Genomic DNA, 144179 nt, shown 5'->3' with positions numbered 1-144179 from the left:
TGCCTGTGCTCATAGAGTGCCCACTGGTGCTGCAGCTTAGCTACCACTGTGTGAGAGAGAAGCTCAAAGACCGTCCTAGGCTTCCTGGGCTGCTGGCCTAGGCTTGAAAACTGCAGTCACCTGGCCTGCCAGGCCTGTGCCTGAAGCTCTGGGAAGCCAAAGTGAGGCCCCAGGCCCTGCGAACGTGCCCTGAAGGGGGCAGAGCCCCATCCTGTGGCAACCGAGGCCGGGGCCTGGCGGATTTGGTCAGACCATTGAAGGTGCAAAACAAGGGGAGACAGCCCTACTGAAGAGGCTCTGGGGCCTGGCAGGGCTCTTGGGGTCTCCTGCTGCACTCGCCAGCGGCCTGGAGCCAACAGAAACGCTTCATCTGATTAGAAGCCATCAGTTCTATCCCAATCCCGGAAAATTCACTGCGGTGCAGAGGGGGAGGCCTGAGAAGAAGCCTTGGGGGAGAGGGTCCAAGCTAATTAGGAGGCAGCATCCGGGGGCCCATTAGAGCGCAGGCTGCTGTCACTCAGCCTGGCTCAGGTCCCAGGAGAAGAGGCCGGGTAAGGAGGGGCCGCGGCCCCTCGACGAGGACGCCGCTGGGAGCTGCCAGAACGAGCCCCGGGCTCTGCCCCCACCCTGGCGCTGGCTCGCAGGCGCCCGGTCGGTGCGATCCTCCTTAGTGAACATTCACTCATCCTGGGCTGTTCTCGCCGGGGGCTCGGGACTTCGAGGCGGCCCAGACAGGAGTTGATTCTGAGCGAAACAAGTCATTTGGGGCTTGAGGTGGCACGAGCCGCGCGGGACTTGCAGGCCAGATGCGTTTCTTTTGTGCGGCCGCGGGAGAACTCTGTGTGTCACCGGGGAAGGAGGGTGAGGCGCGGCGAGGCCGCGGGAGGGGGGAGGCGGCGGGAAGGTGGCTGCAGAGGGGGAGGGCGCGGGCGAGGCAGTGAGGGAGGGAAGGAGGGAGGGCGGCAGAGAGGGCGCGGCTGCGCGGGCGGCTCGCGGCTGGATTCCGCCCGCGCTCCCTCGCTCGCTCGTTCGCTCCCTCCTTCCCTCCCAGCCCCCTCCCACCCAGGCCCACCCCACCCACCACCCCTGGCGCAGGGACTGCTGGAACCTGGCGTGCGCGCTGTCGCTTTAAGACAGACTCTGCCGGCGCCGTCCGGAGCCTTAGAAACCGGCCCCGGATCGGGAGCCGGAACCGGGGCCGGGCGGGCGGCTGAGGCCCGAGCGGCGGGAAGGCAGCGCGGAGCGCGAAGCCGGGCTCCCGGTCGCGGGAAACCGCTGCCGCTGCCGCCCGCCTGGCCCCGCAGCCCCGGGCGGTCCATGGGGCGGGCGCGGCGTCGTTTCGGGCGCGGGCAGCCCTGGGGGGCGGCCGCTTAGGCGCAGCGCTCTTGTCCTCGCAGGTCGCAGCCAGGGCGGCCGGGCGCGCCCAGCTCCGGCCCCCGGAGCGCCCGCCGCGGTCCCCGCCTCCATGGACGCCTTCAAGGGGGGCATGAGCCTGGAGCGGCTGCCGGAGGGGCTCCGGCCGCCGCCGCCGCCGCCGCCGCACGACATGGGGCCCGCCTTCCACCTAGCCCGCGCCGCCGACCCCCGCGAGCCGCTCGAGAACTCCGCCAGCGAGTCGTCCGACACGGAGCTACCAGGTAAGCGCGGCTCCCCGCGAGGCGCGCACGGAGCCTACCCGGGTGCAGGGAGCCGCGAGCAGGGCCTGGCGCCCGCTCCGCAGTCACGCTCGCTCTACGCCCCAGGAAGCCTCAGGACCTTTCCTTTTCCCATTCTCCACCTGACGGTGAACGCGGACAAGTAGGCGCTTTATGAAGCGGAAATTTAGTGCTTTTCGAAGGCACTTCCACGCAGTGCCCACGCGCCAAGTGACCTGCAGATGCACGAACCTACAACCGGAGGGTCGGAATGACAGCCCCTCTTGATCGGGGGCAAATAGAACGGGGAGAAAAGTTAGGCTTGCGCAAATGGTTGTCGAAGGGCCGCTTGGACCAAAGGAGAGGAGCAGATCAGAAAAGAATGGGCGGCGGGCGGCGGGCGAGAGAAAGTGCCCAGAGAGAGTACAGACACCCCGACAGACTGTGGGCGACTGACTGACAGGGAGAGAGCTAAGAGAAGGTGGCGGGAAAAGTCGGAAAAGCAAACTGGGGGTGGGGGGGGAGAAAAACAACCTTAAGTAAAGGGAAAAGAGAGGACAGCGAGGGCGAGTGGGCCAAGAGGGGCGACCCGGCTCCGGTCAGGACCGCCTAAAAGAGGGATCCGTGCCCCACGTGCTCCGCCGGAGCCCGGAGCCTCCAGGCCGCGGGTCCAGGGCTCCGACTCTGCTCGGCCAAGTCTCCTTCCGCGCTGCCTTTTTGCCCGAGCTCAAGCTTTTTAACCCGCGCCAGCTACTGGGCCGGCGGGTGGGCGGCGCGGGCAGTGATGAAGCCAATACCCGGCCCTGCCCGGGCTCCAGGGTCTCCGAACGGCTCCCGCGCTCGCGGTCCTAGTTCGGCGCCGCCGCCGATCTCCCCACTCCCCCGGCCGTGGGCGCCTCTTCCGCGTTCATTTCTTAATCCACCGCTGAGTGTTTCTCTACGAGTTTTTAATCTCTATTTATTTCTGTTTTGCATCCCAAAGTGACTTTCTCTGAGAGGTTCTGTTTGCTTGGTTAAAAAAACAATCAACGCTGGACGGTACTTCTGTTTTCTAAAGTTTTAACCGTGGCCTTTGGTTGGTTTTTATTTTTAAAACCCAGAGAAATACATAGTCATAGATTGCTTTAAAAAACCAAGTCTATGAGAATAAATTTTTTAAATTAACTGTATTTTTCGTTATAGAAAGAATTGCTATACTAGATATATTTCTCTGGAATTTAAAATATCTACATGCAACATTATTCTTCGGGAGATTTTAAAAAGTCAATCCAAAATGGCGCTTTTCTCCGGGATTTTCTCAAAATCCGTTTACAGTGATGTTATTTGGGGAATTTAAGTTATCTAACTATAGTGTTGTATTTCCCTGGGATTTAAAAATTATTTCTAGAAGGGCATTATCGGGAAGGGGTTAAAAAACCTATCTACAACAGTACATTGATTTTTTTAAAATCCCAGATAAATAAATGCCTGTGTCTGCCTGGAGTTTATACACTTAACAGCACTGTATTTAGTTAGGGGTGTGTTTGCACGGAGGTTTCTGGCTTCTTAATCTGCATTTGCTGTGTTTCTACCTGCCTATTTTTAAGAATTTGTGACCCTTTCTATGTTTTTAGGCATAGAGCTGTGAGCTTTTCTGGGCTTCTGTGTTTTGTTTTTAAATTCTTTTTCTTTGTGTTTCAGTGTTTCTATAACTGCATGTTATTTGTGTAGCTTCAAAGAGAGAGAGGCTAGAGCCCCCAGGTCACCTAGACAGAGTCTGTGGGTCTGGGCTGCCTGGCTGCTGCCAGAGGGATTTTCTGTGCCTTGGGACTTGAGGCCTGGAGCTAAGGCCGAGAACCCGGCTGTGTTGTGCCTGCCCGGTGGGGCGCCCACACGGCCCTGGGGAGAAGAAATTGGAGGGGCTGCAGGCCACTGCCTGGCTCTTGCTCCACCCACCCCCCAGCTTCAGGCTAGAAAGATTTGATCCTAGTTCAGAAAAGCACAGATCCCCTCTGATTTAGAACCCCAAGAGCCCTAAAAAATGTACATTTTCGGGTGACATTAACAGCAGAGCTCCAGCATGAGCCGAGCTGTGAGAGCAGGCCCTGCGCAGCTAGGAACCTAGGCCCACGTCTCCAACTCCTGGGCTCTTCTCCCAGACGAGCCTGATCAGAGGTGATTACTGCCTACCCTACCCGGCACAGGCGGGCTCTTTCCAATGGGTACAATTCCAGGGGCCCTGGCGGGAGGGCGGGCCCCACCAGGGCTGACCACGGGCGCTTCGGTGGAGCCGGGATGGGGTGCAAAAGGGCATAAGCCCGAGGTGACTGGCGCCCTGTCCTGCCTGCTTCAGAGAAGGAGCGCAGCGGGGAGCCCAAGGGGCCCGAGGACAGCAGTGCGGGCGGTGCAGGCTGCGGCGGTGTGGAGGACCCCGCCAAGAAGAAGAAGCAGCGGCGGCAACGCACGCACTTCACAAGCCAGCAATTGCAAGAGCTGGAGGCCACGTTCCAGAGGAACCGCTACCCGGACATGAGCATGCGGGAGGAGATCGCCGTGTGGACCAACCTCACCGAGCCACGCGTGAGGGTGAGCGCGGGGTGCACGCCTAAGGGGACCCGCGCAGAAGGCTGCCAGCCGGCCCAGCGCAGCCCTTGAAAGCTTAGACCCGCGCTCAGACTATCACTCTTTCCCACACTCAGACTTGCTCCCTCCCTCCACCGGAGGCGATTCCACCTTAGGCCCCCGGTCTACCCAGGTGCTGCAGAGCCATTTGGTGCTAGCACCCCTCGGCTGCTGCCGCCTCGGATCCCTCTGACCTGCATCCTACCCGACCCTCGGGCTCTACCGCAGCCCCCGCCCAAAGACCTGTGTCCCCAAGGGACGTTCCCCTGCCCTGCAGAGCCCAGCACCCGCTCGGCTGTTACCCCCTAGACTGAGCAGAGGATTCCCCGCCGCTGGGGACCTCCGGAGCCGCTGGCGCCTTCCCGCGAAAACGAAAGGGAAAGGCAGATCCTGCCTGGCAGCCTGAGAGAGGCCTGATAAGAGTGTAGGCTTGCGGGGGGGTCTCAAAACTTCCTAGGGCAGTGGTCCCACCCGCACGCTGCTTCTCCAAAATCTCAGGATATTCTCCACCTGACTCTTTCTCAGCCATTCGGCCAGCCTGTAGCTGAACCCTTTCCCTAATGCCCTTTCCCGTAGGGTTGGGTTCAGGTGAGGAGGGGGGTAGCTCTGGTGGATGAGTGAGCCTCAGGCCAAATCCCTTTGGAGATGTAAGGTCTCCAACTCAAGACAGGACTGCACCCTCCCTCTTCTCACCCCTTGGTTCCCAGTGAAAACATGGCTGTCCTGCCAGAGCAGCAAGAGAATCACTTCTTCTCTGGGTACTGCAAATATTTAATCAGATATTGGGAGCACGTTCCAAGCTAAACCAAAGTCCCACCTGGGCCACAGACTCCCTGCTATAACCCCAGCTATCACCCCTCCCCAGTCAGGCTGGCCAGCCCAGTGGGATAGAGAGTGAAGACAGCACTCAGTAATCCTGAACTCACTAAGCCTGCCTGGGGTTTACGGTGGTACGGGTGGGGTGGGGTGGGGTGGGGGTGGAATCAGGCAATGTTAGTGCTGGGGATGGAGAAGGCTGAGATGCAGGGGTCCGGCAGGAGAGGTCGGGATACAGCCTGGGGCTGGTCGAGGGCTGCGGAGGGCAAAGGACTGGGACTAGATGAGGGTCGGCAGGCACCGGGAGTTGGGAAAGAAGAGGTTCTAACTGAATTTTGTGCGGAAAAGTGGAGACGGGAGAGTCGAGAGAAAATAATAAGAAGTGAAAGGAAATTAAATATTTGCGGAAAAACATTTGGCTTATATTTAGGTAGCAGGAAAGAAATTAAGTATTTAAGGGAGAAGCAAAAGGATCAAGTATTTGAGAAAACTAAAGAATCAACCATTTAAGAGAAACAGTGAAGGTCAGATATTTGGAAAGAAGAAAAAACACTAAATATTTGCAGAAGAATCAAAAGGATCAAAAATGGGGGATAACGAAGAAAAATGGACTGTTTGAGGGAGAAGAAAGTGGTTCAGATAGTGGGGTGGACAGAACGAAAATAAACATTTGAGGCAGAAATGATAATATCAAATATTACCAATAAAGATGGAAACAGACTATCTGAGGAACGAAAAACAGACTGAAGAATGAGAGGAGTCGCAAGGTCCTATATTTCAGGAAAGAAAACTACCTTTTGTATTCGAGGAAGAAGAAAATGGATGGAGTATTTAGGAGATAGATGGGGAACCGTTTGCGGGAGAAGGCAGAAGATGATGGTTGAGAGAGGAAGAAAGAAAACAAATATTTGTTTTAAAAAAAGGATCCGTATTAGGAGAAGAAACCGGATTTAATTGGGGGAGAGGATAAAGATCAGAAAAAGGAAAAGACTAATATTTTCTGGAGACAGGAAGGGAACCATTATGAAGAGAAGGCAGGGGTGGAAATATCGAAGAAAGAAACGGTATTCGGAGAGAAGGAAGCGGGCGGAGGCCTCGGGGTGGGGCGGGGGAGGTGGAGGCGTCTTCCCGCCCTCCGCAGCCCTGACCCTTCTCCTGTCCCCCTCCCCTAGGTCTGGTTCAAGAACCGGCGAGCCAAGTGGCGGAAGCGCGAGCGTAACCAGCAGCTGGACCTGTGCAAGGGCGGCTACGTGCCGCAGTTCAGCGGCTTGGTGCAGCCCTATGAGGACGTGTACGCCGCTGGCTACTCCTACAACAACTGGGCCGCTAAGAGCCTGGCACCAGCGCCGCTCTCCACCAAGAGCTTCACCTTCTTCAACTCCATGAGCCCGCTGTCGTCGCAGTCCATGTTCTCGGCCCCCAGCTCCATCTCCTCCATGACCATGCCGTCGAGCATGGGCCCGGGCGCTGTGCCCGGCATGCCCAACTCGGGCCTCAACAACATCAACAACCTCACCGGCTCCTCGCTTAACTCGGCCATGTCACCGGGCGGCTGCCCCTACGGCACACCCGCCTCGCCCTACAGCGTCTACCGGGACACGTGCAACTCGAGCCTAGCCAGCCTGCGGCTCAAGTCCAAGCAGCACTCGTCGTTCGGCTACGGCGGCCTGCAGGGCCCGGCCTCGGGCCTCAATGCGTGCCAGTACAACAGCTGACCGCCCAGCCGGGCCACGCGGGCCGGCGGCCGGCACAGCGCCGGGGCCGGGACCGGGTCGGGTGCGGGCGCGGAGGACCTGGTGCCTGCGCGGCCCCCTGCTCCCCACCTCCCCACCTCCGGCTTGGTTTTGTGTTTGCTTTCCTGGACCCCACTCTGCCCTCCAAAACGAGACAAAGCAAAAAGACGTCGGAGAAAAGTGCCGCGAAAAAAACGGATGAGTTGCAATTTTCCTCGGGATGGAGCGGGTGATGCGTGGTCGCTCGCTCGCTCGGGGCCCGGTGGGCCACTGCGGAGGGGACGCGGCGCGGGAGGCGAGCGCGGAGGCCGGCGGCCGGGAGGCGAGCGCGGAGGCCGGCGGCCGGGAGGAGACGCCCCGTAGCCCGCGTTCCCGCCTGCGAACTGGAGCGCGGACCCCCGGCAAGCCTGGGCCCCAGCCAGGTGCAAACCAAGACGCCCCCTCCGAGCTGGGCCCGGCCGAGCATACCTTAGCTCGATCCGGATCCAAGTTGGAGCGGGCGTTGGGCCAGAGATGACGGTACCCAGTCCAGGGTCGGGATCTCGCCGTGGAGCCGTACTAATGGCTCCGGCGCGCCTCGAAGAGCCCTTGCCTGCCCCGCAGGCTTACTTTAAGGCCAAGGAGCTGCAGCTGGCGGTGCGGACGAGGCGGGAGCATGCGGAGTGCTCGTCTCAGAGCATCCCAGCCCCCAAGCTTCGCCGCAAGCCCAGGCCCTCCCCTCAGCTCCCGGCTAGAAGGTGGCCTGCCTGTCCGGCGAGGAGCCGCCTCCTCACCGCCCGCCGTGCAAGAGTCGAGCCGGGAGAGCTCGGGGAGCGGCCGGGGCCCCACGCCGTGCCCACTTTGCACACCCGCTCTCCGGCCCGCGCCCCTGTTTACAGCGTCCTTGTGTATGTCGGACTGACTGTATAGAATTATAAATCTGTCTATATCGACTTGTCCATGTACATCTATTAAAACCATAGTACGAGCGTGCTAACCACTGCCGAGCCCTGACTGCTTCATTCGGTCTTGCAGGGAAGGTGGGTAGAAAGGGAACTGCACCCCCGTGGGCCCTGCGAGCAGGAGAGAAGAGCCGAATCCGACCCGGCCAGAGGACCCTACCCCCACTTCCCCACCACCATTCCAGACCAGTTCAACCCAGCTCCCTTGAGGGCGCAGCCCACCGCTCCGAGCTTCCTTTCCGCGCGCGCGCGGCGGCGGGCGCGCGCCCGATACTCATCGGCGGTGCGGCTCAGCCTCCCGGCGCCGCGCGCGGGCCGCTCTAGCCTGAACCATCCGCCCTACCCGACCGCCGGATTCTGCAGGCTCTTCCCAGACTGGGTCTGCAGTGACCCTCCAGGCTTTTAGGGTGCTTCGCGGCCTTTTGTCTGCTGGGAGCTTGGCGGTGGGAGCCGCTGAGAGCCTCTTTAGACCTGGGGTTGCCTGTTCTCCTATAGGCCCGGTGCCCCCACCTTGAGCCCTGCTCTGGCTGTTCCAGGAGGACCGAGGGTGCTGGATCCGCCAGAGTCGAGCCAGGGCCTCCACATCGAAATCCCACCCAGGGGCATATGGCTGTTCCGGTGAAAGTGTCCATCACACAGAACTCACTTCTCACTTACCTTACATCCCAAGTTATCGGTCGCTCCCGCCGCCACCCTCCCCCGACTTTTGGAAACTACTGAACAAGATCAACCTGTAAACTGCCAGTGAAATTCTGCTTCCCTTAAGTAAGTCACTTCTAATGGCAAAACAAAATGTCTGCAGCTGTAGCTGGGGAGGAAGGAGGGGTTGGTATTCTGCTTTAGAGTCACCTTGTGATTGTCACTGCCCTGGAGCTGGACCCAGGCAAGCCCTAGATGGGAGTGGGGCACAGCCATGGGCTTAGTCATGAGCTAATAGCTGGAGAGCCCTGTGCACACATTCCTAAACCAGGTCAACACTGCCTCTGAGGTCAGGAGTGTTGTCCCTTATACAGATGATGGAACCAAGGCTCCATCACACTATGCACTGGGCCAAGGTCACACGGATTCCAAAGCCAGGCATCTTTCCACTGGTCTTCTCACCTTCAGATGAGGAGTGAGGAGGGGTCCTTGGTGGAGGATGGCTCAGACTGATGCTGTAGGACTTGGAGTGAAGGGTTCTGAAAAGGACAGGGCCAGATACACAGGCTGGAGGAGGGGGGAGGGAAGGTTGGGGCAGGGGGCTGGAGCCCGACCACCCCTCCCCCAACGGCTGCAGTCCAGAGCTCCGACCCCTAACTCTCTGGAAACATAAACACAATCACATCTGGACTCAGAGTGCCTCCCCCAGCCTCACACATCTGCCAAGGCCAGGGGGCCCTGGTCTCAGCTGAGAGCAGGAGGCAGGGGAGACCTAGAAGGAGGTGGGACTGGAGAGAAGTGGGAGGCAGAGAGGCCTCTCTGAAAGTCAGGCCCGGTCTCAGGTGAGAGGAGGACCGAAGAAGAGCTCTGGTAGAGACTTAGTGTGGAGGTGGGCCCAAAGGGCAAACAGCTACAGCCAGGAGGAAAGGCAGAAGCAGTCCAGAATGACCCCATCATCCATCAAGGACCACGGCCAACAAGGTGAGTGCAGGACCCAGCCTTGGGGCCCCCCCCCATCTATTCTGTGCCTGCAGATGGTACCCAGCCCTCCCCAGCTACACCAACTGCAGGGTCATCTCTGGAGCGGGGATAAGGAACACACGGGGTTCTGAAAGCCAAGTCCTCTGAGAAAAGGCAGAAAGTCCTAGTCCTGCTCTGCCTGAAAAAGACTGGGGAGGCTGTGCTTCTGCCCTTGGTGCTGGGGATGGAGAAGTGGGAAACAGACACAGTCCCTGCTCTCATGGACAAGTAAACAAACACGTATAATTACAAACTGGGCTGAGTGCTTTTGAAGAAAAAGAACATGGTGTTGTGAGTAAGAAAAAATGAAAGTCCTGCTTCAAACAGGATAGGCAAGGCTGTTTGGGGGGGAGGTGGCGCCATCTCCATCTTCAGTGGCAAGCGGTATCATATACTGAGCCCATTCGGGGTCCAGGGCCCTCTGCTAAGTGCACGCTTCTCATAGATGAGCCCCTTTTACCTGCACCGCAGCCCTATGAGAATGATCCTCATTATCCCCTTTCCCTGATGAGACCCCTGAGGCTTAAAGAAGCCACACAGCAGGAAGTGATGGAATGGATTCAAACCCAGTCACTCCCCACTCTCCACCTTCCGTTCTGGGCTGCCCCATGCCAGGCACCATGGGCAACATGGCAGGGGAGGGTGTCTGACCTTGAAGAGATAATAATTTCTGCTGGCCACACAGGACTAGCCCGCAGGAAATAGAAAAGCAGATTTGTTCTTACTTGGTACTGACAAAGTGACCCCCAAAGGGCCGCTGCAGATTTAGAGGGGCCATGAATTAGGGACAAGAGGGCAAGAGGCTGGTGCCCAGCACCGGTTTGAAGGCACTGTGGGCACCAAAGGAGAATGGGGTGAGCCACTGTGTGCAACCCCTGTAGTGCCTGGTCATTGAGGGAGAGGAGCTGAGTCACCTCCCCTAGCTTTATGGCCCTCCCTCTGGGCCACCAGAGTCACCTGGAGGGGGAGGGGGAAATCACAGCTGGAAAAGCTGCCTTGCAGAGGGGCATTGCCTGGGGAGTCCAAGCCCTAGAGGTGGCTCTGGGTGGCCCTTCAGCTCCACGTGCCTCAGCCTGCTGCTGCCCCAGGAAATAGCAGTGGGACCTCAGTCACAAAGAGGGCCAGTCTGGGAAATGAGAGTGAGGGTGGTTTTCTGCCCAGGGACCTCTCCATTTTCTGGGCCAGTTACTTGGCTCTGGCATCCACAGGAAATTTTGCTGTGGTCTTTGAGAGTGAGAGTTTGAGTTCTGGCACTACCTCTGAGTTGCCCTGGACAAGAGGCTTAATTAAGGTCTCTGAGCCTGTTTCCTCTTCAGTAAAAGGGAATAATGACAATCACTTCACACAGCTGTCTAAAGGATTAAATGAGATAATGCACATAAAGTGCTGGCATATAGTAAGTGCTCAGTAAATTGTTATTGATGTTGGAATTGTTATTGTTGATGTTATTATTATTAAAGTGAGATGTCCTGCCTCTTCTCCTGAGGGCCCTGTCCCCAACTTTCCACATTAATAGGGCATCTCTTAAGATTCTCAACAGGTCATTTCTGAAAATGTCATTTGGGGCCCAACTTGGATTTCCCTCCAGCTTTGCTGGGTGCCATGAATGTGAGTCATGATTGACAGTCCTGCTGATTTCCCCACCTGCCTTACCTTCCCCACTCCATCCCACCCCTGGAACCATCCTAGACTTGGGCCCCCAGTAACCCAGCCTTGGGCCCCCTGTAACTCTCCTGATGGGAATCACACTGGTGTTGGGCTAGGGAGTGGGGGTGGCGGGGGAGATAATTATAATTCGTGTCCAGAGGCTGGACTCAGCTGTGCTCTGGGAGAGAGGAAAAAGGGCCCAGGCCCCGGGATTTGCCTTTGCCAACCTCATTCGGCTAGGTGGGAGAGGAGCGGAGGACGCAGGTGACATCTGGGACTGAGGAAGCCCTCGGTGTGGGCAGCAGAATGAGGTGGGCAGGCGGGGACACAGAGAAGCTTCCTGGTGAAGGCAGGGCCCTGGAATATCAACCATGAAATCCAAACTCCTGTCTTGTTCAGTGTTACGAGCTTCTCGTTTCCTAGATGGGCGCTTCCAATCTGCCTCCCAGGCTTTCTCTCAGCCCTTGCCAATCTGCCTCCTTGCCCCTCTCCCCACGGGAACCCCAGTCTTCACCCTCCTGTGTTGCCTTCGCAGGGCCCTGGGCCTTGCCTCCCAACTGGCTGTGTAACCCCGAGCCGGTGCCCACTGATCAAGAGGCTGCAGGGCACCCCGGAGACACAGTGCCAGCGCTCAGCCAGGTTGGGGAGCCTGTGATCCCATGAATCAGGATGCTGCTGAGGAGCAGGTCAAGGTGCAGGAAGCTGCATTTGGAGCAGGGTGGAGGCAGATGAAAGCTTCTCTGGGTGATCGGGTCACGTGGCCGCATGCCTCACTATGCGCCTTCCCCTGCTGTGCACTGTGCTGTACGTGTTTTATTTATCTTGTGAGCCTCCTTTTCTAGATGAGGAAGCTAAGGCTCGGGGTGTCATGTGACCTGTCCAAAGGCACGCAGCTTTAGAGCCTTGGATCCCAGCCTGTCTGACTGCAGGCAGAGCCTGTGGTTTAACTTCTGTGGGGACGGCCTCCTGCAGGCAGGGTCACTGCAGCCCCCGAGAGCCAGGATGTAGCGGCAAACAGGTGTGGACAGCAATGTGTGGAGAGTGTCTGCACACAGTCGGTGCTCAGTAACGATCTGCTGAATAAATGAAGTGAAGGGCTGCCTTCCTTTATACCTCACTCCACAAGACATATCCTGGCCTTCCTCCCTCTCCCCACTCCTTTCTCTCTTCTCTTGCTTCTTTCCCTCCTCCTCTCACTCTCTCCCTCCCCCCTCTCAGCACAGGCAGCTCCTGGCGCTGCTTTTAAAAGTGTATCTGAACAACAACAACAACAAAAATTCAAAAATGGGCGAAGGACTTTGAACAGACATTTCCCCAAAGAAGACAAATGGCCAATAAACACATGAAAAGATGCTCAACATCACTAGTCGTTAAGGAAATGCAAATCAAAACCACAATGAGATACCACTACACATCCATTACGACGGCTCTTACCAAAAAAGCAGAAAATAATAAGTGTTGGTAAGGATGTGGAGAAATTAGAACCCTTGTGCTTTGCTGGTAGGAATGTAAAATGGTGCCACTATGGAAAACAGTATGGTGATTCCCTAAAAAAAAATAAACAGAATTACTATACTACCCAGAAATTCCACTTCTGGGTACATACCGAAAAGAAACAAAAGCAGGGACTCAAACACATATTTGTACACCCATGTTCACAGCAGCATTATTGACAATAGCCTAAAGGTAGGAGCAACCCATGCCCATCAACAGATGAATAAACAAAATGTGGTATGTACATACAATGGAGTACTATTCAGCCTTGAAACAGAAGGAAATTCTGACAGACCCTACTACATGGATGAACCTTGAAGACATTATGCTAAGTGAAATAGGCCAGACACAAAAGAACAAACATTGTATGATTGCACTTGTATGAGGCACCTGGAATAGGCAAACTCATACAGACAGAAAGTAGGATGGTGGTTGCCAGGGGCAGGGAGGAGAGGGGAATGGGGATCTAGTGTTTAATGGGTATAGAGCTTCATTTGGGATGAATATGAATGTGCTTAATGTCACTGAACTGTGCACTTTAAAAAAGGTTAAAATGGTAAATTTCATGTTATGTGCATTTTATCACACTTAAAAAAAAAAAAGTATATCTGTGTCTATGCCTCTACCTTATCCAGAGAGGCATTCAGAGACTGGTGCCCAGGACTCCTGGGGGCTGAACCCACTACCAGGGCTGGTGTGGTGCTTGCTGGAAAACCTTTCCTTGCTGCCCTCTTCAACTGGTACCCTTTGAGGCCCCAGTTACAGTTACAGCTGAACCCCCTTGTGGCCCTCACCCCATCCTCCATCCCTCTGTGCAGCATAGCAGTGGGACCCCATTAAGGACACGTCCCCTACTGAGTGTCTACTATATGGCCAAGAGAAAGTAAATGGGGCCAATGACTTCTCTATAAGTTTAGCATAAAATTAAATAATGGGTTTGCCATTGCCTTTTTTAAAAAACTGAGCTTCTTTGTCAAAACACTAAACAAGGCAAGCTACAGAACATTATATAAGCACGGTACCATTTTTATTTTTACACAGGTACAGAGAAATTTCTGGATGTGTTAACAAAGTGTTAACACCAGCTACCTTTGGGTGGTGGGAAATAAGGGATTTTTTTTTTCATTTTTCCTTTCCAAGTCTTTTGCACTAAGCATGTATTACTTTTGTCATGATGGAATGAAACATCAAATATTATTTTAAAAATGCAAAGAACTGTGATCTGCAGGACAGGGAGTGGCCTTCTGCCTACAGGTCCCTGTCCTCACCCCAGAGGGGTCATTCATCACCTCCCTGGGATGATGTGTCAACCCCCAGGATTCAGCCTCACGCTGGGGGCAGGCCAATGTGACAGGTGGTGTCAAGTAAACCTTTACAGATTTTTATAGAAGTGAAATTTTTGTTTTCAAATACTTTCTTCTTTAAACAGATGCCAAATTAGTAGGTGCCAAGAGGAGTGTTCAGAGAGAAGAAGAATTTGTAATGCTCTTGTATATTGCAAAGCAGAGAGAACTCAGTTTAAACACGGCTCTCGTAAGCCATAAGGGTCCCCATCCCTGTCCCCTTTGTCCCCTCGCTGCATCCCCCAGCCCCGCCCTCCTAATCCTCCAACTCAGCAACCTATTTACACTCTTACCTTGCTTTCACACACACACGTGCATCCACACACGTGCACACACACACTGTGTGTGCCTGCCAGCCAGCGTGATCATGGAATCTTTATTAAAGAGGTCCAAATTACCAAGGTTTCACTGCACTACTAAAAATAGTCATGCTTACTTAGCTTGTTTAATAAGCACACCATTTCTGATTTTTCTGCCTGAGTAAACTGAAACATCATTCCAGAAATACGTTTTTACTGAAACAAGAAAGCTTGATTTTTCCTTCCCTGCTCATACACTCTTCTCCCTCTTTCCCCTTCTGCCTTCTCTCTCCATCCCCTGTGTCCCCCTCAGCTCCCACCCTTCTCTTTTTGAAATTTCAAAACATAGAGGGGAAAGTAACAGTAATTTGGACTTGGCTTTTACGCAAAATGGACCAATTTTTTTAAGTGTTGGTAATTTGTCCCGAAAATGGATATAGGGAGTTGGGCTGGAAAAGCTTTGAAGAATGGGGTTTTATGAGTGGAAAATGAGGCCTGAGTGTGCGGGAATGTGAGCTGCACCTCCCTCTGTGCCTGGGACAGTGCGGCACGTGTGATAATCGGGGCTGAGAGCACCATTACCGCCATTATCACATTATATTATTAGTATTCATCAGAATCAGACAAAGCACATTAACCCATTTAATTGAACAAAGGGCTTAACGCCCCAGTGACTTCACGCAAAGTGCTTGGCAAACCCTCCAAGGCACTGCAGCCACAAAGCAGCCGGCCACTTTGCCGCTTGCCAGGCGGTGGTGGGGCCAGCAAGGGTTTCCCCAAACCGTTCCTGCTGTGGCCTCCCTGGGAACTTTCCAGGACACACTGGAATGGATGCTGATCCCCACCCTTACTCCAGCCTTTTCATGCACACACCTCTCTTCCTCTGAGTAGACATGATCTAATAAAGGCTATATTTGGACAAAACACACACACACACACACACACACACACACACACACACACACAAGACAGTGTGGCCAAGGACCCTCTCTCCATCTCCCAAACTAGCACTCCTGCTGAGTCTCAGAAGCTGGTCCTGAATACAGGCACACACAGTTCATGGCTTCTCCTGAGCTTGGTGCCCATACCTCCAAAGCTTCTTGCTTCTTCCTCAGTCTCCACTGAGGCCACCCCCGGGCAGCCCCCCAGGCTCACAGAGACTGGCCCAGCCCATCAAGGCAAGGATACCCACTGAGCCTAGGCTGGGGGAGGTGCCTGGGAGAGGCCAGGGCCCCTCTGGATTCTAGCCCCTGGGCTGGGCTCCTCCCTGGGGCCTGGTTGTCCCTTCCCGGAGCCCGAGTTTCCTCTTCTGTCAGTGGACACTGGATCTGCCTGCTTGCCTCTTGGGGTTTGCTGTCAGGATTTGAAGAGACCATGGACGCGAACAGTATGTAAGGCTTTCAGGTGCGCTGTTGCTTCAGAGGCACAAAATTGTCCTTTATCACTGACCTGCTACTGGAGAATCTCTGAGTGGGAAAGCTCTTCCTTGGTCAACATGCCCAGCCTCCTCCCCTCCAGATTCCCCCACAGTGCCCCTGCCAGCTGGCCCAAAGGGAAATATCTCGCTTTATGTCACTGGGGACAGTGGCACTCCCAAGGCCTCAGCAGGGATGCTGCGCTGCCCCAGATCCTCCATTGGGTCAGGAGCTACCACTTGAGTGAGATGGCATCACCCTCCCACCCTGAAATCCATTTCCACTGGGTCTGGGGCATCAAGGCACAAGAAGGCCCCATGACAGGCCCAGCCCTGCCAACCTCTGGGGGGATGAGAACCAGAGAAAAGTAGGTCACAGAGGTTAAGAGTATGGGCTTTGGAGTTAGACAGAGCCTGGGTTCTACTCAGAGCTGTACCACTTACTGCCACATAACCTCTCTAAGCCTCAGTTTCCTCATCTGTACAATGGGGATAAATGTGAAAAGCTATGTGCAATGTTTGGCACTGTGCCTGTGACATGATAGGCTCAAAATAACTCCTGGGTGGGCTTCCCTGGTGGCGCAGTGGTTGCGAGTCTGCCTGCCGATGCAGGGGACGCGGGTTCGTGCCCCGGTCCGGGAGGATCCCATATGCCGCGGAGCGGCTGGGCCCGTGAGCCATGGCCGCTGAGCCTGCGCGTCCGGAGCCTGTGCTCCGCAACGGGAGAGGCCACAACAGTGAGAGGCCCGCGAACTGCAAAAAAAATTTAAAAAAAATAACTCCTGGGTCTCTGCTGCCTGCTTTCTCCCTCCCCCGTCAGGACTCTAATGCTGGCAGATGTCAGCCCATCCATCACTGGCATCCAAGTGTTACAGCATAATCTCAGTCCAGGGCCCTCGTCCTGGTTCTAGAGGAATTATGGTCTGATTTAAGGTCAGTTATGAAAGTTCAAGGGTGAGAGTATGAAAAAGGAGATATCAAGGCTAACCAGAGCAATCTGGGAAGGCTTCCTGTTAGAGGGGGCCTAATGCTGAGTCTTGAAGGACAAGCAGATGGGAATGGGTATGCAGGAGTGGAGGTGAGAATGAGCTGGGCAAAGGGGAGCCCTGGAAGATATGGGGAGAGGAAGCGGGAGACAGAATAGAGAAGCCTTAAATGCCAGGTGAGGGGGAGCAGGCCATTCTCAGAGAGGAAGCAAGAATCAAATCTGGCCAGGTCACTGCCCTGCTTCCAAATTGCCAAGCTGCGGTACTCAGGATCATACTCAATGTACTTCCCCAATCTCCCCCCCACCTCGCCCATACTGCAGGCTGTGGCCACACCACCTTCGCAGCTCCCACCCTTTCTTTTGCGCCTGTGGTTCCTTCTGCCTGGAATGCCCTTCCACCTACCACAGGCACAGCTGTGCATGCACACACACGCAGACGCGCACACACCCACACACACTGCTTAACTTTTTTTTTTTTTTTTTGGCCACACTGTGCAGCATGCAGGATCTTAGTTCCCGACCAGGGATCGAATGCGAGCCCCGATAGTGAAAGCATGGAGTCCTAACCACTGACCCGCCAGGGAATCCTCAGCATTTTTTTCAAGATGAAAATTATATTGTTTCTCCTGATTGTAAAATACATACTGATTCTTAAAATTCAAAAAGTTCAGAAAAGTGTGAGGACAAAGTCAAGATCACCAAACCACTACTAATATGATTATCCTTCCAGACATTGCTCAGCACACACACGTGTATGTACACATATGCTACATACACTCACTCACTCAGTGTTACATAAAGGACGTCAGATCACATGCTGCTTTAGAAGCCACTTTTTCAATCATATAATATCAAGAACATCTATTCTTATCAACAAATCACTATTTTAGGGGCCACATGTATGGACTCATACTAATTCAACCAGTCGGCTCACCAATGGGCATTAAGTAATTCCTTGATTTCTTTTGCTGTGTTTCTATCACAACAGGCCACAGTAAACATCCTTATCCCTGCATCTCTGTGCATTTGTCATTTGGCTCTTCAGGATAATTTCATAAGCAGAACTGTTGGGCCATAGGAACACATGCATAAAATCTAATCCACATTGTCTTATGAAAAAGCCACACCTATGTGCACTGCCAAAGTGAACGGGGGTGCCCTCTCCATACCCTGGCCAATACTAGGTTCCGTCTATCATCCTTGCCACCTGAAAGAATATCTCACTGCCACTATGTGTGTGGTTTTATTTATCTCTCACTTTCTTTTTTTTAAATACAAATGGTGTCACATATGTACAGTTCTGCACCTGGCTTTTTCCACCTGACACTTCTTTCACACCTTTTCCACTTGCTTATTCAAGAATCAGGTAAAAAGTCACCGACTCAGGTCAAGAACCTCCCAAAGTACCCCCTCTGATGCCCACAGCCTCTCCCCTTGCTGATGAGGTATCAGTGGGTACAGGAGCAGGCAGGGGGCCAGAAAGGATGGAATACATCATCCCCACCTAGGAAGCCAGCCTCCTGGGCAGCAATGAAGAGGCTGGCTTATCCTGCCTGCTGAGCTCACGCCTGCTCAGCACATCCCATCGGCCGGCCAAGCCTCCCTGTGGGCCTGCTTGACTGAAACCCAGGGAAGGGTGACTTCTAAGCCAAACCCCTCTTTTGCCCAAGCTATAATTTCCTGATTAGGTGCCACACACTGATTGCTTCCTGCTGCCCTTGCCTTCTCTGGAGTTCCCAGAGCTCCTGAGCCAGGAGCTGCTGGACCAGCAGACTTCAGAGCTTCTACCAGGCAGCAAGAAGGTGCCAGGAAACTGGCTAAATGAGACCCGTTTGAGAGACCACCTTCCCTCCTCCCAGAGGCAGGCCCTGCTCAGGAGGGAATTAGGGCTTCATTTTTAAGGTTCAAAAAATAGCTTTGATAAGAAGGAACAAGGTTGCTGTGAGACAGTAGAGCAGAGGGGGACATGTCTGGTCCGCATGCAAATACTAACTCTGCCCTTCAGTGATGACCTTGCCAAGTAACAGTCTCTCTGAGCGCCGCCTGCCCACCTATAAGATGAGGATAACAATTCCCTAGAGGATGTTGCACCATATTATAGCAGAGCAGTTAGAGCCAGACACACTTGGTTCTTCCCCCTTAGTTATACAGCCTTGGGTAGGTTACATTGCCTCTTCGAACCTCAGTTTTGCCACCTGTTTAATGGGGATAATGAAAGTACCTAACTGTTGTTATGAGATTCAAATCATGTATGTCAAAGTGTCTTAAACAGAACTACTGATAAAACACAAGGTGGTATTTTCCACAGCCAAAGAGAAAAGGCCATACCTTTGGAGCCTCGGCCTGACCTCTGCTTGGACTCCTCCTTCGCTGGCCCAGCAGCATGTTTTGAAGAGTCTTTTTATCTTATGCCCCAATCCCAGGCATCAAGGCCCCAGTGGGGAAGGAGGGAGTCAAGGGGCAGCTGTGCTCTCAGGACACTGAGCTCTGGGCAGTGGGGTGTCTCTGCTGTGAAAGGTCATTGCCCCATCACCAGTTTACAAAAGTTGGGGTCAACCTCCAGTTTCCTCAGAGTTTTAGAGCAGACTCTTCATCCCCCTCTGGCCTCTTCCACACTTCCTTTTGAGACCTCAGTTTCATTTTGCAAAATGCCAGTCACATTTGGTGCCACCACCCTCAGGGGTACTTCACCTAGAGGCCTCAGGTCACAGCTGGGAGCTCAGTCAGTGGTTCGTAAAGCCCTCTAAACATATCCCAATTTTAGCCTAAGAGGTCCTTATTACACACAGCCACCTTTACATCACCCAAACATGATGCAGACCCCACGTGGCTGAATCTCTTCATAGGGCTCCATTTTTAAAAGACACAGTTCAGGGATTCCCTCGTGGTGCAGTGGTTAAGAATCCATCTGCCAATGCAGGGGATACGGGTTCGAGCCCTGGTCCAGGAAGACCCCACACGCCGTGGAGCAACTAAGCCCGTACGCCACAATTACTGAACCCATGTGCCACAAGAACTGAAGCCCGCGTGCCTAGAGCCCGTGCTCCGCAACAAGAGAAGCCACCGCAATGAGAAGCCCACGCACCACAATGAAGATTAGCCCCCGCTCGCCGCAACTAGAGAGAGCCCTTGCGCAGCAACAAAGACCCAACGCAGCCAAAAATTAATTAATTAATTAATTTAAAAAAAAAACAAAAATATAAATAAATAAAGGACACAGCTCAGCAACCGAAAATCACCCCTAAACAATTTCCATCATTATTTGCCTCTCTCAAGGAATATCAGTGGGGATCCAGCTGTCACCCTACAAGGATACTTGCTGTCTCCATTTGTCCCCTTTCCATTCTCACCCTCCAGCTGGGTCAGAGCCTCTGTCCAAAGTCTCTGACTCCCAGCCTTGGCCTTTACTTCCTTCCTCCTCCATGTCCCGGCTCCTATCGTGTAGGTCCGATGAGCCTTGCCCATTACCCTGCTTCTTTCTCCACAGTGAAGGAGAAGCCAGGAGCCAACCGAGAAAGCACAGATGCTCCCCTTTCCTTCCAGCTCTCCAGCCCTGCCTCCCCCATCCCCCTATGGCTGCATCACACCAAGCCTCAAGTGAAATCAGAGCTAGAACTCGGGGAAGGTGCGGCATGTGGCTGACCAAACACAGATGAAATTCTTGGTGCAGAGTGTGGGGAAGAGTGGTGTGCTCGTGTGTTGGTAACTCTCACCCCATCACACTGAGCTCCCTTCTCCTAATTTCCCAACCCCTGTGACTAGAATCAGCAACAATTACCTCTCCTTTCTGAGTAGCCTAGTTAGGAATTCAGAGCCGTCTTCTCTTGACCCGGTGAAGGGCGGTTCGTTTTACAAGGTGTCCTGTCTCACCCGCATTTGGGGAAAACATCAAGATGTGCGGTTTCCAGCATCTCAGTATTGGATTTTTAGGGGCTGTTGGATTGACGAGGAGCACTTTATAGTCTCAGTCCTGCCTGGATTTCCATATTATAGAGACTGCTTCCTGCTGGTGGAATCAACAAGCAGTTTAGAACAAAAACCAAAATCCAGCCACCTTCCAAACACCTCTAGCCTTGGATTCCACATCCTTCTTACAAGAGCTGGGGGAGGGCCTGGGTGTGACCAGAAGACTCAGACCCAGGTCCTGGGTATCCCACTGCAGCCTCAAACCACCCAGCTGGCAGGGTGGAGATGGGCGAGCCATTTGGGGACAGCTCTGCTGGATCCCGGCGCTGGGGGAAGGAGGAGGAGGGTCCTGCTTTCCACAGCCAGGCCTGGGCAAGCAGAGCCACTTCTGCCCCAAGCAAATCAATTGAAAGCCTTGGCCAAGCCTGTTTGAGTTGGTGAGAGCCCAAGTGGGAATTCCAATCTGCCAGTGTTTGCTCTGCAGGCAAAGAGAGCCAAACAGAAATGCTGCTCTGGGACTTTACACCAAATACCCAGTGGCTTGTTCTGCCAGCAGTGCTGAGCCAGCCCTCTGCACATCACCCTCTCCCAGCTCCCTGCTCTGTGAAAGCCTTCTGCTTGTGCCCTTAAAGGAAGCTTGCCCTCCCACACCATAGCCCCACAGCCCGTGCCTGGGCTTCCCTGCTGGGACCAGGCCCTGCAGGTGCAACTGGCCATCCCATACCAGCTCCACCTGGACACGCATTCCCCCACCCCACCCCCAGGTTCCTGATCTCTGCTTCCTGCTCTCAGCTCCATGCTTTCACCACTCCCACCCCCCTGCCCCGGCCACCTCATCATTGGCCCAGCCCCTCTCAGCCCCTGATCAGGACAGCCCACGGCAGCTGGCCTCACAGCAGAGGCAGAGCTGACAGCCAGGAAGCACGAACCATAGTTGACTGTCTCTTTTTTTTTTTACACTGTCATATGTATTTTATTTGATCTTTATAGCTGAACAGTTTTATCAGCCCATTTCTCAGACGAAATAGCTGAGGTTTCAAAAGACCAGACACCTTGCCTGAGGTCACCTGATTAAGGAATCCAAGTCTCCTGACTCTAAAACCATGGTACTCACTAACTTGTCTCCCTGCAGAAATTTTTAAATCTTTTGTTCACTCCCAGAGGCCTAGGGCAATTCCCACGATTCCTAGTGACAGCAGGCGGAGGTGTTTCCGCATTCCCCCATGCAACACTGGCACGTCCAGCGTGGGCAGTTGGCAACGTCTGCTTTATCCCAGCCCTGAATCGGAGCCACTGCCTGAGGCCTGCATCCTGGGCTGACTGGGCTGCACCCACCAGAGCCCCCCCGGAAGCCCCCAGCCAAGAGTCGCCCCCTTCACAGTTAGGTGCTGGGTGCACACCCCGCTTACTTCAGGGCCACCTCCCAGGGCACTGGTACAAAGTTCTCCCCACCCGAGGAAGGAGCGAGGCCAGACGCCCTGCCCTCACAGGGCTCCCCCACTGCACGGCGATGGGTCTCACGCTCCAGAGCGATCCTTCTTGGCACCGTTTCACACAGTTCTGTTTGGTCCTGAGTGTGATCATTTGCAAATGGAAGTGATCTGAGTATCTTAGAAGACACATGCTCTCTGCATTCAATTATTGTCACTTCCTCAGGGAAATTTTCTCTCATCCGTTCTGGCCGGATGACTGTCTCTCCTAGATAACCGTGGGCACCAAGGGGGCCAGGACGAGACTGTGGCTTTCCCGTCACAGAACCCCCAGCGCCCTGCATAGCTCAGGAACTAGTAGTCGGGTGAATGAAACTACGGGTAAAGGCTTCCACCAGCCCTTGTCCTCTGGCTTCAGGGGTGCCGTCATCCAGGCCTGAAGCCCACGGGCCCCCCATGGGACCCTTGTCCAGCCATTCTCAATTCTACGTGTTTTCTACTGACCTGACTCCCCAGGGTGGGCCTGGGCACCCAGCTACAGATGCTGGCTTCCCACCCCAGCTCAACCCAGAACTCACTTCTCCTCTAAGAATAGGGCACCGCCAAGGTGACAGGCCTCGAGAACACTCCCCAGAAATGGGAGCAGAGGGGGCACTGCTGGGCCTCTGGTCTGGCCAGTCGGGAGCAAGGGGTGCCAGCCACCCGCCCCCACCTGGGCCTTCAGATGGCTCCATGATGGCTGGACCGGGGTGGTGCCAGGACCTTGCCAACTGTGGCAGTCATTTGGCCAGGGATGACACAGAAAATGCCACCTTTCGAGTAAAGAGTTCTAACTCACTTAAGGGGATGGAGCAGCCCAAAGCGCCCGATGCTGCCACTTGTCTGGCCCCTGCATGAGGTGCCCCCCCTGAGCTGCATGCCACACAACAGCATCCTTCCAGTCACGGCTGCACCCCTGGGGCACCACCATCACTGTGAGCCTGGGAGAAGCAGAGTAGAACTCCAAAGAGGGGCCTCCAGGGCTCTGGGTGCACAGAGAGAGCTGGAGCTCTGCCAGGCGTGGGCACACACACAAAGGTGAGCGCGGCAGAGCTTCCGGGATCAGTAGGGCCACACCAGCTCAAAGGGGCCACGCACTCTTATGGGGCGGCTGGAAGCCCTTCTCGGTCCGGGGTCCCCAGGTGGCTTTCCCAGGAACCCGGTGGGCCCTTGATGCTGGGGTCAAAGGAGGAGGGAGCCAGTGTGGACCCTAGGTGTGTCTTCTGGTCAGGGTGGGCCTTGAGCCTCCCTCTCCCCACTCCCTACTCCCAAGGTCTGGCTGTGTCATGTGAGGGAGGAATCAGAATTCACGGGCATCTACTCAGACCCAGTCCCCAAAGGCGGAGAAATGCCATGATCACAGCAACCGTGAAGAGGCCAACTCAGAAAACCTGTGTTTAGTTGGCGGGACAGGGTGTCACAGCCTGCGAGGCCCTCGGTGCCTGGGTGCCCACATCCACTACTTCTCCTCGACCTTCTCCAAGGACTGGGACTGCTTCTTCTGGGGTAAGTCTTCAAGCATCAGGCTCAGCACGTGCACGATCTCGTAGTACAGCTCCTGAAGCCTGGAAATGGAGGAGGAGAGGAGGCCTGAGCTCACGAGCGGGCTCCATGCCACGCTGGCTCTGCCCACGGCACTCTCGCACCCGCACGTTCGCCACTCCTGGTAGGTGTGGGGTCAGGGAAGAGCAAGGACTTCAGAGCCACGTAGGGCTGGGCTGGGAGCCTGGCTGTGCCACTCTACCTGGGGCCCCAGGAGTAAAGCCATTTCACCACATGTGTCAGGTGGGAGACAACAGACTCCTGGGCTCGGAGCGAGGTGAGCCCGTGGAGGTGCCCAGACGCTGCCTGGTCCATGCCTGGGCCAACACTGGGCATTCCTAGATCCCCTCCTTTTAGTTCCTCCTGTCTGCGAAGCCCTCAAGGCAGCTTTTGTTGAGAAACCAGGCTAATTGTGCACCTCCCCTTCCTGCAAGTAACGGCCAGAAGGACCCCAGCTAACTCACACTGAGCACAGCCCTGGGCCAGGCCAAGCTCAGAGCTTCACACACATTGCTTCCATAGTCAGCCCCTCCTGTGCCAGGTAGGAAAGGGACAAAGACTTTGCCAGAGTCACACAGCACCAAGCCAGGGGCTTCAGCTTCTGACTTGCCAGCCAGCGGCATTCTCTCGGCCCTCTGAAAAGTGCTTGGTGAGGAGGGTCTTGGAGAGTCAGAGGAGCCAGTATTTAAAAACAGGTCAGGGTGGGCTGGGGACGCCAGTGGGCAGAGTCTCCCCCAGCCACAGGCCCGTCCGCACAGCAGCCCAGCCCCTGCGCGCTGCCAGGAAGGGCCTCGCCCCCCCGCCCTGCACATCAGCCATTGCCCCCCTGGGTCTGGGACCGGGTCAGTGGGGCTGAGACTGACTTGTAGATGGTAGCATCCTGGTTGTCCAGAGTGGACAAGTAGACATCAATGAAGGGTAGGCTAGTGCCAAAATCATCCAAGACCATGGGGTCAGTGTGCTGCAGGGTCTTCTTAAACTTCTCCACCAGCTCAGTGAAACTTTTGTGGTCAACATTCTTCTAGAGAGGGAAGCACAGAGAGCAAGGATGAGGAGGTAGTGACCGGGCTGCACAGAGACCTGGGGACCCTCCATGTGGGGCCCAGGCAGAGGCCTGACCCTGGCCCCAGGATGAGTCCTGAGTCCAATCACAGTTCACCCCAACCCCTTCTGGGCCTGGACCCCCCTGACTGAGGTCACCTGGTGAGCCACCATCCCTGACGTGAGGACAGGTGACATGGGAAGGAATCGGTGGGAGCCTGAGCGTGGCTCAGCATTTCACCCTGTTCTGGACAAACCTTGGGCACACCGAGACAGGCGGGCGTCTCCACCTCAGAGAGGAGGCTGAGGAGGGAGGCACCGGCCACTTGGTGGGGAAAGGGGCAGCATGCTGTTCACGACCCGGCCGAGCACCCCGGCAGCTCAGAGCACTTCGGCCGAAAAGAGAGGACTCTCCTCCAGCCCCTCACAGCTGTATCATGCTTGACAGAAAATCTCCAGCCCACTGTGCTCATTCTTGTTCCAGTTTAGAAAAACTGAGGTTAGTAATGCCTGTCAGGGCCTCTGTGGCCTCGCCCACTCAGCGGACGGGGACCAAGCCTGCCTGGCACCCAGCGAGCCCTCAGGAACAAGAGTGCTCCAGGCAAAGGGCCCAGCAATGGAGTTTTGCCCATGAAGAAGGGAAATATTATAATCACAACACTCAACACTTGAAGGGGTCCAGAGAAATACAAAAATGCAGAGAATAACATCTGACTCTGAAAAGTACAGGGGGCGTGAGCAGCTGACTTACCAAATGCCACAGATGCCTAAGGCCACCCGCCCTCCACGCAGGCCCCAAGGCCCATCTTCCTGACCGTTCCCTCAGCCCTGACTGTCCCTCTGCTTGTCCGCCGGCCCATGGAGACCACCTACCTGTGTCTGCATCAGCTTGCTGACCTCCTCCTGCTGCCGCTTCAAAATCACATGCTTCTCTTCCATGAGTGTCATGCGTCTCTCTAGCATCAGCTCCCGCTCAAACTTTTTGACAGAGTCCTAGAGGGTGGGAGGATGGAGGTAAGATGTGGTCTCTCAGTGTGCACCACTCCCGTCTTCCTTCTTCCCTAGTCTCCCACTGCTGCTCAGGCCCCTCAGCAGGAGGATCCCCTCACAGGCCAGCCCCCAGCTCAAGCTGCCAACTGTAGCTGCAGTGACTTTCCAAGCACCTATCCTGCAGGCCACCATCATGAGGGAGGGAAAATACAGGGTTCAGGGAAAAGAGTCAGGCTGGGGTAGAGAGGCACCCACGTGGTCATCCCCCCCACCTCCACTTTGGGAGGGAGACAGTTCAGTGTCCTCCCTTGAGACTTGGCCCATCCACCTGCCACACTTACCACTCCCCCATCCTTACAAGCACCACCTCACCTCAGTGTGAATGATCATCACACCCACGAACATGCTAAGGAAGACGAAGGAGGCAAGCAAGATGAAGATGATGGTGAATGAACGGCTCAGAATAAAATTCTGGGCATCCAGCTGCTGTTGCAGGTCTGTCCAGCCATCAACCTGCTCAGGCAAAGCAGGGTATGCTGAGTGCCTAGGCCCAGAGCGGCAGGCCTCCTCTCACCCACCGTGGGGAGCCCCAGCCCCACCGAAGAGCAGGCCGGCTTCCTTCTACATCAGCCCTGCGACAGCCCCTAATCCTCTGACTCCAGGGCATACATGCTGGCCTGGAGCTGCATGGCACCACTGGGTGGGGGCACTTCTGATCAAGGTGCCCTAAGGGCTCTCCTCCAAAAGGCCTTCCATCCTTCCCCAAAAGGCAATGCCTCTTTGCCAGGCCCTCCTTTGGAAAGACCCCAATCTTTCCAGAGTCCAGCAGAATCTAGACTTTGAGACTTGGGCTTTGCAGGCTTCTTCTGGGTGGCTTTGTGACAGCCTGTTCCCCAAAAGGCTATGTGACATGGGTTTCCCTTCTAAATTAAACTTAATATGAATGAATTGTCTTTTGAAAACTTTTTGAAAGTTTTACACCCCTGTGGGACAAATAAGAATGCTCTAGGGAGTCACAAGATTAGAGATAGTGATGAACTCCTGGCCAGGGCACTGGCCTATCCTTAGTCCTAGGAGGCCAGCCCCCAGCTTCCCCAGCCCAGCTAAGTGCCCGAACATGGGAAAGGCCCCAAGTGAGGCCCAGCATGTCCACACGCCCACACCAGCTGCCAGTCCCTTCTCAAGTCCCCTGCCCCACCACTGCTCCCAAACACGGTACCGTGGCCAAGCTGAAGAGGGTAAAGAAGGCCAGAGCCAGGTTCCCCCAGTTATTCAGGTCAGCCGTCTCTGCAACTCCAAATAGGCAGAAGCCCAGGACAGCGAAGATGTACATCAGGACGAAGAGCAGGACGAGCAGGGAGGCCACGGTGCAGGCTGTCTGCCCCACGGCGGTGAGGAGTGTCTGCAAGGCACAGGCACTGGGGCTAGGCCAGGCTGCCAGGTTGGGTTGGACTCAGAGGACAGGGGTCCAGCCTGTCCCAACACCAGCTGCCCCAGAATCCAGTGCCTTGCCTGGCACATGGCAGATGCTCCAGAAATGGTTGGATGAATGAATGAGTGAATGAATGGGAACTGTGCCCGGACTAAGGGCTGGACCAACCTAAGAGTGGTTCATCAGTGCCTGGCCTCCATGCTCAGTTGCCCATGCGTGGATCGCCCATGATGCCCCAGGTCTCGTGCAGTCTCCCCATCAGCACCACTAAGCACTCCACTTGAACCCCAGCCTGCCTTTGTGGTCATCCTAAGGTGTCCTGCTCCCTCTCCTCAGCTGGGCGCCAGCCCTGAATGCTCTTCCAGGTCGAGGAGGACTATGGGAACTACCCTGGGAGTGGGAATGAAGAAGGCTGAGAGGAATAGGACTCCTCAATTTTTCTGGGCCCCATTTCACAGGCAGGTCTCCATCTTGTGACCTCAGTCTTCCCCCGTGAGATGGGTGTTTATCTTATCTCCCATGCCTCATCGTTCCTTCTCCATGCCCTGGAGTCTCGCATATACATGTTCAGCTACCTTGATACTGTCACAGATACCATGTCAAGGTAGGAAGATGTTCCCATTTCAAGATGCAGGATCACAGGCTCAAAGAAGCAAAATGCCTTGGTCACAGTCACAGTCTGATAGAACGGCAGAGCGGGGACACATTCTCCAGCCCCTTGCCTTGTGCCACCACAGTCAACCACAAAAGCCCCTCTTTCTAAGCCAAGATACTATTTATTGACTTAGCAGTAGGAAAGGAGGTACTGCTGGAGCTGGGACACAGGACAGTGAAGTTTTGACAGTCTGGGGTAAAGTGAAAAACAGAGAGACAACCCGGGAGCACTGGGGCTGCCCTGTATGTGGACCACTTTGGCAGCTGCCTGCAGGGGTGAATGCACACCCAATGCACCCCTCCCTCCTTGGGGGAAGAAAAATCAGTGTTTAGGGATTAATTCCAAAGGAATTGAGCTGTAAAAAATTGCCTCCAATACTGCAAGAGAGACAGAACTTCTTTCCCAAGATTGCTAAGACTGAAGAGGTAAGAACTCATGAAAAATGCTGCAATGGGACACAGTCTGCAGGTGACGTCTTCAGGGTGGGGAGGGGCAGGGCCACGTGGAAGAACCTGAGGTACCTTGGAAGGATGAGGGACAGGCCCCGGTTGGGTCTCCCACTTCCAGGCTAGTGCACAGGCCCAGTGCCACCCAAGGTCAAAGCCAAGCAGCTTTGAGAACAGCCGTGCAGAAAAAGTCATGCTCTCCGGAAGCCTGTGTGGGAATGACTCCTGACCGCTGGTCTTGGCCACGTTCTTCAAGCACTATCCAGACAGGCCCCGTTATTCTGCAGTCTAGAAGGTTCAGAAATCTAGTCCAGGGAAATGAGCCTCCAAGGTGGGAGAGCTGAGTCCAGGATGTTGGGCCACCAGAGGACTCCCAGCCCCATGGAATATTAATTGGTGAGAGCTCTCCCAGAGGTCTCCACCCCAACACTAAGACCTGATAGCTAGTGGGAAGCAGCCACATAGCACAGGGAGATCAGCTCGGTGCTTTGTGACCGCCTGGAGGGGTGGGATAGGGAGGGTGGGAGGGAGACGCAAAAGGGAGGGGATATGGAAACATATGTATATGTATAACTGATTAAATTTGTTATAAAGCAAAAAAAATAAAAAAAAAAATTAAAAAAAAAAAAGACCTGACTCCACCCAAGGGCCAGCAAGCTCCAGTGCTGGATGCCTCATGCCAAACAACTGGCAAGACAGGAACACAACCCCACCCATTAGCACTCAGGCTGCCTAAGGTCATACTAAGCTCACAGACACCCCAAAACACACTACCAGATGCAGCACTGCCCATCAGAGGGGCAAGATACAGCCCCACCCACCAGAACACAAGCACCAGTTGCCCCCACCAGGAAGCCTACACAAGCCACTGGACCAACCTCACCCACTGGGGGCAGACAACAGAAGTAAGAGGAACTACGATCCTGCAGCCTGCATAAAGGAGACCCCGAACACAGTAAGTTAAACAAAATGAGAAGACAGAGAAATATGCAGCAGACAAAGAGCAAGGTAAAAACCCATAAAACCAAACAAATGAAGAGGAGACAGGCAGTCTACCTGAAAAAGAACTCAGAGTAATGATAGTAAAGATGATCCAAAGTCTTGGAAATAGAATGGAGAAAACACAAGAAACATTTAACAAGGAGCTAGAAGAACTAAAGAGCAAACAAACAGTGATGAACAACATAGTAATTGAAATTAAAAATATTCTAGAAGGAATCAATAGCAGAATAACTGAGACAGAAGAACGGATAAGTGAGCTGGAAGATAAAATAGTGGAAATAACTGCCACAGAGCAGAATAAAGAAGAAAGAATTTTAAAAATTGAGGACAGTCTCAGAGACTTCTGGGACAACATTAAATGTACCAACATTTGAAGTATAGGGGTCCAAGAAGAAGAAGAGAAAAAGAAAGGGTCTAAAAAAATATTTGAAGGGATTACAGTCGAAAACTTCTGCAACATGGGAAAGGAAATAGTCAATCAAATCCAGGAAGCGCAGAGAGTCCCTTACAGGATAAACTCAAGGAGAAACATGCCTAGACACATATTAATCAAACTGTCAAAAATTAAATACAAAGAAAAAATATTAAAAGCAGCAAGGGAAAAGCAACAGATAATATACAAGGGAATCCCCATAAGGTTACCAGCTGATTTTTCAGCAGAAACTCTGCAGGACAGAAGGGAGTGGCAGGATATATTTAAAATGATGAAGGGGAGAAACCTACAACCAAGATTACTCTACCCAGCAAGGACTTCATTCAGATTCAACGGAGAAATTAAAACCTTTACAGACAAGCAAAAGCTAAGAGAATGCAGCACCACCAAACCAGCTCTACAACAAATGCTAAAGGAACTTCTCTAAGCAGGAAACACAAGAGAAGAAAAGGACCTACAAAAACAAACTTGAAACAGTTAAGAAAATGGTAATAGGAACATACATATCGATAATTACCTTAAATGTGAATGGATTAAATGCTCCAACCAAAAGACACAGACTGGCTGAATGGATACAAAAACAAGACTCGTTTATACGCTGTCTACAAAAGACCCACTTCAGACCAAAGGACACATATAGACTGAAATTGAGGGGATGGAAAAAGATATTCCATGCAAATGGAAATCAAAAGAAAGCTGGAGTAGCAATACTCATATCAGACAAAATAGACTTTAAAATAAACATTATTCCAAGAGACAAGGAAGGATACTACATAATGATCGAGGGATCAATCCAAGAAGAAGATATAACAATTGTAAATCTTTATGCACCCAACACAGGAGCACCTCAATACATAAGGCAAATGCTAAGAGGCATAAAAGTGGAAATCAATACTAACACAATAATAGCAGGGGACTTTAATACCTCACTTATACCAATAGACAGATCATCTAAACAGAAAATAAATAAGGAAACACAAGCTTTAAATGATACATTAGATCAGATGGACTTAATTGATATTTATAGGACATTCCATCCAGAAACAATAGAATACACTTTCTTCTCAAGTGCACATGGAACGTTCTCCAGGATAGATCACACCATGGGTCACAAATCAAGCCTTGGTAAATTTAAGAAAATTGAAATTGTATCAAGCATCTTTTCCAACCACAACGCTATGAGACTAGATATCAATTACAGGGAAAAAAACTGTAAAAAATACAAACACATGGAGGTTAAACAGCATGCTACTAAATAACCAAGAGATCAAACAGGAAATCAAACAGGAAATCAAAAACTACCTAGAAACAAATGACAATGAAAACATAACGACGCAAAATCAGACTCCCTGATTTCAGACTATACTACAAAGCTACAGTAATCAAGGCAACAAGGCACAAAAACAGAAATATAGATCAATGGAACAGGATAGAAGGCCAAGAGATAAACTCACATACCTATGGTCAACTAAACTATGACAAGGAGGAAAGGATATACAATGGAGAAAAGACAGTCTCTTCAATAAGTGGTGCTGGGAAAACTGGACAGCTACATGTAAAAGAATGAAGTTAGAACACGCCCTAACACCATGCACAAAAATAAACTCAAAATGGATTAAAGACCTAAATGTAAGACTAGACGTTATAAAACTCTTAGAGGAAAACATAGGAAGAACACTCTTTGACATAAATCACAGCAAGATTTTTTTTGACCCACCTCTAGAGTAAGGGAAATAAAAACAAAAGTAAACAAATGGGACCTAATGAAACTTAAAAGCTTTTGCACAGCAAAGGAAACTATAAACAAGATGAAAAGACAACCCTCAGAATGGGAGAAAATATTTGCAAATGAATCAACAGACAAAAGATTAATCTCCAAAATATATAAACAGCTCATGCAGCTCAATATTAAAAAAACAAACAACCCAATCAAAAAGTGGGCAGAAGACCTAAATAGACATCTCTCCAAAGAAGACATACAGATGGCCAAGAGGCACATGAAAAGCTGCTCAACATCACTAATTATTAGAGAAATGCAAATCAAAACTACAATGAGGTATCACCTCACACCAGTCAGAACAAACATCATCAGAAGATCTACAAACAACAAATGCTAGAGAGGGTGTGGAGAAAAGGGAGCGCTATTGCACTGTTGGTGGGAACGTAAATTGGTACAGCCACTATGGAGAACAGTATGGAGGTTCCTTAAAAAAATAAAAATAGAACTACCATATGACCCAGCAATCCCACTACTGGGCATATACCCTGAGAAAACCACAATTCAAAAAGTCACATGCACCCCAATGTTCACTGCAGCACTATTTACAATAGCCAGGTCATGGAAGCAACCTAAATGCCTATCGACAGATGAATGGATAAAGAAGGTGTGGTACATATATACAATGGAATATTACTCAGCCATAAAAGGGAACGAAACTGGGTCATTTGTAGAGATGTGGATGGACCTAGAGACTGTCATACAGAGTGAAGCAAGTCAGAAAGAGAAAAAAAATATTGTATATTAATGCATATATGTGGAATCTAGAAAAATGGTATAGATGAACCCGTTTGCAAGGCAGATAGAGACACAGATGTAGAGAACAAGTGTATGGACATCAAGGGGGGAAAATGGGGGGGCAGTGGTGTTGGGATGAATTGGGAGATTGGGATTGACATATATAATCGAATATGTAAAAAATAGATAACTAATAAGAACCTGCTGTATAAAAAATAAATAAATAAAGTTAAAAAAATTTTTTAAACTAAAAATAGAACTACCATATAACCCAGCAATCCCACCACGGGGTATATACCCTGAGAAAACCATAATTCAAAAAGAGTCATGTACTACAATGTTCATTGCAGCTCTATTTACAATAATCAGGACATGGAAGCAACCTAAGTGTCCATCGACAGGCGAATGGATAAAGAAGATGTGGCACATATATACAATGGAATATTACTCAGCCATAAAAAGAAACGAAATTGAGTTATTTGTAGTGAGGTGGATGGACCTAGAGTCTGTCATACAGAGTGAAGTAAGTCAGAAAGAGAAAAACAAATACCATTTGCTAACACATATATATGGAATCTAAAAAAAAAAAAAGGTTCTGATGAACCTAGGGGCAGGACAGGAATAAAGACGCAGACGTAGAGAATGGACTTGAGGACATGGGGGGCGGGGAAGGGTAAGCTGGGACCAAGTGAGGGAGTGGCAATGGACATATATACGCTACCAAATGTAAAATAGATAGCTAATGGGAAGCAGCCACATAACACAGGGACATCAGCTCGGTGCTTTGTGACCACCTAGAGGGGTGGGATAGGGAGGGTGGGAGGGAGACATAAGAGGGAGGAGATATGGGGACATATGTATATGTATAGCTGATTCACTTTGTTATACAGCAGAAACTAACACACCACTGTAAAGCAATTATACTCCAATAAAGATGTTAAAAAAATAAATAAAAATGAAAGATACATGTACCACAATGTTCATTGCAGCACTATTTACAATAGCCAGGACATGGAAGCAACCTAAAGGTCCATCGACGGATGAATGGATAAAGAAGATGTGGCACATATATACAATAGAATATTACTCAGCCACAAAAAGGAATGAAATTGAGTTATTTGTAGTGAGGTGGATGGACCTAGAGACTGTCATACAGAGTGAAGTAACTCAAAAAGAGTAAAACAAATACCATATGCTAAAGCATATATTTGGAATCTAGAAAAATCATACTGATGAACCTAGTGGCAGGGCAGGAATAAAGACGCAGATGTACAGAACGGACTTGAGGACACACTGGGGGAAAGGGAGGCTGGGACAAGGTGAGAGAGTAGCATGGACATATATCCACTACCAAATGTATAATAATAGCTAGCTAGTGGGAAGCAGCTGCATAGCACATGGAAATTAGCTCAGTGCTTTGTGACCACCTAGAGGGGTGGGATAGGGAGGGTGGGAGGGAGGCTCAAGAGGGAGGGGATATGGGGGTATATGTATTCATATAGCTGATTCGCTTTGTTGTACAGCAGAAACTAACACAACATTGTGAAGCAGTTATACTCTAATAAAGATGTATATAAAAAAGAAAGAAATCTAGTCCCATGCATGTTTACCCAGATCCCCATAGCCTGGTAGCTCCTTCCCTGAGGAAGGCTCCCTGAGGAGCTCCTTTCTGCTTCCTCCTCCCTGCACAGCCCTGGACTCCTTTCCCTCAGCCCACCACCATCACCACCTTCCTCTCATGACTCCCGCAGGTCTCTGGCACCTTCATTCCACGGTGATCTCTCTCCTGGCCTTCACTGTAAATCCTCTCTTGCCTGAGGACATCGCTCCCCAGCAGCCCTCTAGAGGGAGGCTGCTCATCCCCCACTCAACTGATTCAGGAGGCCATCCCCTACTTTATCCTAGGAGCCCCAGCCGCCATGGGCAAAGCCCCTGCCTCTGGGCAGGGCCAACCTTCCACCTTCCCATGCCCTGTTGCATCTCGGAATGGCTCCACCCCACCCTGCTGTCATCCTGGGGGCCTTCAGCATCGCTGTGGACACCCACCAACCCCCAGGCCTCTTTGTCCCTTGACTTCCTCATCTCCAGCGACCCTTGAATCACTTTAGGCCCCTGCTCCCTTGGTGCCCCCTACCCAAAAAAATGGCTACAGCCCCCACTGCCTGATTACTCCCTCACTCCGAGGTGCCCACCACCTGGCACTCACCTCCCAGAGAGCTCCAGTCTTCTTTCCTGTCCACCTGCCTTACTTTCATCCCTCCCTGACATAGACTCCATAGCCCAGCACCTCAGACACTCCCTTCCCCACTTCTAGGACACATTAGAGGGTCTGCCTCTAGCCCACAAACAAAGGGAGTCACTCTCAAGTGTAAAAGGAGTGGTGCCATGATTCGAGGTGCACTTTAGAGATTCCTCCAGCTGCTGAGGCATTTCTGCTCCAGGGCTCTCAGTAGTGTGGGAAGCCATTGCAGGAACCCATGGAAAGGTGAATGGTGATGGAGAAAAAATGATGGCTGTTGGAGTGAAAAGATGTGAACAAGCCAAGAACCATCTAGGAGGCCAGGCTATAGGACTTTGAGAGACAGAGCTCCAAGCCGACACTCAAATTTATGACTTGGCAGTTGACTTGACAGGAGGCACCCATCACCAACAGACAAAATACAGGAGGAGGAGCCAGGTCTTGGGATTGGAGGGTGGGGGTAGGAGGAGAGTGAAGACTTCCAGTTTAGACACGTTGAGTTTGAGGACTATGTGAGCTATCCAGAAAGCAGTTAGGTCTGAAGTTCAAAGAAAGTGGCGTGGGCAGGTGAAGACCCCTGACAAGTGCAAAAGGTCACCCAAAGAGAATATAGAGTGAGAAGAGTAGAGAACTCAGGACACGGTCCTGAGAAAACCACACTCATGGGCAAGGCAAAGAAAACGCGCACCTGAGAAGTTATGCCTAAGAGGCTGGAGGGAAACCAGGAGAAAGCGGTGACAGGAGGCTGCTGGCAACCTCAGAGGGGCTAGTTACTGGGGAGAGGAGGGAGGAAGCCCGGACACAAATGACAGGTAAGGAAGAGGGACTGGGAGAACAGACACCCCTTCCAGGAGCCTTGCTGTGAAGAGGAGCAGGAGGATGGGACCATGCTCCCATCCTGGGAGGGGACACACACGGGTATGTGACCATGTGAGAGCAAGACCTGAATGCATGGGGTCTGCAGGAGGGGGAGCTCTTTAACATGCGTCTGTTCTCCACTCAGGCCTGGGGCTCCCTTGGGCTCCCTGAGTGTCGGACCTAAGCCCTAGACAGACTGGCCGACCAGGCTGGCCGAGGGGCAACCTCTCAGCAGAACAGGCTGACACACCCTAACTTGTCGAATAGGTCCAAACCAGCCCCTCCCTGGAGAAGCATGGGTACTGACCAGAGCCAGGGCAAACATACCATGTCCAGGATGAATACCTGAGGGCATGTTTGGGGCACCTCTGAGGTTTGTTCTGAAACCTCTGAGTCAAGTAAAGACTGGCCACCCTCTGCCCTCTCAGCAGGAGCAGCACTTCCAGAGCTGCCTGAACAAGTCATGAGACCATACCCATCAAGAGAAGCAGCAGATTTTTCAATCGTTCGGGGAAAGCAGTGAGTGGCCGAAGCCACCAAAAAGCTGGAGACTCCTGGGCACGTAGTCCAAAGGGTCTGGACCATAAGAAAATCAGTCACTTTGCAACATGGGAGAGAGGAAAAGATCAGATGGTCTTGAGTCAGACACACCTTTCGAAGTTCAGCTCCAGCATCTAACTACTGAGTGACCTTGGGCCTCAATTTCTTCATCTGTAAAATGGAGCTAATACCTTTCCTAGAATCGTTTTAAGATTAAATGAGATGACACAGGTAAACATTAACCTGTCACACAAGAGGACTCGGTCACTGCATGAGAGTAGCAGAATTATCATTTCATCAGGGGCCGACGGGCAGACGGGCCCTATCACCTGTACTCCCAGAACCACGGCATCCCATGTCACTCACCCGAATGTTGCGGCTATAGGTGATAAGCTTGAGAATGCGCAGGGACTGTACGCCATCGGCGATGTTGAGGTAGGGGTAGTGCTTGCCCTTGATCTTGCGGAGACTGTAGGGGATGAAGATGATGATGATAATGAACACATCTAGCAGGTTGTAGCCATCCTTCCAGTAGTTGATGGGGCCCACATAGAGCTTCATGCAGAACTCGGAGCTATAGATGGACACAAAGATGAGCTCTGAGACCTACAGGGGTGGTAAGAGTAGGAGGGTCAGACCAAGCTGCAGACCTTCCCCCTGCCTGGGCCACCCAATCGGGTGTGTGTGTTGGCGGGGCGAGGGTGGGAGCGGGTGCTCCTGAGTCAGCCACAAGACAGAGAAACCCAGGCAGAGTCCCTGGCATACGGTGGACACAATGTGCCTGATTCCATTCTCTTTCTGTGTCTTGCCTACCCTGTGGCCCCGAGCTTAGGGCTGGGTTTGACCCAGATAGCTTGGGAATGACTGACTGACCGATGGACAGAATGACTATTGAGGCCCGGTGGGAGGTGCATGTCAGGCAACCCGGATTTCCAAAGAGAAGGTCTCAGGAGCCTTCTGGCCAACCTGAATACCCAGACTTTTGGGAAAGGAGATGAACTACTCACACTTCTACTTTATTTACTCCATTATCACACATACTTAAAATCAGTTAATCTGCTTCCGAAGAACATTCTGCTTTTTTTTCCACTTTTATACTTTATGAAACAATCTTATTCAAATTATTCTCATTCATCTACAACTCCAGTGGCTTTGATTCTACCAAAAGGTACTTTTTGAGTCATCTAAGTTTTTCCTTATCATCAATGAATTCATTCATTGAGGAAGCTTTGATTAAGCATCTACCACATGCCAAGCAAGCACTGTTTCAGGCACAGGGAAATGAAACAATGAGACAGTCTCGTTTTTTTTTTTTTTTTTTTAGAAGTTAATTTTTTTTAATTGGGAAACCAAGGTAATAAACCTAAACTTATTGAAAATGAAATCAGTAACTAAGACTCTGCAGGCCCCAACCCCAACCAGCACCAAGGCCTCTGTTTGGCCTAACCCCAGTTTCTCTAGTCCCCAAAAGAACAACCATGTGAAGAACCCGGGGTCAACCTCAGGGCACACACTGCAACTCCCTCTACCCCACCCTCAACGGACACCCCCACCCCAGATCAGCAGGCTGGGTCTAGGCCCAAGGCGGGAATAGTGAGGTTTCCTGGGTGGCAGGGAATCATGCCCCAACCTGGTCAAAATCCCAAGTTAGGAAAGGAAGACAGAAGGGAGACTGGCTTGCCCACCCACTCCCCTCCCCCCAGTCCCCCCCAGACAACAGGCTCACACCCCTGATCAGTAACACTGTGATTCTGAGGTGTCAGTAGGGCTCCCAGTGGCTTCACCAGATTACTGCAAAGGGCCCAGGGGAGGGGGCAGGCATTTACCCTGTCACCTGTTCAGTATTAGCCAGTCAAGCTGCTGCCCTCAGCTTGTGCTGTGACCCCTCTCCCCTGTAGACACCCACAGCTGGGGACCAGGCCTCCGGCCAGAGAGAAATGAGTCCAGGAGGCCCTTGCTTCCCTAGCCAGGGAGGAAGGATGGCCTGGGAAGCCTGGGATGGCTACACCAGCTTCTTGGCTTCCAAGAAGCTCTTGGGGTGTAGCATCTGCCCAACACCGATGGCTACGAGAATGAGGGTCTGCAGGATAGATCACCACAGCACACCCAGGAAGCTGACAGTCTAGTAGGGGAGACGGAAATGAATGTTTAGACAAATACATACATAACATCAGACAGGAAGGAAAGTGAAACAGCCAAAGGGGAGAGAGGGGCTGGCCAGGGTGGGGAGGGGCAGGCATGGCAGCTACTTTAGAAAAGGTGCTGAGTGGAGGCCTTGCTAAAGCCAGGGATGGAGCCATAATAAAACTGGGAGACTACTCCCCAATGGTGAGTACAAGGGCCCTAAGGGGAGAAAGGAACAGCAAAGCCAGCGTGGCAGAACAGAAAGGGGTGAGCAGAGCAGGAGATGCAGTTGGAGGGGCGGGCCATGTAGGGAGGGCCTTGTAGGCCTGGTGAGGGCTGTGAACTTTAACCTCAGCCTTGGAGGGGTTTGAGCAAGGGAGTGATGTGAACTGATTTACATTTTTAAGAGATCTCCATGGAAAAGAGACCGTGGAGGAACTGGCAGGAATAGCAACTGGGAGGCAAGTTAGGGAGGAGGTGCTAGATAGTAGAAGAATCATCATCCAGGCAAGAGACAAGGTTAGATTGTACTGGAGTGGGGGACAGTGTGGAGCTGAGGAGAAGAGGACAGATTCCAGAAGTATTTTGTGGGCAGTGATGGCAGGACTTGCTGATGGACTCAGGGATGCACAGGGTAGAGAGAAGGCAAGGAAGACTCTAGTGCTTCACACAGAGCAACTGGGTAAACGCCTACCTTTAAATTAGATGAGTTTGGGGTGGGGTGAAGGGGGGCTAGAGAGAGTTTCTATTTCCATTTCTAGAGGGAAATAGAAAAGGTTTTGAGATACACCACCTTTTAAATATGGCAGATGCTGTCACTGGAAATTGTAACTCAAGACACAACTGTCCATTTGGAAACCATTAGGGCAGCTGGTGGTGTTACTTGTCCTGTATACTTATATTTGTGGTCTCCACATGGCAACCATTTACATACACTTTTATGTTTGTTAACTACAATGAAACATTTAATATACGCAAAAAGGTATAAAGAATAATATAATGAACAACCATATACTACCACCAGCTTAAGCAATAAAATATTACCATTACAGGCAGAGCCTCACATTGATCAGATCCCCTTCCCTTCCCACAAAGGTAATCCTATTTTAAATCTGGAGTATGTCTTGCTCGTGTATTCTATACTTCTACCACATATGTATCCCTAAAAGTACATAGTGTGGTTTTGCATTTTTTATACACTACATAAATTGCATATATATTACAGTATTCTTTGGGCGATTTTTTTTCATTTAAAATTATAAGATTCATCCATGTTGATATATGTAAACCTAGTTTAGTGTTTCACCACTATTTAGCAATTCCACTTATGAAAATACTATCATTTATTTATCCAGTTACCCACTGAGTGATATTTAGCTTCTTTGTAATTTTTTACTACTGCAAAGAGTATAAAAGTACAAAAAGTTTGAGTCAGGTTGAAGGGACATTTAAAAAGCGGACTTAAGGTCCTTTGCCCCTGGGCCCTCTCCCCAGCCAGATCGTGGGCAAGATGGCTGGGTGTGCAGCATCCTCGAACCCATGAGCAGATCCTCCGTGCCCCTAGGGACCCCAGCCCCTGCCACAGCAGATTCTGAGCACCCCTTGGGCTCCCAGCTGCTGGGCCGCCAGCACCAACTTCTGGAGCACCCAAACGGGAATTCTCCTGTTTGCTAAGATTCTATTGTGCCTGGTGATTCTGATCTGCCTTGATTGCTGATTGAGATGATCTTTGCTGCTATATTCTTTATCATCTATGTGTGTTACCTGCACACTGAGATGTAGGCTATCAACTGGCCTTGGAGTGATTTCTTCCAAACCCACATAGTGGTCATCCTCTACCTGATCACCTCAACCGTTGTCCTTGTTGAGAGAAGAAACCACTCCAAAATCATCACAAGAGTACTGGGTCTAATCGCTGGGTGCCTACATGGCCATGATGCCCACGTTACCTTCCCCTTGCGGCAGCAGACACAACTGCCCCACTAACCCTGCAGATTGCCAGCTGTAGTTGAACTCCCTTCATTTCTCTCTGAAACCTGCAAATAACACCTCCATCGAAATAACCCCCTGCCCTTACAACACTCCCAACCAACTAGTAGCTCCATGTTTTACTGTACACATGTGTAGTTTTTCTCTGTTACATACCTAGGAGTGGAATTACCTGATTGTAGAATATGAGCATCTTCAGCTTCACTGGATATTGCCAAATTGTTTTCTGAAGCTATTGTACTAACTTACTTTAATATCAATGATGCTCCTTTTTTTTTTTAATTTCTATTGGAGTATAGTTGTTTCACAATGTTATGTTAGTTTCTGCTGTGCAGCAAAGTGAATCAGTTATACGTATACATATATCCCCTCTTTTTTAGATTTCCTTCCCATTTAGGTCACCACAGAACACTGAGTAGAGTTCCCTGTGCTATACAGTAGATTCTCATTAGTTATCTATTTTATACATAGTAGTATATATATATGTCTATCCCAATCTCCCAGTTCATCCAACCCACCCCCCACCTTGGTATCCATAAGTTTGTTCTCTACATCTGTGTCTCTATTTCTGCTTTGCAAATAAGTTCATTTGTACCATTTTTCTAGATTCCATATGTAAGCGATATTATACAATATTTGTTTTTCTCTTTCTGACTTACTTCTGAACAATGCTTTTTTTGTTTTTTTAACATTCTTACCAAAACTTCCTACTGTTGGACTTCTTAATTTTTGTCAATCTGATGAATATGAAATGGTATCTTATTTTTCATTTTGTCATTTCTCTAATTATTAATGAAGTTGGGTATCGTTTTATATGTTTAAACTGTAAATTGCCTGTTCCTAATCTGTTGCCAAGTTTTCTGCTAGACTGTTTTGTCTTTTTTTGATTTGGAAGACAATATATCATATACTTTGATTCCTAATCCTTTACCTGTTATATGTGTTTCAAATAGCATCTCCTACAGTGACTTATCTTTTCACCTCTTTAATGATCTTTTGATGAATAGAAATTTAAAGTTTTAATGGAATCAAATTAACCAAACTTTTTCTCCATGGCTTATGTATTTCATACCTTAAGATACCTTTCCCTTCTGAGATCATATAAATCTATATTTTCTTCTAAAAATTTTTAAGTTTCACTTTTCAAGTTAGGTCTTTAGCTGTGTATGCTGGAAGGTAGAGATCCAATTGTGTTTTTTCTCTCCACATGTACTGTTTAATGAAGAATTTATCTTCCACCACTCATTTGCAGTGCCATCTGACAGGGGCCACGTTTTCATACAAGCCAGGTCTGTTTCTGAGCACTATATCCTGTTCCATTGGTCTGTCTATCCACGCATCATCACCCTGCTTTAATTACTGGCATTATAGGAAGTCTTATTACCTGGTAAGTCAAGACTTCTCCCCTTTTCACTTTCAAAACCATCTTGGTTTTTTATATTTCATTCTTTTATCTAAATTTTAGCATCAGCTTTTGGCAACCCATAAAAAAAATCTGCCAGACTTCTTATTGGAATTTCATTGATATAATAGCTTAATTAGGGAAAATTGCACCTTGAAGAAACTAATAATAGCTTAATTAGGGAAAATTGCACCTTGAAGAAACTAAGTCTTTCTATGCATGATCTGATATACCCTTCCATTTCTTTGTCTTCTTTAATGACCTTTATAGATTTTTTTTCCTCCTTAAAAATCACACAAGGGCTTCCCTGGTGGCGCAGTGGTTGACAGTCCACCTGCCGATGCAGGGGACGCGGGTTCGTGCCCCAGTCCGGGAAGATCCCACATGCCGCAGAGCGGCTGGGCCCGTGAGCCATGGCCGCTGAGCCTGCCCGTCTGGAGCCTGTGCTCCGCAACGGGAGAGGCCACAACAGTGAGAGGCCCGCGTACCGCAAAAAAAAATATATATATATAGTGGTAAATGCAATTTCTCTTTTTAATCCCTAACATGATTCAGGGCTTGACTGACAACTTATCATGATTGTCTCATCAAGAAAGTTATTTAATAATTATTTTCTACGATCTAACTTTTTTTTTTTTTTTGCGGTACGCGGGCCTCTCACTGTTGTGGCCTCTCCCTTTGCGGAGCACAGGCTCCGGACGCGCAGGCTCAGCGGTCATGGCTCACGGGCCCAGCAGCTCCGTGGCATGTGGGATCTTCCCAGACCGGGGCACGAACTCGCGTCCCCTGCATCGGCAGGCGGACTCTCAACCACTGTGCCACCAGGGAAGCCCTATGATCTAACTTTTGGCTTTGTTGATCCCTTTGTGTTGAATCTTTGTTTTCCATTTCATTAATTTTTTCTCTTACCTATTTCCTTTTTTCTACTTTCCTTTTTTTTTTTTCCTTTACTTTTTTTTCCTTTTTCTCCCTTTGGATTTTATTCTGCTGCTCTTTTCCAACAGGTCAGCTCAATAATTTTTAAAATTGAGATATAATTCATGTACCATAAAATTCATCATTTTAAAGTGTAGAATTCAGTAGGGAGGGGGTTCATTTTGAGTATTTATTATCTTTTGGTTTTGATTGTGGTAAAATATACATACCATGAAATTGATCATTTTAAAGCATTTTTAGGTGTATAATTAATTCAGTAGTATTAAGTACATTCACATTATTACACAATTATCCCCACTATCCACTCCAAGAATGATTTCACTATCCTAAACAAAAACTCTGTATCTAATAAACAATAATTCCCATTCTCCTCTCTAGCCATCTCATAGTAAACTCTATTCTACTTTCTGTATGAATTTGACTATTCTAGGTACTTCATATAAGTGCAACCATATAATTTTTGCCCTTTGTGTGTCTGGTTTATATATCACTCAGCATGGTGCTTTCAAGCTTCACCCCCATTGTAGTATGTATCACAATTTCATTCCTTTTTAGGGCTGAATAATATTCCATTTTATGAATACACCAAATCTTCTTTATCCATTCACTGGTTGATGGATACGTGGGTTGCTCCCACCTTTTGGCTATTGAGAATAATGCTGCTATGAACATTGGTGTGCAACTATCTGTATGAGTCCCTGTTTTCGATTTTGGGGGGTATACACCTGAAAGTGGAGTTGCTGGATCATATGGTAATTCTATGATTAACTTTTTGAGGAAATACCAAAATATTTTCTATAGTGGCTGCATGATTTCACATTCCAATCAGCAATGCACAAGGGTTCTAATTTCTCCACATCCTCATCAACACCTGTTATTTTCCTTTTTTTTTTTCTTTTTTTTTTTTGCAGTACGTGGGCATCTCACTGTTGTGGCCTCTCCTGTTGCAGAGCACAGGCTCCGGACGCGCAGGCTCAGTGGCCATGGCTCACGGGCCCAGCCGCTCCGCAACATGTGGGATCTTCCCGGACCGGGGCCACGAACCCGCATCCCCTGCATTGGCAGGCGGACTCTCGACCACTGCGCCACCAGGGAAGCCCTATTTTCCATTTTATAGGGGGAGGGGTTTTGTTTGTTTTTATACTAGCTGTCCTAATGGGTGTGAAGTTGTATCTCATCGTGGTTTTGATTTGCATTTTGCATTCTGATGACTAGTGATGTTGAACATCTTTTCATGCGCTGACTGGTCATTTGTATATCTGCTTTGGAGAAATGTCTATTCAAGTCCTTTGCCTGTTTTTTTTTTAAATTAATTTATTTATTTATTTATTTTTGGCTGTGTTGGGTCTTCGTTTCTGTGCGAGGGCTTTCTCTAGTTGCGGCAAGTGGGGGCCACTCTTCATCACGGTGAGCAGGCCTCTCACTATCGCGGCCTCTCTTGTTGCGGAGCACAGGCTCCAGATGTGCAGGCTCAGTAGTTGTGGCTCACAGGCTCCAGACGCGCAGGCTCAGTAGTTGTGGCGCACGGGCTTAGTTGCTCTGCAGCATGTGGGATCTTCCCAGACCAGGGCTTGAACCCGTGTCCCCTGCATTGGCAGGTGGATTCTCAACCACTGCGCCACCAGGGAAGCCCTTTGCCTGTTTTTGAATTGGGTTTTTCTTGTTGTTGCTGTTGAGTTGTGGAAATTCTTTATATGTTCTAGATATTAATCCCTTACCAGATATATAATTTGCAAATATTTTCTCCTATTCTGTGGGTCATATGTTCACTCTCTTGATTGTATCCTTAGATTCACAAATGTTTTTAATTTTGATGAAGTCCAATTTATCTATTTTTTCTTTTGTTTCCTGTGCTTTTAATGTCATATCTAAGAATCCATTGCCAAATCCAAGGTCATAAAGATTTACCCCTATGTTTTCTTCTAAGAGTTTCTTCTAGCTTATATATTTTGGATTTTGATCCATTTTCAGTTAATTTTTGTGTGGGTGTGGCTGCGTTGGGTCTTCGTTGCTGCACGTGGGCTTTCTCTAGTTGTGGCAAACGGGGGCTACTCTTCATTGCAGTGTGAGGGCTTCTCATTGCAGTGGCTTCTCTTGTTGTGGAGCACGGGCTCCAGGCCCGTAGGCTTCAGTAGATGTGGCAGGTGGGCTCAGTAGTTGTGGCTTGTGGGCTCTAGAGAGCAGGCTCTGTAGTTGTGGTGCACGTGCTTACTTGCTCCACGGCATGTGGGATCTTCCTGGACCAGGGATTGAACCTGTGTCCCCTGCATTGGCAGGCAGATTCTTAACCACTGCACCACCAGGGAAGTCCCAAGTTAATTTTTATATATGGTGTGAGGCAGGGGTCTAACTTTACTCTTTTCCATGTGGATATCAAGTTGTCCTACCACCATTTGATGAAAAGATTATTTTTCTCCCCCTGAAAAGTCTTGGCACCCTTGTCAAAAGTCAATTGGCCATAGATATTTGGATTTATTTCTAGAATCTCAATTCTATTCCATAGGTCTATGTCTGTCCTTATGTGAGTACCACACTCTTTTCATTATTGTATCTTTGTAGTAAGTTTTGAAGTCAGAAAGTGCAAGTCCTCCAACTTTGTTCTTCATTTTCAATGTTGTCTTGGCTATTCACATTCATATGAATTTAAGGATGTGCTTTTCAATTTCTTTTTTGTAAAGGCTGTTGAAATTGTGATAGGGATTGAATTGAATTTGTAGATCACTTTGGATAGTCCTCTTAACAAGTTTTGTAATCCATGAATATAGGATGTCTTTCCATTTATTTAGGTCTTATTTAATTTCTTTCAGCAAAGTTGTATAATTTTCAGTATACACATCTCTCATCTCCTTGGCTAAATTTATTTCTAGGTATTTTATTATTTTGAATGCTATTATAAATGGAATTTTCTTAATTTCCTTTTCAGATTGTTCATATTAGTGTATAGAAATACAACTAATTTTTGTTGTTAATCTTGTATCCTGCAACTGTGCTGAATTCATTTAATAGCTCTAATAGTTGAGTTTGTATATGTGTGTATTCTTTAGGATTTTCTATATATAAGATCAAGTCATCTACAAATAAAGATAATTTCGGTTCTTCCTTTCCAATTTGGATAAATTTTAGCTCTTTTTGTTGCCTAAATGCTCTGGCTAGAACTTCCAGTACAATGTTGAATAATGGTGAAAGCAGGCATCTGTCTTATTCTTTACCTTAGGGGAAAGATTTTCAGTCTTTCACCACTGGGTATGATGTTAGTTGTGGATTTCTTCATAATTACCCATTATCAAGTCAAGAAATTTTCCTTCTATTTCTAGTTAAAATTGTTTGGTTGGTTGGTTTTTTAATAATGAAAAGGTGTTGGATTTTGCCAAATGCTTTTTCAGCATCTACTGAGATAATTATATCAATTGTTTCCTTCATTCTATTGATGTATTACATTCGTTGATTTTTTCTATGTTGAACCACCCTTGCATTCCTGGGATAAATTCCACTTGGTCATGGTGTATAATCTTTTTAAGCATGCTGCTGGGTTCAGACATAAGTATCTCAAGTATTATTGCACCTATATTCATAAGGGACGTTGGTCTCTAGTTTTCTTGTGATGTCTTTGGCTTTGGTCTCAGGGTAATGCTGGCCTCACGGAATGAATTCAGAAATATTCCCTCCTTTTCTATTTTTGGAAGAGTTTGAGAAGGATTAGCATTCAATCTTTTTTAAATGCAGGGTAAAATTAACTAGTGAAGACATCTGGTCCTGTCCATTGTTTTGTTGGGAGGTTTTTTGATTAGTGATTCTATCTCTTTATTTATAGGTCTGTTTCAGTATGTCTGTTTTCAATTTCTTCTTGAGTCAGTTTGGTAGTTGGTATTTTTCCAGGATTTTGTCCATTTCATCTAGGTTATCTAATTTGTTGGTGTACAAAGTGTTCATAGTATTCTGTTATAAAACTTTTCTTTTCTATAAGGTCATTTGTAATGTCCCAACTTTCATTTCTGTTATTAGTAATTTAAGTCTTCTTTTTCTTAGTCAATCTAGCTAAAGGCTTGTGAATTTTGTTGATCTTTTCAAAGAACTGAATTTTTATTTTATTGACTTTTCTCTATTATTTCTCTATTTTGTTTCTCACTCTAATCTTTTTCATTTCCTTTCTTCTGCTAGTTTTGGGTATAGTTTGTTCCTCTTTTTCTAGTTCCTTAAGGTGTAAAATTAGGTTATTAATTTGAGATCTTTCTTCTTTTCTAATGCAGGCACTTACAGGTATAAATATCACTCTGAGCACTGCTTCTGTTGCAACCTATAAGTTTCATTATGTTGTATTTTCATGTTCATTTGTTTTAAAGTATTTTCTAAATTCCTTTGTGATTTCTTCTTTGACCTATTGGTTATTTAAGAATATGTTGTTTGATTTCCATATATTTGGAAATTTTCCAGTTTTCCTGCTATTGCTGATTTTTAGTTTTACTCCATAGTTGTCAGAAAAAATACTCTGTATGATTTCAATATTTTTTAATTTACTGAGACTTGTTTTGTTGCCTAACATATGGTCTATCCTGTAGAATGCTCCATAGGTACTTGAGAAAAACTATTATATCTTATTGATGAACTGACCCTATTGTCAATACATAATGTCCTTCTTTGTCTCTTGTAACATTTTACTTTAATGTCTATTTTGTCTGATATGAGTATACCCAACCCAGCTCTCTTTTGGCTTCTATTTGCATGGAGTACCTTCCTGCATTTTTTACTTTCAACCTATTTGTATCTGGATCTCAAGTGAATCTCTTGTAGACAGCATATATTTGGATTTTTTTAAGAATCAATTCTGTCTTAATTGGACAGTTTAATTCATTTACATTTAAAGTAATTACTGATAAGGAAGAAACTACTTCTGCCATTTTGCTATTTGTTTAATATATGTCACATCTTTTTTGTTCCTCAGTTCCTCCATTACTGCTTTCTTTGGTGTTTTGGGGTTTTTTTTGGTAGTGTACCATTTTGATTCTTTTCTCATTTTTTTTCTACATTTTTAGGTCATTTTCTTGATGGTTATTCTTGAGATTACAATCAACCTCTTAAATGTACAACAATCCATTTTTAACTAATACAACCTTAGCTTCAATAGTATATTAACAATTCTGTTCCTACACAGCTCCATCCCCCTCTTCATGTTTCTGTTGTCACAAAATACATCTGAATACACTGAGTGCCCATTAACTATATAATTATTGTTTTATGCATTCATATTTTAAACCATACAAAGAAAGGAGTTACAAACCTAAAATACAATACTGGCTTTTATATTCACCTACGTAGTTACATTTATCAGTGTTCTTTATTTTGTCATAGGGCTTAAGTTACTATCTAGTTTCATTTCCACCTAAAGGACTATCTTTAGCATTTCTTGTAGCACAGTTCTACCAGAAGCAAACTCCCTCAGCTTTTGTTTATCTGGAAATATCTTAATTTCTTCATCATTTTTTGAAGGATAGTTTTGCTAGATATAGAATTCTTGGTTGACAATATTTTTCTTTCAGTACTTTAAACATGTCATTTCACTGCCACTGTCCTCATTGTTTCTGAGAAGTCAGCTGTTAATTTTATGGAGGATTCCTTGTATGTAACAAGTTGCTTCTCTCTTGCTGCTTTCAGGATTCTGTCTTTGACTTTTGACAGCTTGATTATAATGTGTCTCAGTGTGGATCTCTTTGTTTCTCCTTCTTGGAATTCACCGAGCTTCTTGGATGTATATATTCTTTATCAAATTTGCAAGGTTTTGGGCCATTATTTCATCAAATATCCGTTCTTCCTCTTTCTCTCTCTCCTCTCCTTCTGGAATGCATGTGTATGTTGATATGCTTGATGGCGCCCCTCAAGTTTCTTAGACTCTGTTCATTTTCATCATTCTTTTTTCTTTCTGCTCCTCAGGCTGAATAAGTCCAAGTGATTTGTCTTCAAGTTCACTGATTATTTCACTGATTATTTCTTCTGGCTGCTCAAATCTGCTCTTGAACCCTCTAGTGAATTTTTAAATTATTATATTTTCAGCTCCAGAATTTGTTTCATTCCTTTTTATAATTTCTATTTACTGACATATTCTATTTCCTGAAACACTGTTCTCCTGGTTACCTTTAGCTCTTCGTCTGTGGTTTCCTTTAGGTCTCTGAGCATATTTTACATAGTTGACTTTAAGTTTCTGTCTAGTAATTCCAATGTCTGTGGTTCCTCAGGGACAGTTTCTGTTCATTTCTCCTGTGTAAAAGCCATCCTTTCTTGTTGCTTTGCATGCTTCATAATATTTTTTTGAGAACTGGACATTTTAAATTGTACAATGTGGTAACTCTGGAAATCAAATTCTTCGCTCTCCTCAGGGTTTGTTTTTGTTGCTTTTTGTGGGTAGTAGCTGTTTGTTTAGTGACTTGTCTAAACAATTTTTGTAAAGACTGTATTCTTTGTAATGCATGGTCTCTGAAGTCTCTTCCTCTGTAGTTTCTGGTCAGCTAGTAAACAGGGATTTTCTTAAATGCCTCAGGCAAAAAGAGGGAAGGGAGGGAAGGAGAAAGAAGAAAGAGAGAAAGAAAGGAAGGAAGGAAAGAAGGAAGGAAGAGAAAAGGAGAGAGGAAGTGAGGGAGAAGGAAAACTCTCCTAGTCTTTGCAGATGGGCTGTGTTGAGGAACTCCTTCAATGCTGAGCCAGGCCACTTATAACTGTATGTTAGCTTCACTTTGGGCTTGTGCTGAGCCTAAAGATCAGTCACAGTGAAAGCTTGGGATGTTCTCAGTTATTTCCTAAGCATGTGTCTTGTCCTGTGACTGTATGGCATACATGGGAGTTTTTCAATGTCCTGTTTTTCCAAAGAATCTCTCTCCCTGGATTTTCCTCTCAGGCTTTCAGCATATCTATTGTTTGCCTCGAGTGTTATTTTCTTGCTCCAGGTGGCAGTGGGTCATTCATTTGCCTTTCAGTGGTTTTGAGAAATGCCCTCTGCATAGCCACCTTTCTGTCCTGAGAAAGTTCCAGATTATCCAAAACAAAGAGAATAGCTTTGGATCAGTCCTTCAGGCAGCCCTCAGATAGGTCAAAACAGACAAACAATTCTTTAAGAACAAAATCGGCTCTGTTGTTTCTGGACCCAGGGACTAGGGTCCCACATGGGGAACACAGGCTGCCATCTTCAGAATCATCACCATGCTGAGGAGGGGTGTGGGCCAAAGACAAGTAAAAAGGCTACAAAGTTTTCCTACCTCTTTTAAGTTGCCCCTTTCTTGATTCAGTATTCACTCAGTTACTATAAACCTTTGGCTATTTTCCAGAGTTCTGACAGTTTTGCCCCCTTTTTAGGTGTTTTTGTGGACAGATGGCCTCTTGGAACTACCTACTCTGCATTTTCACTGACATCACTCCTCTCCATTTTTCTTTTTTTCCTCTCCATTTTTGAAGGAAAGTTTTTTCTAGGTATTGAATTCTTGTTTGACAGTCCTTCTTTCAGCACTTTGAATATGACATCCCTTGCCTTCTGGCCCCCGTGGTTTCGGATGAGAAATCAGCTATTCATTTTATTGATGATCCTTTTTATGTAATGAATCACTTCTCTATTGATGGTCTCAAATTCTCCTTTTGTCTTTGTCTTTCAACAAATTGTTTATAGTATGTCTAGGTGGATCTCTGAGTTTATCCTACTAGGAGTTTGTTGATCTTCTTGCATGTGCAGATTAATGTTTTTCATAAAACTTGGGGAGTTTTTGGCCATTATTTCTTCACATATTCTTTCTACCCTTTCTCTCCTCTCCTTCTGTGACACCTATTGCATGCATGTTTGTATGTTTGATGGTGTTTCATGGGTCTCTGCTCATTTTTTTTTTTTTTTTTTTTCTTTTTGCGGTATGCGGGCCTCTCACTGTTGTGGCCTCTCCCATTGCGGAGCACAGGCTCCGGATGCGCAGGCCCAGCGGCCATGGCTCACGGGCCCAGCCGCTCCGCGGCATATGGGATCCTCCCAGACCGGGGCACGAACCCGTATCCCCTGCATCGGCAGGCGGACTCTTAACCACTGCGCCACCAGGGAGGCCCTCATTTTTATTTATTCATTTTACTTTCTGTTCCTCACACTGGAAATCTCAGTTGACCTATCTTTCTGTTCTTTAATTCTTTCTTCCACTAGCTTAAATCTGCTGTTGAAGTCCTCTCGTGAATTCTTCATTTCAATTATTGTACTTTTCAACTACAGGATTTCTGTTTGGCTCTTTTTAATAATTTCTCTTTACTCATATTCTCTATTTGGTGAGACACTGCTCTCGTGCTTTCCTTTAGTTCTTTAGATTTGGGGTTGTTGTTTGTTTGTTTGTTTGTTTTTTGAAATCCTAAGTCCAACAGATGGGCTTCCTTACAACATTTGTAAAATAGTGTTATTAATACACACCTTCCAGGGTGGCTGTTGAGATCATTGAAAAAAACATGTATGAAAGCCCCTGGCTAACTATAAAACTGAGAAGTTATTAAGACTCTTAGGGATCCCGATCAAGGTACCAGGAAAATACTGAGAAGGTCCTGATCTGTCACCTCTAACTAATCTTAAGATTCTTTGCAAGCAGCGAATGAAGGCTAAGGCAGACTTGTAAACTGCTGAGGCATTAAATACATGCCTTGGCAAAGGCTGGGAGACTTATTTGTTCCAGGCTTTTAAGGAATACTCTGTTCAATCATTAGCAGACCATTAAGCTAACTGAGCAGAGACTTTGGTGGCCACACATGACAAAGAATGTACACTTTATCGAAATAGTTCAGGAAAGTCACTTTAAAAAAAAAAAGGAATGGCAACAACAATAAAACCCTAGGGAGGGGGGGAGTATCTGGTTTCCAGAGTTTCCAATCTTATATGATTTAAAGTGTCCAATTTTCAACCCCCCCAAAAAAGAAATCATGAGTCATGCAGAGAAACAAGAATGTATGGTCTTCACACAAGAAAAAAAGCTATCAATAGAAACTTTTTTTGACTTGCAGAATTTCCCAGTCTGGATCGTGTTGACTGCACACTCATGTTCCTCTGTCCTCTACTTCCTGAAAATAGGCAGCTGGATGAAAACCCTTGATCAGATTCAGGTTTGATCTTTTTGACAAGATTATAGGTTCTGGGACTTCCCTGGTGGCACAGTGGTTAAGAATCTGCCTGCCAATGCAGGGGACATGGGTTTGAGCCCTGGTCTGGGAAGATCCCACATGCTGCAGAGTAACTAAGCCCATGCACCACAACTACTGAGCCTGCACTCTAGAGCCCACAGGCCACACTACTGAGCCCATGTGCTGCAACAATTGAAGGCTGCATGAGTAGAGCCTGTGCTCTGCAACAAGAGAAGCCACCGCAAAGAGAAGCCCATGCACCACAACGAAGAGCAGCCTCTGCTCGCCGCAACTAGAGAAAGCCCATGTGCACCAATGAAGACCCAACACAGCCAAAAATAAAATAAATTAAAAAAAAAAAGATTATAGGTTCTGTTCTTTCATAGGAGGCATATAATGTCTGATTGTCTCTTTTTATGAGGGAAGCAGTCACTAATGGTCAAAATGCCTAAGTCCTATAATTCATTGGGGGTTGAAAAATTGTGATATTCTATCATTTCTTTTTCATTTATTAGCTAGGATATTTCTATAAAGACATGTTTCCCCTTACCTACTATGTGGTTACTCATTAATACAGTTCATATAAGAAAGGTCAGTAATACTTGATTTTTTTCCCTTAAGTTAACAGTTTTTGAGATAGAGTATTAGGTCCTTCTCACATCCAAAAGTGACCTGTTAGCTTTTTTAGTATAATTATAAGCTTACAGATTATTTGATGAATTTCAAAATCCACTGTAGTTATTATCCTTATTGAACTCAAAGTGTCCCATCTTTGGCCAGTAGGAGCCTCTTCGAGTTGTCCCCTGAGCCCTTTTGACATGACCCCGGTAATCTTTGATAGCTTCCTTGCTATGTGTACAATAAGATATTCCTAGCTCATCTGGTATATTTTCTACCCTAGACCTGCAATCAGCCATTTCTCTAAGAATTCCTTGTTTCTTTTAGTGAGAAATGGTATTTCAACATCATATCATGGGACTTCCATGGTGGTGCGGTGGTTGAGAATCCGCCTGCCAATGCAGGGGACACAGGTTCAATCCCTGGTCCAGAAAGATCCCACATGTCACGGAGCACCTAAGCCCATGTGCCACTACTGAGCCCATGCTCTGCAACTACTGAAGCCCACGTGCCTAGAGCCCATGCTCTGCAGTAAGAGAAACCACTGCAATGAGAAGCCCGTGTACCTCAAAGAAGAGTAGCCCCTGCTCGACACAACTACAGAAAGCCCGCATGCAGCAATGAAGACCCAACGCAGCCAAAAATTAATCAATTAATTAATTAATTTAAAAAACAATCAATCACATTATGGGCACTAAGGATGCATAATTGTTAAGTTGGTCATTGTTCTAGGTTTTTCAATGGATAAAGTTAAAATACTTTAGTAGTTTATATTGATGCTTCCAATTTAAATGCAGAACTACAGGGCTTTCACTTAACTTTGTCTATATTACATCCATATCTCCTTTCTTCCATGAGTAACCTGGTTCTCAAGAACACAGAGGATAACAGAATTAAACTGTCCCATAACTACCCATCTGCTTTATCCTTGTGTTACACACACAGCAGTCTCAGAATAATACTACTAATAGCATCACCACAAAGCTGATTTCCGAAAATGGTTAAAAATTTTTTTTGCATTGACTCTCCCCATTCTTACCCATTTTTAATCAATACTATATCTTCACTGTCAGAGGATATATTCATTAGGTGCTACATTATCTCCTTGTTCACCCATAATTATGATTAGTTCTATAAATAATATTTTTAATGTCCATTGCCAGTCCTAATGTTGATACTTCTTTAGTCATTTTGGTTGGCTGAAACTTATTCTTTACTAGATTCGTAAGGAAGGGCTCATGGGAACAATATTAGCAAAGCTTTTTAACGTTGATGACAGTTTGTCTATGTCCTTTATACCTGAAAGTCAGTTTTGCTGGATCTAGAATTCTTGGTTCACATTTTCTTTCCTGAAGTATCTTAAATGTTTTACTCCGTTTTCTTTTAGCATAAAGCATTACTATAGCAAAGTTTGATAATAATTAATTTTCTTTTCCTTATAAGCCACTTTGCCTAGATGCTCACAATTTCCCCCACACCGCTTTCCTTTAAAGTCCAATAATTTTATTAGAATATGTTCTGGTGTTTGTTGTATAAGTCCATATTCTCAATATGCAACTTTCAAAATATAGTTTCAATTCTTTTATTTCAGGTAACTTTTCTTAGATTTTAGATTTTTTTTTTTTTTTTTTTTTTTTTTTGGCTATGTTGGTCTTAGTTGCAGCATGCGGGCTTCTCTCTAGTTGTAGCATGCAGGCTCCAGGGCGCATGGGTTCTGTAGTTTGTGGCATGCAGGCTCTCCCGTTGAGGTGCACAAGCTCAGTAGTTGTGGTGCGCAGGCTTAGTTGTGCTGTGGCATGTGGGATCTTAGTTCCCTGACCAGGGATCAAACCCACGTCCCCTGCATTGGAAGGTGGATTCTTTACCACTGGACCACCAGGGAAGTCCCTAGATTTTAGTATTTATTCTGTTCCTTTACTTTGTTTCTGTTTCTGTTTCAAATTCAGGGACTCCTATTACCCTTAAGTTGGATCATTTTCCCCCAATCTTCAATTTTCATCATTTTCTCTTGAATCCTTCTCTCTTCATTTCTTACTGATTTTTAAGAATTTCCCCCACTTAATCTTATATTTCTCTTAAGCTCTTATCTGCTATATCTAATTGTTCTTAGTCTAATTCAGTCTTCATTTTTGAAGTGAGTTTCTTTTATTTCTAATTCTTTCCTGAGTTTTGTCACCTCACTCTTTTCTTTCCTATCTAACATCATTTTCTTAAACATTTACCTACTTCTGAAATAATATGGTACAGTTTTTATCTGTTTTGTGAACATGTCTTTGTGGTGGGCTTTCATTATCTACAATGATATTATTTTCCACTTTACTCTCTTTTTTCTTATAATAATTTTGTATGGGATTTTACCTCAATCTTTTCCTATTGCATTTTATGTGAAATTAATTTTCTTGGACTTTGAGAAAATGTGATCCTAACTTCACATATTCCCTCTTGATTTAAAATATGGTAGCTTGATTTTTAAGGTTTCCTGGTGCTGTTCCCCTCTTCCAATTTTATCTGAACCTCTCTTCCTTCATCTTTGGATCTCTAACCTGTTCAATTTTCATCCCACTCCCAATACTTCTCCTAAGTGTGGAGCACTGTCCTTGAAAGGAGCTGTGGAGAGTCAGTTTTAAAAGTTTATAGGGTCTGGGGCCTCCCTGGTGGCGCAAGTGGTTGAGAGTCCGCCTGCCGATGCAGGGGATACGGGTTCGTGCCCCGGTCTGGGAGGATCCCATATGCCGCGGAGCGGCTGGGCCCGTGAGCCATGGCCGCTGAGCCTGCGCGTCCGGAGCCTGTGCTCCGCAATGGGAGAGGCCACAACAGTGAGAGGCCCGCATACCGCAAAAAAAAAAAAAAAAAAAAAAAAGTTTATAGGGTCTGGACTGTTCTAGCCCCTTCATAAATTTTGGGAACCTCTTGTGCTATCCCAGTATTTGATTAGGTAACACCTTTCCTAATTTCAACTGCTGTTCTCACATCAGCCCATCATACCTTCCAATGAATACTTACTGACTTCCCTCTGCTTCCTCTCCTACAGATGCTAATATTATGCAGTGTGGCTCTTGGTAAGGCTCTCTTGTTAACTAGTTTTGATACAGATCCTGTCCATGGGTTTTTGGTTTTGCTATCTAGTTGCTCTGTGTTTTTAAAAGGGGATCCAGGGAGATTAAACCACCATGTCACTGCTACTACTGCTGCCACCATCTTCCCAGATATTAGAGTATATTTTAATAGTCCTTAGAATCTTTCTACAGAAAACATTTTTGAACAAAATGCCTTAAAAATCTTTAACATTTTCAGAAATAAAGCAGGTAAAACAGAAGAAAATTGACCCATTTTGTCTGCTTACCTCAAAAAGTCTGAACAAGTTGTATCTTGTTTTATAATCAGTCCACAAGACCATAAAAAAGGCATTCATTGAGATGGTGCTAATCATAATTATCTTAAAGAGACGACTCATTATAACTCTCTTCACAAATGCCTGACACTGAATATCTTTCCTCCTGTCAAAAATTTGAATAAGAGGTATGATTATCTTATAGCTCTGTTGTAAGGTAATGCACAATGCACACTTTTTTTAGGGACTAGGGTCTGCTTTCCCCCTTCTGTGAATATAAATCTACGTATACTTTAAAATTGCAATGCAATGCTGACTAAATGACCACTGAAATATGTATGACGATTACTGGGTGGGTCTGTCCCCACTCAGTTACTCAGTTCCTCCTCTCTAGACCTGTGAAAAAGAATGGTTACCACTCCGCCTCAAGCAAAACAAAGCACCATCTTCATTTACTCGTTCAACAAATTTTTATTAACTACTGTTCAACTCACTCATTTATTCATTCAACAAGTTTTTATTGAATGACTACTACATGCCAGGCAATACAGTAGGCACTTGGGATACAGGTAAGCAAAACTAAATATTGTCAGTCTAGTAGGGAAAACTGCTAATCAAATAATCAGCCATACAAGTGCTTACAAATCAATTATAAAAAACTGACCACCCTAAGAAAAAATGGGCAAACACACAGTCAACTCATTAAATACAATGGCATGAAGTTCCCTCCAAAATGTTCAGTAGCACTACTAATTGGGGAGGTACAAATTAAGTAAAACCAGTAATTTTGCTTATAAAATTAGCAAAGGCTTAAATGTGATAACATTTAGTGCTGGCAAGAGTGTAGTGCAACGGAGCAGTTTCATAAACTGCCAGGGGAATGTAAATTGACCAACTTTTCTGAAAAGCCTTAGTTCTGTTTGTATCCTCAGACCCAAGGAATCTACCCCAAGAGAATACAATCTGAAATACAAACAGTGACTTTAGCCAAACATGTTTATCCCAGCAATATTTGCTGTGAGAATTTGGAAACAATTTAAAAGTCTAACCAAAAAAAGACAGGTTAAGTAAATCATGGCATATCCATTTCATGGAATATTATACAGATGCTACAACATGTCTATGCATTTTTCATGATTTAGAAAAATGTTTATGAGCCACTGGATAGCAAAACAGAAACAAAGCAAGATAAAAATTCTCTACTCAAAATTATCTCAACTGTGCAAAATAGGTAGAAAAAAATTCGGCATGAAGTATGCCAAAATGTTGATAGTGTCTGCCTATGGATAGTGAGGTTATAGGTAATTCTTTTTCCTGTTTATTTATATTTATCTGTGCTTTCCAATTTTTCTCAGAGAGTATGTATTACTTTTTCCCAAATCTATGTAACAAATGAACCCAGTCTCACACAGTAAAAAAATATAGATTTATATACTTTTATAACCTATTAAAAACAAGATATATAATTTTCATTATCTGATTTGAAATCAGGTCTATTACCCAAAAAAAGGCTTCAAATTATCTAACATAGTAGCGAATAAAAAAGGACAAAATGGAGTCAAACTAGTCATTCAGTCTACAGGTCAAATAAGAGTGTGACTGAATGTTTGATTAACAGCCAATTGTGATATGAAAGCTGAGGAAACAACTGTTTGGCTGAGACTTCACCAGCCTCACCAGTTGGAGAAATCAGATTATCCAGGATGAGCTCCTCAGTCTGGGAAGTGGATGAGTGCCTGTGGGAAGAGGCTACGAGACCCAACACTGCCAGTTGCACACTTCTTAACAAGCAAGAGAAATAAAGAGTATTTACTGAAATTTCCATAACGTCTCAGAGAACAGCAGCGACACATTCTCTAACAGTGAGCTAGAAATGACTCTTGTGTGGTTCTGCTGATAAAAGTGTTGAGACATTTTCCAAATTTTCAATTTTTATTCCTTGCTTTTACCATCCAACAGAAAATCTCTGCTTAGGAATCTCCTCAGCATCTAGATTCCAAGAGGCCTCAGAGGAGTGTCCACAGAGGGCATTGCTGCTTTATGAAGTCACTCTTGGACATTCCGGTATGTTACTAGCCGGTATGTTACTAGCCAGTAGGCCCCTGGAGGGGAGAGCTCCCCATTGGTCTACCCACAGATGCTCTCTTCCCAAGGAGACCGAGCACCTCTGTTCAGCAAAAGAGTCACGAGCACCCTGCAATTGTGATGCTCCGGGCTAAAGCTGAGAGACAGGCCAGACAAAAGCCCCTCCTTCAGGAAGTGCCCCCAACTGACAGACAGAGGCCCTTAATAATGTGTTAGAATAGGTTAAGGGTCATAGAAGAAGGGAAAGCAAAATTCTCTGGGCTTCTAAGTGCAAGAGCACACAGCCAGGGCACAGCACTGGAGACACCTGGAAGGACTAGGAAAGATTTTGATGGCTTTGGGGCTAGAACCCAAGAAACAGGAGGAGCAGAAGTTATCCATGCCCAGCACTGGCTAATTGGGGACACAGAATGTGCACATATGAACCACCTAAAGAGAGTGTAAGGGACGAGCCTTGGGGTAGAGATGTTTTAGGTACAAAAGCAATAGGGACTTTTGCTCTGTTCAATTCTTGGGATTAATATATTCTCTCGTTCTCCTTCTCCTAGCCCCTTTGGCTTCCAAGGCAAATCAAGACAGAGGCTTCTGGGTAGCCCTGTGTTGAATTAAATGTTTAGTTGGCCAAATTGGTCAAATTCCTGGAACCTTAATTCCTTGGGCCATAATAAAAGAAGGTGACCATGTCACCACCTCCACTGCCCCAGGCGTTCTGAAACAAGTGTACACGACCATCTCACATAGAAAAATACTCTTGTAGGCAAGCAGTATACTGAACCGGGAAATAACATCTTACCAATCTCTCCACTTAAAATCATCAACAGCAAAGCTTTAAGAAATACTTTGATTAATGTCCCCAGGCTTCAAATCTTGGCCTCACCGTCTTATTCTATATTCTCTCCCTCAGGGATCAAGCTCCTCCTACTGCCTCCTTTGGTCATATGCCCCCTGATGCCTTCTGGGCTCCTGCCCACACCCTGACAGTGGCCTCCTGGAGCAGCTGCTAAGAGAGAGCCTGAATCAGTTCTCCATCTCTGTTTCCACCCGCCCCAATTCATCAGTGTGCCTAATCCCGCCGGGCCATGTAGGAGGCCCTCGATAAACCTGTGCTTTGTGAATGTACCTCAAGGATTCTTACGCTCACTCAAGTAGCTGAGCCTAGTGGGTTTCTATTTCCAGGAATCCCAAGGATACACTACTATGCTTCCGCTCCTTAAGCTCCAAAGCATACTTCTGGGGAGAAACGAAGAAGAGATTAAGAATGTAAAAAATTCTTTCACGATGCTTGGAGGGGTGAGGAAAGATGGCTAGCTGGAAGCAGTCAAGAAGAGACCAGCTGGGGCTTCCCTGGTGGCGCAGTGGTTGAGAGTCCGCCTGCCGATGCAGGGGATATGGGTTCGTGCCCCGGTCGGGAAGATCCCACATGCCGCGGAGCGGCTGGGCCCGTGAGCCATGGCCGCTGAGCCTGTGCATCCGGAGCCTGTGCTCCACAACGGGAGAGGCCACAACAGTGAGAGGCCCGTGTACCGCAAAAAAAAAAGAAGAAACCAGCTGTTCTTGATGTACAATATCAGCACAGCCAACCACAGCTGAATGTGTTTTCTATCTATCTAGATATCTATCTATCTATCTATCTATCTATCTATTTATTTATTTATGGCTGCGTTGGGTCTTCATTGATGCAGGCGGGCTTTCTCTAGTTGTGGCGAGCGGGGGCTACTCTTCGTTGCAATGCGCAGGCTTCTCACTGCGGTGGCTTCTCTTGTTGTGGAGCACGGGCTCTAGGTGTGTGGGCTTCAGTAGTTGTGGCACAGGGCTCAGTAGTTGTAGCTCATGGGCTCAGTAGTTGTGGCTCGCAAGCTCTAGAGCACAGGCTCAGTAGTTGTGGTGCACGGGCTTAGCTGCTCTGCAGCATGTGGGATCTTCCCAGACCAGGGCTCAAACCCGTGTGCCCTGCATTGGCAGGCAGATTCTTAACCACTGCGCCACCAGGGAAGCCCCTGAATGTGTTTTCTGAAGTCACTGATGAAGAAATCTAGTCTGGGACTGGAACTCCAGCTGATGAGTGGACTCAGAGGTAACCAGCTTCTCCAGGCCTACTGAAATCACCCGTATCTTCTCGTGGATAGGTGGGCGGGACAGGCACCCTGGATGAGAAGCTAAAGGGCCACCTCTTCTGCCCTTTTAACAGCAACTCACACTCCCCCTGACTTGGGCAGCACCACCTTAGCTGCCGCACACAGTCAGTAGGCATGGCAGCTTTGTGGTGACTCAAGTCTTCTGACAAAGAGTCATTCCTAGTTACATGTAACTAGAATTGAAACACAAAGTTCACATATTATATCCAAACCCTATTACACCTCTTGCTGTTTTGCAGAAATTTTACAAAACTGAAAGTTATAGAGTTCAACTAGTATATTTCTAAACTCTGGATTAGAACGTATACAGACTGCTCCACATTAACACTAGTAGTCCAATACCTCGGCACACTGCCGAAGGCCAGGTGTGTGTCCATATGCAACATACATGCTGCTGCTTTTGGTCTCAAGCAAAAACATAAAGAATCATGCTTATTCTATTTATCTAAAGACTTCCTAAATTCTATCAACGTCAGAGAGTAACCACAATTTTCAGAGCTTTCACTAACTTCATTTTAGAAAAGGACACTGTCAAACGACACAAAGGACACTGCCCTGATTTATTATCTATGGAGGTCATGCAAAGGGTCATAGGTCATATCTATTTAAACCCCCTCTACTTCAGTGATCATTTAAAAGGAAAATGGAGGGAAACCAAAGCTTGCCACATCAGAGAAACCACTGTCATCACAAAGATTTGGAACAGAAGAAAAGTTGGGGCCTCCAACTTTGGCAATGTCTCTTTTAAGTTGAAATGTCAGTTACTTAGAGCAAGTCTGGGGATTCATGCTGTTGGAATTTACCACAAGGAGTATTACCACAGACTTCTGATATGGGATCTTTGATTATCTAAAGTTCATGAGTTCCAGCAGATGCGACACCCCTTAACATGGACCTTATGTCAAATCTTCACATAGATGCTAATTAGTAGCTACATTCTCAGGCCCTGACAACTGCAATTATTAGCTGTACCCTGCTCTCTCCACTGTGCCATACACAGTACAGGTTAATAGTTTCTAAGCCTCTCAGACTTACATTCAAAATAGGGGGAAAGGTTTCCATTCAAGATACAGTGAAACAATTTAAGTGACACCACAAGGGAGCAAACAAACAAATCCAGAAGGTGGAATATTCTACAGGACTCGGTTTTTACAGTAAGTCAATGATATGGAGAGAAAGAGGGAATTGAGGGCAGGAGGCTTGCTCACTCTAGACTGAAAGCTTAAAGAGACACAACAACCGGATGTGATGGGTGGACTTCATGTGGATCACTGATTAGAACAAAATTACTGTCCAAAGACATTCTTGACCTTCAGAACAATTTGATTTGGTATTAGGTGATACCAAGAAATCATAGTTTATTTTGTTTGGTGTGATAATGGCATTCTGGTTTCTACAAGAAAATGACCATATTTTCTAGAGATGTTTACTGGAGGATGTAGGGGCAAAATGACATGCTATCTGGGATTTGCTTTTAAATACTTTAGCAAAGAAAAAGGAAATGGGAGATTATATGATGTAACTGGCAAGATCTTGGTAACTGTTAAATCTGGGTGATCAGTACATAAGGGTTGAATGCCCTATTTTACTCTATTTTAAAATGCCTACACTTTTTCATGTTTAAAAATTCATGCAGAAAAATTTGAAGCACTGAGCTAGAAATCTTTGGTAATAAAATGTATAAAAGCTCCCAAATCTATAATATGGGGAAAAGTTTATAAAAACACATGGCTTTGCTTTTTCCTCTTTTTAAAAAAATTTTTAATTAATTAATTAATTAACTTATTTACTTTTGGCTGCGTCGGGTCTTCATTGCTATGCATGGGTTTTCTCTAGTTGCAGTGAGCAGGGGCGACTCTTCGTTGCAGTGCACGGACTTCTCATTGCGGTGGCCTTCCCATTGCAGAGCACAGGCTCTAGTCGCGTAGGCTTCAGTAGTTGCAGCGCGTGGGCTCAGTAGTTGCAGCATGCGGGCTCTAGAGCACAGGCTCAGTAGTTGTGGTGCACGGGCTTAGTTGCTCCGCAGCATGTGGGATCTTCCCGGACCAGGGATCGAACCCATGTCCCCTGCATTGGCAGGTAGATTCCTGTTTTTTTTTTTTTTTTTTTGCGGTACGCGGGCCTCTCACTGTTGTGGCCTCTCCCGTTGCGGAGCACAGGCTCCGGACCAGCAGCCATGGCTCACAGGCCTAGCTGCTCCACGGCATGTGGGATCTTCCCGGACCGGGGCACGAACCCGTGTCCCCCTGCATCGGCAGGCAGACTCTCAACCACTGCGCCACCAGGGAAGCCCGGCAGGTAGATTCTTAACCACTATGCCACCAGGGAAGTCCCTGCCTTTTTCCTCTTAAAAATTTCAAAGAAGTACAAGTTCTAGTGTCCAGGCTCTGGATCTCCCAGAAGCCACAGAGTCTGGGGTGACTCTTCTCTCTCTTTCCCCCAGCCCCCCCCCATGTATACTCCACACCCGCAGGGCAAAATGACTATACCTGCCAGGCCAACAGAACCAGCCGAAAACTGGCTTCAGAGAGCTCAGCCTCCTTATCATATTCCCATATGGCTTCTCAGACTAGGGGCCAGGGTTGGTGGGGAGTGGGGGGGATGAGAAGCTTTGCTCGTTGTAACATAGAGTGATTTTTCTGGCCTCTGATGTAAGGCAGGGTATAAAGATGATCCTTGTTAAGTCCTATTACTATAAGGCATGTTCCTTGGATAGATACATACACATTCTTTTAATCTACCTTTTAATCTCATTAATAACTACATTCCTGAGTTCCCTCAAAGAACAGTTACTGCAATTTTTAAATAATAGCTTACTTTATATTCCATTTTACTCATGTCAGTGACACATGGAGTAAACAGAGCTCATTACTGGATAATACCCAAGTAGCTTCTAGCTCAGTGGCTACATACCCTCAGTTCAGGGGTCACAACCTGCAAATGATGGGAACAAATGACCCTTGGTTCCTCCTTCCCTCAGTATGTCAAATAATGACCTGGCAAGTTGGTCACTGTGACAGTAAATCCTTTTATTGCTCACCTTGCTGGAAGCCTTGGACAAGACACTTGTCTTCTTCTTTCTCCCTGTCTGAAAAGGAAGGATAAAACACTAGACAGCTCACCCAATTTTTGAGATCTCTGTAAATTAAGTAACTACTTAAGCAGTAACAACAGCTAAAATCCAAATCAACTTTAGCATCATAAGAATTGTTACATACAGTTAAACCCTTTACCCATAGAGTTCATCATTCTTTTTCTACCTTACAATTGCTCTCCAACACAATGCATTTGTAAAGTCACCATAATCACTTGAATTTCTGGGTTATAAAAATGTGTGAATGCTCCCCCATACCCATTTCTGGTCTTTAAAAATGTTATTTCTCTTTTTTAATATTATTAATAGAATTACCCGGATTGATTTACCTTATATATGTGATTAGATATAATGAAAAATACCTCAGGCTCAAGTTTAAATCATTTTTATTTAAGCACTGATTTTACAAAATGTGATCATTCAAAAGGTGAACTAAATTTACGGCTTAATTTGTTCACGTGTTGATAAATTGCTTTCAAAATACATTGGAGCTAGATGTGTATATAAGATTTTACATGCGTTTTGGAAGAAATCACACAGAAGCAGCTGCTTTTTCAATAAACTTGGCCAGTTTCACATCTCTTTTGGTCAGTCCTCCACAGTCATGTGATGTGAGAGTTATCTGAACCTAAGAAAGAGAGAAGCAGCTTTGAAAACCCTGAGTTGCAATTCATGATGCTCTCCTTTGGTAGTTCAGAAATCAATCTATTACTCAATATTTATATTTGAGAATTGAGGAGATTAAATGATTTAGAAAATACTACATTATGAATAAGCAATGCATTTCCAAAACCCAGTAAACTCCAGGCTAGGCCCAGCAGCCTCCTAGGGATAAAAAGGTTCTCTCATAAGAAGGGCAAATGAGCTACCAGAATCTCAAATCTTGACTCTTGGGGAAAAAAAAAAGAGAGAGAGAGAGAGAGAGAGAGAGACTGAGGTACCACTTTAACTCCCATTACTTTAATTACACCAACTATTTTCAGGCCACTGAGAAAAACTAAGCTATCAAATGTAATATCTCAGCAACCATGTTAAAAAAAAAGTCCATTTCCAAATTAGGGAAGGGGGGGTGGGGTGGAGGAACAGACTGTTGCCTCTTGACAAATCAATTAAAAAGCAAAAACAAAATTATGGGCAAAGAGAGGCAACTAGGAAATAAAAGTTTATGCTGGTACCTGTATGCTCTGAATTATTCCAATTAAATCACAAAAATGTGAAATTTTCTTTTTTCAAAGAGATAATAGAAACCTCACAGAAATCTAGATGATAAGAAATTCCACATGGCATGATCACCAAGGCAAGGACGCTTTTTGGGCAAGTGTGATTCTTCTCACTGTGCCCCCTTAAAACTACTTGATGAAGTCTTTTCAGTCTGCTCTTTCTCTTAAGAAGGTCAGTTCCCACTGAGAATAGAGAATTTAATAAATAGTTCTTGAGCAAATTTATTAAATAAGGCCATATCTTTCTTATTTGCTACAATCTCTTTCAATACTTTACCTTAAGAGGGTTTAAAAATTTATCTACATGACAGATATCCAAGTTTAATTCAGGAGTCTAATTTGGCCCAACTTTTCCGTACTACTGTCTGTAGAAGATAAGCATGAAAATAAAGAACTTAGTCACTGTTGTCTTGAGTAAATCTGAACATTTTTTTTTACTAATTTGCAGTAATACACAGGGATTCTGAGAGAAAGAATAAGAGAATATTTTCCTAAGCACAATGACACTTAGCTGCACAGGATGACAAGCAAGAAAGGAAGAAAGAAGTTTCTTAAACCCCATAATTATGGTGATTCCAAAATCAGGCAATTCAGTTACCTTGTTGTACACATTGAACCACTCCGGGTGATGATTCATCTTCTCTGCTTGTAGGGCAACTCGGGACATAAAGCCAAATGCCTGCATAAGATAAAGTTGAAAGTGATGACTGACAGTGCCCCCTGCCCTGGACCTGAGAGAGATACCAGAGCAACCCGACCAGAAAAGACATGGCTAGAATCCTTAGGGAAGCCTGGAGAATCAAATAAGAAAGCAAATGCTCTCCATAGAGCTGGGGATGCAGTGTAGCAGGACTGTGACCTGCTGCTGGATGGTGAAAAACAATCAGGCTCAAATAAACAAACTGGGAAATTGGTCTCACCCAGTGACCTGACTGGGCTGTTTTATTTTCCTCAGGACGAGACTCTCCAAAAGAAGGACTAATTTCCCTTTAATTCAATGTCCTGGATCTCACTACCTGGCCCCAAATCTTAGAAGTCACTTTTCTTGCAGCACTGCTCCTTTTGTTTTTAGTGACTGGGTTGCTAACTAAGGCATCGACCACAAAGACTATGGGAAAATGTCTTGTGAGTGTGTCTTAAGCCAAAGCTCCGGGAGAAATGAACAACCATCCCATCTGCCAGGCAGGACAGAAGGGGATGAGAGACTGTTTTCATTGACATCCAGAGTGGAACGGAAATGGGCTTGCCCACTCAGGGTCTTCTTGCTACTGCCTAGCACTGCCATTTCAAGGAGAAAGCACTCCGCCTCGGGGCAGAGGGCTGCAGAGCCAGCCACAGGCATAAGTGGGGGCCAGTAGGGCACTGTCTTCATACCACAGGGAAAGTGCAAACCTAATTTTGTTAAGCAGAAGGCAAACTTGTCCTAAGAGGAAAAAAAACATTTTTTTGCTTGCTTTCAAATTTTTATGAGGGTAATTGCAAACAGTAGAAGAGTTTGTCTCTTTCGTGTCCAAAAGGCAGAAATACTTGGTAAGATTCTAAGGAAGTGGTACATTAATTACAAAGTTACAGTGGAATTCACAGGCATTACCCATTACAGCACATAAATAAATATTTAACTTCTTTACCCCTATCCAGAAAAACCAATCTGATGTTAGTTGGGGTATGTTTTTTGGATCATCAAATGACATAAGAGTGCATTTCCAAGTTAACAGAAATACGGAAGATGCCATTTTCAAACAATTCTGTCATTCATAATGGTTCCTATCTCAGAATTGATTTTATTCAGGATAAAGATTTCCATTTTGACACTTAATGCCTGAAGAAGAGTCTTCCCTATTAGGAAAAGGAAGGAAGTTCAAGAAAAATCCATTTAACTATGTATGGAATTATCAGTAGGAAAACAATATTCACTCTCCCACCCCTTCTCATTTCATAATTTGATTCTCTATGTGAGGGGAAGGAACAAGTCAAATGAGAAAGTTTGTTTTAATTATTCAAACACAGAGTTAACCTGTATTAAATTATTATGAGAATTTTTACCCTGTTTGCCTATAATGCTTTATTTTCGTTTAGCTTTAGAAGATTTACAATTTCATCACCACCCCAAGAGACATTAAAGACATGGATTTCTTTCTTTTTTAAAAAAAATATTTATTTATTTGGCTGCACAGGGTCTTTAGTTGTGGCAAGCAGGATCTTTTAGTTGTGGCATGCAGGATCTTTAGTTGTGGCACGCAGGATCTTTTAGTTGTGGCATGCAGTATCTTTAGTTGCAGCACGTGGGATCTTTTAGTTGCAGCATGTGGAATCTTTAGTTGCGGCATGTGGGCTCTTAGTTGCAGCATGCAGGATCTAGTTCCCTGACCACAGATTGAGCCCAGGCTCCCTGCATTGGGAGTGTGGAGTTTTAACCACTGGACCACCAGGGAAGTCCCAAGGACATGGATTTCTGAGCCAGGGATTCAAATCCCAATTCTACTACTCAACTGTCATGTGATTTAACTCTGAGCCTCAACTTTCTTATCAGTAAAATGGTGATAATAATAAAAAGGTCATGTAATTATTTTTATTTAAAAAAAAGAGAGAGATGGGGATATAAGAACACTTAGCACAGCATCTGGCACAGAATGCACATACTGCTACCACTACTGCTTCTGGCCAAACTACATACCGTAAACCTCACAAAACATAATGGTAAATGAAAAGCCCTCCCACAGACTTGAGAATCTAAGATTCCAGTTGCTTCCTCTCAGAAGAATGGCTCTCTCCTTTTCCCATGTGCCATAAACAGAGACTGACATACATATACTAGACAAAGAGATAATATACGGTGGAATATCACCTTGATGCACACTGACTGGGAAAAACAGCTGAATAACAAGAAATCAGGTGGGCACAGTCACTGTCTAAGTTCTTAAGCCCTGTAGCCACAATTTCTTTGAACCAAGCTATCCTAAAAGGTCCAAAGTGATGCTTAGACTCCTTTAACATTGCCCAAGAGCCAAATGGATCTACTAAGTGGATGATCTGAACATGATCAGAAGTGCTCCTCAAATCTCTGACCACCAGCATGCTATCAGCGTAGCAGTAAAATCTATTCCATCACAAGTATGACTTAAAAGAGAACATCCATATCCTAAGAGGTACATTGATCAAAGAAAAAGCATCTACCCTATCTACATACAATGTTAAAAAAAAAGTACACCCAAACACCCTCCAAATTTGTATTTTCCTCAGTTTTGCATATTTCCCTTCAACTGTCACCTAATATTTACATTTAATAAAAAATCGAAAAGCCTGATAAACCATTTACACAGGATCCTAATTCTTCCTTAGGGAAAGAATACTCTATCTGTTACAGGAGCAAAAAGATAATTCCAAATCCTTCTTCCATATAACAGAACAAATTAATCCTCCAAACATTTAATTTTTTTAATAAATTTATTTAATTTATTTATTATTATTATTTTTTGGTTGTGTTGTTTCTTCGTTGCTGAGTGCAGGCTTTCTCTAGTTGGCGGCGAGAGGGGGCTACCCTTTGTTGCTGTGCGCCGGCTTCTCATTGAGGTGGCTTCTCTTGTTGCGGAGCACAGGCTGTAGGTGTGCAGGCTTCAGTAGTTGTGGCACGCATACTCAGTAGTTGGCTAGGTGCGCGGGCTTCAGTAGTTGTGGCATACAGGCTCGGTAATTGTGTCTCGCATGCTCTAGAGCACAGGCTCAGTAGTTGTGGTGCATGGGCTTAGTTGCTCCGTGGCATGTGGGATCTTCCCAGACCAGGGCTCGAACCTGTGTCCCCTGCATTGGCAGGCGAATTCTTAACCACTGCACCACCAGGGAAGCCCCAAACATTTATTTCTAAATCCACAAATTAACAACATCCATAACAATACACATTCAAATTAAAGTAAAAGAATTTCTGCAAGGAAGTTAGATGAGTAGGTAGGAGAGGGAAAAAGCAAAACCTCAAAGGGGAATTTTGATTATATGGAATACAATAAAGAAGGAATATGACTAAACAGCAAACTTGGCAGACAGTGAAAAGCATCTGTCCCTTCTATCAAAGATTTATTTTTATAGCCCTAGCTACTTGTTACCACGATGCCAGTTGGAATCTAAAAGCCTTGAGCTAGCTAAAAGTACAGGCTTTCTAAACCATTCCATCAAAGAAATCTGCTAACAGCCCAAGGCAAAATAGATACCAGCAACCCAGTAAGAAGCTTAGAGAACAGGACTGAGAAAATGGACAAATGAAGTAGAAATCAACACGAGTTTAAAATAATTAGGAAATAATAAATACAGAAAATGATATACATCTAACATATAGATAATTGTTGCCAATAAGAGAACAACTTTAAAAAAAAAAAAACAGAAGAAAGAAAAAAACTGGACATGGAATTCAAGAAAAATTTCCAGAAACAAAAGATTTAAGTCTATAGATTGTAAGAATTCAGCCATGTCTAACACATTCTAGTGAAGTCAGTGAACCATGAAGATAAAAAAATTCTTTTGGCATCTAGTCAAATAAAATCAATTCACCTATAATGTTGAAAAGAATCTGGCTGACTTCAAACTTCCAAATATCAACATTCAACATACAAGTTAGAGGAGCAATGCCTATAAAGCCTTTAGGAAATTAAAATGTGAAGAATTTTATACCCATAGGCTTCCCTGGTGGTTCAGTGGTTAAGAATCCGCCTGCCAGTGTAGGGGACACAGGTTCGAGCCCTGGTCCGGGAAGATCCCACATGCAGTGGAGCAACTAGGCCCATGCGCCAAAACTACTGAGCCTGCGCTCTAGAGCCCACGAGCTACAACTACTGAAGTCCGCATGCCTAGAGCCAGTGCTCTGCAACAGGAGAAGCCACTGCAGTGAGAAGCCTGCGCACCGCAAGGAAGAGTAGCCCCCGCTTGCCGCAACTAGAGAAAGCCCACGCATAGCAACGAAGACCCAACACAGCCAAAAATAAATAAAGAATTTAAAAAAAAGAATTTTATACCCAGCTAAACTGTTGTTCAAAATTAATGCAAGAGACATATGTTTTTTTAATGCAGTAACTCAGGGAATAATGTCCATTCACCCTTTTTGAGGAAATTTTTATTAAAGGATGAAATATAAGTAACTAAGAGATGAATGCGGAAACTATACCAAAGGTATTGACAGTGAGTAATAAATTCATTCAGCTCTAGAAATACATTTTAAACAACTGTGGGGATTATAGTTACAGAATAAAATGTAAATGTTATAAACTATTAAAAGGGTTGAAGATAACAAAAATCGGGAAGGTAGATGAAAGTTAAAAAAAAAATCTTTAAAAGCTGAAAGATCAAGTGGTAAGATATATTTAAAAGTATAAAACATAAGCACTAGAACCAAAAAACAACATGAACTAAAATTTTAGTTCCTAAAAGGAAAGTAGGGGGCCTCCCTGGTGGCGCAGTGGTTGAGAGTCCGCCTGCCGATGCAGGGGATACGGGTTCGTGCCCCGGTCTGGGAGGATCCCATATGCCGCGGAGCGGCTGGGCCCGTGAGCCATGGCCGCTGGGCCTGCGCATCCGGAGCCTGTGCTCCGCAACGGGAGAGGCCACAACAGTGAGAGGCCCGCATACCGCAGAAAGAAAAAAAAAAAAAAAAAAAGGAAAGTAGGAAAAAGTAGAAGTGTAATTTTGATATTGCTTAGTGGGGAGACCACTATCTAAAGAAATGCTAGCTAAATGCTATCTAAAGAAATGGAGGACTACATTTGCTATGTAAAACTATAGGTTTAATAGTATCCACAAGAAGAACGAAATTTAGAAGAAAACAAAACAACTTAATTCACAATTAAGTAAAGGAAAACACAATTAAAATGCAACAAAAAAACCCACAATCCATATAATGATTTAAGATAAGCGAGAAAAGAGTATATTGGTTCTGTCATGTTTTATAAGACCAAACATCTTTCCAATCAATAAATGTAAAGAGCCTAAATCCAACCAGTTAAAAGAAGAGAGAACATTACAATGGATCACAAAGCAAAACTCAACCACTAGAAATAAAAGGACATAGGCAAATGTAATTTCTTTTAAGAAATCATAAGGGTAATTTAAATTATAAAGTATATCCACAATGAGGATGAAGACTGAATAACTGTGAATATCTATACTGCAATAACATAGCATCAAAATCAATGAGACAGAAATGATAGGGCTCATGGGCCAAAGAGAAATATTGGTAGTTGGAGACTTTAATTCACATCTCTTAAGCCATGGCAGATTAAGACTACTTAAAAACATAATTTAAAAGGTAGATGTAATCGATGTATTTTAAACTCTAAAACGTGAGAATATAGCTTTTAAAATATATTTGGAACATGCACAGAAACCAAATATATACTACCCCACAAAGAAAATCTCAATAATCAAAAAGTAGAAATAGTACTGATAACATTCTCCAATAAAATTAAAAACAAAATTAGGACACTAATGTAGCAAAAAGTACTACCTGAAAAAATTTTAAATCCTTCTTTTAAAACTCTTGGGTCAATGTTCACTGCAGCACTATTTACAATAGCCAGGACATGGAAACAACCTAAATATCCATTGACAGATGAATGGATAAAGAAGATGTGGCACATATATACAATGGAATATTACTCAGCCATAAAAAGAAGCAAAACTGAGTTATTTGTAGTGAGGTGGATGGACCTAGAGTCTGTCATACAGAGTGAAGTAAGTCAGAAAGAGAAAAACATATACCGTATGCTAACGCATATATATGGAATCTTTAAAAAAAATGGTACTGATGAACCTAGTTGCAGGGCAGAAATAAAGAGGCAGACATAGAGAATGGACTTGAGGACATGGGGTGGGAGGGCGAAGCTGGGGCAAAGTGAGAGTATCATTGACATATATACACTACTGAATGTAAAATAGTTGGATGGTGGGAAGCAGCAGCATAGCACAGGGAGACTGGCTCTGTGCTTTGTGATGACCTAGAAGGGTGGGATAGGGAGGATGGGAGGGAGGCTCAAGAGGGAGGGGATATGGGGCATGTGTATGCATATGGCTGATTCGCTTTGTTGTGCAACAGAAACTAACACGGTACTGTGAAGCAATTATACTCCAATAAAGATCTATTAAAAATTTTTTTTTAATTAAAGTAGCTAAAAAAATGAGAAAAACAAAACAAAAAAACAAAAATAGAAAAACTCAGATCAAAAAAGAAATCAATACTAAAGAGAAAATAATCATTAATTATTATTTCTATTAATTAATAGAAATTAATAATGTAAGCATTACATATGGATACATCTAAAGCAATAATCAGAGTAAACATCTTTAAATACTTAAATTATCTTAAATTAATGAACTTTAAAGAATTAAAATAAATTAATTAAATATCCAATCAAGAAAATAGATAAATAACAAGAAAATAAATTTAAGGAGGAGAGCAGTAATGAATATAAATAAAGGGAAAAGCAAATGTAAATTAATTAGGAAAGAGAAAAAAATGATATAACTACTGAATCCAGAAGCTGTATCTGGAAGAATTATATAATAGAAAATTGGTTGCTTCCTGTAAAAACAAACAAACAGAAAGATAGGGAGAGAAAGTACAGATAAACAAAACAGGAAATGAGAATGGGGAAGAAACTACAGTTACAAGAGAAATTTTAAAACATACAATAAATGAATTTTCAACAAATACAAAGTGCATACAAATAAATTTTAAAACACAGGTTAAGATAGTTCTCTGAGAAACAAAAATTATCAAAACTGACCATAGAAGAGAAATAAATCTAAATAATTAAATAACTGTAAAAGAGAAATGTGTCTAAGAGTGACACCAAAAAGTAACAGTTCCCAATCATTTCTCAGAGGAATTCTACCAAACCTATATGGAACAGTTAACTCTAATACTGATTAAACTGTTCCAGAGCAAAGAAAACAAAGGATATTTCCAAATTGTTTTTATAAACTATCATAACATTGTCTCCAAATTCTCACAGCGATGGCATATAGTAATGAAACTATAGACTGATCCCATATTAACTGAAATCCTAATAAAACTTTGCAGTACACTGAAAGAACAAACACCATGAGCAAATAGGATATATTCTAAGGATGCAAGGATGGTTCAATATTAGGGAATTATTAATATAATTTACCATATTAATAAATCAAAAGAGAAAAATTGTATATGACTTCCATAAATTCTGAGAAGATATTTTGATAAATTCAGTATTTATTATGTATTAAAGTTCTTAATGAAATAAGAATATATGGGCCCCTCCTTACATGACAGACTATATTCGCAGTTCAAAAGGCAACACTTTTCTTAATGGGGAAAGACTGGAAGAATTCCCATTGAAGTCAAGAATAAAAGAAGCCAAAAAAATGTCAATAGCCTTCTTATAAACACAATGAATTAGAAAATACACTGGAAGAAAAGTTCCCATCTAAAATGGCACCAAAAATTATCTAGGAGTAACCTTAATAAGAAATGCATAAATTCTACATGCAAAAAAAACTTTAAACCACTACTAAAAAACAGATGGTGAAGCGGTGGTTAAGAATCTGCCTGCCATTGCAGGGGACATGGGTTTGAGCCCTGGTCCGGGAAGATCCCACATGTCACGTAGCAACTAAGCCTGTGCGCCACAACTACTGAGCCTGCGCTCTAGAGCCCGTGAGCCACAACTACTGAGCCCACGTGCCACAACTACTAAAGCCCGTGCGCCTGGAGCCCATGCTCCACAACAAGAGAAGCCACCACAATGAGAAGCCCACACACCGCAACGAAGGGTAGCCCCCACTCACCACAACTAGAGAAAGCCCACGTGCAGCAACGAAGACCTAATGCAGCCAAAAATAAATAAAGATAAATAAATAAATTTTTAAAAATAGATAAATCTCACTACATTTAATTTTTTTCTGTATGACAATACAAGTCAAGAAATTAAAAGACAACAAACTGTATTTGCAGTACACATTTCCTTAGCATATCAGGAGATCTTATAATAAATTAATAAGAAAAAGACCAAACACCTAATTTTTTTTAAGTGGGCAAAGGACATAATAGATAACAGAGAAAAGAAATCAAATGGTTCTTAAACATAAAAACTGCTCCATCTCATACATAAGAGGAGTACAAATTAAAACTAAGTTATATGTCAATTTTATCTCAATAAATCGGGGTGGGGGAACTAAGTTAAACCTATCAGTTTGGCAAAGATCAAAAAGTTTGATAATATTCTGTGAGTGAAGATACAGGAGAAAAGGTACTCTCATTTCTGGTGAAAATAAATTGATATAATAATCACTATGTAAGAGAATACAACAACATTTATCAAAATTAAAAATGCCTATGCCCTTAGAAAAAATATGATTATGTCTTTCGGCCAAGCAATTCCACTTCTAGGAATTTGTCCTGCAGACATACTCACACATAAATTACAAGAATGGTCACTGCAGCACAGCCTGTAACAGCGACAGGCTTGAAAGAGCCAAATGTCCATCAATAGAGAGCTGATTAAACTGTATTATGGTACATTTATTCACTGGAATACTATGTAGCCATTAAGAAGAAGGAGAGGGCCTCCCTGGTGGCGCAAGTGGTTGAGAGTCCGCCTGCCGATGCAGGGGATACGGGTTCGTGCCCCGGTCTGGGAGGATCCCATATGCCGCGGAGTGGCTGGGCCCGTGAGCCATGGCCGCTGAGCCTGCGCGTCCGGAGCCTGCGCGTCCGGAGCCTGTGCTCCGCAACGGGGGAGGCCACAACAGTGAGAGGCCCGCATACCGCAAAAAAAAAAAAAAAAAAAGAAGAAGGAGAAAACTCTTTATCCTCTGACTAGAAATACCTCCAAGATATATTACTACATGGGAAAAAATGCATAACAATAGTCTATAAATTGTATAAAAAGAAAAGAAAAGAAAGTATGTGCATTAATATTTCTGGAATGATATATAAGGATCTGGGAATAGTGAATGATGGGAGGTGGAAAGGGAGAACTGGGTGGTTGAGAATCAGGAACAGGAAGAGGCTTACTTTACTCCTTGGTACCTTTTGACTTTTGAACCAATATATATATGATCTACTTTAAAAGTTAGTTAGCTTGGGACAAAATGAAGAAGCCATGCAAATGAAGGTCTCACTGTAAAGGGAGCTGGGATCCGGCGATGTATGTAACCTGGTTCATATTAAAATATTTTGGCTCACATTAACTTCTTAACATATGCCTACCTGTTTAGGTGGGTTTTTAGTGCCAATTTATAGCATAGTTTGTCTATGAGCCATGTTCTGTTGAGCCACGGCCATTTCAAACAAACATATGTCCAACAAATAGCATATAATGGCTGATAATGGTTTCAGTCTTTCCTCTATTGCAAATTACAAACGTTTTATGAACAAGTCCATGAATGCATGATGAAGTATGACTTTTTAAGTCACTCTGCCATTTTATGGAACGTTAGCATTACAATCACAGTAAATTGGGCCAATGAAGTTTGTCATTTGGAAATCTCCAAACCATCAGCAATTAAAAGATTTTTCCATGAACCCCAAATCAAGTATTCTTTGGGAACTTTAATTTTTCTTAGAGTTCCTTTTGTTTCAGTTTATTCCATGAAAATATGAAAGACTATCAGATGCACAAAACCGAAACAAGAATCCTGTATTGATCTGTGAAATGTTTAACAGCACCCTGAATTTAAAATGCAGCTTCAGTCCAAATAACATGATTTATTAAAGTTCTAAGACTTAACTTCTAGCACATATTTACAATATGAATCTGTCATTACTCAGAGCAATTCTCTTTGATATGTTCTTTAAATCAGCTGCCTTTTATATTTTGATTATAGACTATTTTAATTATGCACTAAAAAAGAACATATCTCCCACTAAGAAAATGAGCACCAGCAACTCCAAAGTAATTTCCCCGGTACAATCTCCATTAAGCCTCTAAATACTTCCTTTACTAATTCAATGAATTAGAACTCTATTGTTTATGAATCACCTTTATGTTTGTAGGCCTATAACCCTTCTTTTATAAAATACAATTGCTATGGAAGGAAACGATATTTATGTCTGATTAGAAATGAAAACACTATTACATAAATCAGTTTGGGCATTTCTTCACGTCTTGAAACATGATCGGCAATTTAGTCTAATTGGTGATCAAGGAAACTATCTTGTGATCAATTAAAGTAATTACCAAATTCCGGCAACACAACCTACCTTAATTTCAGCTAGAGTCTGCACTTCTTCAACTTTAATTAAAAATAATGAAAATTATTAAGCAAAATGCACAGCAAGATCATTGCCAAGCACGCACATGTCACAGGACAGGACCTTCCCTTGGTGTTGGTGACTGATCCATCGCATAAACATTGCTTGGTGCACCAAGGAAAGGCATTCTTTGCCCCCAGAATATGATTACATGTCTCATGATGACTTTCTCTGAAAAACACTCAACTGTTCTAGCCACTGCAAAGGGAACATCAGATCTTAATCTGCAGGCAACAGACGAATATTCTCAACTTACAACACGAGAAATGTGAGGAGCAAATCCAACCAAAGATGTATTGATCATGCTTTTTTTTCTCCAAACTGTCACTGGTATTTTGACACAGTGGTCAATTGCAGAGACTTTAGGGTCAGAGACCTAGGTTCAAGTCCTGGCTCTGCTATTCACAAGCTATGTGACCTCAGAGAAATTACTTAACATTTGAAATGAGTCTCAGTTTCCTCATATGTTTAAAGGGGATAATTCATGTAACAAACTTTACAGTATGACAGGCATTCTATTAGGCACTCAGTTAATGCTAGTGTTTATTATCATCATCAACACTTTAACATTATAGTGTCTATGGCCTGGAAAGGAAGAATTCCTTTCCAAACCTAGTACAAGAACAATAGGAAGGCCAAAGAAATCCACCTTTGCAAGGCTGAGAAAACCAGAAACATATTTAGAGTGGTTTCTCGATGTAACCTCAGAAGAAGATTTCCAGTGGAACTGGCAATCTGTCAGTGAGCTTCTTAGCCAAACAGGTGACTCACATCTCCCTGAGAAGCCAAACTGAAGGCCTTCCCTGCACACCATCCCCTAGGCAGTCCGGTGTGTGTGTGTGTGTCTGGGCAGACAACCCCCGCCGATCCAGGGGCCCTAGGCTACCTGCCTTCTACGTGCTCTACTGCAGAGCCCAACATTTCCAACAACTCAGGCCAAGAATACCCAACTCTGAAGCTAAAACTGGCTTCCCCAGGCACTTGAGACAATGTCCACAAGCTACTGAAAGAGCAGCCCACTCTGCTGGGCCTCAGGCTGAATTAGTGTTCCCTCAGTTGTGGCAATAAGCACACTCACGTCTAAACATTACTTTCAAAAGCTGTACTCACAGAACCATAATATTTTAGAGCCGTTAAAATAAGTTCCTAAGTCACCATTTTTTTTGCAATAATCATAATATCCTAATTAGGCCATTTCGAAAAATAAGGCAGCTCTTTTAGCTAATTACCTGGTACTACCCTCAATGTATACTGTTAAATGAAAAAGCAAGGTGCAAAACAGTTTTCTTTGCAGAATCAGGATTTATAATTACATTAGTAAACTCCTCCTGAATTCCTAAGGAGACTACTGTTTGATAAAGGTCTACTACTATGAATTCACTCTTCTCAAGGCAGCAGTTAAGCAACATAAACACCTGTACACACAATTTTACCTAAGAGTCCTTCGTTTTTGTTCCATTTTCAGTGAAAGTTCTCTAACTAGATAAGTTTCACACAGCTTTCTGTGCCAAAAAGACGTTCTGACCAAGATGACCACAAGCTGAGAATACCTTTTCCCTGAAAAGACACCACTCATTTCCGAATTCCTCTGCACATATATTTAAATTACATTTCCTTATATTATCAGCTACTACTGGGCAGACCAACAGCTAAATCTGATTAGCTCTTTCTAGAATTTCTCACAGTCCTTTAGTTTTGCTCTCTTGGAATCAGCACATTTCACCAGCTTTCTATCCATCCTTTCCCCCTACAGCAGACCAAAACAATGGTTTCAAAATCACCCGAGAGGAATCCACCAGACAAGCCATTAACACCGATTTCCCTAATGTCAAAATAACTTCTGATGCCTCACTGTTCACTGCTGCTATTCATTATTGCCAATCAGCTGCCTCAGAAAAGTCCTGTTGGAGGTTTTCTTTCCTAATCTGCTGATAATCCATATTTATTAGCTTTCAGGAGTCTTAAGGGGGAGAGGTATGGCAAAGACTACCAAGATTTTTTGTTTGTTTTGCTTTAGCAACCCTGTAAGAATTACAATTTATACTCCTTCATACTGTGATCATTATAAGATTTATAAAAATTCATATTTATATAGAAAAATATCCCTAGGCTTCAACTTCATGCATCCAAACCACTACGATATATGGAGTATATGGCCAAATACATTTTTTAAAATGGAATAAAAAAATGGAATAATATGCAAAATGGCAGTCTACTCCCTATCTTTTCTTCTTTATAATCAACTGGTTCCTTTAAAGAGATGCAACTAGTACGTACACTATATAATTCCAGTTTATATCTGACAGGAAACTGCCTTGTCTTATTATATATATAAGGTTGTATATGCACCTAATTTTAAAAAGAGAAAGAGAGAAAAGACAAAATGGTTTCTTTCTGCCCAAACTGGGATGTGTTATATTAAACTGAAAGTCAAGATCCGGTAACAATAACCAAAAGGGTGGAGGAAGAAAACAAGGGCTCAGGGCAAAAAGAACACCCACTCCCCTACCATCTGGGTGTGGGGACACTCAAAAAGCATTTTAAAGAAACAAAGCAGTATCTGATCTGGCTTAATGGTACAGTAAATACATTTTCTACAAGCGGTACACATTTTGTAAAACAGTCTCATTCCACTTCACAAAATATCCGATGGTATAAAAAGGTCTGTACATTGGTGAATTCATACTTATCCTTTGTTTTACTTATTTTTAAACAAGAATCAAGTCTCCTTGTACGAGTTTTTAGGTACACTTTTAGCAACATTTGCCAATATTTTCTGTAGGAAAAATACATCACCCAAATATTCAAGCCCCATCAGACATCCTGATCATTCCACAGAGGACATCCAGTGATAGACGGCTGCAATGCATCACTGGAAGAAAACAGCCTGCCAGACCCGCTTCTCAGAAAACGATGCCAATCCAGAAGAAGCTCGGTGTGGAAACACACCATCCCATAAGTCGTCTGTATTTATTTGTTTCAAAGTGCACACACAGGCTATGAACTTGGAAAGGTCCCTGAACCTGTCAGTCTTCAGACACTGAGCTGAAGCAAACCACAAATATATTCCGAATTTATCCTCAGTCTGTTATGATGAGGCTTAAGGAGAGCTCTCTTCCTACCCTTACTGATTGAAACTAGGTAATTTTTGGTCTTGTGTTCTAAACAGTATTACTAAAGAATTAAAAGAAAAATATCAGGGCTTGAGGCACAAAGAGAGTAAAAAAAGCTTAGCACTTACCCTATTTTTGGTATCAAAAGATCACAAGGTCTGGTGGGGGGTGTCATCGTGTGCTGAAAAGGTCTAATCCCAGCTCTGCCTCATTCTATGGCCTTAAGCAAATCTTAAATCTGTCTCACTTCTCCCAGCCTTTGTAAATCGGAGGCTCTACTACTTAAGTTCACTGTAAGTGTACGGAGGTCTCTTAAGAACACGCAGAGTGCTTTGCACAAAAAATGTGCTACTGTGGAACACTGAAAAGGTTCCAATTTGCTTGAATCCTACACAAAGTAATTTTACTCCATTTTTTTAATCTAGAAAATTTGCTCTGTGTAGCCAAATAAATTTAGATGCATCCTGAATACAAATGAAAAACTCTCTGTTTAAAATTCACAAATAACTCTAATAACTCAGAAGACAGTAATGAATAGAGGAAACATTTAAAAGAATAAATGGTTACTTAAATCAATTCTTTTTGTAATATTCTTACATAAATTACCTTAACTTCAGCTGTTGATCAAGTAGGGTTTTGGGGTTTGGGTTGTTTTTTTGCTTTTTTTAAAATAACTCAGAAAATCCTGAAAGAAAAAAAAACGGTTTCTTTTCCTGGGCGTATGTAAATGGGAAAGTTTTTCTCCTCCTTAGAGCAGGCTCCCATATGGTTCCACCACAGAGCAGTTGCCTTCTCTGTGCAGGTGAGGGCTGACGGGAAGGCAGCACACAGCAAAGCTCCATCTCCGCACCAAGACCTGCACAGCTCACTTACAATCCCATCAGAGGAAAAGAACACAACTAGCTCTAAAACACTAGGACAAAGAAAGCATACAGATCCTGATGGAGTGAGAGTGCTTTGCCATTTGATGCAACTGCTAAAGAGAAATTCTTCCCTTTTGTTTTTATAAGTTTATTATTTCATACCTATGCAAATCATACTTTATATATTAGGCAATAATATTTGAGGAATACTAAAGTCAAATTAAAGGCTTCAATAGCCTTGCCAAAAGCACTGTGATTTTCCTATAAAAAAATTATTCCAATTTGTTGATCTTACATAGGATGAAACATACTGTAACAATCTTCATAATTTATGTCCTGTTGGGACACAATGATTTAAAGTAACATAATACAGAGCCGCATCATGGCTAATCTAAACCACCTGACCAGATAAACACCAGCTTCCCTTCTCTCTTCAGCAAGGGCATTTCTGTTTATTGTCATATCATTTCCTCATTCTAGGAACATGCAGAATAAATGCAGCCAACCTGCATTTCAGTGGGAGGCTGAGCTGGCCTTTCCCATGTCAGGAGGTTTGTGCGCACACAGGTACCAGTACAATGTCAAGGGCTTACAAGACAGAAAACAATCCAAGAATTCCACCCTCAAAATCATTTACAGTGAAGCAAATATGGATTCATCCAGTACAATCTGGACCAGGTGTGGTGTTATAAACCACAATCTTTGGGCTTTTTTTTTTTTTTCTAATGTCACTGAAGAGGTAATTCTTTAAAACAAATTATGGGGCTTACTATGAGCCAAATTTTTATAAATGCTTCAATCATGCCTCTTGCCGTGCTCACAGGCACTCATGATCTGATTAACCAAACTGAAATGCCCAAGTTAACCAACGTATTTTGGGGGTGAGGAATCTTGGTAGAAGGGAAAGACAAAGAACCCATATGGCACTAACCATGGCCATTTCTGGTACACAACTGCACAGGCAAATTTCAAATTGTGAGGTTTCTCCAGGGTCCAAATCCCTTCGCCTTCCTCCCATATGCAAACCTTACTGGGCAGAGGGAGGTTTTCAGGGGGACTTAAGGGAAGGTTTAAAGTTTCACTCGTGAAAGAAAAAGTGCAGGAACACATGTGCATTCAGCAGATAACAATTCACTGAAAATATTTTAAATCAAAACAAAATGCCTGTCTGACCAAATTTTTATAAACTTGGTTGGGGAAGAGGAAAACAAACAATTGTATAGGGTGGTTTCAAATATTGCTTTCTGCTATTACTGAGAATTTTCAAAGCTTTTCACGCTCCATTGGAAACAGCTCTGCTTCACAAGCTGTTCTGGTTGGTCCAGCCAAAGAAACGGTCTGATACACTTTATTACAAGTTTATCGATTTGCTTACCCAGGCAAATATATTTAATTATCTTTGCCCATGAAGACCAGTGTAAAATAGGATTCCTCCACTGAAAGCAATGAGATTACTTAAACACAAGTGGATGAGACAGAACTAGCAGATACTAGGCAACTGCATCCCAACCCCAGCTCCACTGAAGTCCACACTACAACATCCTAACTCAAGTCCACCAGTCCCTGAATGCACAGAAGCTAAGCCAACTTGACTAGCACCATTTTTCAGTCTCACCCATATCTGCAGAGGAAAGGAGACAGCAAGTAGTTACATTTCTATCACAATCTGGAGCTTTTTTGATTTGGGAAATTAAAGGGAAAATACCATTTTGGAATATCCTTTTTCAGGCAATAGACGTAAAATAACTTAGGTCTGAACACTATTGCACATTTATAAAAATTTAAGGTAATAAATTACAAATCTGCAGTATCATGGGTGACATTCCAAGTAAGTGCTATCAACAGTGAATTGTGGTAAAAAGTAGATGTTTTCTGCCCTAAAGTACTCACTACCTGGACTGAGGCCCCACTTGTACTCCATTTTTGCACCTTATGTACACCCTCGCAGATTTCCAGAACCACTTCAATATCAGCTCATGCTGCTCTGAAGTCACAAGGGCTTAGGTCACCATGGGTTTCACTGGCTTCATGCATGGACAGGGGTTCTCTAAGGACAAAGAGCCTTGTCACTGGGCTACTATGTGACTGTCCCCAAGCCCTGACCTTTGCACAACCCTGAACCTTAATTTTTTATTCATCTGTATACCAGAAGGTTATCCCAGCAATTCCATTTTTAGATCTATACCTTAAGGACACTCTCACACCTGTCCACAAGGAAATATAAGGACGCATGTTACAAAACTTACTGTAGTAATGAACATCAGAAAGAACAAATATCCATCAATAGGGAAATAGATCAACTGTGGGTAACTTATTTAATTTTTAAATTGATTTGCAGAGGAAAAGAACATTTTAAAAACACATCTAAAAAAAATAAATTAAAAACTTTAAGGGCTTCCCCGGTGGCGCAGTGGTTGAGAGTCCGCCTGCCGATGCAGGGGACATGGGTTCGTGCCCTGGTCCGGGAAGATCCCACATGCCGCGGAGCGGCTGGGCCCGTGAGCCATGGCCGCTGAGCCTGCGCGTCCGGAGCCTGTGCTCCACAACGGGTGAGGCCACAACAGTGAGAGGCCCGTGTACCGCAAAAAAAAAAAAAAAAAAAAGAAGAAGAAGAAAGACTATCAGTCCAAGAATCCAAAACTTGGGTTCTAGACCCAGACCTTGAGCAAGCTACATGTCTTGGCTAGGTTGAGATTCCCATCTGGACATAGGGAGATGATGTGTACCAAATGCACAGCACAATGCCCTCACACACACAGTAAAGTTCAATGAAAAAGAATATTAGCTAATAAGAATAGCAGCAGCATACAATGGAATAACTACACAGCCATAAAAATAATGAAATAATGCCATGTGCAGCAACAACACGGATGGACCTAGAGATTATCATACTAAGTGAAGTAAGTCAGAAAGAGAAAAACAAATACCATATGCTATCACTTATATGTGGAATCTAAAATATGACACAAATAATAATAAAATAAAATATGTCACAAAGGAACTTATCTACGAAATAGAAACGGAGTCACAGACATAAAGAACAGACTTGTGCTCGCCAAGGAGGAAGGGGGGTGGCGGAAGGATGGAATGGGAGTTTGGAGTGAGCAGATGCAAACTATTATATAGAGAATAGATACACAACAAGGTCCTACTGTATAGCACAGGGAACTATATCCAATATCCTGTGATAAACCATAATGGAAAAAAATATGAAAAAGAGTACACATATATGTATAACTGAATCACTTTGCTGTATAGACAAAATTAACACAACAATGTAAACAACTATACTTCAATAAATTTTTAAATGATAACAATAATAATAGCATCACCTAATAGACACAAGAAACAATTTACCTCTGATTACTTCCTGATTATTTCAGCATTAACCATAAATTGTTTTATCATTTACTTGGATACACCTGAGTAGACTCTTTTCTGATTAAGTAGCACCCTCTGAACATAATTAATTCTTGCTGACTATGTATGGACCATAGTCTATCTCAGGTGCTGAAATAACACTGATTCTCACTGTTCCATTCTGGATAAAGAAGGAAAGGGGAAAACCCAAAGGGCATTTAAAAAAACAACCACTCCCAGCCAGGCATTCACACAACCCCGCAAACAGGCTGACCCTTCCTGTTTTGCAGAGGAGAGAACTGAGGCTCCAAGAGGAGTCAACCCCCTAACAAAAAGTGAGGCTGGGATTCGAATTCAAGTACGCCCAACTCCAAAGCCTCCGTGTGGGTTCAGGACAAATCAGATTATACTTTTTCCATTTCTTCCTTTTACCTAAAAGCTAATTATAGCAAAACTAAGTTTCCTGTAATTTTTATTCTAAAAACTTAATTACAAGAGAAAAATAAAGCATTATAGAAGGTTTAGAGAAAGAAGTAAAAAACTATTATATATTTTGTTTTAATTTTTTCCCTGTGCCCTTTTCCCTACAACTGTCATGATAATATTCTTTTACTGTGGATCCTTAACTGTCTTATTACATTAAAACATCCTACCCATTTTCCATGTGGCTCCATGGTCTTCTTTACTTATTTTTCGAAGCTGCATAGAATGGATAACTTTCTCTTATAGAAACTATTTCACGTAAATAGTTCAATCATGTAGTAGAGAGACATGTATACAAATATGTCTTTTTAAGCCAAGCCTTCTGAACACAGATTCTTTTTTTTTTTTTTTTTTTTTTTTTTGCCGTATGCGGGCCTCTCACTGCCGCGGCCCCTCCCGCCGCGGAGCACAGGCTCCGGAAGCGCAGGCCCAGCGGCCATGGCTCACGGGCCCAGCCGCTCCGCGGCACGTGGGATCCTCCCGGACCAGGGCACGAACCCGTGTCCCCCGCATTGGCAGGCAGACTCCCAACCACTGCGCCACCAGGGAAGCCCCAGATTCTTTTTTTTAACTGAAGTAGTTTATTTGTTTCACGTGTACAGCAGACTCAGTTGTGTGTATATATATATTCTTTTTCAGATTCTTTTCCATTATAGGTTATTACAAGATACTGAAAAGATTCTTTGAATTCTCTACCAATGCACATTGTGGAATTTCAGAGGTAAAACTGAGGAACAACTGTATAGCTGGGGGTTTATGGAACCAATGAGAAGCCTTTTTTTAAATCCTTTTTTTCAAAGTCCAGTGAGAACATTAGACTGCATAATAAAGTCTTCTTTAACTGAGCGCTTATTAAAGCAACCGATTAGTTCAGGTATTAACTGTCTGCTGTGCCAAAACCATGACAGCTGAAACTGTTAGAACAAATATTCCACCCACCAAACTGGAAACGGCAGGGTCATCAAATCCTCCAGTGTGCAGGCAGTGTGCCCTGTGGAAAGATCCCCAGAGTAGCCTTCTCTGGGACCTGAGTTCTTATCCTCAAATATTTCTCCCAGCCACATGTGACTGTGGGCACACCACCCAACTTCCTTTTTTTCCTTTTTTTGGCTACGCCACGCGGCTTATAAGATCCTAGTTCCCCAACCAGGGATCGAACCCAGGCCCTCGGCAGTGAGAGCGCGGAGCACTACCTGCTGGACTACCTGCTGGTGGGAAATTCCCGCCACCCAACTTTCACACTGAGCTCCCCAATTTGCCCAGGAGAGGACTACTCACTGAGGGGCAGAGAGAAGGCCCAGGAGTCAGGATACAAAAGAGCTCTGTTTTCATCTTTAGTGCTTAGAGAACAGAGTACTGCTCTGAAATGATCTGCATCTTAAGTTTTCAAAATTATGATATTGGTAGAGTTTCATAATGAAGTCATAGTCTCCATTACCCTCTTGGTTTGCCTAATCTCCCTCAAGCACCCAGTGAAAACTTGGGGCTATGCCTACCCTGGTTTCTGAGATGTATTCTTCATGGAAACCTTGAGAGTTACGGCCAGTTGCAAATCCCGGGTTATAATAAAACAAAAAATATGCTGATCTGTAAATATGGGGAGTGGGCATGAGGTCAGAAATAAATTGGGGGTGGTTCTGAAAGAAATGCACAATCCAGAGAGCCATGTTTCTCGAGACCAACAGGGTCGGAACTGGCAGGGACTGTAGCCCAAATCCCCAAGGCTCAGAAAAGCATGCCTTACAATTTTTAGTTTGAATTTGTTTTCTTTACAAAAAAAAAGGTGTGCTGCTTTAACTTTAAATCTCTCTGGACTCATTCAGTATGATATGGAAAAGTGCCTGAAAAGTCCTGTGATACAGAAAGACCCAGAAGGGAAAGTGAGAACTCCCACCTTGGATAGTTACTCCTCTCTCTCAGCCCTGGCCTCAGGGGGTAGACCAGTGATGGCAGGGCTCCTCCCACTGTGTGACCTGATGACCAGCATAAGGAGATAAGTGCTGTGTTCTCTGGTGATTAAAAAAAAAACAAAAAAGATTCTTCTCATTGCACGGACTGGGGTTTTCCTAAGCCGGCAACCATATTGTTTAGGAAGTGAGAGTCTGTTTCTTCATGGTAGTTAGGAAAGAACCTAGAGTTCTCTGTCTGGCATAAATGACCTATTTGGGACCTCAGAAGTGTTTTTACAAGCTCCAGTAGAACTTTAAGGTAGTTAAGTGTCCAATTTATCTTTCAGTTTCATATATTGTGAGAGCAGACCCCAAGTCACAAATGTCTGCCTCAGCCTTTCACAGAGAGCACTTTTGAACCACCTTATGTGTTTTTCTTATGTGTTTGTCTCCTTCTTTAGATGCAACAGAGGTTTTAGGCCTAGAGATTGTGTCTTCACATGATAGATGCTGCACAGGATTTAAGTGGTCTCTGCGTTTTGGCATAGACTGGGGCACTCTGCATCACCCTTTCTCCTGACTGCCTCAGATTTTGGAAAAAACCCCGTCAAAAATGATGAAGGTTCCTATGACCCAGAAGATACCCCTTACATATTACACACAGGCATTAACAGGTTGGGGATACAAGGTTCTAAAAATTCCAGAATCTCTAAAAACAAACAGAAACAAAATCCAAAACCTGAATATAAGAAAATCATGACTACATTAATATAAGCATGTAATAAAGTTAGAAATTCTATCTGGCCACCTTCTTATTGTGTACCACTTTCTAAGAAGGCAGGGCCATACTGAATAATGACAACTAAAAGACACACATATGCCTTTTAAAGAAGGTTCAAGGTTGGTGTTTTCTCTCAAAATTCAATACTATTCAGTATTTTCTTCCAATATATTTCCTTTAAACATCAAATATGGTCAGGTATTTTCCAAATAGGATTTTTTTAAAGACTAAAAGCATACTTATAATAATGGATTTAAGAAAAATCTGCTCACAAATCCGACAATAGAGAAAATGAAGGTTAAATTATTATAGCCAGCATTTATATCATTCCATTTAAATAAAGTTTTTTGATTTTAGAAGTAGAGGTAGGATCTATTTTATTTTAAAAATTTCAAAAATTAATGCTAAATAAAGAGATTTTTTTTTTTGGTGCAACACCTTTCTTTTGCCACTTATAATTTTATGAGTTAGTAATAAATGACTTTGGTTACATCAAAACAAATGGGAAATGCTTTGGGTTGTGATGTAATTTTTTAAAAGCTCGTAATAAGTTCCTTTACAGCACTCTAAATATATATTTTTTAAAGTAATTAAAATTTCCAAACATAATGTTTGAATTTCAGACAGAATTCAAGCATTCCTAACTTGACCACCTCCTAACTCTATTTCTTCCCCCGCTCCGCCCCACACTGCCTCAGCTCAGCACCACTTCCCAGTCTCCACTCTCACACAGAAGTAAGTCAAAGGTTAATTTCCATTCTAAGTCAAACTCTAATCCAAACTCTAATCCTGTGCTCCCAAAGTACCCCACCCAACACACAAAACTACCATGCAGTCTTCTCCAAAGTGGGAAGTTCGTAAAAGGGTGACAACACTCGACAAATAGTGAAAATCAGCTATAAAACTCAAAAATTCCACTGATACCCACACCATACTATAGACATAAAATGGTTAGTCAGCAAAAACACTACTTCAGCATATCTCTACTGCCATTTCTTAGTGAGAAAATGACTTTTAAAAGCCAGTCAAAGAACCATGAGAGGTAAGGCTAACAGAGCCACTGCTGGTTTCACTTCTGGCACCCAGAGTCTATGGTAGCAGTGATGGATTCCGAAACATGCACGACAATCAACACTGAAAGATAACAACATCGTAGGCATGAAGACTCCAGGAACTGCAGACCAGAATCAAAACCTCGAACCCCACACTCACAGAGCTAAAACGTTTCCTCATGTGAGGAAGAGAACTACCACTAACAATTTTTGGAAATAATATTTGAATCTTGGCTCAACTGGATAATTTTGTTCTGCACCAAAACCAATTCCATTCAAATTCCCAAAGCCTATGAGCAGATTCGTACTAATTTCAAGACATAGTTTCCTTCCAAACCCAATGAAATGAAAGGCAGAAACCAGCAAACTAAAAAAAAAAAAAAAAAAATTAAATAACATATATAAGATGGCTTGCCATTTTATGAAAAACAAATGAAGAATTACACTCACATCACACTGATAAACTGAGAGGCTGCCAGTGGTTTTCAGGGCAGATGTAACATTTTAACAAATGTGATTGTTTGTGAACGAAATAATTCTGATCAAAAACTTAATTGCAGCCAAAGTGAGCCCTGGGCTGTGTCACCATAATCCATTTTGACAGGAAGCAGTGAGTGGAGATTCCTACTGTGAACGAAGCACATGTGAAAGGTCAGCTTTGGCCTGGAACTTCAAAACCGTTAACGTGTAAAACAGTGTGCATTAGAGCCCGGAACGACTAACCACTGGATTAGCGGATGTCCGCTGTGTGGGTCTGATGTGCTTTTGGCAGGTAATGGTTAATTTGTAAATAGGCAATGTATTGTAACTTTCTTCCTTGCCTCTTCCCAACATTTACCAGCAGAACCCATTCTTAATTAGAGTTCCAGAATATTACAATGTTAGATTTATAACACGGCCTCATTATAAGAAAGTCCTTGTTTTTGAAATGGAACTTTAATAATTTAGTGCAGGAAAAGTTACATGTATTTTAAAAATGTTTGTTGATATAATGAATGAAAAAATTTTTCATGTAAAATGAATACATTTGTTCACCAATAGCAACTGTATTATAAAAGCCAAAATTTGCCAAATGAGAATTTCATTAGAAGAAATGTATAATTTACTCATGTATTATAATATGAAAAACTAATTACACAATACTATTTTGCATGGCTTAAAACAAAATTCTAAATAAAAATGCAGTTAATACCAGCTTTCATTTTCAATGAAACTTATGAAAGAACCAAGCTAAATATTGCCTTATAAGCAAATGCATGCAAAAGTGCTTTATACAAATTTAGTGCTATAAAATTGGTTCATTTGGCTTTAAATAAGTCATTTCTCCCATATCTAAACCCCTTGAGGTAATATGGCATTAATGAGTGATAAAAGCTGGCACTGTGCACTTCCATGATTATTTCAAGATTTAACTCATTTCTGAGTTGAGGGGAAGTAATACTTCTCTCTGAAAATAAGCAGATCTTCTACAATAAGTTTTACTTCTATTCTCAAAATCAGCCTTCTAAGGTTGTACCTCTGGCCACTGGACAGATGTAACTCCTGGGCCCTTTGTAGACTAAATACAGAAATCTTGAAGGTGGCTACATGGCAAGGGTAGCCTCATTGCCAGCAATCTCATGATTCTATCCCCTTCAGAATGTCCACTGACACCTTTAGAAACAAAATCACACATGTGCTACTAACTGCAATGGAAGGCTGAGGAGAAAAAAAAAATCAAGGTCGGCAAAACAAGTTACCAATTTCTTATGTTGCTGCTTTCCATACAGGATCTGAAAACAAAACTTTCAGCATATTTGGAAGATTCAGAATCTCCCTAACAGTCTGCTTCTGAAAGTATGGAATGTACACATTTATCAACCACCTTCCTGGTCTCTAAGCCCTAGGACACAGCCCCTGACCTTCAAGGAGCTTACAGCGCAGTAGGAGAGGGCAGATAATCAGCCATGAAGACCTGGCAAGAAGTAAAGGAGGTAGAGAGGAAGCAAGCAAGAGAGGCTGTGTGAGCAAGTGGTGCTGGGCATATCCATTTTATATTTTCACCCCTCTTCTCCACAGATGCAGTAGCAATCCAGATTCACTAGTAGAGCACCTAATTTCCCATAGGAGCTAAATTTTTCCTAGGTACACGAAAAAAGAAGAGATGTGTAATTCACCAAAAAAATATTTTAGAAGGTTCCAAATTGGTCAGTAAGGTATTTTCTTATACTGTTAAGTGATTGATTACAAATGGTAACACTAAGTGTATATAATTTTAGCTTCACTCCTAATCGTTTTTTCCATCACCACAACCTTTTCAGCATAATAATTCTTGGCCACCATTCCACTTCCTTCGTGAGGCTCAGGCTCAAAGAAGCTTACGAACTTCCCTCCAGAAAGATTACCGACAGAGTGGGAAGTGCCCCACACTGAGTTCCAACTTAAAATGGGCATGCCCACTCAGGGTTAGGGACCCTGTGCTGAGGTGCATGTGCCCCACCCTCAGTGCCAACACTTAGGATTCTCTCACTCAGGAGCAAGATTATTGCTAAGGCAATTACAACTACTGATCACTAAAGAGATGCTGCTATTTCTTAATTGGTTTATATTTGTTTACATGTCTTAAAAACAGATGTCCAGAAGGTTGAACTTATACTTTAATTCAGTTCTGGACTGTGAGCTAAGTTTTCACAAATACAAAGAAATATGTTGTTACCGGTTTCTTTTTAAGGACCCATGTTCAAATGGGAGGACAGTGAAGAAATTCATCATTGAATTCTTATTTGTAGGAGCAGATTCTCTGTAACCTGTAAATTATTTTGATTTACGGTGAATCATTATTGTATTCATAAATGCTGAAGAGTTGGTGAACAACATGATATAATGACACCCCAAAATAATTTTATAACTGCAGGTGTGCAAATCATAACATGTGGGAGATGACTCAAAGGATAATGGGGAATAAAACAGTTTAGGAAGGGTCACATAAAGAAGGGAAAGGAGCAAGGGCACGTACCGCAACTTTCCAAGATGTCTTTAAAACCAAACTACTCGTTTAGAGGCAGAGGCAGTGGAGCAGTCAGGCATGGGCAGCAGAGTCAACAGTTACATTTAAACAAGCAAAGGCAAAATGCTCCATAATTTACAACAACCCAATCACACTGCTCATTCTTTTGAGGTTAAATGCTACTGACATAAGCTACACCTGAGTCCAATCAGTGCCGAGACGTTGAGAAGATTCACACAAAAGGACTAAATTTGTCACAAATGGGTTGGTTTCTGATCTTAATGTAGCCAAGTTGCTTTACTCTGACCTCTATTGAACAAATCAACTTAATGGGCACTAGGAGTGCTATAAAACTTAACAATGGAGTGATTTTTAACTTTTAAAATATAGTTATGAAGCAAAATGTTGGATAGCTTCTACAATACTGGAAATCAAATTAAATCTAGATGTTTTTTAACAGTCTTGACAGATATAATCCTAGTTACCATGTAAATTTATGGTAAGCTGCTGTGATATTAGCCACAGGTGCTACTTTTAATATATGAGCCGCATCTGGCTGGGAATAGAATTTCTCAGAGGACTGAAAATGACCTCACTATCAGACAATGGAAGGGAAAAATCAAGACCACTGTGGCATATAAAAAGCTGAAGATGTGGTCCACAACTAAATATTTCACATAAAATTCATTTTAACTCTGCAGTTGTAGGTTTAAGGATATTATGCTTTCAATATTTAAGAGGCGTAGATATACTCCAACCAAACAGCCAAAAGATTAAGAATGTAAGTCAGTTATGAATACCCTAGCTACGTATATAATACTAGTTTTCCATCCTTTGATCAATGTCGGGAAAAATGATGCACTAAGACTTGAAAAGAAAATTCTTTCATGGTTCCCAAGCACAAAACATGATTAGGTACCACCAAGCATACCAAACTAAGATGTAACAATTACTGATCTCTAAGCAGCAACTCTCCAGCACCAGGCCAACATCACTGGTTGGGTTTTTAAAATTCTTTGGAGCCATTCATCAAGCCCAAGAAAACATTCTCATCAGGTGAAATTTTTAAAAAATCATTACAAGTAATCACCATTCTAAGTCTGAGAACCAGCAATATCACCACAGACAAATACAAAGAGAAAACACAAGTTTCTCTTACCTACCCAATTCAAAAATAAAAAGAAGAATATGTATAAAATATACAATTGTTTCCTTTTAAGAAACCCTTTCGGAACAACTCAAAACCCATCATTTGCTAGAGAACTGGCAAGTGTGGAAATGTGATAGAGGATTTACAAAGGTTGAATTTCCTATGAAGTAACTCTTCCCAAATTAAAAAAGCCTTCGTTATCTGAAAAAAATCTCTAAAAGAGAAATATTTCTATGAAAATATTCCCTACACCATTGCCCTAAGCTATGAGAACGGTAGCTACAAAGCCCTAAACATAACATTTTCCTTCTGACCTTCTCAAGTAACTTGAAGGGCTTGATTTTTTAGCTTTCACAGATCAATTCAATCTAGATGATGATTTCTATTTACTTTAACAAGTAACTGGATCTATGCCTGAGCTCAATGGGCATCAAGATCCTGAGTGTCTTTAGCAAGAAGAACCTGGTATGATTCCCTGATACTTTTGTGATCAATGGACAGCATTTATATGGAGGATTTAGAAAAGGTAGGCTCACAAAGTCTCATCTGTGGTTAGTTATGATAGAAAGGCACTGGTTAAATTAAATATGGCCTTACCTTTCAGCAGAATACTCTATATATCCCACCATTAAAAATCATGAAGTAAAATACTTTACTGACTGGGAAAAATGGTCACCATACATAAGTGAGAAAAAGCAACTGAGCAAAAAAGCATCTACAATATGACTCCAAATATATATACAAACATACGTACATACATACATACTCACAAAATACACATTCACACATACTGCTTTTTAAGTGGGCAGAAGGTATATTTTTCTTCTTTGTACTTTTCTGTGTCTTCCTAATTATAAAACACACTATGAAGTCAGGAAAAAAACTGTATCTATTAACAAGCTAAACAGACCACACAAATGAAACAGGGTGCTATCATTCCCGTAAGAGAGAGAGGCCAGGCTGATCTCTGTGGGGTATGAGTAATCCATAAACTTTAAGCCCTTCTATTTAAAGCTTGCAGTTTTAAACAAATAGGAAGATGGAAGAGACTCATTCTCAAGCTTACATAACAGAATCACAGTTTAAGACATTTAGAATTACAATGGCCCTCTCTCTCATCTACACACCTGTATCCGCAACTGTATGGTCAGTGGCTCAGAAAGCTGGGGTCTCTCAGTGCAGAAGTTTATCTTCTCTACACTGAGTTCTAATTTGCCAAGTTAAGTTTTTAGCTGCTCTTTGCAGACCTTCTATCTGGAAGAGACTTCCCCCTCCAGGTAGAAGTTGACCTCCAATCTGTAACTGACTTAGGACAAATAACTGACCAATCAAGTATTATAAACTAATGCTTTCAGCGCAGGGCATGGGAACCATGTAGCAATTTACAGGTCAAATTCCTATCAGTAGCTGGCTATCCTTTTCTTCAAAATATGCAAAGAACACATTGCTTCTTTTAAGCCCTCCAAAATAAACACTGTTTCCTAAATAGAACAAAGAAACAGACTCAATTTTGAACAGCAGAGTTGTTCATTCAAAGGTCTAGGACATTCCTAAATAGAACAGCAATCCATATCCTGAATTACCCCACAACCCTTCAAAATATAGACTTGGGTCAGAGAAGAGCTGTGGCCTCAGAATAAGTGGGAAGCCTGGCCTTGGAAGGACGGCACCTCACTGCTTCATCTGTACGTTTGAGCAGGTTCCTTCTTACCATTAGTAACCTGGGCTTCCTAATACCCAACCCTGCAAGGCTGAGGGAAAGCTTCAATGAAACCACCTACATTATTTCCCAGGTCACCCAACAATAAGCTACGAACGCCTGGAAAACACTCAATAGTTCATAAAATACTTCGTGACTCTCCAAACTGTCAGAAAGAAAACTGACTTGGCTGCATTTCTGGTAAATAATGCAACATTAAAGAGTTACCTGTATTACAGGTATGACCTTAAAAACCTGTATTACAGAGTGACCTTAAAGCAACATTTTTTTTTTTTTTTTTTTTTTTTTTTTTTTTTTTGCGGTACTAGGGCCTCTCACTGTTGTGGCCTCTCCCGTTGTGGAGCACAGGCTCCGGATGCGCAGGCTCAGTGGCCATGGCTCATGGGCCCAGCCGCTCCGCGGCATGTGGGATCTTCCCAGAACGGGGCATGAACCCGTGTCCCCTGCATCGGCAGGCGGACTCCCAACCACTGCGCCACCAGGGAAGCCCAAGGCAACATTTTTACAACAAAAACTTTTAAAATAATTCCTAAAAAAATGTATCAAATAAACTTTTAAAACTTTTCTATCTGGAATGCCACCAAGTTATGATTTTTTAAAAAAAAAGAAAGAAAAGAAAAGAAAAAGAAAAGAAAATCAGCCAAGAGGGCTGGACCAGTGGTCACAGAAAAGGAAAGGAATCTGACATTAAAAGAACTGTCGTGGGCCTCCCTGGTGGCGCAAGTGGTTGAGAGTCCGCCTGCCGATGCAGGGGATACGGGTTCGTGCCCCGGTCTGGGAGGATCCCATATGCCGCGGAGCGGCTGGGCCCGTGAGCCATGGCTGCTGAGCCTGAGCGTCCGGAGCCTGCGCGTCCGGAGCCTGTGCTCCGCAACGGGGGAGGCCACAACAGTGAGAGGCCCGCATACCGCAAAAAAAAAAAAAAAAAAAAAAAAAAAAAGAACTGTCGTGAAACGAAAATGAGTGCCTAATGGATAACAGGTAGAAAGCCTGTGCAGAGTCCTGGCAGAACCTGCCGTGGTCCCTCAGGACACCAAGATTTACAAAAGACTGGGTGTGGGTGGCTGAAGCCGGGAGCCACAATATCGAGTAAGTGCCAACCTCAGTCTCTCCTTGTTGGAGGTGATTTACTAGAGATGCCACAAGTGGCCCATTTCTTTCTCCGACATTCCAAAACTGCCTGCAGAACAGAGGCACGATCAATGCTGTTCTTCTGGGAAGGGTGCCACGGCCCTAAAGACCAACCCATCATACATAACAACTTAGCAGCCAAGTAAGTTGGTCACTGTTAGGAAACATCTGTGTTTAGGAGTAAGGAAACGAGAGAGAGAAGTCCCTGGTGAGAAAGGGTTTTAGGTAGTAACCTGTAGGAGACAAAAGCACTATGTTCCCCTGGGGCTAAGGGCACTGACTAGGATCACCTATGTGAGCCCAATCAAGAGGCTTCGTGTATTCCAAATACCTAGGTAACACTGGGAGGGCACTGTGGGAGAGGTACACAAGCACAACCCAAGTCTTCACCCTCAAGGTACTTATATGTTAGATGCAGAGAGACAAAAGTGGTCACATTCCTCTGTTGCATGATTTAACCTGCACTTACTCACATCCTAATTCCACTACTGGTTCACTGTCAACTTCACCACAGGGCCTCAATAGCCTCATCCATCCTAGTGCTAATGTTCACAGGTTTAATATCAAAACAAGGCTGAAAGAAAACCACTAACAAATAGGATAATGCAAGGGCTGAATTACAAACAGAAAGAACAGACAAGAGGCTAATGTCTGGGGCTACAAAGATCTATGTGAGGCACATGAGCTCCACCTCCTCTCCAGTCTGCCCTGCACCCCCATCCCACACAAACCATCCTTCCTACAGCCACTGATGGCCTCCATGTTGCTTAATGCGTGATCATCTTTTGGTACTCATCTTACTTGGAGTGTCAGCAGAACTGATTCCTCTCTCCCTTTATTAAAAAAATTTATTTGGGACTTCCCTGGTGGCACAGTGGTTGAGAGTCCACCTGCCGATGCAGGGGACATGGGTTCGTGCCCCGGTCCGGGAAGATCCCGCATGCCGCGGAGCGGCTGGGCCCGTGAGCCATGGCTGCTGGGCCTGCGCGTCCGGAGCCTGTGCTCCGCGACGGGAGAGGCCGCAGCAGTGAGAGGCCCGCATACCGCAAAAAAAAAAAAAAAAAAAAAAATTATTTATTTAATTTAGTTATTTTTGGCTGCATTGGATTTTCATTGCTGTGCAGTGTGCAGGCTTCTCATGGCAGTGGCTTCTCTTGTTGCAGAGCACGGGCTCTAGGCTCACGGGCTTCAGCAGTCGTGGCACACGGGCTCAGTAGTTGTGGCTCATGGGCTCAGTAGTTGTGGCTCATGGGCTCTAGAGCGGCAGGCTCAGTAGTTGTGGCGCATGGGCTTAGTTGCTCCACGACATGTGGGATCTTCCCAGACCAAGGCTCGAACCCATGTTCCCTGCATTGGTGGGCGGATTCTTAACCATTGCGCCACCAGGAAAGCCCCCTCTCTCCCTTTTAAAACATCATCTTCTTCTGGATTCTGTGTACAACACTGGCCTGATTTTCTTCCTATTTCACTATAAAGTCTTTCTCAGTCTTCTGCCAACACCTCCTCTTCTATCCTACCCCTAAATGGACTGAGTTCTGAGCCCTCTTCTCTTCTCACACTATAATTTCTGCCTGGGTAACCTCATCTATTACATTGGCTTGGTTCCATACACATTTATGTCTCCCCAATTATCTACAACCCAGACACAAAACTACCTTCTTAGGGTTGACACTGGGATGTCTCATAGCAACGCACACTTAACAATATCCATACCAGAAACCTTGATCCCTGCACACCAATCCTGTTCCTTTCCCACACTTCCCCAGCTCAGTAAATGTCACTTCCAACCACCCAGTTCCTCAGGTCCTAAACCGGAAAGTCATACTTAACACTCCCTGCTCTTCATCCTCACCACCCATCACCACTCCTCCCTTATAGAAAAACTTGGGTTTTCTCTTGATATTTTTATTCCCTGTAAGTGTTATGTGTGGCATCATTGGTTCCTGCTCATGTAAACTACTAAAAGCAGCTCCAACCTCTATACCTCTCTGCTTCCCCTTTGTCACTATCCAGTCCAGAATCTCCTGCTGTGTCCACCTAGTGATGATGTCTCACCTGGATGAATGCAACAGCCTCCTTACTATTCTCCTCATGTAATTTTTTGCCCCCTCCCGCCTCCACTTCATCCTCTAAGTCCTCAGACAGCCTGCTCACTTCCCATAACACCATGTCCTCACTCCTGTCCTCTTCCTGTCACCTTTCTGGGCCGCCATATTGGTGCATGTGAATGTCCTGGCTGATGCTCTCAAGAACATTAATGATGCCAAAGAGATGCAAACACCAGGTTCTTACTAGACTGTGCTCCAAAGTCATCATCTAGTTTCTAACAGTAATAACGAAGAATGGTTACATTGGCGAATTTGAAATCACTGATGACCACAGAGCTGGGAAAATTGTTGTGAACCTCATGGGCAGGTTAAACAAGTGTGTAGTGATCAGTCCCAGATTTTGATGTGCAACTCAAAGGTCTAAATAAATGGCAGATTGCCCATTTGGTTTCATTATACTGACAACGTCAGCTGGCATCATGGACAAAGAAGCAGCAAAACAAAACACAGCAAAGAAAATCCTGGGATTCTTTTCCTAGGGATGTAGTACACACGTGCAAATGAAATGCCTCAACGGACAAAGGAAATAAAAGAAAAAGAAAATGCATCAGCTTATCAGTTCCTCAGAGAGGGCTTCCCTGACAGCTCTCCTCCAACTGAATTCGGTTTTCCCATTTTCTCTCTCTCAACCTTCTCTTCTGCTGAAGAGGCAGTATCCACACTGGCAGATGGAAGGGACTGCCTGGGTCAAATCCCAACTCCACTGTGGGGCCCTGGGTAAGCCACTTAATCTAAACTCTGGTACCCTTATCTGTAAAATGAGGTAAATATTCTCTTGAAGACAGGGTTTTGTGAGGATTAAATGAATAAATACATGTAAAGTCCTTACAACATAGTGCCTGGCCCAAAGCTGGAGTGTTCACTAAGCATTAGCTATTAGGATGTTTCTTCATGGCACTTACCATAACTGGCAATTATATATGCATTATTTTCTTTGTTTATGCTCTCCCTCCCCTACTATACTATAAACGTTAGCTCCAGTTCCAGTATGGCCACTAATGTTTTTTGCCCCCCTGTCCTTGGCTTCCCCACTTCTTCAGTGAAAGGGATGACCAGGTGACCTCTCAGGTACCTTACAGTTCTAATCTCTAACAGACTAAAGAGGCCTCTTACAGAGAAGTAATGAGAGGTAAGGTTAGAGACTGTGGGCAGCTTTGAAAACCTCTGAGAAGATGATGTCTTGTAAGATGTAATAGAAAGGAACTGGGATTTTCTGAGCAGATACCAGCTTGGTCACAATAAAACAGTATGCAGGCCAATGAAGGCAGAGAGGGCCTAGAGGTAAAAAGCCATGAGGAAGCTCCTACCGGAGCGCTAGGGGGAGGAGAGGTGCACCCAGACTAAGCACAGTCACTGACCAGTTCCTGGTGACTGATCACCATGATAATTCTTCAGTTTCATGTCTGGGTGCTTGAGGGAATGGTGGTCCTGAGACAAACAAACAAGTTTCTTTTAGGAAACTTTCTTGTAGGAAAGACAGAAAGACAATAAGAGTTTGCCTTCAGATACCTTAAACCTGAGGCAAAGCTGAACAAGGGAGAGAGCAACACAAGGACCCTCCATGCCGATCTTTAGTGCAGCTCACTGAACCAATCTTAGGGCCCTCACTTCCCCCACACATTACAAATAAGATGTGCCCTCTTTCTCCCTGTCCCTGACCTGTGCCACCTGCTGACCCCTCCCCCATAGCTCCTTCCTTCAAAAAAACCTATCAGACCTATCAAAACTCCCCCTCTCCAGGCGGACTTCCTGGATTACACCTTTCAGCTTCTTAGTATTTCAGATTTTAGTGCCCAGTTAGCATGACAATTTAAAAAATCAACTATCAGGACTTCCCTGGTGGTCCAGTGGGTAAGACTCCGTGCTCCCAATTCAGGGGGCCCGGGTTTGATCCCTGGTCAGGGAACTAGATCCCTCATGCATGCCACAACTAAGAAGCCCGTGTGCCACAAGTAAAGATCTTGCATGCCGCAACTAAGACCCGGCACAACCGAAATAAATAAATAAATAAATAAATATTTTTAAAAATCACTATCAATATCTTATACAAGGCAGATGTTCCACCTCCCCAACAAAACTAGGAATTCTTCTGGGCGGGAATGGAATCAGTTGCTTCTTTTGCATCTTCCTCCTTCCACGCCTTGGGCCCAGAGCAGTGCCAGCCCCTCAGTGGTTGCTGGCTCAAGGACCTCGCTACGCTCTCTGATCCTGACAGAGCCAGGCCCTCTGGCTCTCAGTGGGGAGACCACGTGGCTCCCAGCCCCAGCTGGGTCTGCTCCAGGCACCTGGTGCATGTCCATGGCCAGTGCTGCAGTGGCGAGGACAGGGCATTTGAAGTCAGTTTGATGAATGATATGGTAGAAGGCCACAATCCTGCCTTACTGGCTGAGAGCACAGGAGCAAACTGATTCATTAGTGGCGTTTGCTGTTTTGATAAGACTGATTTTAATGATACAATTAAATGATGTCTGATTGCTCAACAGTGATACCTGGGTTGCTCCCACACAAGCACAGCTTTGTTTGTCCTAGCTGGTGAACAGCCCCTTTCTCAGGGAAGTATTGTCAAACCCATCAAAGGCAGAAAAGTAATCCAACAAGCAGTCCTTGGAAAACAAGATATCTCCCAGAAGAAATCAAAAAATAAACACAAAACACCTTTCTATATCACAGTAGGATCTAAAAATGTTGCTGTGGGAACCAGAGATGAGTCTGGCGCCTACTAACTGTGACATGACCCCGTGTGACCACAGCAAGTCCATGATCACAGTCTGGTTCAGTGACCTTCTGTAAAATTCAGAGGACTAATTTTAGTGAATTAGTTAGAATGGCCCATTCCAGCCTGGATCAGAAGGGCAATATGATGGTAAATTATCTGCAAAACAGGGAAGAGGATGCATTGCTTTGTTTTGTTTAAAAGGATGTAGAGAAAAGAGCAACACACAGAGAGCTCAGAGCCAGGGTGAGCTCTGGTAGGCCACGTGCCTCCTGAGGTGAGAAAGCCACTGGTCACCACCTGGCCACAGAAACGTGAGTGCAGCGTTGTAGTTACTGCTCGGAAGAGCTGATAAAGAGTTGATAAAGCCTCTTCATCAGGCACCCAAGGTCCGTATTTCAAAACAGCTGAATGCAAGTTTCTATGTCATGGCCCTAATGCACCAAACCTCTGTTGACAAAACTCTTGCTGTGCAAACCTAAACACTATTGATAATGGCTGTACTGAAACAATGGAGTGGCATACCAAAGAAAAACAGAAACAGAACAGAAAACAAGACCAAAATACTTTTAAGTGATTACTTCAGGTCTCCTTTAAATTATTTTCCGTAATTATCGAGCCAGCAGTCCACTGTTATTAATTCATATTCAGCCTATTTAAGCGGCACCAGCAACGCAGGCTGAAAACAAATGCCTCAGTAATTTCCTAACTTTTGAGTGTTATTTTCTTGTCAGTTAAATTTAAAGCAGCCCATTTGTGACCACATTATACCAAGTTAATCTCATCTAAAGTGCTTCACAAACCCTAACAGCTACACTAAGGTTTTATACTAATGAAAGCAATTTACATAAATGAAATTTATGTCAATGCATTTCATGACAAATTTTTTATTTTATAATAATTATAGTACTTATATGATAACATCTGTTGATAGTCACAGTCTAAACCTGGCAAAGATTTAAACCCACAACATTTTCCATGCATCATGTACATTATCTGTGAAAAGCAATAAAAAAAGTAATGAATGCATTAATCATACCAATATCATCTGCAAAGCATAAATCTGAAATACCTTTCACGTCAGCTCAAACTGCTTTTTATTTTTTACACACCTGATTTTACGCCATCTGTAAAAGGGCAAGACAAAGACTTTTGAGGAAATTATATTTCTTGGCCGTTTGACTTTTACAAAATACTCAGGCAAAGTTGTGTAAACAGAAGGTTTACTATACTATAAGAAAAAATGATGCAGTTAAAAGTCCATTTTTATTAAAGGACGGTGTAATGACCACAACATTTTCACATTGCAGTGTGGTGTCATATTTGCATTTTTTACACCTGTTTTACATTTCCCCTCGTCTATCTATCACATGTGTTTTTACAAATATACATCAGCTCTAAACCTCTTCTATGACATAAACAGCAGAAGCAAGACTCCAAATGATAACATTTTAGGCTCTAATTTCCCTACCCTGGTGGACACCAAACCAACGTCCCAGCCACCACCTGACAACATCAGCGGGTCCTGCCCGGGACTCCCCGGGACTCCAGGAATAACTTCAAAGTGAAAAACAACATGAACACACCACGCAGGTATTCTTACTGGCTTCCCAAATTTTAGGTAAAGTTTACTAAAAGTTAGCGCCTCTACTCTCTACTCCAATGACAACTGTGACCACTTTCTCACGTTTCTAGTTGGCTAAAAATGCCCATCAGTGGGCACATGTTAACAGCAAGCAACTGGTGTGATAATCAGACAAGTTTTCACTTTCCCTGGCTCCCAGACACACAGATAATAGCCTAAACTTTAAAAGCAAAATGACACTTTCTAACCTATATGATGCCGAAGCCTTAAGAACATCCTCACTGAGAGTGTTTCTTTACCCTCACCAGGCAGTGAATATCCACTTTCAAGAGTACTCAGATGTGACATTTATATTACTGAATTACTGACTCATAACTTAATGAACAATAAAAACTGAACTAATTCGTTCACAAGGAGAGTGCCTGAGACCTCCACCCATGTCCTGCCAGGATCGTTAAGATTTTCATTAACAGTTGTCTGTCTTCTGGTATCAACAAGCCTTTGACTTCACTAAGTGTTTCAGAATGTTAACCATAAGCCTATTATCAAATTCCTCAATAAAACATCTTTACAAAGTAAGTCAGCAACAGTAACTTTCAACTGCTCTACAGCAGGAGCTCCAGGACAGGAATAGAAACCATTTTACAAACCCCAAACTCACATATGGTGGGTGTTACTGCTGCTAGACGCACAGAACCCCACTCCTCCACCATCGCCACCACCGCCGAGGCCATTCAGGAGCCCCCTCCCTACTCCAGTGCCAGAAATCTTTTAACAGCAGCAGTTACATTTACCAAAATGTGATGAACAAGACAAAGCACAAATAGAGCTTGGACCCTGCCCGGTGAGAGATACTCAACTTGGACAAGCTATTAGACTGAACCATGTAAAAGAGCCATTTTTGTAGGTCAAATCTGGCTGAACATCAGCCAGTTCATAAGATGCCATCTAACAAAATTGAATACCCTGCAGGCAGGCCCACCTAATAAAGCACAGACAAGGTACAGGAGCTCCTCCTGGAATGCAGAGAATTACAGTTCTTTTTCACAAAGCTCAGTCCCTCTCTCATGAATCAAACCTGCTCTCCATTACCAAGTGGAAAATCCTTATCTCCTCCAGCCAGAACTCTTCATTCACCCAAAAGGTACCAAACTAGGTCAGCTGACCTACCCCCACTCTTACCTATTCCTGATACTAAGTTTGTTTCTGCGCTGAAAGGGGTGGTCCAGTATCCAAGAAGGAGAGACTGGGGACAGCCTTCCCAGGGGGCTGTGATGCCGCCTGGTCCACCTGGACTCCTGCCCTGGAGGGCTCCACCTGCTGGCATCTGGAGTAGCTGTTGCCTGGGTTCAAAGCCTCATCTTCTAAACCTGCTTCCAAAGCATAAAATTTCCTCTGATTTTTTTTTTTTCTTAAATTTTTGGCTGCGTTGGGTCTTCGTTGCCGTGCGCAGGCTTTCTCTAGTTGCGGCGAGCGGGGGCTACTCTATTGCAGTGAGCGGGCTTCTCATTGCAGTGGCTTCTCTTGTTGCGGAGCACGGGCTTTAGGCGCGTGGGCTTCAGTAGTTGTGGCTCGCAGGCTCAGTAGTTGTGGCTCACGGGCTTCAGTAGTTGTGGCTCGCGGGCTCTAGAGCGCAGGCTCAGTAGTTGTGGCACACGGGCTTAGTTGCTCTGCAGCATGTGGGATCTTCCCAGACCAGGGATCGAACCCGTGTCCCCTGCATTGGCAGGCAGATTCTTAACCACTGTGCCACCATGGAAACCCATTTCCTCTGATTTTGTAAGCTTCCCACATGTCCCCACATGACAATGCCTAACAAAATGTATCTTTATGGAAGGCTCACACCCACATTTCTAACTGACATTTTGTTCTTTCAACACTATCACCCTGCAGTTGCCAAACACCTTAGAATACGTTTACATGTCACTCAGAGACCTCTCCCTCCTTATGTCTACATGAACAGAAAAAAAGCAAAACTCCTTTACAAATGCCAACCCCACCCTAAGTCCAAGTACTCCAAGTGTCGAAACTTCCTGCCTCGGCCCTGGCACTGCCATGCTCGGAATACCCATGGAGTCTCATCATTACCTTTGCACCGCCACCAAGGAAAGACAGTGGGCTAACAGTGACCAAAACCCACGGCCACTTCATCCACCTACGCCATTAGGATCCCTCGGGAATTTTCACATTTATATTCGCTAAGTATTTGCGCCGATCTGAGCTATCAAATGCATGTGGACTCTTTGGAACTAACCATATCTTGGAATAAAACCTCTAAGAGGAAAAACGTCCAAATATATTTTACTAGCTACTTCTTATGGTAAAACCTAGAATAACCCAAAGCTTTGAGACGTAGCTTTTCCATCCAGGGTCAATGAAAAGGTTTCTAAAATGTATGGTTCAATTTCTATAGTAATAAAAGAAATGGATTCTAAAGCAAACTTATAATACCATTTCACACACACTACATAAGCAAACCACTTAAAAACTATAACACCCGGGACTTCCCTGGTGGTCCAGTGCTTGAGATTCCGTGCTTCCACTGCAGGGGGCGCGGGTTCCATCCCTGGTGGGGGAACTAGCATCCCACACGCTGCGAGGCACGGCCAAAAAAAAAAAAAAGTAACACCCAACAGGTGTAATCTTACTCCTGGAGATTTACTGTAAGTAAAAAGACAAGACTATGGGGCTTCCCTGGTGGCGCAGTGGTTGAGAGTCCGCCTGCCGATGCAGGGGACACGGGTTCGTGCCCCGGTCTGGGAAGATCCCACATGCTGTGGAGCGGCTAGGCCCATAAGCCATGGCCGCTGAGCCTGCGCATCCGAACCCCATGCTCCGCAACGGGAGAGGCCACAACAGTGAGAGGCCCGTGTACCGCAAAAAAAAAAAAAAAAAAAAAAAAAGATAAGGCTATGTAAAGAACTGGAAAATGTTCATATCCTATTGAGCAAAAAGACAGAACATTTTTTACCTATATATTCAGCAAAGACTAAAAAAAAAATACATGCTAATACCCAGTGTGAAGTCTCTTAGGGGAGATGGGGGTCATCAGCTCTGACCACAGCTCCCACCGGCGTGTAAAGCTGAGGCCAGGAGAGGTGCTGTCACATGCAGCACAGTGGGCCTCCCCTAACTCCTGCTAAGGGCGGGGCTGCAGTGAGGGAGACATAGTCTTAGCAAGGCATACAGACGCATGTGGAAATGCCTGCTCACAATAAAAAGTGACAGGTCCACAGGCTAGACTGGACATCCTCTCATAGCCATCTGGCATACACGGGGGACTGTACCTAGAAGATAAATTTCTAGATTCGTACAATGGGTATTGTTGGACAATGGGTATTTTAAAAGTCGATAGACATCACCCAATTGCTCTCCAAAAAGGTTATATTACTTGACACTCTGACCTCTTCACTTTCCATCTCCCACATCACAACTGCACTTCCCTCCTCACGAGCTTAGACTCCAAAGTCCAATGTTTTGACCCTCCCTTGCACACATCCTTAGTTTCCTTGCCCCCTGTTCCTCCACTGCACTCATCTGGCAAAAGTTCAGCCCTTGTTAACAGCTCATACAACTCAATAACAAAAAAAACAGACAACCCATTCAAAAATTGGGCTGAAGACCTAAATAGACATTTCTCCAAAGTAGACATACAGATGGCCAACAGGCACATGAAAAGATGCTCAACATCACTAATTATTAGAGAAATGCAAATCAAAACTACAGTGAGGTACCACCTCACACCAGTAAGAATGGCCACCATGAAAAAGCCTACAAATAACAAATGCTGGAGAGGGTGTGGAGAAAACGAAACCTTCCTACACTGTTAGTGGGAATGTAAATTGGTGCAGCCACTATGGAAAACAGTTTGGAGGTTCCTCAAAAATACTAAAAATAGAGTTGCCATATGATCCAGCAATCCCACTCCTGAGCATGTATCAGGACAAAACTATAATTCAAAAAGATACATGCATCCCCCGATGTTCACTGCAGCACTATTTACAATAGCCAAGGCATGGAAACAACGTAAATGTCCACTGACAGATGAATGGATAAAGAAGATGTGGTACATATCTACAATGGAATATTACTCAGCCATAAAAAAGAATGAAATAATGCCATTTGCAACAACATGGATGGACCTAGAGATTATTATACATTTGCAACAACATGGATGGACCTAGAGATTATTATACTAAGTGAAGTAAGTCAGAAAGAGAAGGACAAATATCATATGCTATCACTTATATGTGGAATCTAAAATACAACATAAATGAACCTATCCAGGAAACAGAAACAGACTCACAGACATAGAGGACAGACTTCTGGTTGGCAAGGAAGAAGGGGGTGGGGGAGGGATAGACTGGGAGTTTGTGTTTAGTAGACGCAAACTATTATATAGAGAGTGGATAAACAACAAGGTCCTACTGTAGAGAACAGGGATATCCTGTGATAAACCATAATAGAAAAGGATATGAAAAAGAATATGTGTGTGTGCATGTGCATGCATGTATATAGCTGAATCACCATACAGTAGAAATTAACACAACACTGTAAATCAACTATACTTCAATAAAATAAATTAAAAAAAAAAAAAGTTCAGCCCTTGTTAAGCCCAACCCTGCACCTACTCCAAGCCTGTGCCCAAGCAGCTGAACATGGCTGGACAAAACACACAAGATCTTCACCTTAAATGTTCGCCCATAAATCTCCAGTGACACTGAGAACTGCCCAGCAACCGACCACATTTCACAGTTCCTTCACTGTCTTAGTCTCTAAGAGGACTATTTCATGCCTTTTCCTATTTTTCCAGATCTCCAACACTCCTCCCTCCCACCCCGACTCATTCTCAACTGATGACTTCACTAAAAAAATAGAAGCCATCAGAAGAGAAAACTACCTCTTCTTCCCAAGACAAACGTGGCAACCTACCTGCATCTGTACACATACACTCAGCCCTCTTTCCTATCACAATGGAGGTACCATGCCTGCAACTCCACCTGCCCACTTTTGCCGATCCAGGACAATGATCCCCTCTGACGGCTCTCAAACTGTTATCCCCAGCCTGAACTCTGACCTCATATCACCAACTGCTGATCCAATATTGCCAGTTGGGTGACTAGTAAGTATCTCAAACCTGACATGTCCAAAACGGAATTCTTAATTCCCTACCCTGCTCTCCACTCCACTTTCCCCAGCCAAGTAAATGGTACCAGTGGCACCACCCTTTACCCTACAGCTTGAACCAAAACCTTGGGATCATCCTTGACCCTCTCCTTCCCCCACATCCAGTATAACAGCAAGTCTGGACTGTTCCATCTATAAAATAAATGAGAAATCCTGCGTTTCTCTCCACATTCCACTGCTTCCCCCATCGTCTCTCACCATCTCTTGCCTAGCCTGTCACACGGCAACTTATACATTCTGCCTGCTGCCACTCTTGCCCTTCTGCCATCTGTTCACAGCAGAACAGCCAGGGTGATCTTTTTAGAACATAAACTGAATAATGGCACTTCTCTGCCTGAAATCCTCCAAGAGCTCTCCTTCACAGAATAAAATCCAAGCTCCTTGCACAGCAACAAGGCTCCAGTGCTCTGGCCCCTCCCTCTCTTCGGCCTCTTCTCCTTTCTGTCCGCTCCAGACACTGGCCCCCTGGCTCTTCCTCAATCACACCAAGATCACTCCTGCTCCAGGAATTTGGTACTTGCTGTCTCTCCACCAGAAATGCTCTTCCTTCGGTCTTCACATGCTGAGCTCCCTCACATTACTCAGGCCTCAGATGTCCCTTCCCCAGAGAGGCCTTTCCAGCCCCCTCCATCTTAAATAGTGTGCTCACCCCTCCGTCACTCCCCATCCCAATATCCTACCTTATTCTCCCTCATGACTTAATCACTACGTGAAATTATATTATTTGCTCATTTGTTTATTGTCTATCTTCTCTGCCAGAAAGGGAGCTACATGAGCTTAGAATAGTGCCTGGCACAGAGAAGGTGCTTAGTAAATATCTGTTAATGAATATTACTTTTACAATAAAAATTAAACTACTTTAAAAAAATTTAACTGCTTGTACAATTGCCACATTGTGAATAAACTATACATATGGAGAAAGACTAGGTAAAAGAATAGGTAAAGAGATGGAAGTAGTTGCAATGGGAAAATTTTTATTTACACCATCCTATTTTAATGTTTTATATCATTGTTTTATAATTTTAAAAAATACCTTTTCTGTATTGAAAAATAAATGAAAGATAAGTGAGGCTCCATCAGTGCCAGAGGGTCATCACTCTAAACATTAGTTGCAAAAAAGGGAAAAGTAGCCCTGACACCTGGGAGCTGGCTTGGACTACCACCTAGGCCTCCAAGTTGCTAGGAGCCAGCCGGGTACCCAAACCTAGGCCTTGGTGCTGAACAGCAACAGCAACATCAGACAAGGCCACTCTGTGACCATGAAGGATTAGGACAAAAATAAAACCACTCTTGTAATGATTATTGTAATCATGACAATAATGTAATGCGGAGTATCACAGATATCACTCTGCAATGTTATCTCAACACAAACAAAACGTGAACATTGTCCAAATCACAAAACACCAAGCACCCGCCTCTCCTGGCGAATAAGTGACTGCTGCTTCTTTACCAGTTTCAGCTTTGGCCCCACTTCAGTCCATTCTCCCTCCAGGTAAGATTTATTAAAATAGTGAATCATAGAAGAGCCCATTTGCAGACAGCATCCAACCCAGAGCAAAGCTCTGATCCTTAAAGATCACCAACACCAGCCCAAATCCGGTAGTAAGTCTTTCCAACACCGTCTTCCTGAGATGCCCCACAGTTCCCTATGGCGTGCACTCTTCCTCACCGCAACAAGCAATAAGCCTAACTTGTTCAGCTATTGGTATGTTCCTGGTGGTCTTTGGCTGGTGGGCACTGACACTTGTCATGACATCAGTTGCCACTACAGGCCATTACATGCAGAAGTCATAGGAGCCTGGCTAGAAAACCAACCCCAGGATATAATATCAGTGCTGGTTCTCTGCACACATTCCCTGACATCAGCTGACTTTCTTGTCATCTGCCTCTTTCTCCTAAAAGGTGAGTGAAGGGGGTGGTGGGGGGGAAAGCCAAGAAAATTAAATGTCCTGGTGAATAACGTTACAATTAATCAAGGATACCCTGCACAGCTTCCCTTCCCCCTACCATTTCCGAAAGTACCCTGAGCACACGGTTAGAGTGGGGCTGGATGACTGACTCATGGGCAGAGTCTGAGGCAACACTACTCAAGTACTTTAAGCCACATGTTCAAGCCCAATAAATTAGCCCAGGCTTAAAGAAGTCAGGCTGTACACATGCAAGAATTTTAATAAGCTTGGAAAATGCTACCTAGAGCTTACGCACAAGCTTACTGTACCAATGGGATTCCCTGCCACCAGCCACAGAGTGCTAAGCCCCTGACAAGAGCCATTGAGCATGTGGGGCAGCAGGGACAAGGAGTCGGCTTAGTCCAGGTTTCCTCAGGAGTTGGAGACACAGCAGAAGGCTGGTAGCCAGATGGATGGAGACCAGAATAGGGCATGCAGCACAGTGGAGCCAACGGCATTTACTAGGAAAACATGTGAAGGTTCCTTTGGTGGAAATCTGGTCCTCAGACACCCTTCCAGAAACAAGCAAACACTGTAATCAATGTCTGCATTTATCAAATGCTTGTTTGTACCCAGAACTGTGTTATGTACAATAGACAATTATTTAAGCCAACAGGATCTCTGCCTTCTAGATGCTGACACCTAATATAAATAAAAACAATAAATCTGTCCAGAGGATTATCAAACTAACTGAACAAACATGAAATAGTCTAAAGCACTGACCTTATATAAATGCAATGGAGTAAGAACTGATGGGAGATGACTCTCTAAACAGGGTGGGGCCCTAATGGAACAGTTCCCCTGTTAAGGCTGAATCTCCAAGGCAGGGACCAGCTTTTAAGAAAAGCTTCAGGACTTCCCTGGTGGCACAGTGGTTAAGAATCCGCCTGCCAATGCAGGGGACATAGGTTCGAGCCCTGGTCCAGAAAGATCCTATAGGCCGTGGAGTAACTAAGCCCGTGCACCACAACTACTGAGCCTGCGCTCTAGAGCCTGTGAGCCACAACTACTGAAGCCCACGCGCCTAGAGCCCATGCTCCGCAACAAGAGAAGCCATGCAATGAGAAGCCCGCGCACCGCAACGAAGAGTAGCTCCCACTCACCACAACTAGAGAAAGCCCACACGCAGCAACTAAGACCCAACGCAGCCATAAATAAATAAATAAATAAATAAATAAATAAATTTATTAAAAAGAAAGAAAGAAAAGCTTCAAGGGCTGGCTATTGGGCTTGGAGAAAATGAGCCAATCTGAGAAGAGGGTGCAGCTTGGGAGATGATTTAGAGACAGAAATGCAACTATAAGGAGAGAGAAAACTTGACAACCATCCAAGAAAAGTAGGGGAAATCAGTCAAGCAGGTGTATGTTTCTCAACCATTTTTACTCATGTCCCCTTCTGATCAGTATAAAAAGCTCACACACTCTGTTAATGTTATTCAAAATTTGAAAGGAAATTAAATATCCTAACCAACACCAAATCAGAGCAATAGTGGTTTCAGAATCTGATTTTCCAAATCACACAAATCACCCTCTTCCCCTAGAGCTGAGAATCACCCAGTTGGGTGGTAGCAACTGTCAACAAGGAAGGAGTAACTATCACTGAATTCTTAAGGAAGAAAGGATTTGGATCTTGGATCCACAGGGCACCAGACAACCAGTGGTACTAGAAAGAGTTACAGCCTAAGGTGATAAAAATAGACCATGGCACAAGCAGGAATATGTAATAATTACCTGATTAAAATTTTTGAAAGAGAACTCTTTGTAGATGGCATCTCTCTCACTTAATTCCGACCATCCTGCTGCTTTAAGGTCAAGTATAACTTGGTTCCTCTCCTCTGCTGTCAACCAGTGAGCATCTGCTGACTATGAAAAGAACACATTTAATACCTGAAATGTAGAGGTTTGGTTAAATTCAAATAAATTTACTGCTCTTTACCTTATGTAGAGAGGTGGGAAAAAGTCTTAAGGGCAACAACTTCTAACCATCTTTGATTACTTTGTTCTCAAAATACAAAATTCTCAAAAAACAAGGCTAGCTCTGTACAGAATAAGCTGTCTCCATTGTATGTGGGTTTATCACCCCTTACGTACGTCTCAAACTTTACAATTCAGCTTCTCTGGTTTATTACAGACACAACTGAGATCAACCATTTGTCCATCTTACCAAAGATCATCACCAATGGCCAGCACTCCAGGACTTGGGAAACGGCGGCAAACACACACACCCAAGGAAACCCTGCAAGTCCATCGGCAGAACCAGGATTGGAACCCAGGGCTCTAAACTCCTGGTCTACTGCTCTTTGGATGGTCCCACAGCACCTTAGTAGCCTTCAGTCCTTACTCACGTGAGTCTCAACTATCCGGGTTCACCATCCCCTTTCAATTGTAATGAAAACCAATCCTCAAAGAGGAAAAAACAAATGCACATTTACAGGGGATTTTGTATAATAACTTCTGGGTGTCCACAGACCCTCTGGACTACAGGTAAAAAGCCCCTGCTTTAGCGGAATGAGTTTTCTCAGAAACACCAGTAAGACAAACTCCCTCAACTGTCTGGCCAGAGCGCTGCCCAGTCAGAAGCACTTGTGCGCAACTGTCCACCTTGTTCCTACTCATCCTGGTGAAGACATTCCCAAATCCGAATTCTATTGGTTAACAGGCCCACACTTTCCATGCTATTTGTTTTTTAACTGTAAGAACTCTAAGCAGCATGTCAGACAGAAGATAAGGACACTCCAGGAGAAGTCAGAAGAGCTATGCTCTCACTCTGGCATAAGTGCCCACCAGTACCTCCTGTCTTCCCTATATGCAGGGTTACTATCGTCTCAGATGAGGGAGGGACTGGCACCCAGAAAGACTGGACTAATGTGAGGGCTCCTTATCAAAGGGCAACCGGGGGCTGAGCTGTATCCTCTGCCATGAAACTTCAACACATTCCCACTTCAGAAATCCTACAACCCTTTATCATTGACATCAATGTAATTAAGAAGGCAAAGTAAGTAACCCTAGAGACAACTTATTCTACGAGGACGAAAGGATGCTAATGAGTCAATTTTCTAGTTTCTCTTCCTTGCTAGGCCAGCTACCCTTCCCTACAACTAACAAAAGAGAAAGTGAGAATACCTCTTAATTAAATAAAAACATTTAAAGGCTTGTTATCAAAAACCATTTACTATTAAGAACCAATGTATCGATTAGCTTTACAATGACAGCTCTGAAAAATTTCACATAAAGACCTGCTATAGGAAACAAGCCAAAATTTTTATTAAATAAATATTTTAACTCAACTCAAACTATTTTGGAATCACTGAGTAGCTGCAAAGAAAACTACTAACCATGTTGTGGGCAATATAGCAGTCACCCGGAGTCTGTGGAGCACATTCTGAGCTGTTTTCCTCCACCCTCTCCACCATCCACATCCCCAGTGAGGTCAATGTGTGCTCACCACAGATGTCTGCCTAGGAACAGGGACCGTGTTCAGGGCTGTGAAATGGAGTCACTTCACCTACATAACACAAATGGTCCCCTTGGAGACATACCCTCTGCAGAACCCTTTGTGGTGGACTTTCTTTTTTTTTTTTTCCTGTGGGAGGTGTGGGGAGCGACAGGGGAAAGCATAGGATCTGGAGAGCAACCTTGATTCGAAGCCTAGTTTTGTTACTTTCAGGTGTGGGTGCTGAATAAATCACTTAGCCTCTCACTGAGTAGCAGCGTTCTACAGTGGGGACGTTACAATATCCACCTGCCCAGATTTTTTTAAGGCTTAAAGAGATCTTAAGTGTGAAGGCACCCAGCAGAGAGCCTGGCATGTGGCAGCCACTCCAACAGCGGCTGTTTATTCATCCCTCCCCAAACCCCACAATTTTACTTGATCGGCAGCACCCTAGACACAGATATGCCCTGGGACACGCCTAGGTGACAGTAAGCACTCATCTTAAGTTCTCACCTTAATGGCCACAAAACAGAGTGCTCATCTTCTCCATCATCGAGTTACTTTATATTTCTTCTATTAAAGAATTTCAAACTGCCAAATGGGCTCTGGCAAACAATCTAAGAAAATGAAATGGTGAGTTTAATGCAATATTTTCCCACTAGGTGGTGCTGCAAGTTAAAACTTTCCCTCAAGTTAACTTACCCCCCAATGTTAACTTCTAAAGCGGGGAAACGGACGGGACGCCCGTCGGAAGAGGAAAGAATCAATGTGCAACCAAAAAAATAATTTATTGGTAATTCCTCAAAAAAATTAACACCAAGATAAATAAGTTAATTCAACATTCAGTGCCCCGTTCACAGCAAGCGAGCCGAGACGGAGACGGTGCCTGCTCTCACCGAGCGCACAATCTAGAGGACCCAACGCCACCTTAATCACATAGAGTCCCTAACCGTGAAATATTTTCACAACTACTTTTCGTATTCACTTTTTTTTTTTTTAACGAAAGTCGTCCTGGTTTGTTTTCCGGTTAGCAATTTCGTAGGCTAAGACGGAATTCTAGGCCAAGGGAAAACTGTCAGATGCTGCGGCCACCCTTGTCTCAGACCAGCGCGTCGGGCAGGGGGCAGGTGCCCAAACATGCCTACCCAAAATCCCAGCCCGAAGGCCCGGCCCACTTCGGGGCCTGCGCCGGTCCCTCCGCCTCTCGGCCGGCACAGCGGGGCCTCGCCCTCCTCCCGCACCGCGAGCCCTCGTCACTTACCATGGCCGCGAGGCTCTGGCTCCTGCCCCGCAGCGCCGCGAACCAACGCCGCGTCGCCCCTTGTGCCCCCAGCGCCGCAGCCATAATCTCTGGCCGAGGGCTGCCCGGCGCGCTGCCTGCCCGCCCCTGCCCGGAGTCAGGAGCCGAGCGGGCAGCTCCCAGCCACGGCCCAGGACTTCCCGCACAACCCGGCCCCGCGCCGCGCAGGCCCAGACGCGGACCTGCCCCGGAAGGCCCCCAGATGCTTCAGTGGCCGGCGACGCTGCCGGCATCTAGGCGGACGCGCGGCAGGCCCCCGGGAGGCCTCCGCAGGCCCAGATGCTGTCAACCCCGGCTCTGCGGCCCGTCCCCGTCATCCCCGCCCGGTGCCGGGTTTCCCGCCTGTGCGAGAGCGGTAGGCGTGCTGGCGAGGCGATGCGGATGGACCTCCGCTTCGCTCTTCGGTGTCCGGGCCTCGGGTTGTCGCCGGCCGTCTGACCGCACTGGGCTCCCTTCTGGGCGGTGGGGCAAACAGTCCGCGCGGGCGGGAGGACGTCGCGGGCAGGGGCAGGAACAGATGAGCTGCAGAGGGGCGGGGGGTGATTGGGGACCACTCCCCTCTGCTCGCGGTTGAGTGAACCATAGTGATCCGCATCAGGGCCTTATAAGGCAGGGAGCCGCCGGTTGGAAAGTAAGCTCTGCTCTGTTATTACTTAGCTGCCAATGCCCTGGGCAAACTGGCTCATCTCTCTTTGCCTAGATAAAACAGTTTGGAAAACCTAGCTCATAGTGCTCTCTAGAAGGTAGCACACGCACGGTACACAGTTAGGCACCTCGGAGATACATGTGGACAGATTTAGCTAAATTTTTAAAATATATTTATTTTTTGATAAAAGGACTATTCTTTTTTATATTTGTATTATTTTATTCTCTTATCATTCCTTTTTTTGCCTTTTTTTTGAGGTGTAATTCATATACCATAAAATTCACCCTTTAAAGTGTACAATTCAGCAGTGTTTAGTATATTCACTTATATCTTTTTTTACTAAATAGTTTAAGCAAATTAATAATATAAGCAGTTTTGCAGAGGACATAGCAATACACTCGAATATTTCTTTAAAACAATGAGTCCATTTAAGTTCAACTTAGCAGTTGCTAGCATTTGGTTTTATTTCTCATGTGGACTTGGAAAATATAAAGCCTTTTTACCCAAAATAGTCTAAAATTCAGACTTATGGCCCAACCCATCTTCTTTGCTTTTGCCCACTTGATGAAAACTCAGCAATCTTGCTGTAGACCTTCATCAGATGTCACTGGTCTCAAGGCATTTATCTAAGACATTCTAGTTTCCTTTGCCTGATGCCTTAGGTGGACAGAGGCAAGGGTTGGAATTAAAAATTGTATTTCCAATATTTACTTTGGGTTTTTAGGATCATGAAAAATGCTATAGAAACTTGCTCATTAAAGTGAGAACTGAGAAATGAACTGGTAGTTGTGAGGTAACAAGTTGGAGACCCCTCATCATTTTCAGTAGTTTGCTTTCATCATTTTCCTTCCCTAACACCACTGTACAAGACTGTGGCATGTCAGCTCTAGTCATGAAAGCAGCAGCAGGATGCTAGTGCTAGTTAGGGCCCAGGGGAAGTGATGTCCACCAGTAGGGGCTGTGAATGCCCGGCCCTCACATGTAGGTCTCTTAGCAGGATTTAAGTCCCTCAGCAAAGATTTACTGGGCACATCGTCTGTAATGGACACTGTTGAGAAAAGCAGTCTCCTGCTCACAGTCTTTCACATAAGAATAGGCCTTGGACCTTGGACACTTCCTTACCAAAAAAGAGCCCACACACACTGTGCCAGGCTTATCAGCCTGTGAAGGTATCCTTCTCTGTTTCAGACTGAATGTGTGCTCCTTTGTTCTGCTTAAACATGGATGTCAATGACCTTGGGGCACACAATGCTGTGGCACTAGAGGGGTGCTCTTTAGCCATAGGCTGGGGGTGAGGGACACCCATGAGCCACTCTGCACACTACTGTGACTGATCTTGCTGTCTCTAAGTGAATAAAAACACTTCCATCCAGTGCTTGACCATGTTGTTTTCCTTGGCAACTCTGATACCAAGAAGTCATGGACAGAAGTGTTTGGACTTATATCCCTGGTGGCTGGCATTGTGATGATCCTTGCTATCCTCCATGGAGTTGCAGTCCCCAGGCATTGGTTCCTGGTACACGGTGTTCTCAACAGACATGTTTGGCTTGGGGTGGTTTAGCTGGTCTTGGACCACTTCCTTCCCCCATCTGCTTCCCTGTCCCTCAACACCAGTGCTTCCGGCTGACCCTCCACACTTGCACCTCCCCTCCAAGGAGCAGCCCTGCTCCACATTTCCCTCCAGGGGAAACTCTGCAGCTTATCTGAGCTAAGTGTCAGAAGCAAAGCCATGGATCTGTTGGTCATCCTGGGAGCCTTTCCTCACCCTCCAGACTAGAATAGGGCCCCACTACATATCAAACAATATGAAAATTCCTGTATCCTTGATAGGATAACGCCCACTCTTGGAATCTGCCCCCAAGGAAATAAGACTATATACACAACCATAAATCCAGCAAAAGAGGACAGGTTAGATAAGTAATGCTGAATCTATTCAAAGGCCTATTATGTAGCCATGGTTAGGAAAACTATTACCAACAGTGAAATATTTATCATTTGTTAAGCAAAAGAAGAAAAAGACGCTATATCATGACTACAAGTATGGGAAACACACATAAGAGAAAGACTGGAGTGATAGGCATACGATGGTTGCCTGAGCCATGGCAGAGAGGCAGGACTGGGTACCAACCCACATAGAGGCTCTGGAGTCAGAATGCTTAGGTCTGAAGCTGGGTTCCACGACTGGAAGCTGTATAACCAAAAGCAAGTTATTTAGGGCCTCATTTACTCAGAGTGGTGTCAATCTCAGAGGGCTATTGTACAGATAAATGAAATGGTGTATGTCAAGCACCTCAAACAGTAGCTGGCACACAAAGTCATATTCAAATGTTGGTTATTATTATAAGAGATGGAATAACTAGAGGTTTCTTATACGTACAGATAAACATACACGTGAAGGTTCAAATCCCAGCTTCATCAATGTACTGTGTATGTAACCTAGGTAAGTTATTTAACCTCAATATGCCTGTTTGCTCATTTGTAAAATGGAAATAATAATGGTACTGTTCTGAGCTATGGTCCCCTCCTGCCAGTGACTACCCCAGCCAGAGCTGTCCACAGCATGACACATAACATTGTAAACTCTCAACCAATGTTACACTCTGAGAAGGAGACTCATCTAAGGTTCTATTTTCATAGAATTTAGGATGCCTTATGAACTATTCTATCTAAAGCTCTGGAAATGATCAGTATAAAAGTAGTTTATCATTATGTAGTCAGCTGTCATATCTGAATTTAAGGGATCTTTTAGAAACAGCTTTTCAAAAAGTTTATGTAAACTACATGTTATCTCTTTTTTACATGTATCCTAAACTAGACTAGAATCAACTTGTGGGCAACAACAGTACTTTATATTTCTTTTGACTCTCACTAAACGTAGCACAATTCCAAGAACATTTTAAGGTTTAATTAGTACATGCTGATTAATATCTGCCTTACCCAGAAACAACTTCTTAAACCACTTCAAATGCTTTCAGTGAAATCAGAGATCATGAACACCAAGGTATTTGACTCTATTTTCCCATTGGTTGCTACTTGAAAGGGCACACTTATTGATCCTAATTATTCTTCCCATAAAAGAACACTTTCCTGCTTACTGACTCTGGGAGAGAAATGGCAAATGAATAGAAAACCAACTTTCTTAGACATATACAAGAAATCAAGAGTTTTCTAAAACTATAATCTGAAAGTCCTATTTCTGCTTCTATATAGTAAGCATACTGTCATTCTACTCACTATTCCACCAGAATACATCTTCACATGTCAAACTGGATTACTCCCTTAAGTACTGGGTAATGTTCAAGTAGTAAAAACAAGAATTTTTACTGAATGTTATGGAATATTTTTGCATTTGCTTATTACAATACTAGTTAGAAACACCAGTTTATAATTTTTTTACACATTCAATAGTTCAACAAACACATGATTCTTTCAATCTGACTGAAGTTGTAAGTCAGCGCTTCACTGGAGAAAATGTATGAAATTGCAGCATTAATTTCTGAAATGAAGGATTGAAATTCTTCTTTCCAACTCTCCTTTGAGTCTATCACTACTCCGCATGTTCCTGCTCTTGTCCTGGAATTAGCCATCGAATACTCTCAGTTCGAACGGTAGCATACATAATAAAACTAATTAAAAAGAATAAGGAAAATACAAGCAACCAGTCTACATTTTTTATCAAAGTGCTGGGAAGAGGACCTATTTGGTCAGCTTGAGTTACCACCACATTTTTCTTGGCTTCTATACCTGAAAGAGAAATCAGTTGTTTCAAATGAGATAGAAAACATACCCGCTACAGAATTTTCTTAAGTATTCTGCATGGTATGCAAAATGATATGCAGTCTTAAAATAAACACCACAGCTAGTATATCTGGGGTGGGTTTCACTTGCCTGTCAGTGTAATCTGTAACTTGCCCTTCTCCCCACCACATAAAAGGAGCAGGAATCCATTCAGCTGTTCAAAGCTAAAACACTAGAATTTCCGTGAACTCACCAGAAAGGTCTTAGTCAGTGCACTCTATGAGTTGTCTTTTGTTCTCTTTCAAGACCAATGTTCAACAACTAGTAAAGCTATTCTCAGGAGTCTACAGAATGTTTTCACAGGGTAAGTAATGCTAAATTCAAAATGCTTTTTATTTTTTTTTTATTTTTTTTTTTTTTGCGGTATGCGGGCCTCTCACTGTTGTGGCCTCCCCCGCTGCGGAGCACAGGCTCCGGACGCACAGGCTCCGGACGCGCAGGCTCAGCGGCCATGGCTCACGGGCCCAGCCGCTCCGCGGCATATGGGATTCTCCCAGACCGGGGCACGAACCCGCATCCCCTGCATCGGCAGGCGGACTCTCAACCACTTGCGCCACCAGGGAGGCCCCAAAATGCTTTTTAAATAATTTACTGAAAGAATTGTTAGGGGACTTCCCTGGCAGTCCAGTGGTTAAGACTCCACACTTCCACTGCAGGGTGCGGGTTCATTCCCTGGTCAGGGAACTAAGATCCCGCATGCCATGTGGCACGGCCAAAAAAAAAAAAAAGGGGGGGGGGGCTTCCCTGGTGGTGCAGTGGTTGAGAGTCCACCTGCCGATGCAGGGGACACGGGTTCATGCCCCGGTCCGGGAGGATCCCACATGCCGCGGAGCAGCTAGGCCCGTGAGCCATGGCCACTGAGCCTGCGCATCCGGAGCCTGTGCTCCGCAAAGGGAGAGGCCACAACAGTGAGAGGCCCGTGTACCGGAAAAAAAAAAAAAAAAAAGAGTTAAGCTGAGCTCATTTAAAAAAAAAAAAAAAGGAATTGTTAGAACAACTAACCACCACTGGGATCAGTGATTACCAAAGATGCTGTGACTCATAGATTTCATTTGGTTCTAAGTTTTCTGAGAGCACTGAGCAAAATGGCTCCCCCTGTCCATATCAATCTAAATGACAACCAGGGGTCCAGGACAAGACTTGGAATAACTAACTACCTGGTAAGAAGCCTTTTACTCCTATGAGGTAACTCAGTTCTTTGTTCTTCTGTGTTAGATATAAGTCATTACATGCAGCTAAGAATATATGGAAGGTATGTATAATTTTTATTTACTTCCAGTGAGTATACTTCAGGAAGAAGAGGGGTGCTCATAACTGAGGCATTAAAGCTTTTGAGGAATGAATTTTCCATCAAAGGAAATTTCATCAATGTACAGTGCTCAAATTTTTACAGGATAAAAATAAGGCCCTACGTTTTGGCAAATATTAAGGAATTAAAATAGCATCTACAAATGAATTAATAAATAGAACTCTATACAGCAACAAACATGAATAAAACACAACCATACACAACAATGCACATGAATCCCATAAACATAATGGTCAGTGAAATCAGCCAGACATGGAAGGATCCATACTGTACGTCTCCATTAATATAAAAGTCAAAAACAAGGAACGCTACACTGTGGTGTTAGGAGTGAAGATGGTGGTTATCCTTGGGGAGGACAGGAGTGATAGTGCTGAAAGGGGACTGGTGATGTTCTCTTTCTGAGTACTGGTTACTCAGGGTGTTCACTCTGTGAAAATTCAATGCCACGTACACTAGTGGTTGATGCATATTTTTGTGTAAATACTATACTTAAATGAATAATGTATGTAAAACAGTATCTAGAGGTATATAGTATGTGAATATTATCTCAATAAAGCTGTTATATTTTTCTAAAGGTATCTATAATTATATTAGTATTACCTCTTCATGTTAAGCTTGCCACTAACTGGGAGACATTTAACAGGATCTTAACATTTCATTAGAAAAGAAGTTTTATATCCTAAAGCCAATCTTGAATCCTTCACTTAAGGATAATACTGTAGCAGATCCGACCCACAGAAGGCACATTCCTCCAGCAATAAAATGTCTTCTTCTACAGTGTTCTACATACCTGTCTGGTTAAAAATGAAGATCTTCAGCGTTTCCAATGTTCGGTCTGTATGATTAAATCTAGCCATTGGTTTAGCCCCTTGAAATAACAAGATGTTAGGAACAGCTACAGTGCCAAACCTCGTAGAAAGGCTACAAGAGAGAGAAGTCAGTCAGAAAATCTGAATTAACAGTGGGCTTCCTCACACAATTACCATATCAGAATGAATGGAAATAAATGAGGAAGGCTCAGTTTCCTGTGACCTATGGAGGCTCCTGATACTGAAACAACAGGCTTGTAGTTGCTCCTGTCAGCCTTCCTCGTGGGTCATGGTTGGGGGCATTCGTGTTCTGTTCTCTGAGTTGCTTTCTGTTACAGCATGGAGCTGCCCATGACACAATTATTCCACTAGTTCTGTTTTTAACAGCCAAAACAGATCAGACCAGAAAATTCTAATTTATGAACAAAGCACACTATGTCAATTTACCTAACAGAAGAAATTTCAGACTCTGCAGAATGCCCATCTCCAACCCTCATAAAAGATTCTACTTAACCATTTAGGTTAGTGAGTCGATGCAAAGAAATCTACAACCTAACAAACACACCAGGAAGTTCACAATTAAGGCAGGACAATTCAGAAGTAATAGGACCTGAGCAGTACTGTTTCACTTTTACAGAATACAGAGTAGTGGTATAAGCTCCAGAGTCAAAACGCTCAGGGTTCAAGCCTCAGTTCTGCCACTGAACCAGCTGTGTGACCTTTGGGAAGATTATTTAACCTTTTTAAGCCTCAGTTACCCCCAGAAGTAAAATGGTAATATTGTATGATCAGGATTTTTTCTTCTGTAAACATGCTGTAACATAAATATTAACATATGAGGCAAACACATGTCCCACGCCATACAGTAAGAGCAAGTATCCTCTAGTCTCCATAATTGAGGCACCATACCAGGCACTGAGAAGGATGCATGGAGATGAAGAAGGAACAGAGGAGATGATAAAAGCCTGCAGGGACTGGGGGGCAGCATGGGGGTTGGTATCAGACCCATAACCAAACAGCAGTAAGCAGGTGCTTGGAGCCAGCCCTGCTGGCTTGGGGGCAGTGGAGAGCCCAGTCAAAGCTGGACAATGACCTTGAATGTCCTTCCAATCAGTCTGTAACCTTGAGCCTGGCCACTGAGATCTTTCCCTGAAGGCTTTGTGGGAATTACTAATTTGTTGGGCAATTTCTTTATTCATAAACAATTTCAGGTAAACACTGGCAGTTCCATTACCCACCCTGAAAATCAGTACCTCATTTTCACCACCAACTTGACTATCTTCCAGACTTTCCAAATTTATTCACACACAACCTCCTTGTGACCTGCTAATAAGCAGCATCTGACTTAGAGGAGGAGGGGACTACACAGTTTATAACCCCAGGCACAGTCACAGGGGAAATATACAACATCTGCACAAAGTTCTTTGTAACTTACCTTACTGAACATTCAGAAAAGACAAAACCCCACTGAACAATATGAAAGAATATGAAGCAAGGGTAGATGTAGTTCAAAGGCCTAAAATAATTCGTCAAATTTATTGAATGTCTACTAAGAACACGCATGCAAGAATAAATGTAAGCATGAAGAAAGAAAAGGAAGGAGGGAAAGAATGAAAGAAAAAAACAAAAAGGGAAGAAAGAAATCCTTAGTAGACATAAAACGGGTGCCGAGAGTTAGGCTGCCAGGGTGGGAACCTAAGCTACAGATGAAAGTCACAAAGGAAGACCGTACTTAGGATGATAATTTTGCTAATTCAGTCTGGCCCGGACCCTGAAACGTCCTCTGCCCCCACCCCTGCCATCAGGCAGAGCCATCACTGAATTCCACCATGCAGAGAACAGTCTTACTTCTCAAGGGCCCTCCAGAAAGTCTCCCTCGGGAATGTGACAGTCCTCACTAGTCACACTGAGGGAGTCACACTCCCTCAGTTCCATTTCAAAGCTCAAGTCATACCTACCTCCTCTGCTCCTAACTTAACTGATTACGACCTCCAAGTAACTGCAACCAGCATCCAACAGGATGAGGCAGAAACCCCACTAAGGGAAGATACTAAGGGAAGATACCTGCTGTGCTGAGATGCATCCAGTGCCAAAAAGTGAAGAGCTGGAAACGCCCGGGGCAGAGAGTTAAAATGAGGGGCCAAACTGGCAGAAAATCGGCACCAAGGGGTGTAAAACAGGACTAGAGTGCAGTCACTACCGTTTGGGTTGAGAAAATCCATAAGGTCCTGTGGCAAAAGAAACAAAGTGTTCCAGTCAGCGGTACAGGATGTGCACTTTTTCTGGAAGGATACACAAGACACAGGAACCACTGCTGCCATCAAGGGAGAGGAGGTAGGGGCAGGGACGGGAGGGAGACAGTAGGGCAGCTCCCGAAGAGCCTTCTGGATCGGAACCACAGGGATCCATGGGTCAGCAGAAAACTACTATCAAATGACATGTTATAAACCTTCCTCCAAGGTTTCTTTTTTTTTTTAATTGAAGTATATAGTTGATTTACAATGTTGTGTTCATTTCTTTTCCATTATGGTTTATCAGAGGATATTAAATACAGTTTCCTGTGCTATACAGCAGGACGTTGTTGTTTATCCACTCTCTATGTGATAGTTTGCATCTACTAATCACAAACTCCCAGTCTATCCCTTCCCCACCCGCTTCTTCCTTGGCAACCACAAGTCTGTCCTCTATGTCTGTGAGTCTGTTTCTGTTTCCTGGATAGGTTCATTTGTGTCGTATTTCAGATTCAACACATAAGTGATATCATATGCTATTTGTCTTTCTCTTTCTGACTTACTTCACTTAGTATAATAATCTCTAGGTCCATCTATATTGCTGCAAATGGCATTATTTCATTCTTTTTTATGGCTGAGTAATAGTCCATTGTAGCTATGTACCACATCTTCTTTATCCATTCCTCTGTCAGTGGACATTTAGGCTGTTTCCATGTCTTGGCTATTGTAAATAATGCTGCTATGAACATAGGGGTGCATGTATGTTCTTTTTTTTTTTTTTTTGGCTGCACTGTGCGGCATGCAGGATCTTAGTTCCCCGACCATGAATTGAACCTGCGCCCCCTGCAGTGGAAGCGTGGAGTCTTAACCACTGGACTGCCAGGGAAGTCCCAGCATGTATTTTTTTGAATTATAGTTTTCTCTGGGTATATGCCCAGTAGTGGGATTGCTGGGTTATATGGTAGTTCTATTTTTAGTTTTTTGAGGAACCTCCATACTGTTCTCCATAGTGGCTGCACCAATTTACATTCCTACCAAGAGTGTAGGAGGGGTCCTCCTCTAAGATTTCTTAATATTACTATAGAGCAATTTTAATATTTTTCATAATTCATCAATTCATATACTAAGTACTCACAGGGTACAGGCCACGGTCCCAACTTTGGAATTCTGCATCTCATACAATCTAACAACATTATTAAAGCACTGTGGTCTCAGGCCCAAACTATCATCTCAGCAGCTCCAAGTCTGTACTAAGCAGTCAGATCCATGTATTTGACCAAAGGTGAGTTAAGTTTGAGGGTGCACCATCCCTGCCACCACCAAAACTCAGACTGCTCAAACTGCTTTCTCCTGGTCTTGTGTGTGACACCCATTAAAAGGCCACAGAGCTGAGGCACAGCATTCACCAGGCACTGAGGGGAGGGTGCAAGGCCAGTGCTGACACCTGCCTCGGAGGGGCACTCAACATACCATATGTACCCTCACTTAAAATAAGCAATCACACCTCTCAGAGCTAGGATTATTCTCTTACATAAGCAGCCTGAATTCATTCTGCTCTCTGGCTTTAACAATCTTACAGAAAATGTCAGTCACTATCCCAGTATTCTCTTTAGAATCACCATTTAGCCAACTAGCTGGAAAAGCATGGCTGGGCTGGACAAATTGATCAGCTCTCAGTCCAGAGTAAGTACTACATTCACACTCTTTGGAGGAAAAAAATCTTTTCATCAATATAACATACTTCACGGAGCTATAGAACCAAGATGGTGGAGTACAAGGATGTGATCTCACTCCCTCTTGTGAATCACAACTAACTGCTGAACAATCATCAACAGGAAGACATTGGAACTCACCAAAAAAGATACCCCACATCCAAAGACAAAGGAGAAGCCACAATGAGATGGTAGGAGGGGCGCAATCACAATAAAATCAAATCCCATAACTGCTGGGTGGGTGACTCACAGACTGGAGAACACTTGTACCACAGAAGTCCACCCACTGGAGTGAAGGTTCTGAGCCCCACATCAGGTTTCCCAACCTGGGGGTCCGGCAATGGGAGGAGGAATTCCTAGAGAATCAGGCTTCGAAGGCTGGCGGGATTTGACTGCAGGACTCTGACAGGACTGGGGGAAACAGAGACTCCACTCTTGGAGGGCACACACAAAGTAGTGTGCACATCAGGACCCAGGGGAAGGAGCAGTGACCCCAGGGGAGACTGAACCAGACCTACCTGCTAGTGTTGGAGGGTCTCGGGAAGAGGCGGGGTGGGGGTGGCTGTGGCTCACCATGGGGACAAGGACACTGGCAGCAGAAGTTCTGGGAAGTACTCCTTGGCGTGAGCCTTCCCAGAATCTGCCATTAGCCCCACCAAAGAGCAGGGTAGGCTCCAGTGTTGGGTCGCCTCAGGCCAAACAAGCAACAGGGAGGGAACCAAGCCCCATAAGCAGAAAAGCAGATTAAAGTTTTACTGAGCTCCGCCCACCAGAGCAACACCCAGCTCTACCTACCACCAGTCCCTCCCATCAGGAAATTTGCTCAAGCCTCTTAGATAGCCTCATCCACCAGAGGGCAGACAGCAGAAGCAAGAAGAACTACAATCCCGCAGCCTGTGGAACAAAAACCACATTCACAAAAAGACAGACAAGATGAAAAGGCAGAGGGCTATGTACCAGATGAAGGAACAAGATAAAACCCCAGAAAAACAACTAAGTGAAGTGGAGATAGGCAACCTTCCAGAAAAAGAATTCAGAATAATGATAGTGAAGATGATCCAGGACTCAGAAAAAGAATGGAGGCAAAGATCGAGAAGATGCAAGAAATGTTTAGCAAAGACCTAGAAGAATTAAAGAACAAATGAACAGAGATAAACAATACAATAACTGAAATGAAAACTACACTAGAAGGAATCAATAGCAGAATAACTGAGACAGAAGAATGGATAAGTGACCTGGAAGACAGAATGGTGGAATTCACTGCTGCAGAACAGAAGAAAGAAGAAATAATGAAAAGAAATGAAGACAGCCTAAGAGACCTCTGGGACAACATTAAATGCAACAACATTTGCATTATATGGGTCCTAGAAGGAGAAGGGAGAGAGAAAGGACCGAGAATATATTTTAAGAGATTATAGTCGAAAACTTCCCTAACATGGGAAAGGAAATAGCCACCCAAGTCCAGGAAGCACAGAGACTCCCATACAGGATAAACCCAAGGAGAAACATGCTGAGACACATAGTAATCAAATTGACAAAAATTAAAGACAAAGAAAAATTATTGAAAGCAGCAAGGGAAAAATGACAAATAACATACAAGGGAACTCCTATAAGGTTAACAGCTGATTTCTCAGCAGAAACTCTACAAGCCAGAAGGGAGTGGCATGATATACTTAAAGTGATGAAAGGAAAGAAACTACAGTCAAGATTACTCTACCCAGCAAGGATCTCATTCAGACTCCATGGAGAAGTCAAAAGCTTTACAGACAAGCAAAAGCTAAGAGAATTCAGCACTACCAAACCAGCTCTACAGCAAATGCTAAAGGAACTTCTCTAAGTGGGAAACACAAGAGAAGAAAAGGACCTACAAAAACAAACCCAAGGGCTTCCCTGGTGGCACAGTGGTTGAGAGTCCGCCTGCCGATGCAGGGGACACAGGTTCATACCCCGGTCCGGGAAAATCCCACATGCCATGGAGCAGCTGGGCCCATGAGCCATGGCCACTGAGCCTGTGCGTCCGGAGCCTGTGCTCCGCAATGGGAGAGGCCACAGCAGTGAGAGGCCCGCGTACCGCAAAAAAAAAAAAAAAAACCTAAACAATTAAGAAAATGGTAATAGGAACATACATATCGATAATTACCTTAAACGTGAATGGATTAAATGCTCCAACCAAAAGACAAAGGCTTGCTGAATGGATACAAAAACAAGACCCATATATATGCTGTCTACAAGAGACCCACTTCAGACCTAGGGACACATACAGACCAAAAGTGAGGGGATGGAAAAAGATATTCCATGCAAATGGAAATCAAAAGAAAGCTGGAGGGCCTCCCTGGTGGCGCAAGTGGTTGAGAGTCCGCCTGCCGATGCAGGGGATACGGGTTCGTGCCCCGGTCTGGGAGGATCCCATATGCCGCGGAGCGGCTGGGCCCGTGAGCCATGGCCGCTGAGCCTGCGCGTCCGGAGCCTGTGCTCCGCAACGGGGGAGGCCACAACAGTGAGAGGCCCGCATACCGCAAAAAAAAAAAAAAAAAAAGAAAGCTGGAGTAGCAATACTCATATCAGATAAAATAGACTTTAAAATAAAGAATGCTACAAGAGACAAGGAGGGACACTACATAATGGTCAAGGGATCAATCCAAGAAGAAGATATAACAATTATAAATATATATGCACCCAACATAGCAGCACCTCAATACACAAGGCAACTGCTAACAGCTATAAAAGAGAAAATCGACAGTAACACAATAATAGTGGGAGACTTTAACACCTCACTTACACCACTGGACAGATCATACAAAATGAAAATAAATAAGGAAAGAGAAGCTTTAAATGACACAATAGACCAGATGGATTTAATTGATATTTATAGGACATTCCATCCAAAAACAGCAGATTACACTTTCTTCTCAAGTGCGCATGGAACATTCTCCAGGATAGATCACATCTTGCGTCACAAATCAAGCCTCAGTAATTTAAGAAAATTGAGGGGCCTCCCTGGTGGCGCAAGTGGTTGAGAGTCCGCCTGCCGATGCAGGGGATACGGGTTCGTGCCCCGGTCTGGGAGGATCCCATATGCCGCGGAGCGGCTGGGCCCGTGAGCCATGGCCGCTGGGCCTGCGCATCCGGAGCCTGTGCTCCGCAACGGGAGAGGCCACAGCAGTGAGAGGCCCACATACCGCAAAAAGAAAAAAAAAAAAAAAAGAAAGAAAATTGAAATCATATCAAGCATCTTTTCTGACCACAACGCTACGAGATTAGAAATGAATTACAGGGAAAAAAACGTAAAAAACACAAACACATGGAGGCTAAACAATACATTACTAAATAACCAAGAGATCACTGAAGAAATCAAAGAGGAAATCAAAAAATACCTAGAGACAAAAGACAATGAAGACATGATGATCCAAAACCTATGGGATGCAGCAAAAGCAGTTCTAAGAGGGAAGTTTATAGCTATACTAGCCTACCTTAAGAAACAAGAAAAATCTCACATAAGCAATCTAACCTTACACCTAAAGGAACTAGAGAAAGAAGAACAGACAAAACCCAAAGTTAGCAAAAGGAAAGGAATCATAAAGATCAGAGTAAAAATAAATGAAATAGAAACAAAGAAAACAATAGCAAAGATCAATAAAACTAAAAGCTGTTTCTTTGAGAACATAAAAAAAATTGATAAACCATTAGCCAGACTCATCAAGAAAAACAGGGAGAGGACTCAAATCAATAAAATTAGAAATGAAAAAGGAGAAGTTACAACAGACACCGCAGAAATACAAAGCATCCTAAGAGACTACTACAAGCAACTCTATGCCAATAAAATGGACAACCTGGAAGAAATGGACAAATTCTTAGACAGGTATAGCCCTCCAAGACTGAACCAGGAAGAAACAGAAAATATGAACAGACCAATGACAAGTAATGAAATTGAAACTGATTAAAAATCTTCCAACAAACAAAAGTCCAGGACTTCACAGGTGAATTTTATCAAACATTTAGAGAAGAACTAACACCCATCCTTCTCAAACTCTTCCAAACAATTGCAGAGGAAGGAACACTCCCAAACTCATTCTATGAGGCCACCATCACCCTGATACCAAAACCAAAGACACTACAAAAAAATAAAACTACAGGCTAATATCACTGATGAATATACATGCAAAAATCCACAACAAAATACTAGCAAACAGAATCCAACCACACATTAAAAGGATCATACACCATGATCAAGTGGGATTTATCCCAGGGATGCAGGATTCTTCAATATACACAAATCAATCAATGTGATACACCATTTTAACAAACTGAAGGAGAAAAACCATAGGATCATCTCAATAGATGCAGAAGAAGCTTTCAACAAAATTCAACACCCATGTATGATAAAAACTCTCCAGAAGATGGGCATAGAGGGAACCTACCTCAACATAAAAAAGGCCATATATGACAAACCCACAGCAAACATCATTCTCAGTGGTGAAAAACTGAAAGCATTTCCTCTAAGATCAGGAAAACAGAAGGATGTCCACTCTTACCACTATTATTCAACGTAGTTTTGGAAGTCCTAGCCACGGCAATCAGAGAAGAAAAAGAAGTAAAAGGAATACAAATTGGAAAAGAAGAAGTAAAACTGTCACTGTTTGCAGATGACATGATACTATACACAGAGAATCCTAAAGATGCCACCAGAAAACTACTAGGGCTAATCAGTGAATTTGGTAAAGTTGCAGGATACAAAGTTAATGCACAGAAATCTCTTGCATTCCTATACACTAATGATGAAAAATCTGAAAGAGAAATTAAGGAAACACTCTCATTTACCACTGCAACAAAAAGAATAAAATACCTAGGAATAAACCTACCTAGGGAGACAAAAGACCTGTATGCAGAAAACTGTAAGACACTGATGAAAGAAATTAATGATACCAACAGATGGAGAGATACACCATGTTCTTGGATTGGAAGAATCAATATTGTGAAAATGACTATACTACCCAAAGCAATCTACAGATTCAATGCAATCCTTATCAAATTACCAATGGCATTTTTTACAGAACTAGAACAAAAAATCTTAAAATTTGTATGGAGACACAAAAGACCCCGAATAGCCAAAGCAGCCTTGAGGGAAAAAAACCGAGCTGGAGGAATCAGACTCCCTGACTTCAGACTATACTACAAAGCTACAGTAATCACAATATGGTACTGGCACAAAAACAGAAACAAAGATCAATGGAACAAGACAGAAAGCACAGAGATAAACCCATACACCTATGGTCAACTAATCTATGACAAAGGAGGCAAGGATATACAATGGAGAAAAGACGGTCTCTTCAATAAGTGGTGCTGGGAAAACTGGACAGCTACATGTAAAAGAATGAAATTAGAACACTCCCTAACACCATACACAAAAATAAACTCAAAATGGATTAGAGACCTAAATGTAAGACCAGACACTATAAAACTCTTAGAGGAAAACATAGGAAGAACACTCTTTGACATAAATCACAGCAAGATCTTTTTTGATCCACCTCCTAGAGTAATGGAAATAAAAACAAAAATAAACAAATGGGACCTAATGAAACTTAAAAGCTTTTGCACAGCAAAGGAAACCATAAACAAGATGAAAAGACAACCCACAGAATGGGAGAAAATATTTGCAAACTAATCAACAGACAAAGGATTAATCTCCAAAATATATAAACAGGTCAGGCAGCTCAATATTAAAAAAACAAACAACCGAATCCAAAAATGGGCAGAAGACCTAAATAGACATTTCCCCAAAGAAGACATACAGATGGCCAAGAAGCACATGAAAAGCTGCTCAACATCACTAATTATTAGAGAAATGTAAATCAAAACTACAGTGAGGTATCACTTCACACCAGTTAGAATGGGCATCATCAGAAAATCTAGAAACAATAAATGCTGGAGAGGGTGTGGAGAAAAGGGAACACTCTTGCACTGTTGGTGGGAATGTAAATTGATACAGCCACTATGGAGAACAGTATGGAGGTTCCTTAAAAAACTAAAAATAGGGGCCTCCCTGGTGGCGCAGTGGTTAAGAATCCGCCTGCCGATGCAGGGGATACGGGTTCGTGCCCCGGTCTGGGAGGATCCCATATGCCGCGGAGCGGCTGGGCCCGTGAGCCATGGCTGCTGGGCCTGCGCATCCGGAGCCTGTGCTCCGCAACGGGAGAGGCCACAACAGTGAGAGGCCCACATACCGCAAAAAGAAAAAAAAAAACAAAAAAACAAAAACTAAAAATAGAATTACCATATGATCCAGCAATCCCACTACTGGGCATATACACCAGAGAAAACTATAATTCAAAAAGACACATGTAGGTAGAACACTCTATGACATAAATCACAGCAAGATCCTTTTGGACCCACCTCCTAGAGAAATGGAAATAAAAACAAAGATAAACAAATGGGACCTAATGAAACTTCAAAGCTTTTGCACAGCAAAGGAAACCATAAACAAGACCAAAAGACAACCCTCAGAATGGGAGAAAATACTTGCAAATGAAGCAAGTGACAAAGGATTAATCTCCAAAATTTATAAACAGCTCATGCAGCTCAATAGCAAAAAAACAAACAACCCAATCCAAAAATGGGCAGAAGACTTAAATAGACATTTCTCCAAAGAAGATATACAGACTGCCAACAAACACATGAAAGAATGCTCAACATCATTAATCATTAGAGAAATGCAAATCAAAACTACAATGAGATATCATCTCACACCAGTCAGAATGGCCATCGTCAAGAAATCTAGAAACAACAAATGCTGGAGAGGGTGTGGAGAAAAGGGAACACTCTTGCACTGCTGGTGGGAATGTGAATTGGTACAGCCACTATGGAGAACAGTATGGAGGTTCCTTAAAAAACTAAAAATAGAACTACCATATGACCCAGCAATCCCACTACTAGGCATATACCCTGAGAAAACCATAATTCAAAAAGAGACATGTACCAAAATGTTCAGTGCAGCTCTATTCACAATAGCCCGGAGCTGGAAACAACCTAAGTGTCCATCATCGGATGAATGGATAAAGAAGATGTGGCACATATATACAATGGAATATTACTCAGCCATAAAAAGAAACGAAACTGAGCTATTTGTAATGAGGTGGATAGACCTAGAGTCTGTCATACAGAGTGAAGTAAGTCAGAAAGAGAAAGACAAATACCGTATGCTAACACATATATATGGTATTTAAAAAAAAATGTCATGAAGAACCTAGGGGTAAAGCGGGAATAAAGACACGAATGGACTTGAGGATATGGGGAGGGGGAAGGGTAAGCTGTGACAAAGCAAAAGAGAGGCATGGACATATATACACTACCAAACGTAAGGTAGATAGATAGTGGGAAGCAGCCGCAGAGCACAGGGAGATCAGCTCGGTGCTTTGTGACCGCCTGGAGGGGTGGGATGGGGAGGGTGGGAGGGAGGGAGATGCATGAGGGAAGGGATGTGGGAACAGATGTATATGTATGACTGATTCACTTTGTTATAAAGCAGAAACTAAAAAAAAAAAAAAAAAAAAAAAGACACATGCACCCTAATGTTCATTGTAGCACTATTCACAACAGCCAGGTCATGGAAGCAACCTAAATGCCCATCGACAGACGAATGGATAAAGAAGATGTGGTACATATATACAATGGACTATTACTCAGCCATAAAAAGGAATGAAATTGGGTCATTTGTTGAGACGTGAACGGATCTAGAGACTGTCATACAGAGTGAAGTGAGTCACAAAGAGAAAAACAAATATCGTATATTAACGCATATATGTGGAATCTAGAAAAATGGTACAGATGAACTGGTTTGCAGGGCAGAAATTGAGACACAGATGTAGAGAACAAACGCATGGACAACAAGGGGGCAAAGCGGCGGCGGGGGTGGTGGTGGTGGTGTGATGAATTGGGCGATTGGGATTGACATGTATACACTGATGTGTATAAAACTGATGACTAATAAGAACCTGCTGTATAAAAAAAATTTAAAAAAAAACATACTTCGCAACGTAAGTGTCCATTGACAGATGAATGGATAAATAAGATGTGGCACATATATACAATGCAATATTACTCAGCCATAAAAAGAAACGAAATTGAGTTATTTGTAGTGAGGTGGATGGACCTAGAGTCTGTCATACAGAGTGAAGTTAAGTCAGAAAGAGAAAAACAAATACCATATGCTAACTCATATATATGGAATGTAAAAAAAAAAAAAAAAAAGGTTCTGAAGAACCTAGGGGCAGGACAGGAATAAAGACGCAGACATAGAGAATGGACTTTAGGACACGGGAGGGGGAAGGGTAAGCTGGGACAAAGTAAGAACAGCACTGACATATATACACTACCAAATGTATAATAGATAGCTAGTGGGAAGCAGCCGCATAGCACAGGGAGATCAGCTCGGTGCTTTGTGACCACCTAGAGGGGTGGGATAGGGAGTGTGGGAGGGATACGCAAGAGGGAGGGGATATGGGGATATATATATATATATATATGTATAGCTGATTCACTTTGTTATACAGCAGAAACTAACACAACATTGTAAAGCAATTATACTCCAGTAAAGATGTTAAAATATATATATATATGTATATATATATATATGTATAAAACATACTTCTCAGGGACATGACTAGTCTAAACAATGCTAAATTACACTTTTAGTAATTCAGATATTTTATTTTTATGCCTCCATAACAAATACCTCATTTAGAAGAAGAAGAATGCTATCATTCTGATACCAAGCACCTATCTGTTCACTGGGATTTTTATCATGAGAGTTGGTGGTGAGATTAACCCAAGGCTGACTAGGTTTAGGCCTCCTAAAAAGCATATTTGACACCAGTTATATCTCCTCCTTTTCCTACAAACATCACAGAAAGCCAGGTGAATTTTCACTGATGCAGCCATTAAATGCTATCCCACTTACAGTATGATAAAGATTATGGCTCCTCATTTGAAAGTTGATAGAGTATTAAATCGTAAAATCAATGTGCGGAAAAGGAGAAAAGCACTAAATACTTTTGTCTTACCTGTGACATATTTAAAATTTTCAGAGTGAAATTTTCTAATCCTGTCACATTTCTCTCCTCGCAGTTCACCTTCGGGGATTTCAGACTTTCGGTGGTGTTGGCGTCCTCTGTCGGTGGGGGGTCAGATTCCACCACTTCGGGCTCTGCGTAGTACTCCTCTTCTCTCTCCGGGAAGCTGGCTCCAGCGCTGTCCAGAGAGAAGAGGCTCTCCCGGGGGTTGCACCTCGAGTCCTCCTCCCCTCCAGCCCTGCAGGTGCCGCCGCTGGGCTCTGGGCTCAGTTTGTCCTCGGCTTCCCCAGGAATCACAGATAACATTACCATGTGTTCACCATCAGCGTCCAGCCCCAGCACTGCCTCGGCCTCTTCTGCAGACAGGTCCTGGCCCACTGGGTCACGGGAAGGCACCTCCTCATTCATGTACCCAGCCTCCACCTGGAATGGGTAAGCAGGCTGCTCCTCTGACCATAAGTGACCTCTTTTCTCTGCAACTAAAACATGCCATTATGTTCACAGTCACATCTAACTTCAAAATAAATGAACCCCAAAGAATTACAGTTCTCAAATATGAAATTCTCCCCTCCAGAGTAAAAAGTTACCTTCCCATTAAACTATCACAGAGCCACCCATCATTCTCTAGGTCATGAAGAAGATCACAAGGAGATACTAGATTAATGAATGTCAGGAAGTGGAAAAACACATAGCTTCATGCAAAACCTGCTGCTTGCCATGCGGATTACAAGCAAAAACATTCCACTGCAGACACCCAATTAGGAAAATATAATACAAACACTAACAATTTAGTTTCTTTGAGGAGACTATCCAAGAAAATAATGATGGCTTTATGGAAGACTCTACCATGGCAAAGCATCTTTGCACCCATTATAACAGCTCTGTGAGATGGGCAGCACAAGGGTTATCATCCCGACTTAATAGATGAGGTACAGAGAGGTTCAGTGTAATGCCCAATGGCACACAGCCAGTAAGCAGCAGAGCCAGGTCTAAGAGCGAAGTCTTCTGACTGCTACTCCAGAGCGGGCCTTACCCTCCCCACATGATACCTCGGAGGGCTGCTGGGCAACACTGCCCGAGGAATGCTACTAGAGCCAGCTCCTTCCCAGGGTGGCCTCTACAGCTGGCCTCTGCTCTCCTGCCTGCTGCCCTTGGGCTACTGCCCTCAGGAGTGCTAAAGGTGCACCAAGCAGAGCAGGGGCAGCAGCAGGGAGAAGAGGAGGATTTTCCTCTCACTTTGGAGCCACTAGATGTGGCTTGGACCAAAGGTTCAGGTAAGGGGAGAGTCCTGGGCAGTCTCATCCATCCATCCAGAGAGCTCCACTCACCTCTGTACAATGACTCCTGCCCTCCACCTCTCATGACCTCAACGACAGCCGCCAGACTCCGGGCCAGGCACTGACCAGGGGAAACGAATGAGCCCAGCTGCACTCAGACAAGCCCACCATACGGCTGGGGAGCCACCAGCTGTATAATGAGCTCTGCAGGCAAACAGCGTGTCTAGCAGAGTGTGAATGACCAACTGGCTTCAAAGCCGGGGAGGGATCTGGGAACTTCCTAAGGTATGCACATTTGTATAACGTCTCAAAGAATATCTCCACAGATGTTTGTACATTCATTCAGCAATTCAAAAACACTCTCTGGGAATTTGCTTCAGGCTAAGTGGAATAACAGGAACCAGATTTACTCTCCCTCCTGAAACAACCCAAAAAACAGCCAAATATGTGAAACAACAGTTTCAGGAGACTAGCAATGAGATAACGAAGGACAGTGAACAGGAAGCAAATGAGAAGAGCCCTACAAATGCTCTAGCTCCTCCCCTGTCTCAGGGAGGGCCCAGCTGACTTCTCCAGTTGAGATGGAACTGAGGGTCCAGAAAGACCAAGAAGCTAGAGTTTGCAGGACAGAATACTGGAGATGGGAGAGCTGCAGAAAGAGGACTCTGGAGATCTGTGGAGGGGGCCCCGCCTTGAGTATACTGGTCAGCATATGCCTGTAAGTGAACTACCCCAAGCCAGGGAAAGAACCACTCAAAGGGATTAGAGGTAACAGTACCCAGCAGCCACAGAAAGCTGGGAATAGTACCTGTCCCCACCCACTAGCCTGGGAAACCTCCTAAGTCACAGGGCACTGGGGAGAGTATGCGAAAGGGACTTGCCTCAGCAGTAGGGCCCAATTAACCCTAAAGTAAATACAGCTCTGCTTCCATCTAGCAAACCTTAAAAGTGAGAATCAAACTGTGTTCAAGTCACTTAACTGTATCCCAGAACAAAGCTCAAGAATATTTATAGGAATACTAAAATATCTAGCACTCAACCAGGTAAAATTTACTTCTGGCATCCAATCAAAGATTACCAGGCATGCAAAGAAGCAGGGAAATTCTCCTCATTATCCATAATGAGAATAATCAACCAAACCTGACCCAGAACTTGCCCAGATGTCAGAATTATTAGATGAGGCTATCAAAACAGCAATAACGGGCTTCCCTGGTGGCGCAGTGGTTGAGAGTCCGCCTGCCGATGCAGGGGACACGGGTTCGTGCCCTGGTCTGGGAAGATCCCACATGCCGCAGCTGGGCCTGTAAGCCATGGCCACTGAGCCTGCACGTCCGGAGCCTGTGCTCTGCAACGGGAGAGGCCACAACAGTGAGAGGCCCGCGTACCGCAAAAAAAAAAAAACCACAAACCACAATGAGATATCACTTCACACATGTTAGAATGGCTATTGTCAAAAAGACAAGAAATGACAAATGTTGGTATGCATGCAGACAAAGGGGAACCCTTGTGCACCATCAGTGAAAATGTAAATTGGTGCAGCCACTAAGGAAAACAGTATGGAAGTTCCTCAAAAAATAAAAATTAGAACTACCATATGGTCCAGCAATTCCACTTCTGGGCATTTATCCAAAGAAAATTAAAACACTCACTTGAAAAGGCACATGCACCCCCATGTTCACTGCAGCATTATTTACAAAAGCCAAGACATGGAAGCAATTGATGGATGCATAAAGAAAATGTGAGATATATATACATATAGTTGTATATGTGTGTGTATATATATATGTATATGTATATATATGTATATGTGTATATATATGTATATATATATATATATATATAAACTATTATTTAGCCATTTAAAAACAGGAAATCTTGCCATTTACAACAACATGGACAGACCTTGAGGGCATTATGCTAAGTGAAATAAATCAGAGAAAGACAAATACTGTATTATCTCACTTAAATGTGGAATCTAAAAACAAACAGGGCTTCCCTGGTGGCACAGTGGTTGAGAGTCCGCCTGCCGATGCAGGGGACACGGGTTCGTGCCCCGGTCCGGGAAGATCCCATATGCCACAGAGCGGCTGGGCCCATGAGCCATGGCCACTGAGCCTGCGCATCCAGAGCCTGTGCTCCGCAACGGGAGAGGCCACGACAGTGAGAGGCCCAGGTACCGCAAAAAACAAAAACAAAACAAAACAAAAAAACCCCACAAGCTCATACAGAAAACAGTTTGGTGGTTGACAGAGGTGGTGGGTAGAGGGTGGGCAAAATGGGTGAAGATGGTCAAAAAGTACAAACTTCCAGTTATAAAATAAGTAAGTCATGGGGATATAATGCACAGCATGGTAACTATAGTTAATTATACTATATTGTATATTTGAAAGTTGCTAAGAGAGTAGTAAATCTTAAAAGGTCTCATCCAAAGAAAAAAATTTTATAACTGTGTGATGGTGGATTTTAACCAGACTTATTGTGGTGATCATTTTACAATATATATATATCAGATGATTATGTTGTACAACTGAAACTATTATAATGTTATATATCAATTATATCTCAATAATAATTTTTTAAAAGACCCAAATTATACTTCTAGTCATGAAAATTACAAGGTCTGAGATGAAAACTGCACTGGATGGGATTCATAGCAGATTAGACATTACAAAAGAAAAGAGTAGTTAACTTAAGGCATAGCAATAGAACCCATACAAAATGAAAAACACAATGAAAAAATGAATCCCCCCCCAAATTAAGAGTGACGGTGAGCTGTGGGACAATTTCAAGTGGTCTCATGTACAGATAATTGGAGTACCCAAAAGAGAGAAGTAAATGGGGGAAAACAGAAAAAGTAATTGAAGAAACAATAACCGAAAACTTTACAAACCTGATGAAAACTATAAATCCATAGATCCAAGAAGCTCAACAAACTACACCAAGATACATCATAATCAAACTGATCAAAACCAGTGACAAAGAAAAAATCTTAAAAGCAGACAGAGAAAAAAGACACGCTATGTATAGAGGAACAAAGATAAGGATGACAGCAGATTTCCCACTGGAAACAATGCAAGCAAGAAGAGCAGCATCTTTAAGGGACTGAAAGGAAAAAAACTATAAACCTAGAATTCTATACCCAGCAAAAATATCTTTCAAAAACAAAGGCAAAATAAATACGTTTTCAGACCTACAAAAGCTGAAACAACTCATAACCAGCAGACCTACATGACAAGAATCTGAAATGAACTTCTTCAGGCAACAGAAAAATGATACCAGATGGAAATGTGGATCCACACAAAAGAATGAACAGCACCAGAAATGGTAACTACATAAATAAATATATACAATTCTTTCTGAAAGTCTAGCTCTGAAGGGGAAAAGAAAGACCTAGTAGTTGTTATGGGCAGGCAGGGGGCTAAGGGAAATTTTCGTTTTGGTTTTTAGGACACAGGAGAAATTTAAGGATATATACAGCTCATGGGAAAGTGAGTAAGCAGGGAGAGGTGACAATACAGGTTAGAGAGGGCAGAGTACAGGGCTTGAGAAGCAAGATAGGTCCTTGACAGAATAGGACCTATGACCTAGAGAAGGGGCTGGGTGCCTGGGCAAAGAGCTCTGTCAATGGGGTGCGGATGGCAGTCTTTCTGTAGCCTTTGGTTGATAAACATGTACTGCTTGTATAATCATAAGTAAAAACAAACAAACATGTTTACTAGATTGTCCTTAAGACAGAGCAGAAAATGAAGCCAGAGAGGCTAAAAGTCTGGAGAAGAACAAAGGGTGCCAGATTTCAGAACCAACTCTACTCCCAAATGCACCAGCTCTGCAGAGATCTTCTCTCTCTGAACCTAATCAACATTCTAGGTCCTCTAAAGTAAATGGAGAATGCCAATATCCTAAAAGAATCTCAAGAGAAAAAAATCAGGGCACAAAATAGAATCTGGTTCTTCTGATCAGCTTCATGTAAAACTGGATAGATGTCCCTTACAGAAAATCAAAAGGAAGTCTGAGTGATGCAGAGAGCTAGAATTTTGAGTCAGGAGTGTTGTTTTTCCCTCCTGTGAAGATATTTAAGTAGAGAGGACAAATTAGGAACAAAACAAAAATTCTCACACCCTCAGGTACCATTTTTTTTCATTTAAGCATTGGCAAGAAAGGAAACATTGAATTATTCCACTCTAAGAAATGACCTACCATGTGAGAGCCATTGAACCCTCCCATGGTAATGCGCCTTTTAAAAAAGATTGCTGGGCTTCCCTGGTGGCGCAGTGGTTGAGAGTCCGCCTGCCGATGCAGGGGACGCGGGTTCATGCCCCGGTCCGGGAAGATCCCACATGCTGCGGAGCGGTTGGGTCCGTGAGCCATGGCCGCTGAGCCTGCGCGTCCGGAGCCTGTGCTCCGCAATGGGAGAGGCCACAACAGTGAGAGGCCCGCGTACCGCAAAAAATAAAAATAAAAATAAAAATAAATAAAAAAGATTTCTTCTCAATGTCAATAATCTGATTATAGTTTGAGCCATGCATAAAGTGGAAATTACTGCACTATTGGCAGCAAGGAATATGTTTGGAGAACAGGGGCGAGGGCACCACTCCAGCTCTGCCAAGGAGCCCTAGCCTGGGTCAGCTCCTTCATACCCTTCCAGTTGTTCTCAAAAGACTCTCTACCAGCCACAGGTTTTTTTTCATAATGGCTTCTGTGTCAGGGGAGCCAACTGGGGAGGACCAAAAACAGCTGGGGGTTAGAGGGGCAGCAACCCATACTTTCCATAGGAAATTTTCAATGTGTGCATCTAACAAATGGAGAAAATACCACTGAAATGCAGACATTCATAAGGCTACTATGCAGATTAAATGAGAAAAGACGTATATGGTCCCTGGCACATGGTAAGCACTCCGTAAATGGCTACAGTGATGGTGATGATGATGATGATGATGATAATGGTTATGACTGATGTTTACAAGTCAAAGAGATGGACGGGAACCACAACTAGGTCCTATTAATTCCTCTGCTAAATACACTCTGGATCCATTCACTTCTCCCAACCCACTCACACCCCTCAGCCCAGGCCACAGTCATCTCTCACTTGGACAACTGCTGCAATCACCAAAATGGTCTTCCTGGTTGGCCCCCTACCCCCTCTCCAAATCCTTCTCCTCACAGCATCCAAGTGAAACTGAAAGTCAAAGGCAAATGTGATCATGTCACTCCCCTGCTAAAACCCTTTCAATGGCTTCCCCCTACCCTGTAAATGAATCCATGCTCTGTAGCATGACTACCAGGCCCCAGGTGATAAGACCTCTGTCCATACTCCCAACAGGTGCCACTAGACATTTCTGGTCCCTGATCACTCACACCCTCCTCCCCCTACATCAGAACTGTCCTGAGGGCTGTTTCTCTGCCAGGAGCCCTCCCTCCACTCCCTCTCTTCTTCTGGCTAATCTGACACATCCTTCAGATCTCACCCTAAACTTCACCTCTGTAAGGTGAACTTCACCCTCCTAGACCCTCATACCAGAAGGGTCTCCCATTACAGCACTCCATAATGCCTTGGGGCTCTCCTTGAAGCATTTTCCACTCTTGTGGAAAATTTACTTCACTATTTGTGGTCATTTAATGCCTGCCTTCCCCATCAGACAGGAGGGTGGGCATATTTCTCTACTTGCTCTCCACTGCACCCAGAGTGCCTAACAGAGCATATGGCATATGACAGGTGCTCAGTCAGAATCTGCTAGTTGACTGTCTAGTGAAGACAGGTGTGGGGTGTTGAAGTCCGGGGTTGGCACCCGTTCCTTGACACCTGGACAGCACTGCCATCTCCAGTTGCTAATTTGCCAGTGGTATCTTCTGCAGAAAAAAAGCCTTGGATTTTCAGCCACCCCCAAAAGGAACCAGCTGGTGAAGCTTCCTCAGTCCTCACCCCATTCACGGCCTGGCCATGATGACCAGTGACCCACCCCATGGCTGGTGTTATCCTCAGGTCTGTATGAAGTGACCCTCCCTGCCAGGTAGGCTCACAATGACTGCCGAATCAGCCAGGGTTCTGCCAGGAAACAGCACATGCAACTTGGACAATTGGAGGAGAACTTAATAAAGGTACCTCCAACATGTGAGCTGGGTGTAGAGAAACCAAAAGCAATGGTAAGGAATCCCAGGGTCAATAACAGCAGAGGGGGAGCCAGTTACCACTCATAGACCTTAAGAGTCCAGAGGCAAAAAAAAAAAAAGAGTCCAGAGGCAGAAGCCTTGAAACAGAGAGGACAGCCTTCTAGAAGCCCTAACTTTCAGTGGAGGGACACAGCCAACCTGCGATATCCCCAAGGGAGGGAGCTGAGAGAATCAATACCCTGACCTCACTCTCCCTTCATGTCAACACAACAGAAGCCAGAAGACAGAAGAGCCAGCTGTTTATTCCATACAGGACAGCTACTCAGGGCACCGAGCAGGGTGGAGAAGGCTGAAGAATGATCTGAGAGACAAACAGAAGATACCCAGCACATGCTGTCCCCTCTCTGAGGCTGGTGGTTAAGTGCAGCGACAGAGAAGTGTAGTACAGAGCTTTGACTGTGAGGTCAGGCAGACAGAGTTTTGAATTGTAGCTTCTCAACTTCTGCTGTTGGACCTTGGTAAAAGACTTAGGGGATGCTGAGTCTCAGTTTACTCATCTATCAAATGGGGACAATATCAACATACATTTCATAAGCATTTAAAGACTAAATAAGATGATGCTCAAAAAGCACTAAGCACACTGCCTGGCAGATAATGAGTGTTTTCATTACTTTTCATTACTCAGCAGAGCCAGCTGCCCTGCCTCTTTCCAGGACACGGCAGGGAAAGGAAAGACCTTTGTATTCCTGTTAAGTTTTGAATGACAAGAAAGGCCAAAGGGTCTGGACTTTAATAGGGCTCTGCGGAGTGGGGCGAAGAAGCAATGGGAATAAGGCCTCCACTCCTGGGCCCAGCCATGCCTCCAGGTGTCTGCCTGCCCCACGGAGGGACCCTGAGAGCATACTCTGGCAAGCAGCAAGTTAACCTGGGAGTCTGCTGTGTTCTTCTCATCTGTCCTTCACAGGCACCTGAGCAAGAGTGACGTCCTTACGAAAGTGGTCCAGCAGGGTGCAAAGTAAAGCGTGGGCTTTGCAGTCAGAGATACAGGCTCTGCCAATTACCAGAATCGCAAACGTAGGCAGATTACTTAGCCTCTCTGAGCTCAGCATCTTCATCTGTAAAACACGGCTACTCACGGAATCTATCTCATAGGATCGGTGGGAGGGCTAAATAAGATAATGATAGCACTATGGCTCCTAATAAGGGCACCACAGAGGTCGGCTATTCGTTATGATGATTATCATTAATAATAAAGTGCTCAGCACATGGGGGTACGCCTCAGTAAGCGCTAATACACGGTTCCTCCCGACTGAGTCACCTGCTCAGGGGCCTGAACATGGCCCGGGCATCCCGCCCCGCCGCCCCCTACCCCGGACCGCGAGCGGGGACCACCGGGGGAAGGAGGTCGGGATAACCCGGGGAGAGGCGCTCTAGGGGGCGCCAGGAAGAGGCGAGGCGCGCAGCGCGGGCCTTCGCGCAGGTAAAAGAGCGTCGCCCGGGTAGACAGCCACCTCACCGGTAAGTTCACGCACAGCCGCCCGCGCCGCCGCCCACGGCCCCAGCCCGCACTCACCCTCCTGGCCGCGGGCGGGAGGCCCCAGCACCCACAGCAGTACCTGCCACCAGCCAAGGAGCCGCATGGTGCGCGGCGGGCAGCGGCCGCACCACCCAGGCCGAAAGACAACCGGCGCACAGCGACGCGAGTCGCGCTCCTTACCGGAGGAAGGTTTGGGAAGGAGAGTTCGGGAGCGCGGGCGCGGCCCCGCGCCGCCATCTTGGCATCTGGCAGCTGCTGTGGGCGCCATCTTGGAGCCGGGCGGCCGCCTCTCGTCTCTGGCCTGTGCCGTGGGGCTCGGGGCTGTTTAGGAGCCAAGCGCCCGCAATCTCAGGTCTTTTCGAAGTTTCCTGACCCTCAGGTCCTGGGCGGGGTTCCGGCAGAAGCAATCGGGGCCGGGCGGCCGGCAGCACACCCTGCGCCCGCCCGGCGCTTCGTTCCCGGGTCAGAAAGGCCCGGAAGCGTCCTCCTGGAATGCCCCATCCAGGGTCAGATCCCTTTCCTCACCCATATTATCCTTCCCAGGTTGCCAGATAAAATACAGGATACCCAGTTAAACTTGAATTTCACATAAACAACGAATAATTTTTACTATAAGAGACCGACCGAGGCTAGGCTGCGGTAGTTTTGCTACAGTAAATTTCCTAGTGGTTCCAGGAGGATCTGACACAGTGGACAGCATGGGTGGAAGAGCCCACATTCTTGATCACTACGTTCATCTTTTGGCCAACAACCTCCCTCTCCCCCAACAGTGTAGTAGCAAATATTTTCTTCTTTATTCTCTCCCATACCCTCCATACTGGTTTTGAAGGTCATGATAAAGCCAATGGGACAGAGGATTAAGGGGATTTAGGCTTAATGAAAAGGAGGCTGATCTGACTCATCTGGACACTCCAACATGGATGCTCTGTGGTTACAACTCCTTCCTTTTTGTTATGTCCTTTTCCCTCTCTGTGTTTGTGTTTTGGTTGTTTGTTTGGGCAGATGCACTTACAGATGTTAGACTTGTTGCCTTTCGATAAATACTATATATACACTCTCTGATGGAAACTCAATAAATACAGCCAACAGAATAGAATGCGAATTTGACTGTCTCGCCACCAGGTGGCACATGCACTTATTTGCAGTGAGAAAATTGCATTCAGGTTTGAAACTTTGATTTTACTTTCGTTTCTAGGGGGTAAAAAAGTTGACATCATCCTCTTCCTTTGGCTGAGATGAACTCTATGCACCAACACCGTACAGCCTGGGGATTGTTCATACAAGAATCTGGTAATAACTGCAATTGTTCTTCACAGCTACACACCTGCACTCCTGGTGTTTTGTCCCCCTTGATAGGTTTGCCTAAATTTTTTTAATCTGTTGAGTCATGAGGACCTCTTTGTCTCTCTCCCTCCCTCTCTCTCATCAACAGACAAGTATTTACTTTCATTTAGATCACTGTGGCAAAGTGTATTTTCCAAAGCTTGCCAGAAAAATATTCCCCATCCCACATGCTGCTGTGCAACGTAATTTTGCCACTGCCCTATCAATAGGTAGAATCTAATTCCCCTCCCCTTGAATCTGGGTGGTCCTGTGATTCACATATAACCAAGAGAATGTGGCAGTGTATGAAATGATCCTGTATGACTTATGAGGTGACACAGCTTTATCTTTTTTTGCTGGAAGGTTTGCACAGGCTTTCTGAGCCACGAAGTAAGTAGATGGACTGTCCTGAGGCTGTATGCTCTGAGGAAGTCCAGACTAGCTTGCATAGGGAAGCCGTGACACTTCAAGAAGAGAGATGCCCACCATCACCAGCTGAGCCTGGCCCCATTCTGTTGCAGCTTCGGCAACCATTGGACTACTACTGCCTGAGAGACCATAGCCACAGATGCAGAGCTTGAGCTCTTTCCAAATTCCTGACCCACAGAAACAGAAATTTTAATAATAGTTCCGAAGAACACAGGGGCAGGACAGGAATAAAGATGCAGACGTAGAGAATGGACTTGAGGACAAAGGGAGGGGGAAGGGTAAGCTGGGACGAAGTGAGAGAGTGGCATGGACTTATATATACTACCAAATGTAAAATAGATAGCTAGTGGGAAGCAGCCGCATAGCACAGGGAGATCAGCTCGGTGCTTTGTGTCCACCTAGAGGGGTGGGATAGGGAGGGTGGGAGGGAGCCGCAAGAGAGAAGGGGATATGGGGATATGTGTATACGTATGGCTGATTCACTTTGTTATAAAGCAGAAGCTAAAGCACCATTGTAGAGAAATTATACTCCAATAAAGATGTTGAAAAAACATTGTTATTTTAAGTCACTAAGGTTTTGGTGATTTTTTAAATAGATAACTGGATTGTGTTATTTTGTAATGTAATACCTTTAATCTGAAGAGGATATTTAATTAATTTAATAAATCAATACTTTGGGCATGTATTCACATAGTTATTCTTCCAAGCTCCTTTCCTGTCTTTATCATTTTAATTTTGTATTTTGATGGACTTAAGATGACCCAATGAAGCAGCCGCAGAGCACAGGGAGATCAGCTCGGTGCTTTGTGACTGCCTGGAGGGGTGGGATGGGGAGGGTGGGAGGGAGGGAGATGCATGAGGGAAGGGATGTGGGAACAGATGTATATGTATGACTGATTCACTTTGTTATAAAGCAGAAACTAATAAAAAAAAAGAAGTAATAAAGTCAGAGATGCAATTTAGTAAAAAAAAAAAAAAAAAAAAGATGACCCAATGTACTCATTATTATTTCATCAATACTGGATATGCTTTGCAGTTATAACAAAAGGAGATTAAACTAAGCTCCTTCAATAATTAAGTAGCCTCCCAAGGTATTTAAGAGACTTGTGTCCTGAAGCACAAGGTAGATCAGGCAATGTATAGTAGTTAAGAAAACTCTAAAAAAAAAAATCACAGGCCATACCCTAAGTTTCATTCCTAATCAAAACCATGCTTTACTTTGATGTTCATGAGATGCTACCTGGCATAATCACAAGTATAAACCTCAACTGTAAAACGAGGAGACCTCTGCATTTCTTTTCTTTTTGTTTAACGTTTTCTTTTTTTAAAATTTATTTATTTTATTTATTTTGGGCTGCATTGGGTCTTCGTTGCGGTGTGCAGGCTTCTCATTGCGGTGGCTTCTCGTGTTGCGGAGCATGGGCTCTAGAGCGCAGGCTCAGTAGTTGTGGCACACGGGCTTAGCTGCTCCGCGGCGTGTGGGATCTTCCCGGGCCAGAGCTCGAACCCCTGTCCCCTGCACTGGCAGGCAGATTCTTAACCACTGCTCCACCAGGGAAGCCCCGACCTCTGCATTTCTGATCTACGTATTAAGCCCTTGGCATTTATCATTTCACTCAGATGGCTTTCTCCCAGAGATATCATTCTTATTTGACTCATTAGGAAACTAAAGCCAGAGAACATGGCTCAGTGTCACATAGGGAGTTTCTGACAGAGCTGAAGCTAGAATATCAATCTGAATCCAAAACTTTTTACACTGATATACAACCAGTAACCCATTTCAAATGTTATCCCACTGTTAACCAATACTTCATAATAGCTTGTGTAATAAATATTAAATTTAACTAAATTGATTGTGTTTAAAAGCTAGTGAGAAGGATCCTACTGAGAGAGGTTTCAGATACAGGAGAGAGGATAATTTCTGAGGAAAAAGTACTGTGGGATCCAAAGAGGGATAAACTAGAGACAAGTAAGAGGAATATTTCCTCCATTGTAATAGGAGGAAAGGATGAATGCAGATAAGCTATTTTCTCTGTCAAGAAGAAAGGTGGTCGGCTGAGAGAGAGCATGTGGTCATCTAAGTATCTAAGGAGAGTGGAGAGTGGAAATCTGAACTAACCTAAATAAAGAATGGGATGAGAGCTGACTAAGGATACTATTAAGATAGTGTTGGGGATCC

The 144179-nt window shown here is 44.4% G+C and overlaps 4 protein-coding genes, 1 long non-coding RNA gene and 1 pseudogene across 10 annotated transcripts; 3 read left to right on the top strand and 3 right to left on the bottom strand.

Moving 5' to 3' along the window:
* Nucleotides 1–1465: 1465 nt before the first annotated feature.
* Nucleotides 1466–6766, top strand: PITX1 (paired like homeodomain 1). The gene is made up of 3 exons (XM_060091954.1): nucleotides 1466–1637; nucleotides 3967–4199; nucleotides 6224–6766. The coding sequence occupies exons 1-3, from the start codon at nucleotides 1466–1468 to the stop codon at nucleotides 6764–6766; spliced, it is 948 nt and encodes a 315-aa protein (XP_059947937.1).
* Nucleotides 6767–23403: 16637 nt separating this feature from the next.
* CATSPER3 (cation channel sperm associated 3) lies at nucleotides 23404–57065 on the bottom strand. The gene is made up of 8 exons (XM_060091952.1): nucleotides 56965–57065; nucleotides 55164–55317; nucleotides 36004–36243; nucleotides 26737–26919; nucleotides 25890–26030; nucleotides 25401–25520; nucleotides 24350–24507; nucleotides 23404–23509 (listed from the first exon to the last, which is right to left on the bottom strand). Exons 1-8 carry the CDS (start codon nucleotides 57063–57065, stop codon nucleotides 23404–23406), a joined length of 1203 nt encoding a protein of 400 aa, XP_059947935.1.
* A 5798-nt stretch (nucleotides 57066–62863) lies between these two features.
* PCBD2 (pterin-4 alpha-carbinolamine dehydratase 2) lies at nucleotides 62864–112229 on the bottom strand. 4 transcript variants are annotated; one of them, XM_060091949.1, is made up of 6 exons: nucleotides 111718–111807; nucleotides 110970–111073; nucleotides 110359–110481; nucleotides 108755–108886; nucleotides 64284–64364; nucleotides 62864–63093 (listed from the first exon to the last, which is right to left on the bottom strand). In XM_060091949.1, the coding sequence occupies exons 3-6, from the start codon at nucleotides 110440–110442 to the stop codon at nucleotides 62998–63000; spliced, it is 393 nt and encodes a 130-aa protein (XP_059947932.1). In that variant the 5' UTR covers nucleotides 110443–110481; nucleotides 110970–111073; nucleotides 111718–111807; the 3' UTR covers nucleotides 62864–62997. The 4 variants fall into 4 exon arrangements, with proteins under 4 accessions (XP_059947932.1, XP_059947931.1, XP_059947933.1 ...); XM_060091948.1 differs by lacking the exons at nucleotides 110359–110481; nucleotides 110970–111073 and having other exon boundaries at nucleotides 111718–112220; XM_060091950.1 differs by lacking the exons at nucleotides 108755–108886; nucleotides 110359–110481; nucleotides 110970–111073 and having other exon boundaries at nucleotides 111718–112229.
* On the top strand, nucleotides 95658–96069 carry LOC132485824 (small ribosomal subunit protein uS8-like; annotated as a pseudogene).
* A 2488-nt stretch (nucleotides 112230–114717) lies between the features above and the next one.
* Nucleotides 114718–140736, bottom strand: TXNDC15 (thioredoxin domain containing 15). 3 transcript variants are annotated; one of them, XM_060093379.1, is made up of 5 exons: nucleotides 140285–140736; nucleotides 131318–131805; nucleotides 120383–120546; nucleotides 118300–118430; nucleotides 114718–116146 (listed from the first exon to the last, which is right to left on the bottom strand). In XM_060093379.1, the coding sequence occupies exons 1-5, from the start codon at nucleotides 140514–140516 to the stop codon at nucleotides 115950–115952; spliced, it is 1212 nt and encodes a 403-aa protein (XP_059949362.1). In that variant the 5' UTR covers nucleotides 140517–140736; the 3' UTR covers nucleotides 114718–115949. The 3 variants fall into 3 exon arrangements, with proteins under 3 accessions (XP_059949362.1, XP_059949363.1, XP_059949364.1); XM_060093380.1 differs by having other exon boundaries at nucleotides 140429–140734; XM_060093381.1 differs by lacking the exon at nucleotides 140285–140736 and adding an exon at nucleotides 132655–132703.
* On the top strand, nucleotides 139911–142388 carry LOC132486347 (uncharacterized). Its single transcript, XR_009531481.1, has 3 exons — nucleotides 139911–140229; nucleotides 141444–141538; nucleotides 141935–142388. It is a non-coding gene; the product is annotated as an uncharacterized LOC132486347 (long non-coding RNA).
* Nucleotides 142389–144179: the final 1791 nt, after the last annotated feature.

The sequence above is a fragment of the Mesoplodon densirostris genome, chromosome 3 (genome assembly GCF_025265405.1).
Source record: "Mesoplodon densirostris isolate mMesDen1 chromosome 3, mMesDen1 primary haplotype, whole genome shotgun sequence".
NCBI lineage: Eukaryota > Metazoa > Chordata > Mammalia > Artiodactyla > Ziphiidae > Mesoplodon > Mesoplodon densirostris.
This window is presented reverse-complemented; position numbering and strand designations above follow the sequence as displayed.

Bases quoted from the DNA above. Each gene is read 5' to 3' on its own strand.
- PITX1 (XM_060091954.1), top strand. From the start codon at position 1,466: ATGGACGCCTTCAAGGGGGGCATGAGCCTGGAGCGGCTGCCGGAGGGG. The intron at 1,638-3,966 runs GTAAGCGCGGCT...TGCCTGCTTCAG, and splicing joins GTCCGACACGGAGCTACCAG to AGAAGGAGCGCAGCGGGGAG. The intron at 4,200-6,223 runs GTGAGCGCGGGG...CCCCTCCCCTAG, and splicing joins TCACCGAGCCACGCGTGAGG to GTCTGGTTCAAGAACCGGCG.
- CATSPER3 (XM_060091952.1), bottom strand. From the start codon at position 57,065: ATGTCTCAACACTTTTATCAGCAGAACCACACAAGAGTCATTTCTAGC. The intron at 26,920-36,003 runs GTGAGTGACATG...TGTGCCTTGCAG, and splicing joins CCTATAGCCGCAACATTCGG to ACACTCCTCACCGCCGTGGG. The intron at 24,508-25,400 runs GTAGGTGGTCTC...TTCCCTCTCTAG, and splicing joins GCAAGCTGATGCAGACACAG to AAGAATGTTGACCACAAAAG.
- PCBD2 (XM_060091948.1), bottom strand. From the start codon at position 111,801: ATGGCTGCGGCGCTGGGGGCACAAGGGGCGACGCGGCGTTGGTTCGCG. The intron at 108,887-111,717 runs GTAAGTGACGAG...TTCTTTTCATAG, and splicing joins GCCAGAGCCTCGCGGCCATG to TCAGCAGATGCTCACTGGTT. The intron at 63,094-64,283 runs GTAACTGAATTG...TCTCTTTCTTAG, and splicing joins GGTTCAATGTGTACAACAAG to GTTCAGATAACTCTCACATC.
- TXNDC15 (XM_060093379.1), bottom strand. From the start codon at position 140,516: ATGGCGCCCACAGCAGCTGCCAGATGCCAAGATGGCGGCGCGGGGCCG. The intron at 120,547-131,317 runs GTAAGACAAAAG...CTTTTGCCACAG, and splicing joins AAATTTTAAATATGTCACAG to GACCTTATGGATTTTCTCAA. The intron at 118,431-120,382 runs GTATCTTCCCTT...TCTCTCTTGTAG, and splicing joins GATGCATCTCAGCACAGCAG to CCTTTCTACGAGGTTTGGCA.